This window comes from Cervus elaphus, chromosome 26, assembly GCF_910594005.1.
Source record: "Cervus elaphus chromosome 26, mCerEla1.1, whole genome shotgun sequence".
Taxonomy (NCBI): Eukaryota; Metazoa; Chordata; class Mammalia; order Artiodactyla; family Cervidae; genus Cervus; species Cervus elaphus.
The window spans coordinates 33,409,544-33,537,019 of record NC_057840.1 but is presented as its reverse complement, the minus strand read 5'-3'; the positions used below and the strand labels follow the sequence as shown (position 1 = coordinate 33,537,019).

The 127,476-nt window shown below is 47.8% G+C and overlaps 1 protein-coding gene, 2 long non-coding RNA genes and 6 pseudogenes across 6 annotated transcripts; 1 reads left to right on the top strand and 8 right to left on the bottom strand.

Moving 5' to 3' along the window:
* Positions 1–15,104: 15,104 nt before the first annotated feature.
* Positions 15,105–15,626, bottom strand: LOC122684252 (annotated as a pseudogene).
* Positions 15,627–27,604: 11,978 nt separating this feature from the next.
* LOC122684251 lies at positions 27,605–126,987 on the bottom strand (annotated as a pseudogene).
* Positions 31,672–34,645, bottom strand: LOC122684493. Its single transcript, XR_006338058.1, has 5 exons — positions 34,511–34,645; positions 34,261–34,430; positions 34,005–34,083; positions 33,018–33,172; positions 31,672–31,762 (listed from the first exon to the last, which is right to left on the bottom strand). It is a non-coding gene; the product is annotated as an uncharacterized LOC122684493 (long non-coding RNA).
* Positions 34,561–43,825, top strand: LOC122684474 (annotated as a pseudogene).
* LOC122684465 (UL16-binding protein 3-like) lies at positions 51,610–71,590 on the bottom strand. 4 transcript variants are annotated; one of them, XM_043888584.1, is made up of 5 exons: positions 71,413–71,590; positions 60,544–60,795; positions 60,028–60,303; positions 59,282–59,414; positions 57,522–58,117 (listed from the first exon to the last, which is right to left on the bottom strand). In XM_043888584.1, exons 1-4 carry the CDS (start codon positions 71,498–71,500, stop codon positions 59,299–59,301), a joined length of 732 nt encoding a protein of 243 aa, XP_043744519.1. In that variant the 5' UTR covers positions 71,501–71,590; the 3' UTR covers positions 57,522–58,117; positions 59,282–59,298. The 4 variants fall into 4 exon arrangements, with proteins under 4 accessions (XP_043744522.1, XP_043744519.1, XP_043744521.1 ...); XM_043888586.1 differs by having other exon boundaries at positions 57,522–58,053; XM_043888587.1 differs by lacking the exons at positions 57,522–58,117; positions 59,282–59,414 and adding an exon at positions 51,610–52,013.
* LOC122684084 lies at positions 63,519–65,067 on the bottom strand (annotated as a pseudogene).
* Positions 106,212–114,378, bottom strand: LOC122684480 (annotated as a pseudogene).
* LOC122684483 lies at positions 110,788–113,099 on the bottom strand (annotated as a pseudogene).
* On the bottom strand, positions 115,571–116,196 carry LOC122684496. The gene is made up of 2 exons (XR_006338061.1): positions 116,142–116,196; positions 115,571–116,053 (listed from the first exon to the last, which is right to left on the bottom strand). It is a non-coding gene; the product is annotated as an uncharacterized LOC122684496 (long non-coding RNA).
* Positions 126,988–127,476: the final 489 nt, after the last annotated feature.

Here is a 127,476-nt window from a genome sequence, read left to right as displayed (position 1 = left end):
GGAGAAGACTCTTGAGAGTCCCTTGGACTGCAAGGAGATCCAACCAGTCTATCCTAAAGGAGATCAGTCCTGGGTGTTCATTGGAAGAACTGATGTAGAAGCTGAAACTCCAATCCTTTGGCCACCTGATGTGAAGAGCTGACTCATTTGGAAAGACCCTGATGCTGGGAAAGATTGAGGGCAGGAGGAGAAGGGGACAACAGAGGATGAGATGGTTGGTTGGCATCACCGACTCGATGGACATGGGTTTGGGTAGACTCCGGGAGTTGGTGACGGACAGGAAAGCCTGGCGTGCTGTGGTTCATGGGGTCGCAAAGAATCAGACACAACTGAGTGACTGAGCTGATCTGAACTGAAGGTAGCCATGGACAGAAGGTGGTGCCCCAGAGGGGTCTAGCGCCTCTCCCACCGGCCTCCACTTCTGGGTGGACATTCTGGTCCAAGCATGCTGGGCTTATTTATTTTTTTAATTAAAAAAATCTGTTTGTCAGTTAGCAATTTATTGCCTTTTGACTCCAGGTGCATTTCAGTACACCCTCGGAGATAAACACAGGTATTCTTTTAAATCATTATTCTTTTTTTCTAGTAGCAGGGAGAAGACATGACTTTATTTTATGTTTTACCTTTTTTTTTCTTGAGGTATAATTGCTTTATAGTATTGTGTTAGTTTCTAATACACAGCAAAGTGAATCAGCTATATGTCTGTACATGGAAGCAACCTAAGTGTCCATTGACAGATGAATGGAAGACGTGGTGCATATATATAAGGGAATATTGTTTAGCCATTTAAAGGAACAAAACTGGATCATTTTTGAGATGTGAATGGACCTAGAGTCTGTCAGACAGAGTAAAGTAAGTCAAAAAGAGAAAAATTAATATCACATGTGAAAAATAAGTATCATATATTATGTTAAGAATAAATATCACATTATAATATCATTATTAACCAGCCAGACCTGCTCTGTTGTCTTCTCAATGCAACGCGGGCTCCTGGAGAGGAGGGGAAGGGGTGTCTCCACAAATCCTTGTGACCTCAGGGCCACTCTAGAGAAGGGATGTGCTCCACTGGAGAACCATCTGGCACCATCATCAGCCCTTCACCTCCCGTGTCCATGACTGTTTTCACCTTAGCTCCCCAAGATGCACTTGGTAACAGAAGACAGGCAGTGCTGTGAAAAAACACAAACAGTGGTCACATTCATTCAATGTTCTACAAACTTAACTAGAAACCTGAGCACAGTCACTTAAGGGGAGCTACAAAGTTCACTCTACGGTGCGCACAGAGGCCTTTGGCTGAGGTGTTATAAGATTGAGAGGGATTGTTTTATGTGACCTAGTAAAGTATGGGCTACTTTATGACCTATACCCCTGTGAAAAAGTCCAACCCACGGAAGGCTACACCTGAAAGTTCTAGCTGCCTGTAAGCTGCTGCTGTTCTGTTTACTTCTGAGTCTGTTTCTAGTGATTCATTTTTCTCATGATTATGAATCACATTTTCTTGTTCCTAGCACATCCAGAAATTTGTTTTTTTTTAGTAGAAACTTGAGGATCGTGAATTTTACATTTTTAAATGTCTAGATTTTTAGACATGTCTAGGAGGGTATGAATAAATGACTGGATAGGAAAATAGGTCTCTGCTGTAGTTTCTTTTCACAGCTGACAGTTAGGAACCTATTGCTTTCAAATAAAGAACAGAGTAGGAGGTGAAATTGGAAACTAAACATAGAGGAAAAAAGAAAAAAAATTAATCTAGTATTTTTTTGCCATTTGACGAAAAGGAGAAATTTTAAAGTTGTGTGTGTGTATGTGTATTTGAGTGATGTTGAAGCTTAAAAAAAAAAATCTCTTAGCCCCAAAGGCTGTGTCTGGGCTGGAGCACTTTGGGCTGCAGTTTCTTCCATTGTGAGATATTTACCCCACATGACCGCAGCCACTTTCAGATGCCCTGAGAGTCACCTAAATTCCAGTTTTGTTTAAACCTCAGAGCTTGAAAAAGCTTGCTATGAGGAGAACATTCCACATGTAATAAGAATGGCTCCAGAGGTATCATCAAACCTTCTAAAACTATTATTATAATGATTAGTATTAAAAACCAACATGTATGATATAATATATCAACATGTATGATATAATAACTAACAATTGTATATGCTTTCTTGGTTTGCAAACACTTTCAAACACACGATATCACACAGCCTTCACAAAACTGTTAGTTGGACAGGTGACATCACTCGTCTTGGAGACAGTGAAGAGTCAGCACAGAGTGCGACCCACCTAGCTCACTTGCTCCACCGTGGTGGGGGAGGGCGGTGGGATGAGGAGGGGGAGGGGGGTGGGACCGCACTGCTCAGTGGCATCAAGTCCAAGCCCTTACAGCACCCACATCGTTTCCCCCTTTGCTAACTTCTCAATATTTTTGAGAAAAGTGGAAATGACTTTTCTTTCTTTCTTTTTCTTTTTTTTTATTATTTTACCACTAAGAATGGTTATTTCTAGGGTCAAGATAGGAGCAGTGAAGGGGAATGTTCACTTTCTTACTTTATAAGGCTTTGTATTGATTGAATTTTTTGCTATGACTTGTGATAAAGGAAATCAATCCTGAATAGTCATTGGAAGGACTGATGCTGAAGCTGAAACTCCAATCCTTTGGCCACCTGATGTGAAGAACTGACTCGTTTGAAAAGACCCTGATGCTGGGCAAGATTGAAGGCAGGAGAAAAAAGGGACGACAGAGGATGAGATGGTTGGATGGCATCTCTGACTCAGTGGACATGAGTTTGAGTAAACTCTGGGAATTGGTGGTGGACAGGGAGGCCTGGCACGCTGCAGTCCTTGGGGTTGGAAAGAGTCGGACGTGACTGAGCGACTGAACTATGATAACGGAAGTAATTTATTTATCATTCATAAACATATTTATAAATTATCATTTCTAAAATAAATCAACTCATTTCCATTATTTTGGAAATAAGCTTTGATTTGAAAGCCTAAACAAATCCTTATGAATGGACAGAAGAAATTTTATGTGAGGATATAGATGTCAGGACTGTGATCTGAATAGATGGAGATGTTTCTCTGTTTTATAAGATCATTAAGGGTATAAGTCCAGCAAATTGAGAGTTGCACATTATGCATCAATTTATTGAAGGTTGGAACGAGGTTGTCATTCTAGTGACTGTCTTAAATGCTTTACAGGCAATAAACAAGTTAAACTAGTGCGTGTAAGATCTTTACAAGGGCACCTGGCACATGGAAGATGCTCAATAAATAATAATAATTATTATTTCTTGTTCTACCTTTTAAGTATACAGGAAAAAACCAGGTCCCAGAGAAATGAGGGAGCTTCCCCAAGATTAGAAGATGTGCAACCCGCTGAAGCGTGAATCCCCTACAACCTGCCAGCCCAGCAGTTATGTCGTTAAGGTTCGTCCCGATCCTCACCCCCTTCACAGCGTCTGCTCTGTCCACATGCCTGGAGGGGCAGCCCCAGCTCCCAGGTGACCCAGCTCGTCCATTGCTGATGGAACCATAATGAATTCCTGGCCCGAGCCCAGCAACCAACACTGTCTCCCAAGGGCAGAGAACCCAGGAACAATGGAGTCAGTGAGGGAAGTGAAGCTGGGAGGCCAGTGGTGGTGGTGGTGGGGGGCACATGGTCCTGTGTGGGGTGATGGAGCAGAGAAGCTGCTCAGCTGAGGGGGTGCAGGGGGCACCTGTAGAGCATGGGGTACATGCAGTCCCGAGAGAGTGAAGGCAGGGGCTGCCTGACAACTTTCTCATCCCAGCAGCTTCCCTGGGCACCTCCCTGGCCTCCTCCTTGGATTCTCTGCACAGACTTGTATATATCATTGCTTAGCGATGGGGTTTGTCATGGTAAAATCTTTGTGGATTGGGCTTCCTTGGTTGTCCAATGGTTAATAATCCACCTACCATTGCAGGGGACATGGGTTCAATTCCTGGTCCGGGAAGATCCCACATGCCGCAGAGCAGCTAAGCCCGTTCGAGGCACCTACTGAAGCCTGAGCAGAGTAGAAATGGTGTTCGGCAGCAAGAGAAGCCGCCAAAACGAGAAGCCCAAATCAGAGAGTAGCCCCCACTCACTGCACGCAGAGAAAGCTCACACACATCAGTGAAGACCAGCGCAGCCAGGAAAAAACAAATCTCTGTGAGTTGCAAACAACAGAAGCCTACTTCACAGTGGTCTGAGGAAAAGCACCAGGGAGCTTTGGCATGTGAGAGATGCCACTTATGGGCAGGGCAGGAAGCGTCGCCAGCCAGAAAGGGGGCCGGGATCCCAGGGCGGAAACCCTCAGCCAGGCAGCTGGTCCCAGAGGCTGCTTTCCTCCCGGGCCGGTGGTCTTGCATCTCCACCCCTCTGAACACAGAAGTCCTGTTTCTCTCAATGGCTGATGTTTTCTGCCCTCCATATACAAAGCCTGTGGTTACCATACGTTAATTTCCCGCAATGCACAGAAACTGCGCCCATGGACTGTGGTTCAGGAGAAGCTGTTAGGAGTCCAGCTGGGCCCTGGGTGCCCAGGTGCGGAGGGCATGAGGTGCAGAGGGCATGAGCCACAAGCGTGGCTAGGAGCACTGCCTCTCCCCGCTGAGGGCAGAGTCAGAGAAAAGGAGCAGTGAGGGGCCGGGGAAGCCCCAGAGGTTGTCTTCTACTTGACTAAGGCAATGCCTAGCATTTGCTTAAACACTTCTATTCATTTTTATTGCAAATTTAAGAGACACTTTAAAAAGGACTGTGCTCGAACTGCCAGTCAATACTGAGTTCAGCACAAACATTGATCACTGACTTACCACAGCCTCACACACCATGTACCAGTACTGTCCCCATCTTGTCCTGGCTGGGAGCGCAAGACTTCACACGTCCGGGGAGTCCATCCTCGGGTCAGCCTTTCTCTTCACTAGATGCTCTTCCTTGTGTTCAGTTACAGTCGGCTGTGTAGTTTCCACACACTTTTTGTAGTTTATTTTCTTGAGGTCTGTTTGAGCAATCTATAATTTGTCTCAAGTGATGGTTCTTCATATATTTAAAAGCTGCCATTTTAGCCTGCAAACAACTCTGCCTGTGAGATTCAACAGTGTTAAAAGCACTGTGAGCCTGGGGCAAGCCCCAGAGGACTCATCTATAATGTGGAAGTGATTGTGTAACCTTACTTCCCAGGGTTGTCCAGACGTTTAAGTGAAAACACCCGCCACAATGGCCAGCCCCAGAGAGAGAGGGTCAGTACCTGTTGGCTACTCAGCCCTGCCGTCCGTCCACAGATCCATACATCCTAGCATGAGCCCTTTAGATCTTGATCCTGAAACCTAACACCTTCTATCCCACCTGGCTTTGAATCATCTGTAAAGTATCCTACGTCCTTGTCCAAGAAATTGATTTAAATGATGGACTGTAGGAAAGCCAAGGAGGAAGGCTTGAGGTACTCCATTGAGACCTACCCCAAGGTTAACATGGATTCACTAATTTGAACCCTTTGGCTATGATTATTAGGTTACTCATCCACCCAGGTGCCCTTGCTCAGCCAAATTTCTCCATCTTTTCTGCAAACATATCATGAGAGCTTGTCAAGTGACTTGGAATTGCAGTACGCTGTATTTGCATACTTTCCAGTTTACAACGCCAAGTTAAACAGATGGATACAAGTCCTTGGAAAATGCAGTAAGCGACTTACCATCCTGATGAGCACCGTTTTCCTGTGAGTACTCCAATAGGCCTAGAAAAGGTCTTTGTACAATCTTTCTTAATCCAGGGTTGTTTTTAGGTACAAGTTTTGCAAAATCTATCTTTTGTCCATTTCTGTTGTCTGAGGAGTTTTGATAGTGTCTGTCTAGTTTTCTATTGCTATTGTAATAAATTAGCACAAAGTGTAGTGACTCAAAATAAGAGACTATTACCTTAGAGTCTGTAGGTTAGGCTTGGACATTTTAGAGGTTTTTTCATACACTTTGCCAAAATATCCTCCAGAACCAGGCTTTACTCCTGCTAACCTTAGGTCCTCCATACCCAGCCAAACTGAGGACTCACATTTTATAATATTTGGTCAATTTTGAAAAGTTTTTGAAATTGTTGAAATTAAAAATATTCTCATCTTCCCAGTAATTCTAACTCCAGGAAGTTATTCTGCAAATACATTCATATAAGTTTGGAAAGATGTATGTACAGATGGTTATTACAGGATTTTTTCTTTCTTTTTATTTTGCAAAAGCAAGCTGGAAACACCCTGAATATACCCAAGTGAGAGATGCTTAAATAAATTTTGGTAGAAACATGCTTTGGAATACTCAGCACTGTGTGTCTCCCAAGTACATCATTAAGTGACACACAGATGAGGCAGCAGCGTATGTACAGTGAAACCTTATGTGTTGAAAACATACCTACTCTCCTTCCTTTTTTAAAGGAAAAATTGCATGCTATAACCTATATTAAGTTTGTTTTTCTATTCAGGGTGGGAAAATAGGTATATTTGAAAACCACAATGGAAAGAAAGACTGGTTTGCAGGTACCCCTATTTTTATCAAGGAAATAATTTTAATGAGCCCTGACTCTTGTATGTATGTATGTAAATAATGTTCATTGCAGCACTGTTTACAATAGCCAGGACATGGAAGCAACCTAGATGTCTATCGGCAGATGAATGGATAAGAAAGTAGTATTGCATATACACAATGGAATATTACTCAGCTATTAAAAAGAATGCATTTGAATCAGTTCTAATGAGGTGGATGAAACTGGAACCTATTATACAGAGCGAAGTAAGTCAGAAAGAAAAATACCAATACAATATATTAACGCATATATATGGAATTTAGAAAAATGGTAACGATGATCCTATATGTGAGACAGCAAAAGAGACACAGATGTAAAGAATAGACTTTGGACTCTGTGGGAGAAGGCGAGGGTGGGATGATTTGAGAATAGCTTTGAAACATGTATATTATCATATATGGAATAGATCACCAGTCCAGGTTCGATGCATGAGGTAGGGTACTCAGGGCTGGTGCACTGGGATGACCCTGAGGGATTGGATGGGGAGGGAGGTGGGAGGGAGGGTCAGGATGGGGAACACATGAACACCCATGGCTGATTCATGTGAATGTATGGCAAAAACCATCACAATATTGTAAGGTAACTAGCCTCCAATTAAAACAAAAATAAATAATAAAATAAAGAATCCCAAATTTAAAAAAAATGATTCCTTAAAAAATTTCATTTTATTTATTTATTTATGGCTACACTGGATTGTTATTGTGGCATGCCAGCTTTCTTTAGTTGTGAGAAGCAGTGGCTACCCTCTAGCTGTGTGCTGGCTTCTCAGTGTGGTGACTTATCTTATTGCAGAGCGTGGGATCTAGCAGCCAGGGCTTCAGTAGTTGTGGCATATGGGTTTAGTTGCCCCATTGCATGTGGGATCTTCCTGGACCAGGGATCAAACCTGTGTCCCCTGCATAGGCAAGAGGATTTTAACCACTGCGCCTTCAGAGAAGTTCTCAATCCTATCACTTAGTGATTCTTATGTCCCAATGATTATAACTGATGTTAATCTTTCTCTTATTTTCAGTGTCAAAAGTACTCAATGAGTAAACTTAGCAGAATCTTTCAGTTTTTTATAATGTATTTTCCAACTTGAAAGTGCTCAAAGAATAATAGGAAAACGGCTAGATTTTATCTGTATTTCATGCCTTGACTAAAAGTACCGTTTTGTTTTGTTTTCTCATTGATGCTATTAGACTGATAATTGCTTTGAATACGATTAAATTTAATAAGATTTGTTTTCTTCATTCGGTATTACATCTGTAATGCAGCATTTTAAAAAATTCCAATAAATTGAATGGAATGTTCAAACAAGATCTAAGGTAAGTATAAGAATTCAGTTTATTTTCAAAGGTAGTGAGAATGGTATGATTTTGTCCTAGCACTCTGAACTACACAAGGCCCAGAATGTACTTTATAGTTAAAGATTTGCCATACGTTATCATGAGGGGATGCTAAGGAATTCAGTTTAAGGTGATGAAATCACTATATGGTTCTCATTTTCTGTCCCAAAACAAATTCATAAATCCCCTCATAAGGATGCTCCTGTTTAATAAACGCATGCAACTAGTATTTAGCACAGAAATAATACAGGTTGAACTGTGTAAATTTACTTTCTAAGGCAAGGTGAGAAATTAGAATATATGTTGAAAGCTGGAAAGTATATTATTTTCAGGTCAAATAAGTTGAATATGGGAAAGATCTGTTCTCTAGTTTTGTGCTCTTACAGCTTACTGAAGGATGTAAATATATTTATCTATACGCCTATATATTTAACAAATAGCAAAATGTGTGTAACCTATGTGTATGCTATGTTTGCTGCTAAGCTTTCAAATGATAGCCTACTTACTTCCCTCAACAGTCAAAACTACTTGAGTGTGAATATGTCATCAACTTATTCTTTTTTCGAGTAAATAATGTATTAATTTATTAAATCTGAGTGTAGCTAAAAAGTATATATATATATATATATATATATATACACACACATATATATATTTTTTTCCTTCGGAGTTTCTGGCTGACCTAGTTGTTAGGTTCCTAGGCTTTCACTGCCATGGCTCGGCTTCAAACCGTGGTTAGGTAACTGAGGTCCCACAAACCACAAGGTGCAACCAAAGAAAGAAAAAAAAAAATGTCCATGTCTCCTTTATGTGGAGCTCAGAGTTTGCATTTAAAATATAATCTATTACATATACACAGTACTATAAATAAAAAAGATAAACAACAAGGACTTACTGTATAGCACAGGGAACTCTACCCGGTATTTTGTAATAATCTATATGGTATGTATACGTATGTATAATATACAACTGAATCACTTTGCTGTATACCTGAAACTAACAAAAGATCATAAAATCAACTACACTTCAATAACATTGTTAAATTAAAAATAAAATAAAATATAAGCTACTATTAGCACAAAGAAACAGTGCATTGTGTTACCATGTGCATATTTAGTATTTTAAAATATGATGTTTATAATAAAGTATTTTGAGTCCATCAAGAAGAAAAAGGGCCGAGGTGAATAAAGAAAAAAAATTGCTTAAGAAAAGGAAATCAGCATTTCTGCAAAGGGAGAGATTTGGGGTTCTCTAGTCAGAAGGGAGTAGAGGGCTTCTCTCTGGGGGATCCTAGAGAGTTTAAAAGTAACTGAAGCTTCTTCAGTCAATGAGGAGAGCTGATATTTGTTGAGCATCTCTTGGGCACCGAGTGAAAGCAAACGTCATGTCCGACTCTTTGCAACCCCGTGGACTATACAGTCCACAGAATTCTCCAGGCCAGAACACTGGAGTGGGTAGTCTTTCCCTTCTCCTGGATCTTCACAACCCAGGGATCGAACCCAGGTGTCCTGCATTGCAGGTGGATTCTTCACCAGCTGAGCCACAAGGGACACCCGAGAATACTGGAATGGGTAGCCTATCTCTTCTGCATTGGATCTTCCCGACCCAGGAACTGAACCAGGATCTCCTACATTGCAGGCAGATTCTCTACCAGCTGAGCTATCAGGGAAGCCCGCTCTTGGGCACCCAGGGCTTGGCAAATGTGACCTCGCTTTTTCCTCACTCCTTGGTGAGAGTGGTCCTGCTTCTCTCCCTGAGCGACTGAGGAAGAAACTGAGGTGAAGCGAGGCTGCCCACTCACCCAGCTCAGCAGTCAGAAAGGAGTCATGAGGGGACGGGTGGGCAGCTCCGACTGTGGCTTGAGTTTTGTTTCACCTCCGCGCGTTGCACCTCTGACACATGACACTCCATACACTAGGAAGTGGAGTCAGCGCTGCAGATGAGTGTGGAGGAGCGTCCGCAGAGAGTGAAGTTGGGGGTAGTTCAGGGAGAAATCTCTCTGGACACCGCGGAAGCTCTGGGTGAGCCCAGCGGAGCAGCCACGACAGCCCAGGCTGCAGCCTGGCCGCCCGCCCAGCTCGCCTGGCTGATGGCGCCCTCTGCCATGGGCTTGGGGTGTGCACGTCCTCTTGGTCCAGGGTGAGGGTGAGGGAGAGAGCAGCGGCTGCCAGACAAAACCCTCAGCTCCTGGGGCACACGTGGCTCATACCAGGCTGAGTGTTGCTTCCTGTCGGTGTTTTGAAACTGAGGCAATCCCCACAGTGACTCACACCACCTTACTTGACCTCTCCTGTTGGCTTCTTCAAAGCTGAGGTGACCTGGATCTGGTCAAGATTAGCCCAGTCCCCAGGCTCTCCTGACCCGTGACCACACCCCCACCTCTCCTTATTAGGAGCTCAGCTGAGCTGAGAGACACCCAAGTTAACACCCTTATGTGAGAACACAGGCCGGAGTCTGAACCCAGAGGAAGTGCGGCTCTCATTCACTTTCCCCAGTGCGATGGCCTGCGTGGAGCCCGCCTCCCTGTTCAGGGAGCCCAGGGCAAAAGGCTCCAGCAGCTTTAAGGACCCTGAGGTGGGGGTAGGGGAGGAACTCAGTGTAGAGAGACCTGGGCCTGAGTCCGGGTGGGGACAGGGGTCTCCAAGCTTTCTCCATTCTCTTCTCTTATGGAGGCCTTAGCAGAGGTACCACAAGGGAACCCTGGCCCAGGGCCTCAGAAAACGAGACTAGGAAGGAAGAAAGTGCGAGGAGTGTGAACATCTCTCAGGCCTGGGCCCTGAGAGAGGCTGCAGTGCCCAGCTGTCAGCAGTCTGGGGTGAGGAGGGCAGCTCTCCACGTGAGGCCGGCCAGAAAGGTCAAACAGGTTTTCAGCCCAGAGTTGGACTCTTCACCTCTCTGTGGAGAGGGTTGACTCTTTTGTTTTCCCATCGCCTCTCTGTTCATTGGCTTGTACCTTCTTTCTCTTCCATTCCATCAGGAGTTAACTCCAGTTCCTGCCAAAAGTTTTGGGGAGTTCTGGTAAAGTGTCAGTACACAATCTTCTACCCTTTCTCAGGCTCTGAAGAGCAGGGCAAACTATTGGGCAACTCACACCAGGAAGAGGGTTCTTCCAGCTTTAGGCAATGTCCCAGGTCCATATTTTCAGATCCTTGTTGTTGGCTCTCAGAGCTGCCCCCATCCTTCCCTACCCTACCAGCCCAGCTCAGCGGCAAACACCCACGTCATCATCACCTGGGCATGGCCTCTCTCTGCAGCTGTTCCTGCTGTAAACCAGTTGGTACTCAGAGCAGAAATCAGGTGCAGGAGGGGTCAGGGTTGAGGCCTGCTGCCGGGAGTGTAGGACCAGTGATGAGCCAGAATTGTGCACCCTTAACTGTTTTGTGTGTGTTAAAATACACATAGCAGAATCTACCATCTTAGCTAATTTTTCAAGTTAATGAATTAATTTATTTTTGGCTATGCTGGGTCTTGGTTGTTGCACACCAGCTTTCTCTAGATGTGGTGAACATTTGTTGCAGTGCATGGGCTACGGGCTTCTCATTGAAGTGGCTTCTTTTGTTGTGGAGAACAGGCTCTAGGCGCACAGGCTTCAGTAGTTGCCAGGTGAGGGCTCTAAAGCATGCCAGCTTCAGTAGTTGTGGCATGCACGCTCAATAGTTGTTGGCGCATGGGCTTAGTTGCTCTGCAGCACATGGACTTTTCCTGGACCGGGGACTGAACCCATATCCCCTGCATTTGCAGCTGGCTTCTTATCCACTGTACCAACAGGGAAATCCCATCTTAGCTATTAAATATTTTTAAGTGTACAGTCCAGTGATATTAAATGCATTCACACTGTTGTGTAATCATCACTACCATCTTCCTCCATAGATCTTATCACTGCAAAACTGTAACTCTGTACCCATCAAACATTAACTCCCCATTTCACCTTCTCCTTGACCCAAGAAAACCACCATTTTACTTTCTGTCCTGTGATTTTGTCTACTCTAAGAATCTTGTATATGTGGAATAACACAATATTTGTCTTTTTGTGACGGTCTTATTTCACTTAGCAGAATGTCCTCAGTTCAGTTCAGTCACTCAGTCGTGTCCAACTCTTTGCGACCCCATGAACCACAGCACGCCAGGCCTCCCTGTCCATCACCAACTCCTGGAGTCCACCCAAACCCATGTCCATCAACTCAGTGATGCCATCCAACCATCTCATCCTCTGTCATTCCCTTCTCCTCCTGCCCTCAATCTTTCCCAGCATCAGGGTCTTTCCAAATGAGTCAGCTCTTCACATCAGGTGGCCAAAGGATTGGAGTTTCAGCTTCAACATCAGTCCTTCCAATGAACACCCAGGACTGATCTCCTTTAGGATGGACTGGTTGGATCTCCTTGCAGTCCAAGGGACTCTCAAGAGTCTTCTCCAACACCACAGTTCAAAAGCATCAATTCTTCTGTGCTCAGCTTTCTTTATGGTCCAACTCTTAAATCCATACATGACTACTAGAAAAACCATAGCTTTGACTAGATGGACCTTTGTTGGCAAAGTAATGTCTCTGCTTTTTAATATGCTGTCTAGGTTGGTCATAGCTTTTCTTTCAAGGAGCAAGCATCTTTTAATTTCATGGGTGCAGTCACCATCTGCAGTGATTTTTGGAATCCAGAAAAATAAAGTCTCTCACTGTTTCCATTGTTTCCCCATCTATTTGCCATGAAGTGATGGGGACCAGATGCCATGATCTTATTTTTCTGAATGCTGAGTTTTAAGACAGCCTTTTCACTCTCCTCTTTCACTTTCATCAAGAGGCTCTTTAGTTCTTCTTCACTTTCTGCCATAAGGGTGGTGTCATCGGCATATCTGAGGTTACTGTTATTTCTCCTGGCAATCTTGATTCCAGCTGGTGCTTCACTGAGCCCAGCATTTTGCATGATGTACCCTGCATATAAGTTAAATAAGCAGGGTGACCATATACAGTCTTGACATACTCCTTTCCCAATTTGGAACCAGTCTGTTGTTCCATGTCTGGTTCTGTTTCTTCTTGACCTACATACAGATTTCTCAGGAGGCAGGTCAAGTGGTCTGGTGTTCCCATCTCTTTAAAAATTTCCCACAGTTTGTTGTGATCCACACAGTCAAAGGCTTTGGCATAGTCAATGAAGCAAAGTAGATGTTTTTCTGGAATTCTCTTCCTTTTTCTATGATCCAGCAGATGTTGGCAATTTAATCTCTGGTTTCTCTGCCTTTTCTAAATCCAGTTTGAACATTTGGGAATTCATGGTTCATGTACCATTGAAGCCTGGCTTGGAGAATTTTGAGCATTATTTTGCTAGCGTGTGAAATGGGTGCGATTATGTGATAGTTTGAACATTCTTTAGCATTGCCTTTCTTTGGGCTTGGAATGAAAACTGATCTTTTCCAGTCCTGTGGCCATGGCTGAGTTTTCCAAATTTGCTGGCATATTGAGTTCAATACTTTGACAACAACTCCAATAATTTGGCCACCTGATGTGAAGAACTGACTCATTTGAAAAGACCCGGATGCTGGGAAAGACTGAAGGCAGGAGGAGAAGGGGATGACCGAGGATGAGATGGTTGAATAGCATCACTGACTCAATGGACCTGAGTTTGAGTAAACTCTGGGAGTTGGTGATGGACAGGGAGGCCTGGCGTGCTGCGGTCCATGGGGTTGCAAAGAGCCAGACACGACTGCTCAACTGAACTGAACTGAACTAACTTTGACAACATCATCTTTTAGATTTGAAATAGCTCATCTGGAATTCCGTCACCTCCACTGGCTTTGTCTGTAGTGATGCTTCCTAAGGCCTGCTTGACTTCACATTCCTGGATGTCTGGCTCTAGGTAAGTGATCACACCATCGTGGTAATCTGGGTTGTGAAGGTCTTTTTTGTATAGTTCTTCTGTGTATTCTTGCCACTTCTTAATATCTCATGCTTCTGTTAGGTCCATACTGTTTCTGTACTTTATTGTGCCCATCTTTACATGAAATATTTCCTTGGTATCTCTAATTTTCTTGAAGAGATCTCTAGTCTTTCCCATTCTATTGTTTTCCTCTATTTCTTTGCTTATGAAGCAAAGAAATTTTCTTTGCTTATTTTCTTACTTATGAAGGCTTTCTTATCTCTCCTTGCTAATTTTTGGAACTCTGCATTCAGATGGATATATCTTTTCTTTTCTTCTTTACCTTTCATTTCTTTTCTCAGCTATTTGTAAGGCTTCCTCAGACAACCATTTTGCCTTTTTGGATTTCTTCTTGGGGATGGTTTTGATCCCTGCCTCCTATACAGTGTCATGAACCTCTGTCCATAGCTCTTCAGGCACTCTATCTATCAGATCTAATCCCTTGAATCTATTTGTCACTTCCACTGTAGGATCGTAAGGGATTTGGTTGAGGTCATACCTGAATGATCTAGTGGTTTTTCCTACTTTCTTCAGTTTCAGCCTGAATTTTGCAGTAAGAAGTTCATGATCCGAACCACAGTCAGCTCCTGGTGGTGTTTTTGCTGACTGTATAGAGCTTCTCCATCTTCAGCTGCAAAGAATATAATCAATCTGATTTTGGTATTGACCATCTGGTGATGCCCATGTGTAAAGTTGTCTCTTGTGTATGTTAATTACTAAGTCCCATCCAGCTCTTTTGTGACTGCAGGGACTGTAGTCTGCCAGGCTCCTCTGTCCATGGGATTTTCCAGGCAAGAATACTGGAGTGGGTTGCCATTTCTTTCTTCAGGGGCTCTTCCCAACCCAGGGCTTGAACTGGTGTCTCCTGCACAGGCAGATGGGTCCTTTACCACTGAGTCACCTGGAAAACTCCAAGGTAGAAAGGTACAAAATTCTAAAAGAAGAAACATTCCAGAGAATGCAGTCACTGCTCATATTAAAGATAGAATAATATAGCTATCTATAAAAATCCTGACTCTACATTTATAGTGTAATTTGGGAATAAATCCATGATTTGCTGCTGGGAACTCAAATACTTAGCAGTTTGCTATGTTGGTTTCTCCAGCAGTCGCCAAAGTGCCTTCCAAATCGCTGACAGGACAGTTTTGCTGGACCTGGATCTGGGGTGGCAGGAATTCCTCGACACGTTTGTTGAACTGACTGTTCCAAGTCTGGCTCTTCTAGGCTTGGGGATACCAGCTCTGACTCTTTCTGGGGTGGTTGCTTCAAGACCAACTGTTCCAGCTCTGGCTGCTCCCAGGTGGGGTATCCTAGGTCCGTTCACTCCATATAGGCAGGTTTCCAGAAGAGGTCACCAAGCAGTCCTGTGCCAGGAATAGAAACCCAGGAATTCTGTGGTTGTTGAGCCCTGAGTCACAGAGTCACTGTTCCTCAGTCAGTTGTTTTTCTGCTTCTGGAACCAGGGCCTCACCCATTTGGAGCTAAGTTTCAGGATATTGGAAAGTTCTTGCATCTGCTGGAGACTGATTCCTGCCTCTGAAGTCTGTCGTTGAGCACAGACATCTGGGTCTGATGAACATGGTTCTGATCTTCTGTTTCTTACCTGGGTCCTTCTCTTCCTTCTTTGCTGCACTCTTCTCTGCAGGTATGGACAATAGTTTTACTCTGGGGCTTGTGGAAGAATCAGGACTGTCCAGTCTCCTTGTTGAGGGTCCCAGCAGATGATCCTTGCAAGGACACCTGGTTTCCTTCAGGCCCAGAAATTTCAGAAATTGGTGAAGAGTCCCTGGAATTGGATGCTTTGGGACCAAGCAGGCTGGGTCCACACTCATGTTGTGGAGTTGAAGCAGAGAGGAAAAAAAACCTGTGAGCTAGATGGTAGGAAGAGTCCAGGCTTAAGAACCTAGGTAGAAGAGCTTAGAGAAAGGTGAAGATCTCCAGGTGTAAAAGAGTTAAGAAGATGGAATGAATGGAATCAACTGTCAGATAACAGGAGCAAACCAGCCCAATCTAGAGAAAGGAAAAAAAAAAAAGTCTTGACTCTTAAATGAGGTCATACTCTCCAGCAGGCAGGGATCCCTCCCTTGCTTGCCCTCCTGTCTTTGCCCAGAGTACCTGCTGCCCTCCCAATGACTGTGACCAAGTTGAAGTCAGGTGAGAGAGGCTTGCTGAGATGACCCAGTGGAGTCTATGACGCCACCATAAAGTGGTTGGTGGAGCTGTGTGATATTGTTGAAAAAGAAATAGAAGATAAAAATCCTTGTCTTTACCTCTATTCTGAGCAGATGTTGTTCCCAGATGCTGTTGTCTTCAGTTTAATAAAAATATTTTGTTGTTGTTTAGCCACTAAGTGGTGTCTGACTCTTTGTGACCCCAAGGATACAGTCTGTCAGGTTCCTCTGTCCATGAGATTTCCCAGCAAGAATACTACAGCGGGTTGACATTTCCTTCTCCAGGGGATCTTCCTGACCCAGGGATCGAACCAGTGTCTCATACACATGTCTCTTGCATTGTAGGCAGATTCTTTACTGCCGAACAACTGATAAAAGTACTGCTGTTGTTTAGTCGCTCAGTCGTGTCTGACTCTTTGTGACCCCATGGACTGCAGCCGGGCCTCCCTACCCCTCACCATCTCCTGAAGTTTGCCCAAGTTCACGTCCATTGCATTGATGGTGCCATCCCCGCTCCACACACAAAAACCACTTCCTTTGGTGTCCCCACTCCCACCTGTTGCACCCCCAGGAGTCCCTCCCCTTGAGCTTTGTAGGCAGGAGGGGATTGAAGGGAATGCAATTGCTCAGAGGCTCCAGGCTGATTGGAAACTTAAGGAGGGAATGCAGTTCAGCCCCTGGGCCTGGGGCAGGCGTGAGCAGGTGAAGGCTGGTGACCCCAGGTGACACCTGTCCCCAGGCAGCTACTCTTGTGTGGCATTTCCAAGCTAAAAGAAAAAAAGATTGAAAGGGAGTGACACGGGGGTGTCAGTTTCTTTACTGTCCCTGCCCATTTTGGCTCCCTTACAACTTCAGTTAAGGCCCAGACCAGGAATAAGCCTATTAATTTATTCCAAAGTCCAGGCCAAGGAAAGGCCAGCCAGAGGAAGTCGGTCATTATGGCAACCACTCCAACAACAGCCATCACCCACCTTAGCCCCATACTCCCCATCCATGTTTCTTCTCACAGCCCCCACAGTCACAGACACAAGCCCCCTCATATTCCACCCTGACTCTCCAGCTCCACACACTCATACACCCCTCATACACTCCATGCTTCTCACTTATATCCTTCCACCCTTGTGCACACCAGCCCTTGAGAAATTGTCCATGCAGGTCTCCGCACACCCTCTCCCCACTTTGCACACCCCACCCCCCACCACACACTTTCTTTCACACACAAGTGCCTGCTTGCCTGCCCTCCACACTCTCCACTCTCTGCCAAGACACACTGGGCTCCCCTCCCACAGGGACCCTGGCTTCCTCACACTGTCTGTACACACTGCTTCACACAAAGTTCCACACAGAAGGCTCCCGTCTACGTCCACTGCCATCCAGAAACTTTCCCCTCACAGCCATTTCCCTTCACTGTCTTCCTCCTCTCTGGTCCCCAGGGGGATCCGCTACTGGGACCTCTGCATATGCATACTGTCCACTCCCCTTCTGTCCCAAGCTCACCTGTCCACAGTCACACACACACACACACACATACACACACACACACACACACACTCATACTCTGATGAGTCCTCGCCCAAGACAGGGGGCTCTGCAGCAGTCTCAGAGCCCACACAAAGCTCGGGGTAGTTCTGGGAAGAGGCTGGCTGCCAGGACTCTGCCCCCAGGCTGATCCAGGAATTTTAGGTCTCTACCAGTCAATCCTAAACTAAATCAACCCTGAATATTCATTGGAAGGACTGACACTGAAGCTGAAGCTCCAATATTTTGTCCACTTGATGCAAAGAACTGACTCATTGGAAAAGACCCTGATGCTGGGAAAGACTGAGGGTGGGGCAACAGAGGATGAGATGGCTGGATGGCATCACTGACTCAATGGGCATGAGTTTGAGCAAACTCCAGAAGATAGCAGAGGACAGGGAAGCCTGGTGTGCTGCAGTCCATGGGGTCACAAAGAGTCGGACATGACTTAGGGTCTCAACAACAACATGGATCCTACCTGAAACAGTGCCTTCTCTTTTTTAATGCTCCAGCCCCATACCTAAAGGAACTCACCAAATACACTTCCACTAGCGTGGAGTCCTGAGATTGCATGAACAGTCATATTCATGTATTAATCAACCTAAAATTAATTTTTGTATATTGTATCAAATAGAAATTCCTTTCTATTTACATCATTAACCAGTTACCCCTTTCCTATGTACTGATCAGTATACCCTTCACTGGTATTTCTTGCCACACCTACTAGATGTCAAGTGTCTAGACATCCCTGGGTCTATTTCTTTGCTCTTTTCTAAAACTGGTCTCCTGTCTGCATTATGACTCACCAACTACCTTTGGTGTTGGAAATACAGCTCAAGCCGATGCGGACTGGGTTGGAAGTGAAGTCCTTTCATAAAAAATTACCATACCCACCAGCTTAAAACAATCAAAATTTATTCTTTGGCAGCTGTGGAAAATAGAAGTCTGAAATAATTTGTGTCCTTGATATACAGGAGTTTTAATAAAAACTTGTGATTCTCATCAGAAAAGAAAATGTACAGCATCTTCATAATTGAATTAACTGATTTTATTCCGGAAGGAGAAAACTTCCAATATGTCTAGATATAGTGAAAACTGCGATATTAATTTATTGTTGAAATATGACACCCCTACAGTTGAGTGCACAAATCTCAATAAATGGTCAGTCAGTCAGTTCAGTCACTCAGTCATGTCCAACTCTGTGACCCCATGGACCGCAGCACTCCAGGCCTCCCTGTCCATCACCAACTCCCATAGTTTACTCAAACTCATGTCCATTGAGTTAGTGATGCCATCCAACCATCTCATCCTCTGTCATCCCCTTCTCCTCCTGCCCTTAATCTTTCCCAGCATCAGGGTCTTTTCCAATGAGTCAGCTCTTTGCATCAGGTGGCCAAAGTATTGGAGTTTCAGCCTCAGTATCAGTCCTTCCAGTGAACATCCAGGACTGATATCCTTTAGGGTGGACTGGTTGGACCTCCTTGCAGTCCAAGGGACTCTCAAGAGTCTTCTCCAACACCACAGTTCAAAAGCATCAATTCTGCAGTGCTCAGCTTTCTTCACAGTCCAACTCTCACATCCATACATGACCACTGGAAAAACCATAGCCTTGACTAGACGGACCTTCGTTGGCAAAGTAATGTCTTTGCTTTTTAATATGCTGTCTAGGTTGGTCATAACTTTTCTTCCAAGGAGTAAGCGTCTTTTTATTTTATGGCTGCAGTCATCATCTGCAGTGATTTTGGAGCCCCCCAAAATAAAGTCTGCTACTGTTTCCACTGTTTCTCCATCTATTTGCCATGAAATGATGGGACCACATGCTGTGATCTTAGTTTTCCGAATGTTGAGCTTTAAGCCACCATTTTCACCCTCCTCTTTCACTTTTATCAAGAGGCTCTTCAGTTCTTCTTCACTTTCTTCCATAAGGGTGGTGTCATCTGCATATCTGAGGTTATTGATATTTCTCCCAGCAATCTTGGGTGAGCCATGGCTGCTTGGCACTGGAGCAGCTGTGAATAGGTACTCCACATCCAAGGTCAGGAGCATTGGCTGTGCTTTGCTGGACCGGCCGTGTGGAGGTACCCCATGTCCAAGGTCAGAGAAACCCCAGTAAGATAGTGAAAGGTTGTTGCTGAACGATAAGACGCGCGATTCTTGGCCTCCGGAGGAGACGAATTCAATCCGGGGCCAGAGACGAGGCTGGATCACTCAGAGCTTTTGTGTAATAAAATTTTATTAAAGTATAGAGAAAGCTTCTGACATAGGCATCAGAAGGGGGCAAAAGAGTACCCCCCTCCTAGTCTTTAGCTGTATGTTATATAGTCACTCACAGTCTGTTAATGAAATGAAAGGAATGTCATAAAATTTAGAATGGCATCAGATAATTCATCCCAGTCCATAAAACGATTGACTTGAATCTTGTAGAAGGGCAGAATACCAACAAATAGTTCCGTTTACATAGATTAGGGGAACAATACCTGAGTAAGTAAATTAGGCCGTTTGGCGGAACCAACTTGAAGATAGAGTCTGGGGTTCATTAACATAGCTTAAGGCAACATTTCCATATGAAAAAGAAATGTATTGGTTAACTCAAAGTTTGAGAGTAGTTAGCTTTAGGTGAGACCAGGTGTCATGGCAACACAGAATGTTAAGAGAAACCTCCTTTTAAATTTGTATAGAGAAGGAAAAACAGATCGCTGGTTTGTTTCTTCCTGCCGCTTAAGAGAGATAAAAATGTCTGGCACTTACAGCCTCTTTCCTCCATTTGGAGACCCCTGGCCTTCCTGCCTGTTACCCTCTCATTCCCCGCTTTTCTTTTAGGAGAATTATGTTGCCTAGGGAAAAGGGGCGTCGTTTTCATTCCATAACTGCTTCCGAGCTGACAAGGGGCGTTGTCCCTAAATTGGTGAGGCAACATATTCTCCTAATCCTCATAGTGAGGATGTCTGATCCAGGGGCCCCAAATAGTAGTCGGAAGAAGCTGCAGTGATAGCAGGAGTTTGAGCAACCATTTGTAACTTAAAAGCTTTCATGCGACTAGAAACAAATTCAGTTACACAGTTACAGATGCAGGGAGCAAACAGCAAAAACAAAACAATCAGAATTAAAAGTCACATTATGTCCATAGTTAAGGTACAAAGTATTGCACCAGTCCATTCTAGGGTTGTTAGATGTCATCAGACGAAGAAGAGGCATCACATGTGATTGTTGTCGAAGGTATTCGCAGACTTGGAGAAAGTCTTTTCCTTGAAGTGGAGATGTCCACCACAGGAAGCCTTTCACTGATGAAGAGGGGAGTGCTCCGCAGACCCAGCAGTTAGACCGATTGTGGAATGCAGCATAGGAGTGAGCCCAGGACAGGAAGGCATTGTCTTGAGGATCAAAGGGCAGACTCAGGATTTCTGGAGTCAGCAGAAGTAGGCTCACATAGATTATCAGGCCCATGTGAAACATACAAAGTCAGAGCATAGAAAGTAAAACATAAAATGACATCACTTAGTTCTGGTCAGGGTGCCACCTCTTGACTCGAGTGTGATGTACCCACGAATCAATTCCTGGGACTTTGACAGCTGTGGGAGAAGAAAGAATAACCTGGTAAGGGCCTTCCCAGAGGGGCTCGAGGGATGAGCCCCCAGATCCCAATGTTTTTATGAGGACCTCGGTTCCTGGCTCAAATAGAGGCTTGCTGGATTCAGAGGCTGGGTCAGGAGTCGTCTCCCGGAGTTCTGTTAATGCCTGTTGGAAAGCTGAGAGTTGAGTTACATAATTAGTTAACTCTAAGGCCTCAGGATCTATAACAGTGTCTGTACGTAAGAAAGGCCTTCCATAAATACATTCAAAGGGGGACAGTCCCTCCTTTTTTGGGGCAGTTCGAGCCCTCATTAAAGCTATGGGTAGGACTTTAATCCAATTGTCCTGCGTTTCTTGAGTTAATTTGCGCAGATGTTTTTTGATAAGGTCATTAGCTTTTTCAACCTTTCCTGAGGATTGGGGTCTCCAGGAACAGTGTAAGTGATACTCTACTCCTAGAGCTTTAGACACCCCCTGAGTTACAGCAGCTTTAAAGGTGGGGCCATTGTCACTCTGAAGGCTCCGTGGCAGCCCAAACCTGGGGATAATTTCATGGATTAAAATCTTTATAACCTCCTTAGCTTGTTCACTACGACAGGGGAACGCCTCAATCCATCCAGTAAAAGTATCCACCCAAACTTGTAAGCAAGAATATCCATTAGCTTTTGGCATATGAGTAAAATCAATTTCCCAGTCTTCTCCAGGATACTTTCCCTTTCGTTGTAATCCAGATTTTGCTAGCTTTTCAGTCTTTGGGTTATTTTTCTGACAAACCTCACACCGTTTGATAATGTTCTTTAAAGTTTTTATTATATTTTTACCTTCAAACAAACGAGAAGCCATCTGGTAAGTACTTTCTACACCCAAATGAAAACTCTGATGTAAACCCTTAAGAATTTTCCACTGAGCATTTTCAGGAATTATTAATCGCCCATCCTTGGGCTGTAACCATCCTTTATCAGTAATCTTTGCTCCTCTTTTCTCATCTTTCTAATTCTTCCTCAGTATATTGTGGTTTTTCCTGTCCCACAGGACCTGTCCAGATCAAAGGCGTCTGTAGAGAGGGGGTTTCGTAAAGTGCCGCTTTTTTGGCTTGAGAGTCAGCCAGCAGGTTACCGGCAGCTACTTTACTCCCATCCCTGCTGTGCCCTTTGCAATGCATAACAGCTACTTCTTTAGGACAATAGATAGCAGTTAAAAGTCTCTCAATCTCTCTGAAATGCTTAATAGGTTCTCCAGTTGCTGTTTTAAACTGTCTTTCTTTCCATATTGCAGCATGAGCATGTAAAGTCAAATAAGCATACTTAGAATCAGTGTAGATATTCACTCGCTGCCCTTTGCTTAACTCTAGAGCTCGGGTCAGAGCCACAAGCTCCACTAACTGGGCACTGGTTCCCTGGGGGAGAGATTTTGCTTCTAAAACCTGTTCAGCAGTCACCACGGCGTAACCTGCTTTGCGCTTTCCATCCTGAACAAAAGAACTGCCGTCTGTAAATATTTCCATGTCAGGATTGTCTAATGGGGTATCCATTAGATCCTCCCGAGCTGCATAGTTTAAGGTTAGGAATTGGGAACAATCATGATCAGGTGCTTCATCTTCCTTCTCAGGAAGGAAAGTGGCAGGATTTAAATTTCCACAAACTTTAAGCTTAGTTACAGGTCCTTCTAACAACAGTGACTGATATTTAAGAAGCCTACTGTCTGTCATCCAAATATTAACCTTAGAATTTAAGATTCCACTCACATCATGAGAAGTCAGTACAGTAAGGTTTCGTCCATTAATTATTTTTAAAGCTTCAGGTGCTAATAAAGCCGCTGCCCCAATTACTCTTAGGCAGTGGGGCCACCCACGTGCAATTACATCTAATTCTTTGCTTAGATAAGCAATAGGTTGCTGGTGAGGCCCCCGGGGTTTTGTCAAAACTCCCAAGGCCATACCTTTTCTTTCAGTGACAAACAGGTTAAATTCTGACCCTGTGGGCAAACTCAAAGCTGGAGCTTGCAGGAGAGCAGTCTGAAGAACCTTAAAAGCCTTTAGAGTATCTGGAGACCAAACCAGTTTGTCGGTTTGGGCCTGCTGAGTTTCAGCTATAAGTTTATATAAAGGCCGGGCAAGTTCCCCATAGCTCGGAATCCAAATACGACAGTAGCCTGTGAGTCCCAAAAATCCTCTCAATTGTCTTAAAGTCATAGGTAGGGGATGGTTTAGTATAGGTTTAATTCTCTCAGGGCCTATGGCCCTAGTCCCTTCTGAGATGATTAGGCCCAGATATCTAACAGATTGTTGACAAAGCTGAGCCTTTTCTCTTGATGCCTTGTAACCGCAGCCTGCCAGAAAGTTTAAGAAATCTTCTGAGGCTCGTGAACAAGCTTCCTCTGTCTCAGCACAGAGCAAAATATCATCTACATATTGTAACACTACCGCTTCAGAGCTATTAAAGTTTTGTAGATCTCGTGACAAACTTTGTCCAAATAAGTGAGGACTGTCACGAAATCCCTGGGGCAAAACTGTCCAAGTTAACTGGGAAGCTGGCTGTGTGGGGTCTTCAAAGGCAAATAGAAATTGACTTTCCTCCGCCAAAGGCACTGAATAGAAGGCATCTTTTAAATCAATTACTGAAAAATATTTGGCTCATTCAGGAATTTCAGACAATAGAGTATAAGGATTAGGCACCACAGGGTGTAAAGGAACCACAGCCTCATTTATTATTTGTAAATCTTGAACTAATCTCCATTTATCATTTGATTTTTTTACACCCAAAATAGGAGTGTTGCATGGACTGTTACAGGGAACTAATAGTCCCTGCTCCTTTAAATTCTCAATGATGGGTTTTAACCCTTCCTTAACCTCAGGTTTCAGTGGATACTGCTTCTTATGTGGGAATAAGTGTGGGTCTTTGAGCTTGACAACCACAGGAATAGCATTTTGTGCTCGACCCACAGATTTTCCATCAGCCTATACTCTAGGATTCACATTTTGTTCAACTAAAGGGAGAGAAAGGGAAGGCTCCATATTCATGAAAACAGAGGCATGGACCTTGCTCAGTATATCCCTCCCCAAGAGGGGTGAGGGTGATTCTGGCACGATAAGAAACTCGTGTGAAAATAGCACAGAATCCCAGTTGCATGATAGAGAATAACTGAAGTAATACCTTTTGGCTCATCCAGACAGTCCCATTACGGAAGCGGATGGGGAAGAAAGTGGGCCAGGGGCTTCAGTAAGCACGGAGTAAGTTGCCCCAGTATCTAAAAGGAAATTGACGGATTGGCCTCCCACCGTTATCAATACCCGGGGTTCCTCAGGTGTAATTAGGACGGGAGCTTGTGTGGGGACCCCCGGGCACCTTCAGTCCTGATTGTCTTGAGAGTCAGACCCCTGAGACCTACGCCTCTAGGGGCAGTCTCTCCTCCAGTGTGGTCCCTTGCAGACCGGACGTGGAGCCGGGGGCGGCTTAGATGCCTGAGGGCAATCCCGCTTGAGGTGCCCCTCCTTTCCATAGCAATAGCAAGCCCATCCCTTTTCACCTGGGTCCCTCTGGGCATTTTTCTCAGGCTGCTTAAGAACAGTTTTCATAGCCATTGCGAGGGCTTCCGCCTTTTCCTTCGTCTTTCTCTGCCTTTCTTTCTTTTCCTCATATTCCCTACCATAATAGACTGTCTGAGCCAGTTGTAACAGATTTTCTAAAGACTGATTTGGTCCATATGCCCGTTTTGATAACTTACGGCGAATATCTGGAGCCGACTGAGTGAGAAACTTATCTTTTAAGATCACTTTCCCCTCTTCACTTTCGGGATCAATCTCAGTGAATCTGCGAAGGGCTTCTCTCAGTCTATCTAGGAATTTACCAGGAGCTTCTTTTTCCTCCTGTTCTATGTCTGCCAGTTTACCATAGTTTAAAGGCTTAGAACGCGCCTGTCTGAGTCCTTCAAGAATACATCTGACAAAATGACTCTGATCCCATCTTCCTTTAGCAGTGTTATAGTCCCAGTCTGGTTCTGTAGCTGGGACCGCCTGACTCCCAGTGGTACTGCGGCCATGCAGTATTACATAGGAAGGCCAGGTGTGTCTTCTTTAAGCCCTGGGGATCAAATCTATCCCAGTTTTTCAGGATACAGTTCAAAGGAGTGAGGCTGGAATTGTTAGCTCCCATCTGTAAGAGAGAAAAAAAGCGACCAGCGCCAATTTTTTTCTACCGGAGGCGTCCCTCCCTGCTCTAGATGGGGGTGTAGACAGACGTTACACCAAAAGCTTTTCCTTCCTGGTCGGACTTAGTCTGTCTCTTACCGACTCAGGTGTCACACTTGTCCCTCCCGGTTCTACCACCGAGACGGGGTGGGGATGCACCAGGGGTAGACCCGATGGCATCCCTGACTAACGTCCAGCCCTTCACCTCGCTTGCCTCTGATGCCACCCGGGGTGCAATCAGAGTAGCCTTCCAGAATGCTTCCCAAACTAAGACCTCTGGGGGAAACATTCGTCACCTGAGTGCCTGTGCACGACCATGAGTATATTCCTGACCGCAATAAGACCGATACAAACATGAAACTGAGATGTTCCTTCCAAGCGTCACCACACCGGTATAAGAGCCTCCTCTGGTCCACTGAGAGCCAGTGTTACCAAAGGAAAAAACCATTGCAGTTCCAATCTGAGTAACCTTTAACCTCAGAGATGCTCTGGGAGTTAGAACTCCATCTAGCTTCTGAACTTTCCATGCCTAGCGAGGCTAGGCGCTTCCTGACTACCAATCCAAGTTTGAGACCTAGGCTACAGTAGAGTAGCAAAATAGATTGTAAGTCCCTGGAAAGTCTATGATCCGATAGATTAGGTTAGTACTTCTAATTCCCAAGGAGTTATGAAATGGTCAAAGAGACCGAAAAGTTTGACCGAGAAAGGAGAGTTCGGTCCACACGCTTTGCCCGCTTCTGGTCAGTTCCCGAAGGAGACATTGGTTGCCTCTTGGCATTGGCAGGTCGGTATAAACCCCCGACAGGTTTCTGCCATAGCCTTATGAGGTCACTGCGGGACCGCAGAGCAGGGCTCCTCACTTGCTTCGCGCAGGGCATTTCATTCATTCACACAAGCACACCATAGAGTTAGTAAAGTACAGCGGAAAACGTGTTCGCTAGGAGAACAAAGAACTAGAGCTCCAAGCATCCTTACCTTGTCCTGAAGGATCCCGGACGAGCCCCCAAGATGAAAGGTTGTTGCTGAACGATAAGACGCGGGATTCTTGGCCTCCGGAGGAGACGAATTCAATCCGGGGCCAGAGACGAGGCTGGATCACTCAGAGCTTTTGTGTAATAAAGTTTTATTAAAGTATAGAGAAAGCTTCTGACATAGGCATCAGAAGGGGGCAAAAGAGTACCCCCCTCCTAGTCTTTAGCTGTATGTTATATAGTCACTCACAGTCTGTTAATGAAATGAAAGGAATGTCATAAAATTTAGAATGGCATCAGATAATTCATCCCAGTCCATAAAACGACTGACTTGAATCTTGTAGAAGGGCAGAATACCAACAAATAGTTCCGTTTACATAGATTAGGGGAACAATACCTGAGTAAGTAAATTAGGCCGTTTGGCGGAACCAACTTGAAGATAGAGTCTGGGGTTCATTAACATATCTTAAGACAACATTTCCATATGAAAAAGAAATGTATTGGTTAACTCAAAGTTTGAGAGTAGTTAGCCTTAGGTGAGACCAGGTGTCATGGCAACACAGAATGTTAAGAGAAACCTCCTTCTAAATTTGTATAGAGAAGGAAAAACAGATCGCTGGTTTGTTTCTTCCTGCCGCTTAAGAGAGATAAAAATGTCTGGCACTTACAGCCTCTTTCCTCCATTTGGAGACCCCTGGCCTTCCTGCCTGTTACCCTCTCAATAGTAGGCACTGGAGTGGCTGTGAGGAGATATCCCTGCCCATCACCAACTCCCAGACCATCTCATCCTCTGTCCTTATTAAGGAATGTAGAAAAAAAAGTTTGTTCTTTCCTCCTCCTTGAGAATTCCAGACCCCTATCTCCTCCTTGGGGGTCCCTGGAATTCTTTTAAACCTGCCTAGGAATTGACTCAGCTTGCAGACGGACATCTCATCCCCATGTCTTCATGTAACATACCATGTAACATACCAGGTAACATGTATGTTACATACCAGGTCTGTTCCATTTTCTTATAAGGATACCAATCAGATTGGATTAGGGGTAGACCCTAATGGCCTCATTTTAACCTTATTATTTCTATAAAGGCCTTGTCATTAAATATGGTCATATTCTGAGGTCCTGGGGGTTTAGGGTTTTAACACATGAATTCAGGGGAATACAATTCTGGCCATAAAAGCATGAAGTAACTGTGCATAAAAGTGAGAACACATGAACACATGAAGTATATCTCATTAAACCACATATATTTATTCCTAACTCATATTCCTCTTAATGGAATTCAAAAGTGCCAACAAACACTCCAATTCCACCTAAAATGGAAGGAACTGATAGAAAAGCATCAGGTAAAGTTGATACCCTTAACTGATTAGGAGCAAATATCTTATTTAGCAAACTGTTCAAAATGACTAAGTCAATACATGGGAAGGGCCCATCAACAGCCATGGAAAGTCAGGAGTTCTCTAGCTTCTTGGTAAACACAACTCCGAGTAGAGGAGAATATACTAGACTGGCAGCCAGACTGTCAGTAAGGATCAGATTCTTCATCCAAGGGCTCATCTAACATTTCCACCTTCTCATGGTCAATGGAAGAAACATCAGATGATGGAACGAAGAGCTGTTAGAACATTAGGTAAACTGTTGAACTGGATCATGGTATTGTCAGAAAAGAAACATTTTTTTTTTTTTCATCAAAGAACTGGGGAAACACTGGGTGTGATCTCAACAAGACAACACTCCACCCCAGCCTTTTGAAGTTTAGACCCCGCCTCTCCCCTCCCTGCCACAGAATTAGATACTTGGTTTCCCTCTGCTCACTGCACTATCTTAGTGCCTACACAGCCTCTTCTACCCCCAAAACAGAGTAATTTCAAACCTACCAGGAAGTGTGGGGGCCCAAGACTAAGAAAGAGCATCCTCCTAGGTACCAGTAGAGAGGGGTTTGGGTGAGACCCATGGCTCACTTCTCTGAAGTCCTGCCTGGAAGAAACCTGCCCAGGAACCAGAGGCCAGCCTGATTCTCACCTTCCGTGGTCCCTGATTTCTTCATACATTTCTTGACGATGATGACAATTAGACAGATGAAGATGATGAAGATGAAGATCAATGGGAGGATGCATTTATTTAACGGGATAGAGGCAGGCTGGTGGTTATTCGGGGCCTTTGTGAGTGGTTCTAAAACAAACAAAAAGGCACAAGCCTTGTCACATCTAAGAGTCCACCTTCCTCAGCATCTACTGTCCCCAGACAGCACCTGTCCACCTACATAGATGCTGGCTCGTTACGTGAAGCCACTGGGGCAGAAAGATGAATGCAGTTGGGCTCTGTCCTCATAACAGAGCTCCTATTTCTACTGAGGGAGAGAGCAAATGTTTATTTGACAATCTTGCAGGTGGACATGTTTACTGTGGGGAGTCCTTTCTAGGGAGGACATAGCTGGGGAGGTGCTTAATTTGGTCTGGGAAGGTGTGAGGGCTTCTCTAAGTGACATTTGAGCTGGTTAAACGATCAGGACAACAGGAAGGAGAGAAGGTCTGGAAACACAATATGTATATAAATCTGGGGACCATTTAGCAGGGCTGCGGAACTGGGTCATTCGTTAATGAGGAAGGGGGCTCCTGTGCTAAGGGAGGTGGGCTTGCAAAGGAGGATGTTGGGAAATCCTATGCAATGCCCATCACTGACTCTCCAGACAAGAAGTCCACCAAGAGATCAGTCACTCCATCCAGCTATCAGATTTTCAATTGCACAAACGTATGTGTTCATATCCACACATGAAGGCACTAGACCTTTGAAGAGAGCTACCACCTCCCCCACCTCCCCCACACCCCACTCAGTTACCTGTGGGCCCTGGGAGCAGCATGTTCTCCCAGTGTTCCAGGAATTCCCTAAGCCAATAACTGCAGTCTCCCACTGAGATCTTCCTGAAATAATCTGACAGTTCCTGGTTGTTCTCCCATTCCTCCTTGACGCCTGTGGCTCCAGGATCGATGCCTGTCCAGGTTATGCTCATGGTGTCAAGGAGGAGGCTGTCCATCCATTGATGCTGAAGAGCAAGGATGCACCAGAGCATTGCTCGGCTTCACGCTGACAACACAGCCTGACCTGCAGGGAGGGAGGACATACGCCCCCCACACAGTGAATCTTTCTGGACTGTCCACAGTCCATCCTCCCCAGTCACTCAAGTGTGTCTGCACATCTAGGGGTCCGTGATCTTCTGACCATGACCTCCCCCTCTTACCCATCAGGTCCACCGGGTCTCTAAGGCTGGGTCATGTCCATTCTTTTCACAGGAAGGACCTCCCTGCATGCACTCCGCCCCTACCCCTCTCTTGCTGTCTCCAGCTCCCCACCCCTCCCATACTTACCCCTCATCTCCTTTTTGTCCAGTTTGATGACAGGCAGGACCATCCTGAGCTCTCTTCCTGCTTCTCCCACCGTTTGGCTCAATTCAGTCCACGCTTTGGTGTCCTTTACCTCCTCCCCCAGGAAACCCAAAGGTCTGACCTGTTGCTGTCACTGTCACACTGGAGGAAAGGCTTTGTGTCCACGGAGCCCTGGACTTGACACCAGGGCTGGCCAGGTCTGGACTGAGATTTGACAGTGAGGTTAAGGCACAGAGAGTGGGCATCTGTGGGAGAAAACCACAGGTGTGTCTGGGAGATTCCCCTCTAGGGCCTGGTTGCAGAGGGAGGGGTCTCTATCCCAGACCCCCTCCTCTGCTGCATCCTCAATCCTGCCTCATCTTCAACTGTCTGAGTTTTAATCTCTTGGATGCCACTGTGGATCCTTTGGGTTCAATACTGTTAGCAGGAAGATTTAGTTGACATATTTTTACCATCATGTACCAACTTCTGAGGCAGCAAAAATAGACAATGTCTGCCTTCTAGTGACTTAAAAATACATCTGCACAAACAGGACTTTCAACAGGAGTGGAAAAAAAGACCACAGAACACAGGCTACATTCAGGAGGGGCCCCTAATCATCAGGAAGGTTTTTACTGCAGAAGGAGGTGGGGTTGGCAGGAGAGGGCAAGCTGCTCCAGGAGCACAGGCCCAGGCACCCTGTCCTGGGCTGGAGTCCCTGCACACTGGGTGTGACCTCCTGGGCAGCCGGTCCAGCTAAACCACACCTGACCATCCTCAGAGCTGGAAGACAGGCCCCCACCAGGGTGGAGCCCCTTCCTTTCCCCTCCTCCCCTGCTCCACTCCCCCTGCCAGAGCCCCAGATCCCAGGACACTCACTGCCCAGAGTCTTCCTGGGTTCTATCAGCTGCAGAATCACCAAAAGATGGCCTGCGGTGTGAGCTAGAGACATTCCTTCCAGCAGTTTTAGAAGAGTAAGGGGCAAATCTTAGCCTGGAGTGTGTCTGCACCTCTGCCTCCACCCACCGCCCAAAGTCTTCAGTCAGAGACTGAGGAAGCCCTGTTGAAAAACAATGCAAAGAACAATTATACCAAGGAAGTATCTTGCAAGTATTCAAATGTAATTCCTCATTAAAAACAGCAACAACAACCACACACAAAAAAAAAACAACCCAGCAGTGACATCAAAAAGCAAAATTCACTTTAAATACCCCACCCTCAAAGAGTCCTTAACTTTTGTGAACAAAATGCTCAGCGTTATGTTGGCTTCTCCCCTCCTTCCAACAACAGCTATCCCCACCCCACCCCCGCCTCCCAGCTGCCTCTTTTGCTTCTTTTTCTACCTTCCTCTCAGTCATCCTGCATTTTTTTTCCTATTTCCTTCTCCATCCTAACCTGGCGGACTTTGTCTTCAGTGATCAAGATTCACTCTCACCCAATGCACCCGAGTGTTAATCCGACTGGCCGAGGCGACCATACGTGGTCTACAATGGAAGGCGTGTGTAGAAGAGATGAGTTGCTGTCAAGATTCCACTAACAGTAACAAAAATAGCTTCTTGGCACACTGCCAACTCGATGGCTAGGCTGCAGGTTACTTTAAGAGTGTTTTTTATTCTCTACTTCCATAATAAATGTAGCAGAATCATCAGTTCTATTTAATCCCAGTAGGTGGAAAAAGGGTAAAATGTCCTGAGTTCCCTCCTTGATTAGAAAAAGAAAGCTGAAGAATTTATGTTTTTTGCAATAGCAAGGTACTGACTTAAGTATTAGTATTAGGAAATAAAATGACTAAAAGAGACACTCACATAATTTTCTTCCATTGAAAATACTCTGAAGTTGTTTCTCTGAACATAGAAAGAACCCCAGAGTCCTGTAATAGAAGATGGTATTTTTCTTGCATTATCACCATTAGCAACAATGACATTGCCATACAAAGGAGAGTCTGATTTTTCACAAACTAGAAGAAGACAGAAAGTGTCCTATGTGTGGAGGTTTCTTGTTAAGTAGTTGAACATTTCATTGCAGGGATTCCATCACTTAGCACCAAGAGAAAAAGGTAAAATAGGTTGGAATAAAAAAGAGACTGAGGAGTCTGCTCACCAGACGTAACAGGACACATGAGACAACGAAGCTACTGTGTCACCATCACAGGAAGGCAGGCTCAGAACTCCTGGCTCTGACTTCTTGGCTCTAAAGTGAACAGAAGGAGGACAATGGTGGCCAAGCAAAGACTGAGTCAAAGCCAGCAGAGCCCCTGTCAGGGGCTTCCTGGGAACACAGTCTCCTGCAGAAAAGAAAGAGATGTTGGTCCAGGAGACCGAGGAAATCCTGTCCCTTTCCTGGGGCTGCCCCTCCCCAGCCCCCCTTCCAGCCCCGCCCTCACTGAGGGGCTCCTATGTTCTCCACCCCCACCCCACCCCAGGCCCAGCAGCTTCTTGTCCCCTCCTCCTTCCTTCCTGCATCACAGAGTCACCCCAGGCCCTGACACCCCCTGCTCAGGCTCAGGACTGGAGCCAGTGAGGAATCAATCTGCTCCCTTCACTCAGGTCCGGATCCTCCCTGAGAGGGGCCTAAAGGACCAGGGAGCAGGTCCCCAGAGGAGGGGCCTTGCTTCCTGACAGTCTTGGGGGGCTGCAGGCAAACCTCCTCCCTTCGCTCCCCTCCAGCCTCTGAGCCAGCAGCACACACAGCTCTCAGCACCAGGGTCCCTGCCCCCCATCTCTTCCTGGTCCCGCCCAGCTGGGCGCCTCCAGCCCAGCTCAGGCCCACCATCCCCAGGCATCTCTGCTCAAGGCAGGGCCGCTCAGTGATGGAGGCTCTGGGTCCCCAGGAGGCTGATGACGGGCAGGCCACAGGCTGAGTCAGAACTGCTGCTGCCCCAGGAGCACAGGCCTGGCCTCGCCCCTTCCCACAGTCTCTGCTGTGGGGCTCCTGCCTTGCCTGCTTGGCCCAAGCCACTTCCGGTGAGAACAGGCCTTTGGAGTTGGGTCTGCAAAGGCCTTCCCAGCCCTCCCTCCTGGGATGAGAGCCCGGCCCCTCTCATCTTGGCCCCTGGGTGGGTCCCCTCCCCGCTGACACGTCATGTGGAGCCCCCATGCTGCTCTCAGCCCCGGGAGTCCTGCCCTTGCCCTGAGCGCCTGCTGTTCTCACACCACCCACCCTGGGCCCTGCCAGCCAGCGGTCTGTGCTCAGTCAGGGGACGTGGCTCAACCCTTTCAGCATCAATAGGCCCTCAGCCTAGGGAGGGCCCCTCCCTTTTCACAATGTCACCTGACACTGGGGACCTCTCAGACCTCAGGGCTGAGCTTGTCTGAGTTCTGCTCTCAGGTGACATGGGGTCTTATCCACTGGCTCATTTCCAGGATGAAGAGGTTTAGTTAGGGGCAGGGGTCAGCTGAGATTCACCTTCCCCCTCCTCACACCAGGCCCTGTGCCCCTGCCTTACCTCTGAATTCTGCCCTCAGTACCTGGTCCTGGAAAGGACTCAGCCCAGGAAGACAGTTACGATGAAACTGGTGAGGACCACGGGGAGGATGCAGGCTTTGGATTTGATGGCTGTGGCCCTGGGCTGGAATCTAGGGGCGTCCATGGTCCATGATGCTGCAAGAAGAGTAAGAATGAAGCCTTGTTCAGACCCCAAACTCGGCAGATGCCTCCTCGCCCCCCGATTCAGGTACCCCTACTGTGCAGACAGTTTACACGCATCACATAGAGGCCTCTGTGATAGATCCTCAGGCGAGATGGGGGGAAGGCAGGAGCCCAGTCCTCACGGGGCTCTGACAGCTAATGGGGGGGAAAGACTTCAAAAACAAAACAAATAAAAAAGGGAGCTTGCATTTCTCCCCTCCAAAAATGTAAGTCTTTCCCCTGGTTCTCAGGAACCATCTGATCCATCTGTGGTCTCCCAGAGTGGGGTGGGGGGAATAGCATTTTTAACACCGAAGCAGTAAAACAAGGAGATCTCTGGTTCTGTCTTTACATGGAAATGAATTTGTAACTGAGCTGGATTTAATTGGGTTAAGGGAAAGTGAGCACTATATAAATAAACTCTTAGAATTATCAATAAAGCTCACCAGAACACACTTCTGACACCAGGAAGGACCCTGAGTCTGACTAATTGGCCAGATATGACCCAGAAACTAACTCCATCACCAAAGAACCTGAAACTATAAGCCATGTGTCAGAGCAGTTCTCCTGGGTTCCCCGACCCTGATGCTCTCCGCCCTGTAGCCCCTTCCCCAAAAAGCCTCTTCCTTGTCAGCATGTGTGTCTCCAGAACAATTCATTTCCCAGTGTTAGACAAAAGCCCACTCTCAGACCCTGCAAGGAGTCCCTCTTTCTGTAACAGATGGCGACTCTGGTGGGAATTCCACACTGCGACTGATGCCCTGACCATTCAGGTACTTAGGGACAAGTTTGTCGGCTGACTGACCTGACCCAGTGGCCGGAACAAGGATTTTCTTTTGTCCCTTGTCTCCTCCCAACTCAGATGACTGGCCTGGGTGCCCGATCTGATAAGGAACAGAGTGAGGAGGTAGAGCCTTCAGTTCAGTCGCTCAGTCGTGTCCGACTCTGCGACCCCATGGACTGCAAGCCCATCACCAACTCCTGGAGTTTACTCAAACTCATGTCCATCGAGTTGGTGATGCCTACCAACCATCTCATCCTCTGTCGTCCCCTTCTCCTACCGCCTTCAATCTTTCTCAGCATCAGGGTCTTTTCCAGTGAGTCAGTTCTTCGCATCAGGTGACCAAAGTATTGGAGTTTCATCTTCGGCAACATGAACTCGGCGGTCTCCTATCACCAGCGCAAGTCGGGCACCGCGTAGGCAAGTGGGCAGGCGAGTACACAGGGAAACCTGGCGAGAAAGCGAGCCAGCTGGCAACAGAGCCCCGCCCAGGCCCCGGCGCGCGCCTTCCTAGTGGTTACTTGAGAAACCTGGGGCGGGGCCTGTCGGCGGATGGGCGGGCCAGGCACTCGGCGCAGGAGCGGAGGTCCAGACCACAGGGGCGGGCTAGCCGGAGAGGATCGCCGGTTCTGACTTGGCAGCCTCGCACTCCTGCAACATTGGGATCCAGGAGGCAAAGGGAGAGATGGGTGGCTCCAAGAGCAGTCTTGCCTTCCTCGTTTTGCTTCTGATTGGCTTGTTGAGCGGGACGTCCAGCGGTGAGTTCGGGGATGACCCTGCGCGGGGGGTGGCGGGGGAACGCGAGGAGGTTGGATGGGTTATGACCCGGAAAGGGGAGGGGGGTGGTGTCCGTGGGGGTGCGCGAAACTTCTTGCAGGGTGTCGCCGCCGCCCCCTCCTCTTTCCCGTCCCTCGGCCCCTTTGCTCCTCGGAGGCTCTTCCCGGCTTCTTGCCGGCTCTCCGGGCCAGAGCAGGCTGCCTTGGGTGAAGTAGTAATGCCGGGAGTTTGGGAGGTGATGCTGGGAGAAGAGGGGGCCGTGCCGCGGCAGAAATAGGGTTGAAACCCCCAAGGGTCCAGACCGCCCCTGGGAAGTGGGAGCGCTGGAGCCGGGCGGTAAGGGACCAGTCGGCCTTCCCGCGGAGAAGGGACCCGCCCCGCCCCGAAAAGCACACTCTCCCGCCCCGACCTGTGCAAAAGACCCTTCTGGTCCCTATATCTCCCGGCCCTTGAAGGACCAGCACTCTTTCCCGGCCGTAAGTTATAAACGCAGAGTGGACCCGGGTGCCCAGGAGGCTTCGGCGGCGCGCTCCCAGCTTAAACGTGCTTGGGTTGGTCTTGTCAGAGCCGCAGCTGCTGGCTCCACCCGCTGCCCACGGGCTCCGCGGCGCGGCTCCTTCGTTTTCCCTGGGCTCCACCCCCCGCACTCGGGCTCCACCCCCGGCCACCGGCCGCCGCGGCACGGCTCCACCCCCGGCCCCCGGGCTCCACCCACTGCCCCCGGGGCGCCGCGTCCCGGCTCCAGCCCCGGCCTCTGGCCTCCGGGGCAGGTGTCCACCCCCGGCCTCCGGGTTCCACCCCCGGCCTCTGGGCTCCACGCGCGACCCCGGGGGCCGGTGCGAGCCTCTTCTTGAGCGGGAACCAGTTGCCCCGGCTCATTGGTCTAGACAGAACTCTATTAGAGAAGTGACCTTCTTGAGCACTACGTCTGTCCTTTAACCCAACGAAACAGATGTCCTGCCTTTCACTTGGCCTGCAGAGTCCAAGTCGAATATAAGCAGGTTTCCAAGTAGACAGTTTCGTGGACCTGCCCCAAGTCAGCATTTCTGCTTGGTGGGGGTGGGGGTGCGAGGGACACGGGGTGGGGTGTTTCCACGCACTATATAGGCTGTAGCTTTCCTTTTCTGCAAAGTAGATGATGAGGTTATGGTACTGAATGCAGCTCAACTTGACAGTAAATTCTTCAAAAACTTCCCTTCTTCAAAAATTTGAAAGGAAGGAAAATGTGCTACCAAAATCTTGAAGTAAAAACTTTGGTCTTGGACAGAGCCACTAGCAGAGCTATCTGTGATCCTGTTCATGCAGCTCAGCTACTTCTGCCCGCGTGTTTTCTATCAGCGCAGGGGTTTGCCGTGCAGTTATATTTCTTGTAGTGATAATATTAGCTGTTTTGCACCTTCATAGTGTGACAAGAATTGAACTGGAAGACAGCATCAGTGCACGGTAGTTCCCAAGGGCTGTCTCAGCCTCTTCCCAGATGACTCAGATGACTCAGGATCTGAGAGGCGCCACACCCAACAGTGGTACTTCCGGCCGTTACCCTGCCTTGTGGGTGGGTGGAGGAGTGTTTGAGAAGCGCCACTCTTTCGGAGGCCAGCGCTAAGGTGGGTGGCCATTCCCTTCTCCAGGTGATCTTTCCGACCCAAGAATCGAACTCAGGTCTCCTGAATTGCAGGCAGATTCTTTACTGTCTTAGCCACTAGGGGAGTCTGCAGCACAAATTCGTAGAGGCCAGTAATCCGCAAGCAATTTCTCAACAGGACCTGGTCCACAGGGTCAGATTGCCTGTGGAATGAGTTACCTGGTCAGAAGAGAGTCCTCCACAAAGACCTGGCTGCTAGGAGCTCTGCCACTGATGACAACCTCAAGTTAAGAGTCCAGATAGCCCCTCTCCAGCATCTTGTTCCCCATGGACTCTCACTGTCTTGGGGACAAGGGAAGCGTGGGATCGATGGATGGCTCATGAACGTCTGGTTAAAAATGAGTTCTCCGGACTTCCCTGGTGATCCAGTCGCTAAGACTCCCCACTCCCAATGAAGGGACCCAGTTCGATCATTGGTTGGCGAACTGGATCCCACATGCCACAACTAAGAACTCAGCATGTTGCAACTAAGAGCCTTCATGCTGTAAAAAGATCCCAAGTGCCACAACTAAGAGCCAATACAGCAAAAAAAAGGAAAAAAAAGACATTAAAAAATATTTTTTTTTAGTTCTCCAGTGCTAGTGATGTGTGGGCCTTCAGAGTGATAGTGTAGGAGCTCATGGAGCTGGGTCAAATACCCCACATGGATGTCGACTCTTTAGAAATATGAAAGAAGGTTATCAAATAGCCCAGCCTATCAACTGTCATGATGAACCATTTGCTGTGATGGCTTGTGCTGGGCCTTAGATTTGGAGGAGAAGCCCAGGTCCAGCAGCTGGCCCGGTGTCTCACAGAGGTCCATGCAGCCCTGGGGGCCTGTGTCTGACTCTCCTTTCTCAGTCCCCCAGCGTCAGTAGGAAGGTGCCTGCTGAGGCCCACTTGGAGCCAGCCAGTCACATACATCACCCAGCACCACAGAAGCACACTGTCTTCCAGAACACTGTGCCTTAGGAATGCCATAGCATCTAAACTTTCTAAGACAGACTTAGTGATGTGGAATATTTTCTAGATATCACTTTCATTAGGTTGAACTGAAAATGTATAAATTTTTTTGACTGAGAAATTTTTTTAACAATGTTATAAAATAAATAGTTTTTAGGATTGTTTCAACACAAATACTTGGACTAGCTTAGTACCACGTGTTTTTTAGTTTTTACTTCCTCAAAGTAATGTAGTTGACTCACCCTTGAATGTGCCCTGCTTACTTGCTCAGTTGTGTCTGACTCTTTGCGACCCCATGGACTATGCAGTCTGTGGAATTCTCCAGGGCTGAATACTGGAGTGGATAGCCTTACCCTTCTCCAGGGGATCTTCCCAACCCAGGGATCGAAGCCAGGTCTCCCACATTGCAGGTGGATTCTTTACCATCCAAGGCACCAGGGAAGCTCAAGAATACTGGAGTGGGTAGCCTCTCCCTTCTCCAGGTGATCGTTCTGACCCAGGGATTGAACTGGGGTCTCCTGCATTGCAGGTGGAGTCATTACCTGCTGAGCCACCAGGGAAGCCCTTAAGTTTCTTTCTTTTCTTTCTTCTTCCTCTTCTTCTTCTTCTTTTTTTTTTTTTAATATTCATCACTAGTCTTGGGAATTATTTGTCTATAAGATGAAATACTTTGTCTTAGGAAAAGAAAAATGAAAAAAATGGTGTTGACTTGTACAGGAAAAAGCAGTCTTGGAGGAAGAAAAGTTAAAAGCTAGAAGGAAAAAAAAGAGAGAAATACAATAGAAACAAAAACTACTCTTTCATGAAAAATTGCCTTTTTAAATTTTTTTTTAATAAAGAGGAGTTCTGCCTTCTTAATTTGCAGAAAGTAGGAGCGGAATTCACTGAAACATCTTAAATTTGGCAGATCCTAGCGTTTCTGAGAGCCAGAAGTGGGCTTGGGGCAGGTCAATAGTAAACAGTTGTAATTTTATTTATTTTTACTTTCTGGAAAAGGAGATAACACAATTCCAGAAGGCGCAATCATGTTTTAAGGTTAAGAATCCCTTTTACTGCACCTAGAACAGTGCTTTGCACAGAGTGTGTGCCTGAGTTGTGTTGTGTAAAAGAAAAAAAAGTAAACAGATTTTGTGCTTATCTTCAAGGTTGGCTTAAGTATAAAATGGATTTTTAAGAACACTTGAAAAAATTAAAGGGTTCAATTTATTAAAAAAAAAAAAATTCCGTATGCATCCCCAGGAAGGCGCTCATTGCCTAGCCACTGATCAGCGCCTCCCTGGAGTCAAAGCTCTCCCTAGACAGCTCACGCTGTTACTAATTGAAGCTGTTTATGACCCAGATCCTAACACTGGTGAAGTTAACAAGTGGTGGAAAATAAAAGTTGGTTTGTTCAGGAGCCCTGGGGAAATAGTGAGCTAATGTCCTCAGACGTCTCCAAGCTTCCCGGTTAGAAAAGGGGGCGGAGGGGCTGCTGCGGGCGCGTCAGCGTCCTGTGCAGTCAGGTTGTTGGCACAAGGTGGACGTCTGAGCCTCACCAGGCTTATGGTTTCAGCCAGTCTGGGGGTCATGTTCTTGCAGCCAGCAGTTTTTATGTGCTGGGGGTCTGCTTCCTGTAGAAACAACTTGAGACTTGTGTCAGATCTTTGTTATCTTTCAGGGAACTGGTAATTTCATGGCACTGCTATGTGGCTGGTCACGGTCTAAATTGTTACCAGTTTCCCAGCCTAAGGAGTATTCCTTTCTCCATCTTCACATGTACTAATCCCTAACTCTTAAACCACTGTTTTGAGACTCACAGGAGGCCTGGCTGACTAAAACTTCTCTACAGACAAGAGGCAGACAGAGGCCATGTGGGGGGACGGGCCCCCTAGAGCCCTTTTGGTTACAGGACCATTTATTACCCATTTTTCCATGGTCCCAAGAAGCCCAGGGCCTCCAACAGCTTCCTATCTATTGAAGAGAATCTAAACATGGTCTCTATCAACTGGCATCCTATCCCTTTGTCTGATAACTCACCCAGAAAAACCCCCCGACCTGGCCCCCAGGACCTAACGTAGGAGGGACAGGAACAGGGTTTCCCAGAGTGTGACATAGGGCTCGAGGGTGAGGCTGGGCATCCCCACTTCTACCCTTTGGTCCCACACTCATATTGTCTAGTAATTGGGACAGCGGCAGTCTATAATGGTTATTGATTAAGGCAAGAGTTGATAGATTTTTACAGAAGAAAGTAAATCTCGTTGTCTGTTTAGGCCATTTGGTATCTGTCTCTGAGTGCAAAAGGAGCTTCCACATTTGTGGAGCACCAGGAGCCAAATATAATGTGTAAATCAACTGAGAACCAGACTTGTCCACTGTCCTGGTTTCTGACCCCAGCAATGAGTGACCCACCCCCTAGAGAATCATCCAAGAGCTGCCTCAGTTGTCTGTTTATGAACCAGAAACTTACCCTGTCCTGCCCTGTAGCTTCTGGTGGTGGGAATGTGATAGGAGGTGGGTCTGGCTGTTGTGAGCTAATGTGCCTCTTCTGCTGTAGACTGGCTTCCTTGGTTCCAGGAGCGGTAGGGGACACTGCATGAAGCCACAGGTGTGAGCAGGGGATAGTGGCCCTGTATCAACTCTGGTGTCAGGCCTAGGTCACCTGCTGATGCATCTTATTTGTTCCCTGTGGCCCTGGTTATGCCAAGCCACATAATCACTTCTGTCCTATGACAGCTGGTCTATCAGAACTCATGGTTAGGGGTTGATGAACCCAGATCATGATGGGCAACTCTGACATTCCATGACCAGAGGCCTCATCTCTGACAGGCCCTAGGACCATTCCAGGAGCCAGTTGGTAAAGAATCCGCCTGCAATGCAGGAGATCCCAGTTCAATTCCTGGGTCGGGAAGATCCACTGGAGAAGGGATAGGCTACCCACTCCAGTATTCTTGGGCTTCCCTTGTGGCTCAGCTGGTAAAGAATCCACCTGCAGTGTGGGAGACCTGGGTTCGATCCCTGGGTTGGGAAGATCCCCTGGAGAAGGGGAAGGCTAACCAGTCCAGTATTCTGGCCTGAAGAATTCCATGGACTATACAGTCCATGGGGTCACAAGAGTCAGACACGACTGAGCGACTTTAACTAATTGCTTTGACCATTGTACCAACTTTGCTCCTCACATACAACACTCTACCTGGAATCTGATCTTCCCACATTTTCTATCCCTGTTCCTGCCAGAAGCCCACAGGAACACCACTCCTACCACCATCCCTGACCTTCCACAAAAGTCAGCCTTGAGCTGTGGAGATGCTTCTCATCCATGCTTTCCTCTCGGGCTCCATAGAGTCCATCAGGCTTTCCCATGGAGCTGGTGGACTGCACACACTCCTGCCCTTTCACACCGTGTCTGCCCTGCAGAGTCACTTCTCTGAGCCTTGGATCCCCTCCTCTACCACTTGCCTCGGAAGTTCTGGATTTTCTCTTTTATGCCCTGTGGTCCAAGCCTTTCTCCAGGCTTCCAAGACCCATCCTAGTGGGAGATCAGCAGCGTCTCCCCGGCCTTGCTAAGTCCTGTGACCCCTAATTGTGAACTCTCCCTTCTCCAGCTTTGGGTTCTGTGCTCACCCGCCACCTCCTTGCCCCTCTCCCTGTGATCCTTCTTCCTCAGGAGCATCCCCACAGGCTCCCCATCTCTCACAGGACACGGGGTTAGATTCTGACAGTCCTCTGTCATCTAGACTTTTCCTGCGTAGCAGCCTGGCACGTCTCTGCAAAGGTTATGATGCTGGGACCTGACCCGGTGGACGAGGGACCACACCAGGATGAGTGATCTTTGCCAGGCGGGGGCCTCCTCCTTCTCCACGAGGAGGGGGCACTGGTGTGTGGTGTGCGTGTCGTGGGGGGGTCATTGCTCTGTCAGCCCAGCCCTGCACTGTACTCGGCTCTCATAACTGGGGGAAGGGCCTGTGGGTCTTTTTTTCCCAACTTCACCCTCACTGTGTTTTTCCTTCACAGACGCTCATTCTCTTTCCTATAATTTCACCATCAATCCTCGGCCCAGACCTGGTCAGCCATGGTGTGAGGTTCAAGGCGAAGTGGATCAAAAGGTGTTTGTCTCCTGTGACTGTGATAGAGCTGAGATCAAGTACTTGAGTCCCTTGGGAGAGGAAGTGAAAAGTATGAACGCCTGGGAAACACAGACTGGCACACTGAGGGACATTGGAGACTTGCTCAAGGAGCACGTGTCTGACGTTACCCCGGAGAGATACACAGACAAGGGTGAGTGAAGAAGTCCAAATGCAGGAGGAGCAGACTGGGGGCTCAGCTGCATCCACTGTTTTTGGGTAAAAAAAAAAAATTGGATATTGTCCTTTGCTAGTAGTCCAGTGGAAAGAGCAGCTGTTGCAGGAGAGACCAGGGCCAGATTAGCTGGGCCCAGGGGAGGTGGACCCAGGTGGGGCAAAGAATCTGTCAAGCCCAGAGGCTGAGCTCTTTCTTTTCCTCAGTGGGGTCAGGCCCTCTGACCCTGCAGGCCAGGATGACGTGCTGGAGTAAACACAACGGACACATCAATGGATCCTGGCAGTTTGGCTTCAATGGAAAACTGTCCCTCCTCTTTGATTCAGAGAATGGACATTGGAAAGTGGTTCATCCTGGAGGGAGATGGATGAAAGTGAAGTGGGAGAAAGATAGAACTGTTACTGACTTCTTCAAGAAGGTCTCCATGGGAGACTGTCAGCTCTGATATCAGGCTTTCTTGGAGCGCTGGGAGAGAATGTTGAAGACCACGGGTAGGTGAGAAGATTAGGAGAAAGTGGTAGTTCTCTCATGGTGACATGGACCCACCCCTCTGTGTGTGTGTGTGTGTGTGTGTGTGAGAAAATGATCCGTCAGAGGTGAGTTGCTCCTGAAAGAACAATGACCCGGGGATGCTCCGTCATCCTCTTTCCTCTTTTACCTCCTGGCGTCTCTCCTCACAGCACAGGCCTTTGGGCGATTGAACATGGATTCTCACTGATCCTAAATATGAGAGCATCTCCATGATTCCAATCTCCTTCTTACTCTTCCCTCTTTCCAGAATCTTCTTTTAAATGTCACCAATCTTCTTTCTGGAAATCTGTCAACCTCATCTCTGCTGTCAGCTCCCGAGGACTCCATCCTCATGTCACCGTCTCTGACGTCACAGCAGGACTCAGTGACTCTGTTGGAAACCTCGCTCCCCCATTAGCTGTCAGAGTCCCATGGGGACGGGGCTCCTCTCCCCCATCTCGCCTGAGGACCTGTCACAAGGGCTTCCACGTGTGGGTGGAGGGGTAGGGGTACCTGGGTCAGGGGGGAGAGGAGGCATCTGCCGAGTTTCGGGTCTGGACAAGGGCTTGACCCTTACCCTCCTTGCAGCATCACCGACCACGGGCCCCCCTACAGTCCAGTCCTCGGCCCCAGCCATCAATCACGTCACCTGGATCCTCCTCGTGGTCCTCACCATAACTGTCTTCCTGGGCTGAGTCCTTTCCAGGAACAGGTACTAAGGGCAGAATTCAGAGGGAAGGCAGGGGCACAGGGCCTGGTGTGAGGAGGGGGATGGTGAATCCCAGCCGACCCCTGCCCCTCACTGAACCTCCTCATCCTGGAAATGAGCAGGTGGATAAGACCCCATATCACCTGAGAGCAATAATTGCGGGCCCAGCTCCAAAGGCCTGTTCTCACAGGAAGTGGCTTGGGCCAAGCAGGCAAGGCAGGAGCCCCACAGGAGAGACTGTGGGAAGGGGCGAGGCCAGGCCTGTGCTCCTGGGGCAGCAGCAGTTCTGACTCAGCCTGTGGCCTGCTCGTCACCAGCCTCCTGGGACCCAGAGCCTCCATCACTGAGCGGCCCTGCCTTGAGCAGAGGTCCTGGGGATGGTGGGCCTGAGCTGGGGTGGAGGCGCCCAGCTGGGCGGGACCAGGAAGAGATGGGGGGCAGGGACCCTGGTCCTGAGAGCTGTGTGTGCTGCTGGCTCAGAGGCTGGAGGGGAGCGAAGGGAGGAGGTTTGCCTGCAGCCCCCCAGGGCTGTCAGGAGGCAAGGCCCCTCCTCCGGGGACCTGCTCCCTGGTCCTTTAGGCCCCCCTCGGGGAGGATCCGGACCTGAGTGAAGGGAGCAGATTGATTCCTCACTGGCTCCAGTCCTGAGCCTGAGCAGGGGGTGTCAGGGCCTGGGGTGACTCTGTGATGCAGGAAGGAAGGAGGAGGGGACAAGAAGCTGCTGGGCCTGGGGTGGGGTGGGGGTGGAGGACATAGGAGCTCCTCAGTGAGGGCGGGGCTGGAGAGGGCTGGGGAGGGGCAGCCCCAGGAAAGTGACAGGATTCCTCCGCCTCCAGGACCAAGGCCTCTTTCTTTTCTGCAGGAGATGGTGCTCCTAGGAAGCCCAACAGGTGCTCTGTCTGCCTTTCTTCTGCTCTTCACTTTAGATCCAGGAGATCAGACACCATGGATCCTGAGTCTGTTTTCCGGTTACGATAACACAGTAGACGCATCATCTCATGAGCTTTATCACATTTGATGAAATCCTACTCAGCATCTCTGAAAAAAAACAACACAGAATCAATTTATTTCACTTTCTTCTGGTGCTAAGCGATGGAATTTCTGCACTGAAATGTCCAGGTACTTGAAGAAATCTCCACAAACAGGACATTTTTCATCGTATTCTAGTTTGTGGATAATTAGACTCTGCCTTGTGACCTCGTTCTTGCAAATGGTATTGCAAGAAAAATACCATCTGGTATTATAGGACTCAGGGATTCTTTCTGTGTCTGGAGAAATCACCTCAGCCTACTTTCAATAGAACAAAGTTTTATTTATGACTGTTTCCCTTAATAATTTATTATGCTGAAAGTGCAAGTGTTAGTCGCTCAGTCCTGTCCGACTCTCTGCGACCCCGTGGACTGTAGCCCGCCAGGCTCCTCTGTCCATGGGATTCTCCAGGCAAGAACACTGAAGTGGGTTGCTGTTTCCTTCTCCAGGGACCTCTCCAACTCAGGGATTGAACCCGCGTCTCCTGTGTCTCCTGTATTGACAGGCGGATTCTTTACCATCTGAGCCACTGGGGAAGCCCATTTATTATGCTGCTGCTATTTAAATCAAAATCTCAGTACTCCAGAAAACTTGAAGTATATAAGTTTCTCTCTCACGAGAGAAGTCATGATGTGTCACCATTTCTCCACCTTATGGGATTAAATGTACCTGGTGCTTCTGAGAAAACGTGGTCTGAGTGGATGCGTGTGCCCTGTGTTCATGGCAGCGCTATTCCCAGCAGCCAGGCCTGGAAGCCACCTCATGTCCACTGACAGATGAATGGAGAGAGAAAATGTGGACATATATCCAGTGCAATGTTACTCAGTGTCAAAAAGAATGAAATAATGCCATATGTAGCAACATGGATGGACCTAGAGATTGTCATATTGAGCAACATACGTCAGACAGAGAAGCAAAAACACCTTTTGCCATCACTTATATGTGGAATCCAAAAAGTCGTGATACAAGTGCTCTTACTTACAAAACAGAAAGGGACTCACAGATTTAGAGAATGAATTTATGGTTGCCAGGGGGAAAGGATGGGGGGATAGTTAGGGAGTCTGGGATCAACATGTAGACACTGATTTATTTAAAATGGATAACCAGCAAGGACCTCCTGTGTAGCGCATAGAACTCTGCTCAATGTTATGTGGCAGCCTGCGTGGGCATGGGAGGGGAGTCGGGGAAGAATAGATGCATGTACGGAAGTGAAAGTGAAAGAAGCTTAGTTGCACAGTCATGTCTGACTCTTTGGGATCCTGTGGACTGTAAGCTGCCAGCTCCTCTGTTCATGGATTCTCCAGGCAAGGCAGTACTGGAGTGGGTTGTCACTTTCTTCTCCAGGGGACCTTCCCTACCCAGGGATCGAACCCAGGTCTCTTGCATTGCAGGCAAATTCTTTACCAACTGACCCACCAGGGAGGATAGAGACATGTATGTGTATGTTAAATCCCTAGCCTAGCTTCTTTGTGCTGCTCATTCAGGACGCCTACATTCCTCTCTGGGTGTATATTTCCACTTTGCTTCCATTTTAAATAAACAAACTATTTCTCTATATGACTCCAGTAATAACATTGGTACCTATTTTTACAGTTTTTGCCTGCTTGAAACATTCTTGCTTTCGAAGACGGTAAGAGCCAAGGGAACTGCATCTCGCCCCTGGTGTTCAGTGTCTAGAATTCCTCATTTTACACCAAGCTACCCAGATTCAATTCCTGGGTAGGAAACTAAGCTCCCTCTTTAGCACAGCTCACTGCTGTCTCTCTGAGATCAATATTAAGGAAATATACACCTTATATTATTACACCTTATATTAAAGTGTAAATATGCACCTTAAATATACGGGTAGAGGGGCTTCACAAGTTTGTCATGGGGGATTTTGCCTCCACCAAGTGTTTTTTAAAAAAAGAAAGTCCTCTCAAAGTTAACCTGGTTCCTTCCCTCTCTAGGCCCTTTAATGGCTATTGTTGTTCTTTTCTTTCTAGTCCTTGTTTATTTAACCTTTTGATTGACTTTGTGTCTGTAGGAGCTACCAGTTTGAGATAACACTCATGGTGGCTCAAGGAATATAGCCCGTTCCAGTGGAGGGTGGCCCAGGTCCATGTAGGTCCTTGTGAGGGACTTCTGCACCTTGAGGGGAGGCTCAGTTCAGAAGTATTTTCCAGCAATATCATCAGTTTTAAGAATAAGGTCACAATGCAGGGAAAAGTCTAATTTTCTAAAAATACTTCTGCTATTTCAGGACTCAGGTATATTTTCTATCTCCAGAGAAACAACTTCACTGTATTTTCAGTGGAACAAAATTTTATGTTGACTGGTTCCCTTCATAATTTATTACCCTATGGGTGCTGAGTCATGTTCGACTCTTTCTGATCCCGTGGACTGCAGCCCACCAGGCTCCTCTGTCCATGGAATTTTCCAGGCAAGAAAGAATACTGGAAAGGTTCTTATTTCCTTCTCCAGGGGATCTTCCTGACCCAGGGGTCAAACACATGTCTTTTGTATCTCCTGCCTTGGCAGGCCGATTCTTTACCACTAGTGCCACCTGGGAAGACTTTACAGTTCAGTTCAGTTCAGTCGCTCAGTCGTGTCTGACTCTTTGTGACCCCATGAATCGCAGCACGCCAGGCCTCCCGGTCCATCACCAACTCCCGGAGTTTACTCAAACTCATGCCCATCGAGTAGATGATGCCATCCAGCCATCTCATCCTCTGTTGTCCCCTTCTCCTCCTGCCCCCAATCCCTCCCAGCATCAGGGTCTTTTCCAATAAGTCAACTCTTCACATGAGGTGGCCCAAGTATTGGAGTTTCAGCTTCAGCATCAGTCCTTCCAATGAACACCCAGGACTGATCTCCTTTAGGATGGATTGGTTGGAGCTCCTTGCGGTCCAAGGGACTCTCAAGAGTCTTCTCCAACACCATAGTTCAAAAACATCAATTTTTAAGCATTCAGCTTTCTTCACAGTCCAACTCTCACATCCATACATGACCACTGGAAAAACCATAGCCTTGACCAGACGGACCTTTGTTGGCAAAGTAATGTCTCTGCTTTTTAATATGCTATCTAGGTTGGTCATAACTTTCTTTCCAAGGAGTAAGCATCTTTAATTTCATGGCTGCAGTCACCATCCGCAGTGATTTTGGAGCCCAAAAAAATAAAGTCTGACACTGTTTCCACTGTCTCCCCATCTATTTCCCATGAGGTGATGGGACCAGACGCCATAATCTTAGTTTTCTGAATGTTAAGCTTTAAACCAACTTTTTCACCCTCCTCTTTCGCTTTCATCAGGAGGCTTTTTAGTTCCTCTTTACTCTCTACCATACGGGTGGTGTCATCTGCATATCTGAGGTTATTGATATTTCTCCCAGCAATCTTGATTCCAGCTTGTGCTTCCTCCAGCCCAGCGTTTCTCATGATGTACTCTGCATATAAGTTAAATAAGCAGGGTGACAATATATAGCCTTGACGTACTCCTCTTCCTATTGGGAACCAGTCTGTTGTTCCATGTCCAGTTCTAACTGTTGCTTCCTGACCTGCATACAGGTTTCTCAAGAGGCAGGTCAGGTGGTCTGGTAGTCCCATCTCTTTCACAATTTTCCACAGTTTATTGTGATCCACACAGTTGAGGGTTTTGGTGTAGTCTGTAAAGCAGAAATAGATGTTTTTCTGGAACTCTCTTGCTTTTTTGATGATCCAGCAGATGTTGGCAATTTGATCTCTGGTTCCTCTGCCTTTTCTAAAACCAGCTTGAACATCTGGAAGTTCTCGGTTCACATATTGCTGAAGCCTGGCTTGGAGAATTTTGAGCATTACTTTACTAGCGTGTGAGATGAGTGCAATTGTTTGAGCATTCTTTGGGATTGCCTTTCTTAGGGATTGGGAAGCCTTTACAGTGATCCTTAAATCAACATATCTATATTGCAAAAAAGTTAAGTACATCATGCCTGTTTTTCTAATCCAGGAGAAAAGTCATGGTATTTCACCATTCCTCCATGTGATGGGATTAAATAAAACCAATGATAATGCTTTATTTCTTGTGGAAACAGAGAATTTAAGGATCACTCCTAAAGTAACATGCAGTCCATCTGTGAAGTGATCCTTAAATTCTCTGAATTTTTAAATGTATATTTCACCATATCCCAACAGTAGGTCATATGTTTACCCTACTACGCAGCCATTCCCAATGTTAGCTCTAGGCTGGAAAATGTGGACTAAGAGCCATGTAGATACAGGCTGACCTCAGAGATATTGGAGGCTGGGTTCCAGACCAGAGCAATAAAGTGAATTTCACAATAAGGGGAATCACACAAATTTTTCATTTCCACTGCATATAATGTTATGTTGACATGGAAGTCTGTTAAGTGTTCAGTATCTTTATGTCTAAATAAATAATGTACAGACCTTAATATACAACACTTTTTTTCTAAAATAAAATATGCTGAGCATTATCTGAGCCTCCAGGGAGTCACCAACTTTTTGCTGGTGGAGGGTCTTGTCTCAATGTCTATGGCTGCTGACTGATCAGGGTGGTGGTCCTGAAGGTTGGGGTGGGTAGCGCAATTTCTGAAAATAAGACAACAATGAACTTTGTCACATCGTTTGACTCTTCCTTTCACAGAAGATTTCTCTTAGCATGCAATGCTCTTTGACAGCGTTTTACCCACACTAGAACTTCTTTCAAAATTGGACTTAATCCTGTCAAACCTACCTGCTGCCTTTTCAACTAAATTTATTCTAAATTTATAATACTCTAAGTCCTTTGTTGTCATTTCAACAATTTTCACAAAATCTTCACCAGGAGTAGATTCTATATCAAGAAACCACTTTCTTTGCTCATTCATTAGAGTCAACTCTCATTTATTCCAATTTTATCATTAGATTGTACAATCATCCCATTTTACATTAGTCTCCACTTCTAATTCTAGCTCTCTTGCTATTTCCACCACATCTGTAATTACTTCTTCCAGCGAACTGTTGAACCCCTCAAAGTCATCTCAGAAGGTTAAAATCAACTTCTTCAAATTCCTATTAATGTTGTTATTTCAACCTCTCATGAATCACAAATGTTTTGGGTGGAACTTATAATCGTGAATTCACTCTAGAAAGTTTTCAATTGATGTTGCCCAGATCCATCAAAGGAATCACTATTTGTGGCAGCTATAGCCTTACAGAAACTATTTCCTAAATACCACGACTTGAACATCATGACTACCCCTTGATCTGTGGGCTGCAGAATGGATGCTGTGTTAGCAGGTGTGAAAACAACATGAATCTCATTGTACTTCTCAATCAGGGCCCTTGGGTGGTTTCTCAATGAGAAGTGTTATCTTGAAAGAAATCCTTTTTTGGGAGCAGTAGGTCTCAACAGTGGATTTAATATTTTTGGTAATCAGTGTTGTAAACAGATATGCTGTCCTCTCGACTTTGTTGTTCCATTTGCAGAGCACAGGCGGAGTAGATTTAGCATAATTCTGAAAGATTTTCAGAATGTAAGTGAGGCTTGGCTTCAACTTCAAGTCACCAGCTGCATTAGCTGCTAACAAGAGAGTCAGCCTGTCCTTTGAATCTTTGAAGCCAGGCTGACTTCTCCTTGCTAGCCATGCAAGTCCTCGGCGGCATCTTCTTCCAATAGAGCACTCTTCTCTACACTGGAAAGCTCTAATTCAGGATAGCTGTCTTCAGAGATTATTTTATTAGATCTTCTGGATGACTTGCTGCAGCTTCTGCATCAACCCTCAATGTTTGACTCTGTGCTCTATGTTAGGAAGATGGCTTCTTTCCTTAAACCTCATGAACCAATCTCTACCAGCTTTCAACTTTTTTTCTGCGGCATCCTCACCTCTTTCAGCCTTCATAGAATTGAAGAGAGCTAGGACCTTGCTCTGGATTAGGCTTTGGCCTAAGGCACCATTGTGATCTTTCGTCCAGCCCACTGAAAGTTTCTCCATATCAGCAGTAAGGCAGTTTTGCTATCTTCTCATTTGTGTGTTCACTGGAGGAGCACTTTTGATTTCCTTTAAGAACTTTTCCTTTGCGTTCACAACTTGACTAACTATTTGGGGCAAAAGGCTTAGTTTCTGGCCCATCTTGGCTTTGACATGCCTTCTTCAAAAGCTTAACCATTTCTGTCTTTGGATTTAAAGTGAGAGAGGCATGATTCTTCCTGTCAATGGGACATATAGAGGTAAGGTTATTAATTGGCCTAATTTCGATATTGTTGTGTCTCAGGGACTCAGGCGTCTCAGGAGAGAGATGGACGGGTCAACGGAGCAGTCAGGACACACACACATATTGGATGGCAATGTGCCCATGGTTCCTGGCACCCCAAAACAATTACAATACTAACATGAAAGATCATTGATCACACAAAGGCAAAATCAAGATGGCCAAGTAGGATGCCCTGAGCTCCTCTCTCCCATGAACACACCAAAACTACAACCACGTACAAAACAGCTCTCTTTCTGAGAAAATGACCTGAAATTGGCAGAACATCCCCTCTACAACCAGCATAGAGAAAGAACCACACTGAGAAGGGCAGGAGCAGAAAAGAAGGGATCTAGTCGGGACCCTTTGGGCAGCTACTCTCAAACAGAGGGGTCATCACACTGGAGCATTCTGCCTAAGGAGCAGGAGGTTTTGGCCCTACATCAGGCACCCCAGCCCTGGTGCAGCGCTGGGAGAAGCAGCCCCACGACCCCCGCCGCCACTCCTGTTTTGGAAATCAAGAGGGTTTATGATCTGGAGCACTGGAGGACTGTGGGAAACGGAGACTCCACTCTTAGAGACCATGGGCACAGAATTGCTTGCTCCCTGTCCCAGCACAGAGTCAGCAGATTGCAAAATGTCTGGTGCCCTGGCCAGCATTTGGAGACCATGCCTAGCACTGGATGGGGCTCACAGCCAGCAGGGCTCCACACAGAAGACTCTCTGCAAACAGCCACCCCCTCACCAACACACACACACACACACACACACACACACCTCACACACACACACACACACACACACAGAGGAGCCAAGCTTGGATCTCGCCATCCCTCAGCTCTGCCCCGCCTCCCTGTGACCCCAGCCCAGGCTGAGACAATCGTCGCAGGTCCCCGGGGTCCTGATGAGCCGTGTGACTGCATGGCCACACGCAGGCTTATCTGATAGAAGCCCTGACTCACATCCCACCACCAGGCTCCACCTTGGGGTCACCCAGCTGCCGCCCACGGAGAGCAGCAAACTCTGTGAGTCAACAGGTGCAAAGGAGGCAAGAAGGTTCTCAACGGACTCACTAGAGTCTCTGTGTGGGACGGACCTGTGCGGGGAGGCCAGTTGGAGGACAAGAGGCCCACAAGGGTGGGCAGGACTCAGGGCTGGGTGGGACAAGAGCTTGGTGGGGCCAGGTGCCATATGAAGGGCTGGGGGCGGGAGCCTGGGTTGAGTCCTCCAGAGGAGGCAACCTGGAAGCCCCAGGTAGACCCAGACCACAGGGAGGAAGGACTGGGAGAACAGGAGGAAGTCAGAGGCTGCCATCAGAGATGTGTCAGGTCGGCCTGGTGTGAGGAGCATGGGCCCCAGGGACCTGGGCAACCAGACTCACCTCATGCATGCCCCTGATCCCCAGCCTCATCCCAGATCCCCAGGCATGAGGTCAGAGGTGGAAGGCTGGGGAGGTTGGAATTAGCACCTGAAGCAGTTTCATGGATGTAGACTATAGATACCTCCAGAAACAGGAATCTGGACAAAATTCGGACTGTGCTAGTTTCTTCATCTTGCCATGCCTCAATTTACACATTTGTAAATGGGAAACGCTACCTAAGGGAATGAACAGAGGCTAAATATTCATTTAGGACCTGAGAAGATCATGCAGATAACCCGAATTTGTATATGCTGAGGACTCACCAACCCCTCTCTCAGGAGTTGTTGTTTAGTCACTAAGTCGTATCTCTGTGATCCTGTGGACTGTAGCCCGCTAGCCTCCACTGTCCATGGGATTTCCTCATGCAAGAATGTTGGAGAGTGTTGCCATTTCCTCCTCCAGGGGATCCTCCCCATCTGGGGATGGAACAGACATCTCCCACATTGACAGGCAGATTCTTTACCGCTGCGCCACCTGGGAAGCCCCTTATCAGGTGTTAGTGCCCCTAAAGATACACAAGGAACCTGGGGATCCAGAGAAGGGGATGGACAGAAGAAAGGTGAGGCACAGATGATTGAAATTTTGAAGAACAACAGTCCCACAGAGGATGTGGGGAGCCTGGGGGGAGTCCCCAGGAGAGACTCCAGTGGGAGGACTCTGGGGGCTCATCCCCTCCTCCACTGGCCAGCCAGGCTCCTCCCCAAGGTGGGTCACCCCGGGCTCCAGGTGGCAAGGGCTGCTGGCACCAACGTCAGTCTTGCTTCCTGGTCCTGCTTCTGCTGCCCAACTGTGTCCACGAAGCGCAGGGTGGAGAGCTCCTGGTGAACCTGCGGGGAGAAGGCGGGGTGATGCATTATAACCAGAGAGCGGACCTAAGCTGGCCTTGGTTAAAGAGCCTATGGGCGCAGTGTTGCCTCCACCTCCTCCTCCTCAATCCTTAGGTGAGCTTCTTTCCTTCTTGGCAGCTGCTGGCCTAGTTGGCCAATTTCAGGCCAGCAAAAGGGCAAATTGGTTGAAAAAGCAATGCTCAGACAATGGGAGGTAGGGCGGCGAGAGGCCAAGCAAGGGCATGAAGGGAACACTGCTATCCCCAAGCTCCCAGCCCCTCACCCACGCCCCGAGGAGTGGGAGCCCCCATGGCAGGGCTGGGCCAGACCACCTTCCTGTGGGGGGAACTCAGACACCCCCTGAAAAGCACACAGCACTGACCTCGTCTGTTCACACAGACCCTTCTCGTCCACACGACCCCCTGCCCTTGAACTCCCAGGCCGCTGTACCAGCCATAAACCACCAGCGCCACCCCGGGCTCTCACTTCCCCAGACACATCCCCTTAGGGGTCACAGCTCCTCCCCTGCAGCTCACTAAGTTCATTCCACATTTCTGCATCCTGAGAAGCCCAGGGCCGCCAATACCTTCCCACCTGTGAAGGGACCCGAATCACACTCTCCACCACCTGGCATCTTATCCCCTTGCCTGAGGACTCACCCAAGCAAAAGCCTCCCAGCCTGGTCCCCGGGAGGGACGGGAGCCCAGTCCCCCAAAGTGTGACATGGGGCCTGAGGGTGAGGAGGGGCACCCCCACTTCTTCCCTTCGGTCCCACATTCATATCGTCCACAGACTGTGGAGATGGAAATCTATAATGGTTATTGATTAAGACAGGAGCTGCGAAATCTGCAGAAAACAATAAATGTGTTCGTCTCTTCAGGCCTTTTGGCGAATGTCTCTGTGCACCTCCATGTTTGTGGTGTGACAACAGGCAAAGACAATGTGAAAAACCAAAGGAATCCCTCTGACCACTGCCCTGGTTTGCGAACCCCAACACTGGGTGACTCATCACCTGGGGAATTAATTATCCAGTGGCTGCCTCGGCTGCCTGTTCATGAATCTCAACCCTGCCCAGTCCTGCCTTGTAGCGTCTGGTGGTGGGGATGTGACAGGAGGGTGGGTCCTGCAGTCACAGGCTAGCGCCCATCCTCTGCTGTAGACTGGCTTCCTCAGCCCCAGGGGCCACAGGGACACTGTGTGAGGCCGCAGAGGTGGCAGAGGATAGGGGAGGTACGACAGTTCTGGGGTCAGGGCTCAGTCCCCTGCTGGTCATCTTATTTGTCCCCTGTGGCCCTGCTAATGCCAACCACACAGTCACTTCTATCCTAGGACAACTGGCCTCTCAGTAACGATTACCGAGTGGATGAGGCCAGTTCATCAAGACTGGAGGTCCCTTCCCTACCAGAGTCAGGACCCTATCAGTAGCCATGTTTAAATGATCGGTTTCCCCACTACACGTGGCGTGGCCATGCCTCTGACCCTGTGGGACTGGGTTGTGATGCTCTGATTAGGATGTCACAAGCTGTCCCTGGCGAGGGCATGGCAAGCCACTCTGGTATTCTTGCCCAGAGAATCCCATGGACAGGGGGACCTGGTGGGCTACAGTCCACAGGGTCGCAAAGAGTCAGACACGACTGAAGTGACTTAGCAGGCAGGCAGGTTACCCCCGGCACGATTTCCCCGCTGATGGACTTCAGTGTCATGGGTGCTACAGGGTCCTAGTGTCCTAGTAGCAGATCCCACCACACTCATTCCTTCATGTCCTTTCCATGAACTCCTTCCACAGCTGAGTTGAGCAGGCCTCTGCAGAGGCCTCTGGTCTTCAAATTCTGAAATATTTAGAGTTCGGCCATTGATAGAAATGCTTTAGACCAGGCAGATATAAAATAGAGATGTGAAGGAATCACAGTCCTGCATGCTTTCAGGTTATGATTGTTAAAGAATCTCTGTCATTTTACCCAGAAAAAGGTGGTCTTGCAACATTCTATTTGTAGCAAAGGAAAGACAATATGAGAATGTACTCGTACTTCTCAACTATGGCAGCCTTCACCCCATTCCTAACCACAGAGAGTTTTCCATCACTGGTTCAAATCCACGGAATGGGAAATAACCACTGTGTGGGTCTTCACACACCATGATACCCCTGTAAGCAGGATGCAGGACGGTTATGTATTCAATACTCTGTATCTCATGCATCACATTAATAGCAGTGGGGCTGTGATGATGCTTCAGATCCCTGGGCACGATGTCAGTCACACACTGGGTCCACAGGAATGTTGGGGTGGCTTCTGCGTCCCAGTGTGCACTTACCTGAGTCAATGGCCATGTGGCTTCCAAGGATGGGGAAGGCCAGAGACTGCTGCACTGCGCTTGCCATGGTGATAAGTGGGCCTTCCTGCTGGAAACTGGCATCTCTCTCTAGTCATGGATTCTTGGTTCTGATAACTGGCTCAGTTCTAGAAACTGGGCAGTGTATCCAGACAAGCTATTGGGATGGCTCTTTTCAGCGTCCTAATCATCCAGCTTGTGTTTTCTTTTCGTTTCTGGGTTTTTTGTTTTTTGGTCGGCTGCCTGGCTTTTGGGATCTTAGTTCCCTGAGCAGTGATCAAACCCGGGCACCTGGCAGTGAGCCCGGAGTCCTGACCAGTGGGCCAGCAGGGAATCCCTTTGTGTCATTCCTTTCCATCATGCAGGTGTATCTAGGTTGGCCGCCCATCCAGGCTGTCTGCCTCTAGGGTCGCCCTGTGCTGTGAACCAGCATCATAGTCTCTGCAGTCAGGACCCGGCGGGCCTTCCCATCTCTCTGCTCATATCAGCCACTGCACCTGCTTTGTTCCTGACACAGTGAGCCCCCACCTGGAATCTGCATGTGTTCAATCCCTGTTTCTGATGAAGCCCACTGGAGACACCATCTCCAAGCAGCATTCCTGACCTTTATTTAGCCAAAGTCCTCCTGTGTTACCAGCCAGGGTTCCTGGACTCGATCAATAGAAGCTGATAAAAGGCCAGACACGGATTCAGGGGAAAAGAAGCTTCATTGGGACTCATGAGGGAGCAAAAACAAGTAACATGTTTCCTTGCTGGCTCCAGAGCGTGGGGGATCCGGACCTACATATGAGATGAGTGTGGGGGTGGGTCCTGGGTTCTGACCAGGGGGATGACCTGGGTGATTTGTTCCCCTTGGTGGTGCTGTGTGCAGGGATCATGACCAGTACCTGCTTTTGCTCCTGGCTGCTCTGAAATCGCTTTGGGTTTTTGGTCTTTTTGTATCTTGTTGTTGATTATTTGCCCCAACTGCACAGGCACACAATTGTTTTCAGCCCCTTATAATTTCTTTGTATTTTGATGCTTGATGTGACTTTTGTCCAGGTACACTCACTGCAGCAAACTGTCCCAGCCTGTCTCATGACCCACTGAGGGGTTCTACACCCTTATTCTGAAGGGTTAAGGGGCCGAAGCTTTCTTCTATCCAAACTTCTCCCTGCTGGACAGGGACCACTGAACTGAGCCTCCCCTCAAGGTGCAGAAGTCCCTCACAGGGACCTACATGGATCTGGGCCACCCTCCACTGGAATGGGCTATATTTCTTGAGCCACCATGAGTGTTATTTCAAACTGGTAGATCCTACAGACACAAAGTCAATCACAAGGTTAAATAAACAAGGACTAGAAAGGATAGAACAACAATAGACATTAAAGGCCCTAGAAAGGGAAGGAAACAGGTTAACTTTGAGAGGACTTTCTTTTTTTCTAAACTCTTGGTGGAGGCAAAATCTCCCATGACAAACTTGTGAAGCCCCTCTACCTGTATATTTGAGGTGGATAGTTACAACTTAATGTAAGGTGCATATTTCCTTAATATTGATCTCAGAGAGACAGCAGTGAGCGGTGCTAAAGAGGGATCTTAGTTTCCTGCCCAGGAATTGAACCTGGGTAGCTTGGTGTAAAATGAGGAATTCTAGATACTAAACACCAGGGGCGAGATGCTAAGTTCCCTTGGCTCTTACTGTCTTTCAAAGTAAGAATGTTTCAAGGAGGCAAAAACTGTAAAAATAGGTACCAATGTTATTACTGGAGACATACAGAGAAACAGTTTACTTAATATGGAAGCAAAGCGGAAATATACACCCAGAGAGGAGTTCAGGCATCCTGATGAGCAGCACAAAGAAGCTAGGCGAGGGATTTCACACACACATACATTTCTCTATCCTCCCTGGTGGGTCAGTTGGTAAAGAATTTGCTTGCAATGCAAGAGACCGGGGTTCGAACCCCAGGTTGGGAAGATCCCCTGGAGAAGAAAATGGCAACCCACTCCAGTACTCCCCTGCCTGGAGAATCCATGAACAGAGGAACTGGCACCTTACAGTCCATGGGATCCCAAAGAGTCAGACATGATTGTTTAACTAATTTTCTTTCACTTTCACTTCCGTACATGCATCTATTCTTCCCCGACTCCCCTCCCCTCCCCACCCAGGCTACCACATAACACTGAGCAGAGTTCTATGTGCTATACAGTAGGTCCTTGTTGGTTATCCATTTTAAATAAATCAGTGTCTACATCTTGATCCCAGACTCCCTAACTATCCCTTCCACCCATCCTTTCCCCCAGCAACCATAAATTCACTCTCTAAGTCTCTGAGTCTCTTTCGTAAGTAAGAGAACTTGTATCACGACTTTTTGGATTCCGCATGTAAGTGATGGCAAAAGGTGTTTCTGCTTCTCTGTCTGACGTATGTCGGTCAATATGACAATCTCTAGGTCCATCCATGTTGCTACATATGGCGTTATTTCATTCTTTTTGACGCTGAGTAACATTGCACTGGATATATGTCACCATCTTCTCTCTCCATTCATCTGTCAGTGGACACGAGGTGGCTTCCAGGCCTGGCTGCTGGGAACAGCGCTGCCATGAACACAGGGTGCACGCATCCACTCAGACCATGTTTTCTCAGAAGCACCAGTTACATTTAATCCCATAAGGTGGAGAAATGGTGAAACATCATGACTTCTCTCGTGAGAGAGAAACTTATATACTTCAAGTTTTCTGGAGTACTGAGATTTTGATTTAAAAAGCAGTAGCATAATAAATGGGCTTCCCCAGTGGCTCAGATGGTAAAGAATCCGCCTGTCAATGAGGGAGACACAGGAGACGCGGGTTCAATCCCTGAGTTGGAGAGGTTCCTGGAGAAGGAAACAGCATCCCACTTCAGTGTTCTTGCCTGGAGCATCCCATGGACAGAGGAGCCTGGCGGGCTACAGTCCACGGGGTCGCAGAGAGTCAGACAGGACTGAGCGACTAACACTTTCACTTTCAGCATAATAAATTATTAAGGGAGACAGTCATAAATAAAACTTCGCTCAATTGAAAATAGGCTGAAGTGGTTTCTCCAGACACAGAAAGAATCCCTGAGTTGTATAACAGCAAATGGCATTTTTCTTGCAATATCACTTGCAAGAATGAGGTCACGAGGCACAGAATAGTCTAACTATCCACAAACTAGAATAAGATGAAAAATGTCCTGTTTCTGGAGATTTCTTCAAGTACTTGAATATTTAAGTATAGGTATTCCATCATGTATCACCAAAAAAAAGTGGTGAAATAAATTGTTTCTGTTTTTGTATTTTAAGATGCTGAGTAGGATTTCATCAAATGTGATAAAGGCCATGAGATGATGCATCTACTGTGTCACAGCAACCGGATAACATACTCAGGATTCATGGGGTCTGATCTCCTGGATCTAAAGAGAAGAACAAGAGAAAGGCAGACAGAGCACCTGTTGGGCTTCCTGGGAGCACCATCTCCTGCAGAAAAGAAAGAGGTTGATCCAGGAGCGTGAGGAACTCCTGTCCCTTTCCTGGGGCTGCCCCTCCCCAGCCCTCCCCAGCCCCGCCCTCACTGAGGGGCTCCTATGTCCCCCACCCCCACCACGGGCCCAGCAGCTTCTTGTCCCCTTCTCCTTCCTTCCTGCATCACAGAGTCACCCCAGGCCCTGACACCCCCTGCTCAGGCTCAGGACTGGAGCCAGTGAGGAATCAATCTGCTCCCTTCACTCAGGTCCAGATCCTCCCGGAGGGGGGCCTAAAGGACCAGGGAGCAGGTCCCCGGAGGAGGGACCTTGCCTCCTGACAGCCCTGGGGGGCTGCAGGCAAACCTCCTTCCTTCCCTCCCCTCCAGCCTCTGAGCAGCACACACAGCTCTCAGGACCAGGTCCCTGCCCCCCATCTCTTCCTGGTCCCGCCCAGCTGGGCGCCTCCACCCCAGCTCAGGCCCACCATCCCCAGGACCTCTGCTCAAGGCAGGGCCGCTCAGTGATGGAGGCTCTGGGTCCCCAGGAGGCTGGTGACGAGCAGGCCACAGGCTGAGTCAGAACTGCTGCTGCCCCAGGAGCACAGGCCTGGCCTCGCCCCTTCCCACAGTCTCTGCTGTGGGGCTCCTGCCTTGCCTGCTTGGCCCAAGCCACTTCCGGTGAGAACAGGCCTTTGGAGTTGGGTCTGCAAAGGCCTTCCTGCCCTTCCTCCTGGGATGAGCCCGGCCCCTCTCATCTTGGCCCCTGGGTGGGTCCCCTCCCTGCTGACACGTCATGAGGAGCCCCCATGCTGCTCTCAGCCCCGGGAGTCCTGCCCTCGCCCTGAGCGCCTGCTGTTCTCACACCACCCACCCTGGGCCCTGCCAGCCAGCGGTCTGTGCTCAGTCAGGGGACGTGGCTCAACCCTTTCAGCATCAATAGGCCCTCAGCCTAGTGAGGGCCCCTCCCTTTTCACAATGTCTGCTGACACTGGGGACCTCTCAGAACTCAGGGCTGAGCTTGTCTGAGTTCTGCTCTCAGGTGACATGGGGTCTTATCCACCTGCTCATTTCCAGGATGAAGAGGTTCAGTGAGGGGCAGGGGTCGGCTGGGATTCACCTTCCCCCCCTCACACCAGGCCCTGTGCCCCTGCCTTCCCTCTGGATTCTGCCCTCAGAACCTGTTCTTTGAAAGGACTCAGCCCAGGAAGACAGTTATGATGAAACTGGTGAGGACCACAGGGAGGATCCAGGCTTCAGTCTTGATGGCTGTGGCCCTGGGCTGGACTCTAGGGGGGACCGTGGTCGGTGATGCTGCAAGGAGAGTGAGAATGATGCCCTTGTCCAGACCCCAAACTCGGCAGATGCCTCCTCAGCCCCCCTAACTCAGGTACCCCTCCTCTACAGACAGCTTGCACCCATCACATGGAGACCCCTGTCACAGGTCCTCAGATAAGATGGAGGAAGGGAGGAGCCCAGTCCTCAGGGGGCTCTGACAGCTGATGGGGGAGCGAGGTTTCCAACACAGCCACTCAGTCGTGCTGTGACACAGAGATGGTGACGTGAAGATGGAGTCCTCAGGAGCTGAGAGCAGAGGTGGTACTGACAGATTTCCAGAAGGAGGATTGGTGACATTTAAAACAAAACCTGCAAAGAGGGTACAGTGAGAAATAAATCCCAGAAATCAAAAAGATGTCTACAGGTTTGGGATCAGCAAAAATCCATGTTCAGTCGCAGAAAGGCCTGTGCTGTGAGGAGAGACGACAGGAGGTGGAAGAAGAAGGAGGATGACAGAGCATCCCCGGGTCATTGGTCTGCCAGGACAACTCACCTCTGACAGATCACTTTCTCAAACACACACACACACACGGGAGTCGGTCCATGTCACCACGAGGGGACTGTCACTTTCTCCTCCCTTCTCACTTACCTGAGGTCTTCAACATTTTCTCCCAGCGCACCATGAAACCCTGAAGCCAGGCCCGGCAGTCTCCCATGGAGACCTTCTTCAGGAAGTTGGTCACAGCTCTGTCATTCTCCCACTTCTCTTTCATCCATCTGCCTCCAGGGTGATCCAATCTCCAGTGTCCATTCTCTGAATCAAAGTGGAGGCTCATTTGTCCATTCAAGCCAAACTGCCAGGATCCACTGATGTGTCTGTCATCCTCACAGCGACATGTCATCCTGGCCTGCAGGGTGAGAGGGTCTGCTCCCACCGTTGGAAAGAAAGAGCTCAGCCTCTGGGCTTGACAGATTCTTTTCCCCACCTGGGTCCACCTCCCCTGGGTTCACGTCCCCTGGTTGCAGGTCAGCTGGGCCCAGCTAATCTGGCCCTGGTCTCTCATGCAACAGCTGCTCTTTCCACTGGATGACTAGGGAAGAACCAATATCCAACTGTGTTTTTAAGCCCCATCTGCTCCTCCTGTACTTGGACTTTCTAACTTACCCGTGACCATGTGTTTCTCCAGTGTAAAGTCACGCAGTTGGTCCCTGATGTCTCTGAGAGTTTCGATCTGTGTGTCCCAGGACTTCATGGTTTTCACTTCTTCTCCCAATGGACTTGTGAATATGATCTTAGCATGACCACAGTCATAGGAGAGAAAAACCTGTCCGTCCACCTGGCCATGAACCTCACACCACGGCTGTCCAGGTCTGGGCCGAGGAGTGATGGTGAAGTTATAGGACAGAGAGTGAGCGTCTGTGAAGGCAAACCGCAGAGAGGGTGACTTTGGGAGAAGAAGACCCATAGGCCTCCTCCCCCAGGTCTGTGACAGCAGAGGAAGGCTGCGGGCTGGGCTGACAGAGCAGGACCCCCGCCTGCCCCCCACCCCTCACCAGGCACGACTGAGGAAGGTGACGAAGCCTCAGGCAGGCAAGAAACCACACAGCCCTGGAGACGCCCCGTTTCCACTCTGCTCACGAGCTCCGCACGTAGCACTAACCAACACATACGTTTCCCAGGGATGGGCCAGGCTGGTTCAGAAGGAAAGGCCCAAACCCAGAGGATGTCAGGTTCTCTCTGAGTGTCTGTGGGAGATGCAGAGGGTAAGGGGGCTGTTCCTGAGGAAGTGGGTCACAGACAGTGGGGGTGGGGGTGGGGAGGATGAGCACAGAACCGAAAGCTAGAGAAGGGAGAGTTTATAATTACGGGTCAAAGGACTTAGCAAGGCTCGGGAGACTTGGTGATCTCCCACTAGGATGGGACTTGGAAGCCTGGAGAAAGGCCTGGCCCACGTGGCATGAAAGAGAAAGTCCAGAACTTCCAAGACAGGTGGTAGAGGAGGGGATCCAAGGCTCAGAGAAGTGAATCTGCCAGGGCGGACACGGTGTGAAAGGGCAGGGAAGTGTGTGCAGTCCACCAGCTCCATGGGAAAGCCTGATGGACTCTATGGAGCCTGAGAGGAAAGCGTGGATGAGAAGCATCTCCAATAGCTCCAAGATGAACTTTTGCTGAGGGTCAGGGACGGTAGGAGGACATGGTGTTCCTGTGGGCTTATATCAGGAAGAGGGATGGAAGTTGTGGAAAAATCAGATTCCAGGTGGGGGTGCTCTAGGTCAGCAGAATAGTAGGTTCAGGGCTCAAAGTGATTAGAGAGTCTCAATGCCAGCCAGGGCCTGACTGCAGAGAATATGATGCTGGCTCATAGCACAGGGCGATCCTAAAGGCAAACAGATGGGCAGGAACCTAGATACAAACTGTACCATTGAAAGAATTAAAGAGAGACAGCACACAAGGCTGGATGATCAGGAAGCCAAAAGCATCCATTCCTACCAAACTTCTGATCCAGGCACATTTTCTGGATCTGAGTCACTTCTCAGAAGGTACCACCAGAGAAAGAAACCATGTTCTAAAGAGGAGGGCCCTTTCATCACCACATCTAGTGCAAAAGTCCTTCCATTCTTTCCCAAAGAGCCACCTGGTTGTTTACTGGGGTAAGTGAACCTGCAGAAGCAGAAACTACTCTCACATTCACATTGCACCTAGTGGTTCTAATATCATGCACAGGAACTATAGCATTATCATGGTCCCCCAGTTGCTGAGCGAAGCTCAGAGTACCAGGCCATCAATGGAAAGCAGTCCCAGGTTCTGCTTACAGTGGTTATCATCGGGTCCACAGCCCACGGAGCGGTCATTTCACATGCTCTGGACCTGTGACATTCATGGAGTCCTTAGTAGCTAATAAATTAACGTGGGGTGAAGGCTACCATATTGGTGAATTCCAGATTCAGACTTCAGACCCTACCTCCACATCCCCCAATAGTACGTGTACACAATATCCTAGAGGAAATACAGAGACAAGTGCCAATCTACAACCTCTCAAGGGCTGCAGGGGTGTGGTACCTATCCTATCTCCATTTAATACCACTTGGCCTTAGGTTTCCTGTAATGGTACAGAAGACATATTTTAGGCTTCGCAGACTCGAGGTCTCTGCTGAATCTGCTGTCCCAGCACAAAAGCAGTCACAATTGGTGAACGGTGAGCATGGCTGGAGCTGCTTCCTGGGCAGATGACCCTGCAGAACCAGGACATCAGAGGTGTCTGTGGTCAGAAAGGTGCTACGTGCCATTTTCTACTTGAAGGCTCACAACACAGACCCTGAGTGTTGCAGTGGAGAAAGTCACACCATTTAAACGTGGCTCCTGGTGTGGTCCTGGGGCCTGGCAGAGATGAGGCCTCTGGTCATGGAATGGAGTTCCCCATCATGATGTTGGCTCATCAACCCCTAATCATTAGTTCAGCGAGGCCAGCCATCATAGGATAGAAATGGTTATGTGTTTTGGCATAAGCAGGGCCACAGGGAACAACAAGACCCAGCAGCAGCTGGCCTGGATGTGACACTAGAGCTGTTATGTGGCCACTATCCTCTGCTCATGCCTGTGGCTTCCCCTAGGGCACTTTGGAACAAAGAGCTACTCTGCAGCAAATGAGGGGGGTGGACAGTAGCCCATAACTGCTGGATGATTTTTATTTTCCTAAGAAAAAGTACTGCATGTTGAAGACGAATCACCTCCAAAACTAGTGAAAGAAACCAAAACTTTAAAGGTGAATCAACTGCATTACCTTGTAGAATTCAGGCAATAAAAAGCAGTTGGTAATATGATTGTTAGTCCAAATACGTGTGTTTAAACAATTTTAAAAACTATTTATTTTGTAAGAATATATCTGTACCTCTAAGGGAACTATATGTAAAAGATTTACACAAACATTTTCAGTTCAAGCTAATAAAAGTGAGATTGAGAAAGTATTCCACATCAGTAAGTCTGTCTTAGAAAGTTCAGATGTTAAAGTATTCCTAAAGCTTGGTGTTCTGAAAGACAAATCTGCTGCTCTGATCCTGGGTGATAGACGTGACTGGATGGTTCAAAGTGGGCCTCGAAAGGCACCTTCCTCCTGACGCTGGGGGACTGTGAGAGGAGAGTCAGACACAGGCCCCCAGGGCCGCACGGACCTCTGTGAGACCCCGGGTCCTTTCCTGGAACTGCACCTCTCCTCTGGATCGAAGGCCCAGCACAAGCCATCACAGAAATGGTTCATCAGGACAGTTGATAAGCGGGGCTATTTGGTAACCCTCTTTCAGGTACTCGGCCACATCAAACGGGTAGATGTCCACTTAGGGCAATGGCCAGAGTCATAAACACTTGGGCTCTTTTAGTAGCAGCATGCTGACTTCTTAGTTGTGGCATGCAGGATCCAGTTCCCCCACCAGGGATGGAACCCAGGTCCCTGCATTGGGAGTGTGGAGTCTTAGCCACTGGATCACCAGGGAAGGCTGGAGAATTCATTGTTAACCAGACTTTCAAAAGTCATCCATCAATCCCGTGTTTTTGCTGTTCCCCAGACAGTGAGAGTCCATGGGGAACAAGACTCTGGAGAGGGACTGGCTTTGCTCTTAACTTGAAGTTGTTCAATGACAGAGCTCCTAGCTGCCAGGTCTTTGTGGAGGACTTCCTTCTGACCAGGTAGCTCATTCCACAGGCAATCTGAGCAGCCATGTGAACTAGCTTTTGTTGAGAAGTTGCCTGCGGACTGTTGTCCTCTACATATTTGCACTGTCATAAAAACAATTTAAGATCCCCCAAGTTCATGTAAGGCAATCCACCATGGGCTTTTCCCCTTCTGTTCACAAGTGGGTAATAGGAAGATTTCTGTGATGAAGATCTCGTTGCTTACAACTTTCAGGGAGCATCGTTGTCACCGGAATTTCAGAAACTTGATCTCTACCTCTTTTTAAAAATGCTTGTTGCTCTTTAACTGGATCTTTTTCATCTACATAACCCCCATGGAAAGTACACCAAAAGATACCTTCTTAGAGTACATTTTTTGAGTTCCTCTCCCTGGATAGATACTTTGATATCATTCACCTTAGCTTTGACCTCCAAAAGAGTGACGCTTCTCAAGTCCTACTCCTCTACCCACAAGGGAGGATAACTGGAGATGGGAGCTGTATTTTTGGGATGTTGCCTCTCACATACTGAGACATCTGGGAACGATTGGGACTAAGACAGCCCATGGGATCGACTGCTGGTGCTGATGCTATCTTCCAGTTCAATCCTTTTCACACTGTGAAGATTGAAAACAGCTAATACTAGTACTACAAGAAATATACCTGGATAGCAAATCCCTAGGCTGATATAAAACACACGTGTAGACACGGCTTGAGCTGCATGTACAGGATCATAAATGGGCTCCTCTGCTGGTCATTTTGTCCAAGACTGAAGTTTTCCTTCTTCAATTTCGGGATGGCAACTTTTCCTTCATTTCAACTCTAAGACTGTGAAGCTTTTTGACGTTACTATCAAGTTGAGCTGCATTTAGTGTCATTACTTCAGAAACTACTTTGCCAGGACAGGACAGCTTGAGCCCAAACACTGATACAGTGTGTGGGAGTTCTGGTGGCAGGGGGGGACCGGGCCGCAGGCAGCCTAGTGGACCCGAACTGTACCAGCGGCAGCCTTCAGGATCCCCATCCCAGGGAGATGGCCCTGTACATCCATCCTGCTGTAAGCACCTGCCTCACTGCCCAGGAGAAGCTAGGCCACCTAATGCCACCCACCCAGCCCGAGCCCTTGAAAGCTGAATAGCTCCTACCCCGGCCACCCTGCCGGGATTAACTGATCCGTGATAAAGACCGCTGGTCCTTCAAGGGCCCAGAGCAGTAGGGAAGGGACCCGTGGTCCTTCAAGGGCAGAGAGCAGTAGGGAATGAACCTAGTTCAGTTCATCAGTAGTAGGAAGGGACCAGAAGGGGCTCTGTGTGCAGATCATCAATTCAGTTCAGTCGCTCAGTCGCGTCCGACTCTTTTCGACCCCATGAAGCGCAGCACGCCAGGCCTCCCTGTCCATTGCCAACTCCCGGAGTCCACGCAAACCCATGTCCATTGTGTCAGTGATGCCATTAACCACCTCATCCTCTGTCATCCCCTTCTCCTCCTGCCCTCAATCTTTCCCAGCATCAGGGTCTTCTCAAATGATTCAGCTCTTCATATCAGGTGGCCAAAATATTGGAGTTTCAGCTTCAACATCAGTCCTTCAAATGAAAACCCAGGACTGGTCTCCTTTAGGATGGACTGTTTAGGTCTCCTTGCAGCCCAAGGGACTCTCAAGAGTCTTCTCCAACACCACAGTTCAAAAGTATCAATTCTTCCGTGCTCAGCTTTCTTTATAGTCCAACTCTCACATCTATACCCGACCACTGGAAAAACCATAGCTTTGACAAGACGGACCTTTTTTGACAAAGTAATGTCTCTGCTTTTTAATATGCTGTCTTGGTTGGTCATAACTCTCCTTCCAAGGAGTAAGCGTCTTTTAATTTCATGGCTGGAATCACCATCTGCAGTGATTTTGGAGCCCAGAAAAATAAAGTCAGCCACTGTTTCCACTGTTTCCCCATGTTTCCCCACTGTTTCTGCATGAAGTGATGGGACCGGATGCCAAGATCTTAGTTTTCTGAATGTTGAGCTTTAAGCCAACTTTTTCACTCTCCTCTTTCACTTTCATCAAGAGGCTCTTTAGCTCTTCTTCACTTTCTGCCATAAGGTGGTGTCATCGGCATATCTGAGGTTATTGATATTTCTCCCGGCAATCTTGATTTCAGCTTGTGCTTCCTCCAGCCCAGCGTTTCTCATGATGTACTCTGCATATAAGTTTAATAAGCAGGGTGACAATTTACAGCCTTAATGGACTCCTTTTCCTATTTGGAACCAGTCTGTTGTTCCATGTCCAGTTCTAACTGTTGCTTCCTGACCTGCATACAGGTTTCTCAAGAGGCAGCTCAGGTGGTCTGGTATTCCCATCTCTTTCAGAATTTTCCACAGTTTATTGGGATCCACAGAGTCAAAGGCTTTGGCATAGTCAATAAAGCAGAAATAGATGTTCTTCTGGAACTCTCTTGCTTTTTCGATGATGCAGTGGATGTTGGCAATTCGATCTCTGGTTCCTCTGCCTTTTCTAAAAGCAGCTTGAACATCTGAAGTTCAGGGTTCACGTAGTGCTGAAGCCTGGCGCAGGAGCGCTGTGGCTGCGATGGCGCAGAAGGGCAGATCGTGGGCTTGTGGTCCCTTCCCCGGGCTCTAGGACTCTCACTTCCCAGGGGCCGGGCTGAGCCCTGTGAGGCCTCAACAGCATTTCCTGTAGCGTCCCGGCCCCCTCTTTTCCTAGCGTCACCTCCCAAACTCTCCGCATTACTACTTCACCAAGGCACCCCTGTTCTGGCCCGGAGCTCCTGCAAGTAGCCCGGGGGAGCCACCGAGGAGTAAAGGACCCGACCCAGGGGAAGGGAAAGAGGAGAGGGGTGCGGCGCCACCCCGCAAGAAGTTTCAAGAACCCTTGCGCACACCACCAAGCCTGTTCAGGTCTTAACTCACCCAACTTCCCCCACGCCCCTGCCTGGCAGGTTCATCCCCGAACTCTCTGCTGGGTGTCCCGCTGAACCAGACAATGAGAAGCAAGTCCAGGAAGCCAAGACGGGTCTCGGGGCCACCTATATCTCCCTTTTCCACCTAGATCTCGATTTTGCAGGAGTGGAGGATGCCAGGTCAGAGGAGCGGATCCTTTCTGGGGAGGCACAGACTGCACTTCTGGGGCCTCGGCGTTGCTCTGCCCGGATGCCCCCACCCCCACCCCAAGGTAGGGCAGTTGCAGTCATTAACCTGAGGCTTTCCCAGGCTTCTCTGGTGGCTCAGAGGTTAAAAGCGTCTGCCTGCAATGCGGGAGACCCAGGTTCAATCCCTGGGTCAGGACGATCCCCTGGAGAAGGAAATGGCAACCCACTCCAGTATTCTTGCCTGGAGAATCCCATGGACAGAGGAGCCTGGTAGGCTACAGTCCACCGGGTCACAAAGAGTCGGACACGACTGAGTGACTTCACTTCACTTAATTTCCCCAGACTGCTAGCTCGCAACCGTGGTGTTGCCACTTCCTCCTCTTCCCACTTCTTGGAAGTTTCGTGGGCTGATAGCCAGAATCTTCCTAGTTAGATCACTTTGTTAATTAATAGAAATTGATCAGAGGTCAGGGAAGAATTTCTGGCAAGAAGCTCATGGAGGGGAGTGTTCAGGGCTTCCTCCTTCCCCATCCTGAGCTTGCCTTGGATGATCACTGACCTTGTCACTGTACTGAGTTTCCTCAGGGTTCTCCACACCATCTTATGGAAACCTGAAAGAACTTTTCAGCCAGCCCAGTTACCGCTTCCGGTGCCAGTTCAGGTGGCAAACTTAACTGATAAACGTCGTCTGTGTCCTGACCCTTCCACTGCCCTGCCCTTCCCTCATCTCTCTCCTTCTCCTCAGCTTCCTGAGTCCCAGAGACACAACAGTATTGAAATTAGGCCAGTTCATCACTCTGCAAGTTTGCTTCGGTCCCATTTGTTTATTTTTCCTTCAAAATTTCCATGCCAATGCATTTTGAAGAAGGATTCTGTGTAATTCTACAGGTTGTTTGCCCCGCCTTTATTTATTTATTTATTTTTGTATAATTGTACAACTTTTGAAAATTACATAAGTTATAATGATCCAGTATTATTTGTCATTCAAAACAAACAAACAAACAAAAAAACCAACTTTCTCTTCCTCCCAGCAACCATCCAGGGAAATTAAAGTTCCTGAAAGAAGGCCAATTCAAGATGGCTTCTACTCTGGTAGAAACAGAAAACAAAAAGATGAGAAAAAGCAATAAAGAAGTGGGTCCTCATCAAACTTATATACTTTTGCACAGCAAAGGAAACCATAAACAAAACAAAGAAGGCAAACTACAGACTGGGAGAAAAGATTTGCAAATGATGCAGCTGACAAGGGCTTAATTTCCAAAATATATGAAAAGTTCTTACAACTCAATAATAAAAACAGGGAACCCAATCAAAGAATGGGCAGAGATCTAAATAGACATTTCTCCAAAGAATTCACACACATGGCCAATAGGCATGTGAAAAGGTGCTCAATATCAATATTTATTATTTTTTTATTTTTTTCAATATTTATTATTTTTAATTAATTAATTAAAAACTTTTTTTTTAAATCTAGGGTGATCCTAGAGGCAAACAGATGAGCAGTGAGCCCTATTAAAAACTGCATGGTTGAAGGGAAAAATTATTAAAAAAAAAAAAAAAACAGAGACAAACACAAGGCTGGATGTTCAGGAAGCTGAATGCAGACATCCCAACAAAATGTCCAGATCCTATGTGCAGCTTCCAGCACTGAGTCAGGTCTTACATTCAGAATCCATTACTAGAGACAGAGATGCCAAGCATCAGCAAGGAGGGCCCTCTTATCACCACAGCGAGTACACAAGTCCTTCTGGCCTTTGGAAGCCACATGGTCAGTGACTGGGGAAAGTGTACACTTGGCAAAGAAGCCACCCCCACATTCATAAGGACCTAGCGTGGGACTGACATCGTGTCCAGCAATCTGAAACATCACCACGGCCGAATGTTATCACTGTGGTGCCTCAGATCTGTGGTCAGGAATACATGTCTGTCCCACGTGCTGCCCACAGGAGTGTCACCCATTCACTGATCCTCAGAGTGCTCATTTCACATCCGTTGCATTTGCAATATGAATGGAAAATCCTCACAGTTAATAAATTACCGTGCGGTGAGGGCTACTGTAGAAGGATTTCCAAGTTCACATTTCTGACACTGACTTTCATCACCCAATAGTACGTGTAAACAATATCATATCCAGGAGAAAATGACAGAGAGGAGTACCAATCTACAACCTCTCCAGGGCTGCAGGAGTGTCATCCCTATCCTATCTCCATTTAATTCCTAGTGTGGCCATTGATTTCTATAATTGTACATATGACATAATTCAGGCTCTGCAGACCATAGTTTTCTGTTACAACTGCTGTCCTAGCACAAAAGCAGTCACAGACAATTGGTGAACGATGACCTGCTTCTCGGGCAGATGACCCAGCAGAACCTGTGACGTCAGAGGTGTCTGTGTTCGGAAAGGTGCTATGTGCCGTCTATGGTATTTTACTTGGAGGGTCACAACACAGACCCTTTATGTCCTGAAGCAAGGCCAAGCAATGTGCAGTGGGGAATACTACACCATATAAATGTGACTCCTGCTATGGTCCTGGGTCTGGTAGAGATGAGGCCTCTGGTCCTGGAATGTCAAAGTTGTCCATCATGATCTGGGCTCATCAACCCCTAAACATTAGTTCAGATGGACCAGCCATCAGAGGATAGAATTGATCATGTGGTTTGGCATAAGCAGGGCCACAGGGAACAAATAAGATGTACCTGCAGGTAGCTTAGGCCTGACATCAGAATAGTTGTAGGACCACTGTTCTCCAGGGCCTGCCCCCGTGGCTCGGCAGTAAGGAATCTGCCTGTAATGTAGGAGCTGGAGTAGATGTGGGATCTATCCCTGGGTGAGAGAAGATCCCATGGAGGAGGGCATGGCAACCCACTCCAGTGTTCTTACCTGGAGAATCTCTTGGACAGAGGACCTTGGTGGGCTATAGTCCATAGTGTTGCAAAGAGCTGGACATGACTGAAGCGATTTAGCATGCACACACTATTCTCTGCTTATGCCTGAGATTTCATGCAGTGTCCCCTATATCTCCATGGACCAAGGAAGCCACTCTAGAGCAGAGGGGGTCAGGGGACATTAGCCCATATCTGCTGGACCCACACTCCTTTCACATTCATGCCAACCAGAACCTACAAGACAGGACAGAGTAAGTTTCTGGTTCATAAACAGGAAGCTAAGGCACCCCTTGGATGAATCCCTAGGGCATGAATCATCTATCACTGTGGTGTGACCCAGGGCAGCCACTCGGTTCTTTTGGTTTTTTCAGGTCATCTTTGCCTGCTCTTCTAGCACAAATGTGAAGATGTATTAACCACACAGACACCAAATGGCTTGTGGAGACTGACAGATTTACTCTCTGTCTTTTGAAGAAAAGGTTCTCCAACTCCTGTCCTTTTTTTTTCTTTCCAACTCCTGTCTTAGCTAATGGCTATTATAGACCACTGTGTCCATGGTCTTAGGGAAGATGACTGTGGGACCGAAGGGTAGAAGTGGGGGTGCCCTGTGTCACACACTTTGGGAAACTCTTTTCCTAGCTCTCCTGCTTTATGTCCTGGGGGCCAGGCTGGGAGGCTTCTGCTGGAGTGAATTCTCAGGCAAGAGGATAGGGTGGCAGTTGACAGAGGGCAGGTTTAGGGTCCCTTCACAGATGGGAAGTTGTTGGAGGCCCTGAGGTTCTTGGGATGGGGAGGGATATGGAAAAAATAGTGTTGTAACCAAGCAGGACTCTAAGGAGGCTTCCTAGGACAGACTCCACCCATCTCCCCGCCCCTCCCTCCCGCACTGCCCGCCCACTCCCCACCCAGGTTGAGGACTCCACCTAGACCCTTGCCCATCTCCCGCTCCCACCCTCCGCCCAACGCAACTGCTCAGACTGCACCCCGCCTTCCCCTGCACCCCGTGGGTTCGGTCCCTCGGGAGTGGCCGCCACCTGTCCTGCACGGACTCCAACGGATCCGAATCCCCGAGGGGCGGCCCGGGGATTGCAGCAGCACTTCTTGCGGCCGCCCTGGCTCCCACTTCTCCCTGCTTCCCCTCCCTTCCTGCTGGGATTTCTTTTTCACCCAGATCGTGTCTTTTACATACAGGGATTGGGAGGGCCGGGGACGGCAACCAGCCCGAGAGTGGGGGCGGAGGAGCAGGAGCGCAGCGGGAAAGGAGCGCGCGGAGTCTGAAAGCAGGAGGCGGCCGGCGCGGGTTCCCGAACCCGGCGGACACCCGCATCCCTCTCGGGGTCTTAAGGCCCCGTGTCCGCTCCCCGCAGGTTAATCCCCGAACTCACCGCCTCGCGCTGGGCAGAACCAGAAAGACCCGAGTAGAAGCAGGGCCGCCAAACTAAGACGCGCTACGGAGTCAGTGGTCGTGGCCATCAACACGTGGAAAGTGGTTTGATCTGACTTCGCTGGGGGAGCGGAGCTATTTATATGAGAGGCCGCCCCGCCCTTCCGTCCATTCCCGCCTCTTCCACCCCGGGTCACTCCCGCCCCCTTCCTCCTCTGGTGACGCCCAGACAGTCCCGGGAACCCGGGGCCTCCCTCTCTGGCAGCGGAAGCCTCGCGTGGCCCCACCCAGCCGCCCCCTCCTGACTGACTCCTGTCTCCTCCTGTCCCTCAAAGTTTCTTTTCTCCTCCGAATCCTTCTGGCCCCTCAACCTTCCTCCCATTCCCGCCTGCAGTCTTCCTGCGATGGTGTCCCTCAGTCGTGTCCGACTCTTGCGACCACGTGGACTGTAGCCCGCCGGGCTCTTCTGACCGTGGAGATTCTCCAGGCAAGAGTCCTTCAGTGGGTCGTCATGGCCTTCTTCTTTGGATTTTCCTGACCCTGGAATCGAAGCCCGATCTTTTACGTTGCAGGCAGAGGTTTTACTGACTAAGGTAGGAGGGAAGCCCTGCTTTTCTTAAAAGACTCAAGATTTCCACGCCACCCACCACCCCACAACTACCCACACCAAAGAACTCTGCGGATCTCCTGAAAGGGCCTGGAGACAGCCCTTAACTGCAGTGTCATCAGCAATATGTTTTCGAGTAGTTTCTGCCCCAGAGTAGTCCTAGACCTTTTGTGGGCCAAAGTAACTGCTCAAAGAAAGGGTTGGAGGACTGAGGCCAGAACAGGAATTTCCAGGTTCCCCGTGGAGACCGGGATCCAGCGCTGCCACCGGGCGCCACCTGGCGGTCTCTTCCGGTTGCTTGTTCTACACTGGTAGCCTGTGTGATCCATTTTCTTCCCCCTCATAATTTACTTTTATGCAGCATCCAGCCAGCATCAAACATCTCACGTTCACATCTCAGGGCTATCCCCTGGTGAAGAGTGAAATGATCCAACACTCTTTGGGACTGACAAGACCTCCTAATTCTTGGGAAGTGGTCTATCAATGACATAGTGGTCTATCAATGACATTGAGAGGTCAACGTCTGTGACAGAGGGATCCATCTCTCTGTTATCACGGGGCTTCTGGCCTTTGCTAGCTTCAGGGATGACTGAGTCCTGACCTCAGAGGGTCGCGCTGACACCTCAGCACGGGCAGTGCTCCATTTCATGTCTTGTCACTGAGTGAGGCTGGGTTCCCAATTTATAGATTTGCAAATGGATGCGAGCAGAATATGACGGAAGTAGCAAGAGCAATCAGGTGGAGTTTCATGTTCTTGGAAGTATGCTCGTTTTTGACACCCATTAAAATCACCTCCCGGTTGGTTCCACTCCCATCTGGAGTCTACTTTCTCTCTGGGGGTGGCCAGGCCTGTCCAGAGAGGCCTGTCTTCCCCCACCTGGCTGTCCTGACCAGGACTCTAACGCTGTCCTTCTGTCTTTCTCCTGCTCTCCCAGTCACTTGTCTTTTCACCAGACTCCTCCACTGGGGCTACGTGCTCCCCGTGTTGCCTCTTCCCAGAGATTATACCCAAGCCCCTGCTCCCCACGCCTATGCATGAGAGTCTTCCCCTGACACATCGATCACCTGAACCCACCAAGCTGGTGCCCCACCCAAGCCTGTGTCCTGTCCTCCTCCAAGCCCCCATGTGTCTCTTGTCCCCAAATTGATACGCACCAGGCTCTTGGCCTCCTTCATCAATAGACATCAATCAGAGGAAAGACAATAGCAATAAATCAAATTTCTTAATCAAAAGAAATTGAGGCAAGGCTTTATTGGGGCTCCTGCTGCAGCAGAGGGGAGTGAGAACAAATGACAGGTTCCTTGCTTGCTCACTCCCCGAGGTAGTGGGGTGAGCTTGTTCCTTCTATGGGGTGAGGGGAGGGGTGTGCCCAGGGGTCAGTCAGTGGGGTGGCTTAGGTGACTGGCTGATCCCTTAAGTGTTGTGTGTGAGGCTGCGCCATGACAGGCAGCCTAGATTAGGAGTAGGCCTGGTTTTCCAGGGTAACTTGATTATCAGGCCACCTGGAGCCAGCCAATCGACATGCGCCTAGCAAGAAAAAGGGAACCTATCAGGGGAAAGCTGAAAAGCCCGTGAACGCCCAAGTTTGAAAAAAGCCCGCGAAGGTTTGAGCCAATAAGATTACTTTGCAAACATGTAACCAATCCGCTTAAGCCAGCTACCAAGTTCTTATGCACACCCTATATATTTGGGTAACAGCTTGGGCTCAGCGCTCTCTGACCCCGCATCACTGCGTTGGACGCGGCAGGAGCCCTGACTCGAGTCAGCAATAAACTTCCCTTTTTTTGTGAGTTGCATTGTCTTGGAAGCCTTCTCTTCCTGCTCGGGGATTTGGACATCGGGCATAACATTTGGGGGCTCGTCCGGGATCCCTTGACCGGGGAAAGAGAACACTTCCAGGACAGAGGGGAAGGATAAATAATAGCACCGGTGCTCAGGCAGGACAGGAAAGTCCAGTGTAAATCTGAGGCCCTGCTGAGAAGCAGGAAGGTATCTGGCGCAGGAGAAAGCTTTCTATAAAGGGGGAACAGATTGGACGTTCCAGCCGGCGCAAGACCGAGGCCAGCGAGCGCGCTGGAAGGCAGCCGGCTCTGCGGGAAGGAGAGTTCCTCTCCTGATCCTGAGTCTGGTGAGCAGTGGACGCCATGCGGTAAGGTAAACCTTGTACCAGGGGGCAAGAAAATTCAGGGGGCCCAAAAACCCAGCGCTGTGTTGTCGGCCGACGTTTGTCTGTCCGTGTGTTTGTCTTCAGCTCTCCGTGTTTGTGTGTGTGCCGGCATTGTCTCTTGTCTCCCTTTTCTGGAAGCCCAGGGAAAAGTCCTGTAATGCCTGGGTGTCTGTAGGTGGCAGGAGACGTCTGTAAGTCCACCTCTTTTGCCCCCCTCTCCCGCCTCCTCCTCCTTCTTCTTTCAACCTGGCTTCCTTTCCTCCTTTTGAAATCTTTGAAGATATCTGAAGTTTTGTGTCTCTATAGAAGGTTTTCTGAGAGACTGTATTCTTGTATTCAAGGGAGTGTCTGATGAGGACTGCCAGGTTTATATGTGTTTTAACTCTGTTCTGTGTTGTGATTTGTGACGGCTATTTTGCTTTGTCTGGCCACCATTTAGACCTGCCACCATTTTGTTAGAACTTGATTTTCTTTCCCTGTGCCTTGAGACCAGGGCTTTCAGGAATACCCATCTAGACCATCTTTAACCCCTGAGACTGCGGGGAAAAAAAAAAAAAAAGAAAGAAAAAGAAAAAAAAGAAGCCTTTAAAAATGTTGTTTATTTAAATTTTATATTGTAATATCTAATTCATGACCAAACTTAGAAAATGAAGCCAGATCTTGCATTGTGTCTGTCTAAATATGTTTTGGTATGTCTTTGTCCCTGGAAAATATTTTTTAGGTTAATTTGTAAATGAGCTCTATTTAATTGGCTTAAAAAAAGGGGGTAAGCACTTACAAATCAAATAATTCTAAATTAAACAATAAATTCCAGGTTTAGGTGAACTGGGAAATATTCAGTATTAAATACCTGATATTAATGTTTGTTTGTTGACCTATCTAATATAGACATGTCTTAGAGTAATTAACATCAAGTGAAATATTTTCATTGTACCTAGGTTTAATATAAGTTAAATATTATACCTGTTACGGGTTTGTCAACAAGGAAATTACCTCGAGTGAAAAAAAAACTTCTAAAAAATGTAGATGAGGTATGAGTTTGTATATAAACTCTATTAAAGATAATTGTTCTTTAAAAATATCTGTTTAAAATAGTCTCTCCAGATTGGTGTAACTTGAATTTCTAACGGTTGTGCTAAACTAAGTATTAAAAGTTTATTAAATAATTAGGTCATTTCCAAATGAAATAAGATTTTGAAACATTTACTACTAAACACTGATTTCCTTTTACAAAAAAACTAAAGAGATTTGGGACTATAAATAAATAATGTTTGATGCCATCCTAAAATGTTTTAAGAAAGCAAGGGTTTTAGAAATTATCACTGGTTATTTATGCTCACCAATCTATAAAATGCTAATATAAAAGTTAGCTCTTGGTTGCTAAAGGAAAGCAAGAAGTGTGCTTTCAGTAAAAAAAGTGTAAAAAAAATACTAAAAAGAGTTATGCATGATCAGGATTTTCTAAAATTAGATTACAATTAGTTAGATAAATAGATTTTGTTAAGAATGACACGGTCATAAGAAAACTGGCTAGGGCCAATTAGGTCCAAGATGGCAGAACTGACTTTCACTAGACCTTGAGCCTTGGTATTTGCACCCATTGTGACATATCAACAAGCTAAATGATACACCCATCAACATTGACTAAATCTGACCAAATGTTCTAAAGCTTTTAATTGATCTTTTCAATAAAACTTCCTAAATCGAATTCTTTTGAAGTTCCTTTGACATCTAGCTAACTTTGGGGTGTTTCAGAGGGCCCCTGAAACATCCCAAAGAGAGATATTAAACTGTTTATTTGGTTGGTTAAATTACATGAAAAAGATTATCAAATGAGTAGTAAATCGCTCATGTTATAATGTATAAAAAATTACTAATACAGATATCCTAGAAATTATATGGAGTTCTTAACATTTTGATATGTCTTGGTATTCTAATGAAAAACCTGATGACTTCACAAAAGTTAACAAAGGATTGAATGAACCAGTGAATGTGCTTATAACTTTTATGGTTTCTATCTGAGAAATTACAGGTTTAAATCGTGTGTTTTCCAGGAGTAGGAAAAACTACACTACACCAAGATGAAAAGACAACAACATCAGAGGTAGACAGCTTGCCCAAGATGCTGGATCTGCTTCGTATGATCATTTATAATGTTTTCTTGACTTCTTAGACCTTTGCATATAAAACAAATGCTTTTCTATCATTGGCCTGATTCTATGCCAGTTTTAAAAATCAATCCAATTGTTGGGTTTGTGGCCAATTACCTGTATCTAGTTCTGGGTTACCTTGGTAAATTTCTCTACTATAAGACTCTAACTGGTTGGCCCTGAGGAAATTTACTTAAAAAAAAATTATAGTCATATTCAGGTCACTGTGATACTACCAGACGGGATCCCCTCACTGGGCCAATTAAAAATGCCTACTCTGACTCTGGCCATAAATTTGAGCCTTTTTCTATTCCTCAAGCTCAATCAGAGCAAAAAGAGAAGTTTTAGCAAAAGAAAAAGAAATCTCCCACAATTATGAGATAGATTTATATAGATAACACCAGGCTATGGTAATTTAAGTTTAAAGTCTCCTCTGTGTTAAAAACAATTAAATCATACTAAAGGTAATCAGTCTAGTAACACTAGAAAACTGGGCTATGTGCCTTATAGATGGTGGTGTTAATGTATAATTTCCCTGAAAGATAAAGATTTGTACAGAGTAGACTAAGTCAGACGACCTGGGATGGGCTACATCTAATGGAAGCTCTTAAGTCTTACTTGTGACTTTACTAGTACTGCTGGCTATGTTCTTTGTATTTCACCTGTTTTACAAAATTGCTATTTCTTACAGTGCCAAATGTGTGACTGAGGCCTCTGATAAAATAATATATAGTTCCCTATGAGATCGATGATGATGGCAGTGTAACTCTAGATATGAGAAAAAGCAACAAGAGGGAATGTTTTCCTGGACCAAGAGGCTAGTAAGACAGGTGGTCCAGAGAATTTTGGACACTGTTTTATGGCCTAGTCCAGTAACAGCACATTGAGTGGCCTGTCAACAAATTCTTTGCCAAACCTGAGAATGGACATTCTCAGCACTGTGGGATAAAATGGTCATGAAACGCCCCCCTCAAAATCATGGTCAAGTTTATGAGCAAAAAGGGGCTCTGCCAACTGAAGATTGACACTTGCCATCTACATCTACAGAGATTAAATCATGGCCACTGCAACTGCTGACTTTCAACGGCCCTGAAAGGAGTTCAGGGTGAAGATCAAGAATGAGGCGTTCCGTGCTCTGGGAAAAACTGGCAGAACAGGCCTTCAGATAGTTAGATCTTTTCAGGAGATTTTATGAGTCCCAATTCTTGCATCTTCTCATACCTAGAAAAACACTGACATCATTAATGGTGCCATCTGCTTGGCTATTAAAGAAAAATTTTACAATTAAAAGTCAAAATAGAGTACTCAGCTATGGTTCAGACATCCTGGGAAATAACCAGGTGTTACTATGGGTGTAATTTCAGATTAGACATTGTATTGCTAAACACTTGAGTTTTCTGAGTCATGTCAGGCTTAGATGCCACCATTCTCAAAACAATGTCTGCTGGAAGCTAGTAACTTCTACCTTACTTTTTATAAAACTAGGCAACTGGCCACCTGGCTACAAGTCTCCCTGAAGTGCCAGGTCCTGACTGGGTTTCAGGCCTATTCTTCTAAAAGAAAGAGATTTATTTTGTCTATTAAAACTCCAGTTATCCTTCCTTTAGCTACTACTAACTGGGTATGTTACAACAAAATGGCAGACCAAGAGATTGAGATTTTAATCATACAAGGCTCAAATCTAGGACTTGGAACTCAGGAATACTTCCAATTCAGTGTCTCTTCTCCAAGCTGAGGCAGGCCTATGCCCCATTTTGACAAGAAATTATCACAGTCATAGTTGCCCTCTTCCCTAAATTAAAACTGAGCAAGACTCTGTGGGGTGGTGACTCTGGAGTACAGATCTGCTGTACTGTAGGATATAGGCTTTATTCAGCCTCCTTGAACTTCCCTGATTCCAAAGGGTAGATTCAAACAATTGCTAATCAGGAAAGGGAAAAAAATACAGAAACAGAGGAAAACAATCAAATGGTGGTACAGCCTTGAGACGGTCCTGGTTCCTACTCAAAGAAATATGCATAACAATGTCTTTTGAGTTCTTCTACAGAACTGGAGCCCCCACCCAGGTGAAAGATGGTAACTTCAGACTAAACACAAGATTCCTAGAACACAGCTCTGTTGCTTGACCACCAGCCAATCACCCCAAATGTTGCCTCCTGTTTCTGGGGACCAGTGATGACCATCCTGTTAGGTCTCCTGTTTGGCCCCTGTCTATTTTATCTCTGAGAGGCGCCAAAAGTTTCAAACTAAGTTGCTGTTATTACAAGAGTAAAAGCTGGTTTCAGATATAAAACACCCCAACTTAGGTCAGGTAGAGACAGACTTCTGCTCTGCTAGGCAGGCCTACGCCCAGGCACAGCAGGAAGAAGTTACAGAAGAAAGAGACCTCTGCCCCAATTCCCAAAAAGCATCTTGAGTATGAAGTCTCTCAAGGGGGAGTTGTTAGGGAAAACACACTGCCTGTCCATCCACCTAATGTTACTCAGATCTCAATATTTGACTGCCCCCACAGATGATATAGAAGACCCATGATTGGGCCTTCCACAGAAACAACAAGACGGGGGGAATGTGAGGCTGCGCCATGACAGGCAGCCTAGATTAGGAGTAGGCCTGGTTTTCCAGGGTAACATGATTATCAGGCCACCTGGAGCCAGCCAATCGACATGCGCCTAGCAAGAAAAAGGGAACCTATCAGGGGAAAGCTGAAAAGCCCGTGAACGCCCAAGTTTGAAAAAAGCCCGCGAAGGTTTGAGCCAATAAGATTACTTTGCAAACATGTAACCAATCCGCTTAAGCCAGCTACCAAGTTCTTATGCACACCCTATATATTTGGGTAACAGCTTGGGCTCAGTGCTCTCTGACCCCGCATCACTGCGTTGGACGCGGCAGGAGCCCTGACTCGAGTCAGCAATAAACTTCCCTTTTTTTGTGAGTTGCATTGTCTTGGAAGCCTTCTCTCTTCCCGCTCGGGGATTTGGACATCGGACATAATATTGTGCACTGGGGGCACGTGAGGTATGTTGCTTTTGCTCTGGGCTCTTCAAAAGTGGCTGTTGGGTTTTTCAACTCTTTGTATCTTTTTTCCAGAATTTGATTCAACTACTCCAACTAAAAAGCAATCTATTTATTTAAACCTTTTTATTTTGTATTGGGTATAGAAAACAGTGTTGGGATAGTTTCAGGTGAATAGCTAAGGGACTCACCCGTACACATACATGTATCCATTCTCCCTACACTCCCATCCTGACAGGGCACTCACATAACATTGAGCAGAGTTGTGGGTTCCTTCCTTGGGCTGGGAAGATCCCCTGGAGAAGGAAAGAGCAACCCTCTCCAGTATTCTTGGCTGGAAAATTCCATGGACAGAGGAGCTGGTAGGCTACAGTCCATGAGGACAGAAAGAGTTGGACACACACAGAAAGGTACACACACAGACACACCATGTCTTAGGCCCTTGACGGCTCTCCATTTTAAATAGAGCAGGGTGTACATGAACTTTCCATACTCCCTAACAATCTCTTTCCCCCATCCTACCCCCAGCAACTAGAAGTTTGTTCTCTAACTAAGTCTGTGAGTCTCTTTCTGAGAACGCAAAACATCCTTATTGCTGATATGAAGAAAGTATTATGAGTTTGGATAGAAGATCCAACCAGCCACAACATTTTCTGGACCCAAAGCCTAATCAAGATCAAAGCTCCAACTCTCTTCATTTCTATGAAGACTGAAAGAGGTGAAAAAGCTGCAGAAGAAAAATTTGAAGCCATCAGGGGGTGGTTTATGAAGTTTAAGGGAAGAAGCCATCTCCATAACATAAAGTGCCAAGTGTAGTTACTAGACCTGCTGTAGAAGCTGCTGCAAGTTTTCCAAAAGATTTAGCAAAGATAATTTATGAAGATGGCTCCACTGAATCAGAGATTTTCAGTGTAGACAAAATATCCATCTATTGGAAGAAGATGCCCGCCAGGACTTTGATACCTGGGGAGGAGTAGTCAATGCCTGGCTTCAAAGATTCCAAGAACAGGCTGATTCTCTTGATAAGGACTAATGCAGCAGATTACTGGAAGTCAATGGTCACTTGCCACTTGGAAAATTCTATACAGAGTGAAGTAAGTCAGAAAGAAAAACAGCAATACAGTATACTAACGCATATATATGGAATTTGGAAAGATGGTAACGATAACCCTGTATGTGAGACAGCAAGAGAGACACAGATGCATTGAACAGTCTTTTGGACTCTGTGGGAGAGGGCGAGGGTGGGATGATATGGGAGAATGGCATTGAAACATGCAAATTATCTTATGTGAGGTGAATCGCCAGTCCAGGTTCAATGCATGATACAGGATGCTCGGGGCTGGTGCACTGGGATGACCCAGAGGGATGAGATGGGGAGGGAGTTGGGAGGGGGCTTCAGGATGGGGAACACAAGTACACCCATGGTGGATTCAAGTCAATGTATGGCAAAACCAATACAATGTTGTAAAATAAAATAAATAAATAATTTAAATATAAAAAATATGAAAAGAAAATCATATGGGACTAAAAAAAAAAAAAAGGAAAATTCTAAAGCCCTTTAGAATTAGGCTGAAGCTCTTCTGCCTGTGCTCTGTAAATGAAACAATGAAGCCTGGATGACAGCATACCTGTTTACAACATTGGTGGCCAAGTGTTTTAAGTCCAATGCTGAGACTAACTGCTCAGAAAGAAAGAGTCCTTTCAAAATATTACTGCTGATTGACAAAGCATTCAAGAATGTGATGGAGAAGTACAATGAGATTCATGTTATTTTCATGGCTGCCAACACAATATCCATTCCGAAGCTCATGGATCATGGAGTAACTATGATATTCAACTCACAGTATTTAGGAAGTACATTATAGGCTATAGCTGTATAGATAGTTATTCCTCTGTTGGATCTGGCAAAGGTAACTGAAAAATTTCTGCACTGAATTCATTTTTTAAAAAAACGATGTAATCTTTTTAAAAAACATTTGCTAATTAATTTTTTTGGTTGCATTGGGCTTAATTGAGGCATGCGGGGTCTCTGCTGGGTCGTGCAGGATCCTTCATCACAGCACACAGACTCTCTAGTCGTGTTGCCTGGGCTCAGTAGTTGCGACACCTGGGCTTAGTTGTTGGGCAACATGTGGGATCTTAGGACTCAGAACAAGTAGTTGTCTGAACAGGTATCAAGTCGTCATTCCTTGCATTGGAGGGTAGATTCTTCATCACTGGGCCACCAGAGAAGTCCCTTTACATTGGATTCATGATGATAGAATCTACTGAAAACAGTGAGTCATGGGAATAGGTTGAAATATCAACATTATTATTATTATTTTTTGAAATATCAACATTAATGCAAGTATGGGAGAAGTAGATTTCTACCTTCACAGATGACTTTGAGGAATTCAAGAATTCACTGGAGAAAGTAAGTGCAGATGTAGTGGAAATAACAAGGAAGTTAGAGTTAGAAGTAGAGCCTGAAGATGTGGCTGAATTGCTACAATTGCATCATAAAGCTGAAATGAATGAGGGTTCATTCTCATGCGTGAGCAAAGAAAGTGGTTTCCTGAAAGAGAAACTGCTCTTGGTGAAGAAGCTATGAAGTTTATTGAAATGACAACAAAGAATTTAGAATACAACATAAAGTTAGTTGGAAAAAGCAGCAGCAGGCTGCAGAGGATTAACTCCAGTTTTCAAAGAACTTCTGCTCTGGTTAAATACACTGTTAAAGGGCACTGCATGCTCCAGAGAAATCTGTGAAAGGAAAAGTCAAACGATGTGGCAAACTTCATTGTTGTCCTTCAGCAACCACCATCCTGATCAGTCAGCAGACCTAGACACTGAGATAAGACCCTCCACCAGCAAAAAGATTTAGAATTGTGAAGGCACAGGTGATGCTCAAACTACTTTATTTTAGAAACAAATTGTTGTTAATGAAATTCTGTATATTATTTATTTAGTCGTAAAGCTATTGCATGTGTAACAGATGTCAGACAGTGTCAATTAAACTATATACAAAGTGGGAAATGAAAAATTTGTGTGATTCACTTTATCATGATATTCAACTTACTGCCCTGGTCTGGAACACAGCCTGGACTGTCTCTGAGGTTTTGCTCTATCTACATGGCTTTTGGTCTACATTTTCCATCTGGAACTAACATTGAGTTGGTTGTGTAGTAAGATGGTCAACGATCTACCGTTGAGACACAGTGAAGTATTCATCTCAAGACAGGATTCAGTTTTACTCCTACAAACAATGTAAGAAAACTCCTGTTATTGCATTTTCTGTACCACTTGATCCTGATTTATTTTAAAATCTGTCAGTTATTTGAATATATGAGGATATCCCAGCAATTTTTTGGTCAGGTTGATTATTCAGGATATGTTCAATCTTTTCACAGGTTTACAGTTCTATGAACACCTACATGACCTTCTAGAACTAACACCCCAAAAGATGTCCTTTTCATCATAGGGGATTGGAATGAAAAGGTAGGAAGTCAAGAGATTCCAGGAGTAACAGGCAAGTTTGGCCTTGGAGTACAAAATGAAGGCAGGAAAAAGCTATTTTGAGTTTTGTCAAGAGTACACACTAGTCAGAGCAAAAACACTCTTCCACCAAAACAAGAGAAGACTCTACACATGGACATTACCAGATGGTCAATATTGAAATTAGACAGATTATATTCCTTGTAGCCAAAGGTGGAGAACCTCTATACAGTCAGCAAATGCAAGACTGGGAGCTGACTGTTGCTTAGGTCATGAGGTCCTTATTGTAAAATTCAGACTTAAATTGAAGAAAGTAGGAAAAACCACTAGGCCATTCGGCTATGACCTAAATCAAATGTCTTATATTATACAATGGAAGTGACAAATAGATTTAAGGGATTATATGTTGTACACAGAGTTCCTGAAGAACTATGGAAGGAGGTTCATGACATTTTACAGCAGGTGCTGACCAAAACCATCCCCAAGAAAAAGAAATGCAAGAAGACAAAATGATTTCTGAGGTCGTCTTACAAATAGCTGAGAAAAGAAGAGACGTGAAAGGCAAAGGAGAGAAGGAAAGATCTACCCATCTGAATGCAGAATTTCCAAGAATAGCAAGGAGAGGTAAGAAAGGCTTCCTAGATGATCAATGCAAATACAGGAAAAAAACAGAAAGGGAAAGACTAGAGATCTCTTCAAGAAAATTTCAGATACCAAGCTAACATTTCATGCAAAGATGGGCACAATGAAGGACAAATCGAAAAGACCTAACAGAAGCAGAAGAGATGAAAAAGCAGTGACAAAAACAGACAGAAGACATGTCCAAAAAAGCTCTGAGTGACCTCAATAACCACGATGGTGTGGTCACTGATTTAGAGCCAGGTATCTTGGAGTGTGAAGTCAAGTGGGCCTTAGGAAGAATTACTAAGAACACAGCTAGTGGAGGTGATGGAATTCCAGCTGAGCAATTTAGAATCCTAAACGATGATGCTGTTAGAATGCTGCACTCAATATGCCAGCATATCTGGAAAACTCCGCAACGGTCACAGGACTGGAAACTGTCGTTTTTCATTCCAATACCAAAGAAGGCTCAAACTCTCATACCATCGTACACATACGCATACTGTCCACTCCCCTTCTGTCCCAGGCTCCCCTGTCCACAGTCACACACACACACACACACACACACACACACACACACACACACACACACACACACAAAGGTTCCCAACATTCTCACACACTAGTTGTGACTGCTCTCCACACATCCAACACACTCTTTCCGGCATTCCCTCACTCTCTTCACATTCACCTTCCTATTACAAATTAGTAATGTGTGGGGTGTTTCCCACACACCTAGGTGGGAAATGGCAACCCACTCCAGTATTTTTTCCTGGAGAATCCCATGGACGGAGAAGCTGGGAGGGCCACAGTGCACAGGGTCGCAAAGAGTCAGAGATGACTGAGCAGCTAACACGGTCACTTCGCTCTCCTGCCCTCCTCATCTCACCCATACCCACTCTCTGTCTCTCTCTCTCACAAACACACAGTCACACTGACCAGTTCTCCCCAAGATACTGGGCCTTCCAGCTGCCCCAAAGTCACACACAGCTCGGGGTGGTTCTGGGAAGGGGCTGGCTGCCAGGACTCCGCCCCAGGGCTGAGCCAGGAACTTCAGGTCTCTGTCTGGGTCCTATCTGGAAAGGTGCCTTCTCCTTTTTAATGCTCCAGCCCCATATCTAAAACTACTCACCAAACGTGCTCCTACTGGCATACAGCCCCGAGTCCACACAAACAGTCACCTTCATGCATTAATCAACCTAAAATGAACGTTTGTGTATTGTACTAAATAGAAATCCTCCTTTAGCTACAGGATTAGCCAGCTCTCCCGATGTCATGTATTGATCAGTGTTCCCTTCTCTGGTATTTATTACCTCGTCTAATAGGTGTCACATTTCTAGACATCCCTGGATCTGTTTCTTGGCTCTTTTCTAAAACTGCCTCCTGCCTTCCTTCTTGCTCACCAGTTCCCTTTGTGCTGGGAATGCCGCCTAGGCCCTGGCAAGCTTGGTTGGGACAGTGAAGTCTTCATAAAAAATTAGCACAAATTCTATGGCTTGAAACAACCAAAATTTATTCTTTCAAGACTGTGAGGGTTAGTAGTCAGAAATCAGGGTGTCAGTAGGGCCCTCTCTGAAGGCTCTAAGGGAGGGTCCATCTTGTCTCTTCCTGACTACTGGTGGTTGCATGGAGAAGGAAATCGCGACACACCCCAGTATGCTTGCCTGGAGAATGCCATGGACAGAGGAGCCTGGTGGGCTGCAGTCCATGGGGCCGCAAAGAGGCGGACACGACCGAGGTACCGTGCACAGCTCTGTGGTTCCCGGAAACCCTTGGCGTTGCGGAGCTCGTGTCTATTTCTGCCCTTCCATGACACTCTTCCCGTGGGTCTTGTCTCCCTGTATCCGTCTCTTCTTTGCATGTCCACATTTCTCTCTCCTGGTAAAGGCACCAGTCACTGGATTAGAGCCCACCCTAATCCACCCTGGCCTCACCTTGGTTGGATTACATCTGCACACACCCTATTTCCAGGTGAGGTCTCCTTCACCTAATGGTAAGGACTTCAACACATTTGAGCCCCTAAAATAAAGGACTTTCAATAAACATTCATGTGATTCTCATTGGGCAAAAAAGGTACAATGTATAATTGAATTCTCTGCATCACTGAATATATTCCTGACAGGAGAAAACTTCAAGTTTGTCCAGACATAAGTGAAAACTGAAAGGTTAAAATTTTTTCCGATCTTGTCTTCTTCTCGTCCTGGTATGAATGTATGAGCTCAAATATCCTCTTGGTTTGAGCATTGTTTTTAGGTGTTTCTGAGGTTTTAGGTGTTTCTGAGGTTTAGGTGTTTCTGAGGTTTTAGGTGTTTCTGAGGTTTTAGGTGTTTCTGAGGTTTAGGTGTTTCTGAGGTTTTAGGTGTTTCTGAGGTTTAGGTGTTTCTGAAGTTTTAGGTGTTTCTGAGGTTTAGGTGTTTCTGAGGTTTTAGGTGTTTCTGAGGTTTTAGGTGTTTCTGAGGTTTAGGTGTTTCTGAGGTTTTAGGTGTTTCTGAGGTTTTAGGTGTTTCTGAGGCTTAGGGGTTCTCTGTTAGCCAGTTCAGTGCAGTCTCACTTTCTAAACGGGAAATATTAATCCAAGAGTTAATTCTCTTCAGTTTTGTTGTGCGTGAGCTACTTTAGAGCACCTGATAAGGGTCCATCTAGGTGGTGGATAGTCCTTTAACTAATATCTTTTCCAGTATGCATAATTTCCTGGTTGCAAGTCATGGAACATCTAATCTTCATCCATAAATCACTGAGATAAGATTTAGAATCAAGCTTAGAATGTCTTTTTAATAATTCAGCTAGGGGCTTCCCTGGTGGCTCCTTGGTGATGAATCTGCCTGCCAGTGCAGGAGACATAGGTTCAATCCCTGTCCGGGAAGATCCCACATGCTGCAAAACAACTAAGCTCATGGGCCACGAATACTGAGGCTGTGCTCTGGAGCCTGGGAGCCTCAACTCATACTTTTGTGTCATGACATCTAGGCAGTTAGCACTTGACTGTGGTTTCTGCATATGTATTAGTCTGCTACGTCTCTAAAGAAAAGCTACTTTTCTATACTCAGAACACCAAATATGACACCACAATGTGGATTTTAGAAAGTCTGCTCCAGGAGTCGGGATCCAACCAAACATATACTTCCGATTGTATCACAACACAGACTGCAACCAGACACCACCGACTGAGTGGTTTCAACAAGGCTTCCTGGAGGTGAGGATTTTATCACATGAATTAAGAAGAACACATTCAGCCCATAAAAGCATGCGGTAACTTAACTATACATGAAAGTGAGTGTGAACACATAAATTATGTCTCATTAAATCACATAAGTATATCCCTAATGCATTATGTTCTTAATAGAATTTTAAAAATGCCAAACCCCGCCCCCTGCCCCAATTCCACCCTACGTGAAGGGAAGTCTGATGGAAAGAATAGAACTGGAAGTCTTAACTGATTGTGAGCAAATATTTGACTTTCGCAAATCCTCAGAATGACCAAGCAATACATCTTAAGGGCCCATCAACAGTCATGGACAGTGAAGGAATTCTTAAGCATGAGCTTCTCTAGCGTCTTGTTAAATCCACTCTGAGCAGAAGGTCGTGTATTAGATCAACAGCCAGACTGTCACCAAGGGTCAGCTTTTGCCACCCATGGTTGGTTTAACATAGTACCTTCCCATAGTCCAGGGAGAAACATCCGGATGATGGAATAGCTGTTAGAACACTGGGGAAAATGTTGAGCTAGATAATGCTATCATCAGATAAGAAAAGGTTTTTTTCATCAAAGGGCTGGGAAAGCCTGAGTAAGATCTCAGGACAACACCCCACCTCACCATGTCTACATCTTGTACCCGGGGCCCTCAAAGGAGAAGACACTTGTCTTCATCCCCACTCCCACTGCACTGTCCTGCTGCCCACACCAGCCTCTTCTACCTCAACAACAGAGTGCTCCCAACCCTACAGGGAAGTGTGGGGGCCCAAGACCAAGGCAGAACATCATCTAGGTAAAGATGGGTAAAGTGGACAGGGCCTTGGTGAGACCCGAGGCTCACCTCTCCCAAGTCCTAACCAGAACAAACCTGCCTAGGAGCCAGAGGCCAGCCAGCTTCTCACCTGCTGTGGTCCCTGATTTCTTCATAAGATTCATGATGATGAAGCAATTAGAACTGGGTGATGATCAATAGGATGGATGCAGACTGGCTGATATCTGGGGCCATTATTAGTGGTTCTAAAATGAAAAAGCAAAAGCCTTGTCAAATCTAAGGATACACCTTCCTCAGCACCTGCTGTCCTTAGACAGCACACGTTCCCCATTTAGTTACTGACTCATGAGAAGCCACTGTTCAGGTCCGGGTGTGAAAAGATGAATGGGCTTGTGCTCTGTTCGTGAAGCTAATATTTCTCCTGAGTTGTGTTAGTCACTCAGTCATGTCCGACTCTTTGCAAGCTCAAGGACTGTAGCCCACCAGGCTCTTCTGTCCATGGGATTCTCCAGGCAAGAATACTGGAGTGGGTTGCCATTTCCTACTCCAGGGGATCTTCCCAACTTAGGGATCAAATCCGGGTCTCCTGCCTTGTAGGCAGATTCTTTACCGTCTGAGTCACTGAGACAGCAAATATCTATCTGATTATCTTTCAGGTGGACATGTTTACTGTGAGGAGTCCTTTTTGAGGAGGACACAATTGGGGGTACTTAATTTTGTCTGGGAAGGGATAAGGGCTTCATTAAGTGACATTGGAGCTGGTTAAAGGATCAGTACAACAGAGGGGAGAGAAGGCCTGGAAACATAATGCGTATATAGACTTGGGGACCATCGAGAGTGCCGGGGGTCTGGGTCATTGGTTAATGAGGAAGGGGGCTCCTGTGCTGAGGGAGGTGGGCTGGGAAAGGAGGATGCTGGCAAGTTCTATGTTATGCCCATCACTGACTCTCCAGACAGGAAGTCCACCAAGAGACCAGTCACTCCATCCATCCATCATATTTTCAGTTGCACAAACATATGTGCTCATATCCACACATGAAGGCATTAGAGCTTTGAAGAAAGCTACCACCTCTCCCACACCCCACTCAGTTACCTGTGGGCTCTGGGAGCAGCATGTTCTCCCAGTGTTCCAGGAATTCCCTAAGCCAATAACTGCAGTCCCCGTTGAGATCTTCCTGAAGTACTCTGCCAGTTCCTGGTTGTTCTCCCACTCCTCCTTGAGGGCTGTGGCTCCAGGATCGAGGACTGTCCAGGTTATGCTCATGGTGTCAAGGAGGAGGGCAGTCTGTCCATTGAGGCTGAAGAGCAAGGACCCACCAGAGCATTGCTCGGCTTCACTCTGACACCACAGCCTGACCTGCAGGGAGGGAGGACATACGCCCCCCACACACAGTGAATCTTTCTGGACTCTCCACAGTCCATCCTCCCCAGTCACTCATGTGTGTCTGCACATCTAGGGGCCCGTGATCTTCTGACCATGACCTCCCTTCTTACCCATCAGGTCCACCAGGTCTCTAAGGCTGGACCGTGTTCAGTCTTTTCACGGGAAGGACCTCCCTGCATGCACTCCGCCCCTACCCCTCTCTTGCTGTCTCCAGCTCCCCACCCCTCCCATACTTACCCCTCATCTCCTTTTTGTCCAGTTTGATGACAGGCAGGACCATCCTGAGCTCTCTTCCTGCTTCTGCCACCGTTTGGCTCAATTCAGTCCACGCTTTTGTGTTGTTTACCTCCTCCCCCAGGAAACCCAAAGGTCTGACCTTATTGCTGTCACTATCATACTGGAGGAAAGGCTTTGTGTCCACAGAGCCCTGAATTTGACACCAGGGCTGGCCAGGTCTGGACTGACATTTGACAGTGAGGTTAAGGCACAGAGAGTGGGCATCTGTGAGAGAAAACCACAGTTGTGTCTGGCAGATTCCCCTCCAGGGCCTGGTTGCTGAGGGAGGGGTCTCTATCCCAGACCCCCTCCTCTGCTGCATCCTCAGTCCTGCCTCATCTTCAACTGTCTGAGCTTTAATCTCTTGGATGCCACTGTGGATCCTTTGGATCTAATACTGTTAGCAGGAAGATTTATGTGACATATTTTTACCATCATGTACCAACTTCTGAGGCAGCAAAAACAGAAGACAATGTCTGCCTTCTAGTGGCTAAAAATCCATCTGAACAAACAGGACTTTCAACATGAGTGGGGAAAAAAAGACCACAGAACACAGGCTACATTCAGGAGGGGCCCCGAATCATCAGGAAGGTTTTTACTGCAGAAGGAGGTGGGGTTGGCAGGAGAGGGCAAGCTACTACCGGAGCACAGGCCCAGGCACCCTGTCTTGGGCTGGAGTCCCTGCACACTGGGTGTCACCTCCTGGGCAGCCCGTCTAGCTAAACCACACCTGACCATCCTCAGAGCTGGAAGACAGGCCCCCACCAGGGTGGAGCCCCTTCCTTTCCCCTCTTCCCCTGCTCCACTCCCCCTGCCAGAGCCCCAGATCCCAGGACATTCACTGCCCAGAGTCTTCCTGGGTTCTATCAGCTGCAGTATCAGCAAAAGACGGCCTGCGGTGTGAGCTAGAGACATTCCTCCCAGCAGTTTTAGAAGAGTAAGGGGCCAATCGTAGCCTGGAGTGTGTCTGCACCTCTGTCTCCACCCACCGCCCAAAGTCTTCAGTCAGAGACTGAGGAAGCCCTGTTGAAAAACAATGCAAAGGACAATTATACCGAGGAAGTATCTTGCAAGTATTCAAATGTAATTCCTCATTAAAAACAGCAACAACCACCACAGAAAAACAGCGGTGACATTAAAAAGCAAAATTCACTTTAAATACCCCACCCTCAAAGATCCCCTAACTTTTGTGAACAAAATGCTCAGGGTCATGTTGGCTTCTCCCCTCCTTCCGACAAAGCCTCCCCCGACCCCACCTCTGCCTCCCAGCTGCATCTTTTGCTTCTTTTTCCATCTTCTGCTCAGTCATCCTGCATTTTTCTCCCTACTTCCTTCTCCATCCTAATCTGGCGGACTTTGTCTTCAGTGATCAAGATCCACTCTCACCCAATGCACCCTAGTGTTAATCCGACTGGCCGCAGGCGACCACACGTGGTCTACAATGGAAGGTGTGTGTACAAGAGTTGTGTTGGAGCCAAGGCTCCAGAGAGGCCTGATAGTAACTAAAATAGCTTTTGAAGGAGTCTTTTGGCGCTAGAAAAGAAAACAACAGTCTCAAAGGCCCTTGCTGAATCATCTAACTTTGGAGAAAACAAAACAGAACTTTAGTTCCCCCCTCATGCTCCAGGCTGGTTGCATCTATCTGGGACTTATCACCCCCTGCCCAGAAATCTTCCACCCCCTACACCTGCCCAGAAAACTTATCACCCCCTGCCCAACTACAAATGCAATCTCAACTAAAGAATACTCAAAATATCCCGCCTGATTAACGTTTCCCTCATCGCTTCCACAAACCTCCCTATAAACATGGAGCCTCCCTGATCCCTCTTGGCGCTCAGCCTGGTCTTTGGCCGACTGTTGCCCCCCCTTGCCTGAATAAAGGTAACCTACTTCTGTTGAGGTTGTCTTTCCTTTTCTGCCTTGGCCCGAACTATATCTTACAGCTTCTTGGCACGCTGCCAACTTGACAGCTAGGCTACAGGTTACTTTAAGAGTGTTCTTTTTATTCACTGCTTCCACAATAAATGTAGCAGAATCATCAAATCTATTTAATCCCAATAGGTGGAAAAAAGGTGAAATGTCCCGAGTTCCCTCCTTGAAGGAAAAGAAAGCTGAAGAATTTATGTTTTTTGCAATAGCAAGATACTGACACAAGTATTAGTATTAGGAAATAAAATGACTGAAAGAGACACTCACATAATATTTCCTCTGTTGAAAATATTCTGAAGTTGTTTCTCTGAACACAGAAAGAATCCCTGAGTCCTGTAATAGAAGAAGATATTTTTCTCGCATTATCATCATTTTCAACAACGAGATTGCCACACGGAGGAGAGTCTGATTCTTCACAAACTAGATGAAGACAGAAAGTGTCCTATGTGTGGAGGTCTCTTGTTCAAGTAGCTGAACATTTCATTGCAGGGATTCCATCACTTAGCACCAAGAGAAAGAGGCAGAATAGATTGGTGGAAAAAAGGAGACTGAGGAGTCTGTTCACCAGACTTACCAGGACACATGAGACAATGCAGCTACTGCGTCATCATCACAGGAAGGCAGGCTCAGAACTCCTGGCTCTGACTTCTCGGCTATAAAGTAAACAGAAGGAAAACAAAGGCGGCCAAAAAGGCTGAGTCGTAGCCAGCAGAGCCCCTGTAAGGGGCATTCTGGAAACACTGTCTCCTGCAGAAAAGAAAGAGGCCTTGACCCAGGAGACTGAGGAAATCCTGTCACATTCCTGCGGCTGCCCCTCCCCAGTCCCCCCTCCAGCCCTGTCCTCACTAAGGGGCTCCTCTGTCCTTCACTCCCACCCCCATCCCAGGCCCAGCAGCTTCTTGTCACCTCCTCCTTCTGTTAGGGGAAGCACATTGATTGAAACCGCCCACCCTGGCCAGGCACCATAGTAACCATTTGCATGAGTTGTTTTTTGACAGGAGATCCTGATAAGGAATACGGAACTAATAAGCCACCACCAACCAGAAGAGCTCGGGAAAGGTCAAAAGGAGACACCGTGTGTCCGTCCACTTCCCAGAATCCCTCTCGCTAGCATCCATCTTGGCTGAGCGATGCATGCACCAGCAGGAAAGACTGTGAATTAGAATGATTGGCCAAAGACCACCTGGAAACTAATCCCATCACCATAAAACCCGAGACTGTGAGCCATGTGGCAGAGCAGTTCTCCTGGGTTCCCTTACCCTCCTGCTCTCCACCCAAGTGCCCTTCCCCAAAAAATCTCTTGCTTTGTCAGCACATGTGTCTCCTCGGACAATCCTTTACTGAGTGTTAGACAAGAGCCCAGTTTCGGGCCCTGGAAGGGGTCCCCCTTTCTACAACACTTCCTTCCTGCATCACAGATTAATCCCAGGCCCTGGCACCTCCTGGGCTGCACTGTAGAGGGGAGTGTGGTCGGTGATGCTGCAAGGAGAGTAAGAGTCATGCCCTTGTCCAGACCCCAAACTCAGCAGATGCCTCCTCGCCCCCCTGACCCAGGTACCCCTACTGTGCAGACAGTTTACACCCATCACATGGAGGCCCCAGTGATAGATCCCCAGGCGAGATGGGGGAATGGAGGAGCCCCGTCCTCAGGGGCTCTGACAGCTGATGGGGGAGCGAGGTTTCCAACATAGTCAGTCAGTCCTGCTGGGACATAGAGACAGTGACATGAGGATGGAGTCCTCAGGAGCTGACAGCAGAGGTGGTGTTGACAGATTTCCAGAAGGAGGATTGGTGATATTGAGAAGAAGATTCAGGAAAGAGTGTACAGTGAGAAATAAATCCCAGAAATCAAAAAGATGTCTACAGGTTTGGCATCAGGAAAAATCCATGTTCAATCATCCAAAGGCCTGTAATGTGAGGAAGAGACGTCAGGAGGTGGAAGAGGAAGGAGGATGACAGAGCATCCCCGGGTCATTGTTCTCCCAGGACAACTCACTTTATTTCTTTTTTTACATTCTTTTCTTTTATTAGCACCAAAAACATTGTGTATTGGGGTGTAGCCATCAACAACATTATGATAGTTTCAGGTGAACCGCGAAGGGATTCAGCCATAGATATACATGTACCCCTTCTCCCCTAAGCCCCTCTCCCATCCAGGCTGGCACATAACATTAAGCAGAGTTCGATGTGCTATACAGTGGGAGCTTGTTGGTTATCCATTTACATATAGCAGTGTGTACATGACCTTCCCAAAGCCCCTAACAATCCCCTCCCCCGGGGAACCATAAGCGTGTTTTCTAAGTCTGTGAGCGACTTTCTGTTTTGTAAGTTTTTTTGGTAGTATTTCTTTTTAGTTTCCACATATAAGGCATGTCAAGATATTTCTCCTTCTCTTTCTGACTTAGATCACTCAGTAAGACACTCTCTAGGTCCATCCATGTTTCAGCAACAGCTCACTTTAGATGGGTCACTTTGCCAAAACACACACACACACAGACACACGTACACACAGAGATACACAGACACACACAGAGACTGGGTCCATATCACCTTGCGTGGACTGACACTTCCTTATACTCATCTCACTTACCTGAGGTCTTCAACGTTTTCTCCCAGGGCACCATAAAATCCTGAAGCCAGTCCCGACAGTCTCCCATGGAGACCCTCTTCAAGAAGTTGGTCACATCTGTGTCATTCTCCCACTTCTCTTTCATCTGTCTCCCCCCAGAATGAACTTCTGTCCAGTGTCCATTCTCTGAATCAAAGCGGAGGCACATTTGTCCATTGAAGCCAAACTGCCAGGATCCACTGATGTGTCCATCCTCTTTACACAAGCACATCATCCTGCCCTGCAGGGTCAGAGGGCCTGACTCCAATGAGGAAAAGAAAGAACTCAGGCTCTGGACTTGACAAATTCTTTGCCTCACCATGGTCCACCTCCCCTGGTCCCAGGTACTTTGGCCCTGTTTTCTCCTCCAAGGCCCGTTCCTTCCACTGGACTACTAGGGAAGGACCAAGATCCAATTGAATTTTTTACCCATAAACAATGCATGCAGTTCCTACAGTATCTGGACTTCCTAACTCATCCCTGGACTCGATGGACATGAGTTTGACTTGATGGACATGAGTTTGAGCAACCTCTGGGAGTTGGTGAAGGACAGGGAACCCTGCCATGCTGCAGTTCCAGGGGTTGCAAAGAGTGGGACACAACTGAGCAACTGAACTGTACTGAATTGAACTCACCTCTGGCCATGTGTTTTTCCAGTATAACATCAGGCAATTGCCCCTTGAGAAATTCCCCAATGTCTCTCAGTGTTTCTGTCTGTGTTTCCCAAGTATTTGTAGTTTTCACCTCCTCTCCCAATGGACTTGTGGATTGGATCTTGGCACCACCACAGTCATAGGAGAGAAAAACATTCCCATCTACCTGGCCTTGAACCATACACCACGGCTTTCCAGGATCGGGCTGAGGATCAACGGTGAACTTGTAGCAAAGAGAGTGAGCGTCTGTGAAGGAAAACGCAGGTGAGGGCAGGGTTGGGAGAAGAAGACCCGTTTCCTTCTCCCCCCATTTATATGAGAGCAGAGTAAAGCTGCAGGGCTGGGTTGGCAGAGCAGGAAGGCTCCCCTGCCCCCCAACACCACCTACAGGCTTAGCAAGCAGAGAAACCACATAACATTATCTCTACTCTGCTCCTAAGACCAACACATAACGCAAAACTGCAGAAAGGAGAATTCACAATTAGGGGTTACGGGACTTAGCAACGACAGGGAGATGCTGCTGATCTACAGCTTTGATGGGTCTTGGAAGCCTGGAGAAAGCCTGGCCCACATGGCATGAAAGAGAAAATCCAGAACTACCGAGGCAGGTGGTAGAGGAGGGGATTAAAGGCTCAGAGAAGTGAATCTGCCAGGGTGGACATGGTATGAAAGGGCAGGAAGGTGTGCGGTCCACCAGGTTCTATGGAGCCCGAGAGGAAAGAATGGAGGAGAAGCATCTCCAACAGCTCAAGGATGACTTTCGGTGAAGGTCAGGGATGGTGGTAGGAGATGGTACTCCTGTAGGCTTCCAGCAGGAGTAAGGATGGAGAAGGTGGAAAGAGCTGATGCCAGGGGGAGTGCTCTATTTCAGACACAAAGCAGATGCAGTGGTCAGAGTGACTAGAGAGTCCCAGTGTAGCCGGGCCTGACTGCAGAGAGTGCGATGCTGGCTGATAGCACAAGGCGATCCTAGAGGGAAATGGAACAGCAGTGAGTGCTGTTAAAAACTACATGCTGAAAGGAAAAATTAAAAAAAAAAAAAAGAAAGAAAGAAAAACAGAGACAAACACAAGGGTGGATGTTCAGGAAGCTGAATGTAGACATCCCAACAAAATGTCCAGATCACTTGCACACTATCCAGCACTGAGTCGGGTCTTACATTCAGAATCCATTACTAGAGACAGAGATGCCAGGCACCAGGAAGGAGGGCCCTCTTATCACCACAGCAAGTGCACAAGTCCTTCTGGCCTTTGGAAGCCACATGGTCAGTGACTGGGCTAAGTGTACACTTGGCAGAAAAGCCACCCCCACATTCATAAGGACCTAGAGTGGGACTGACATCGTGTCCAGCAATCTGAAACATCACCATGGCCGTCTGTTAGTACTGTGGGGCCTGAGGTCTGTGGTTAGGAATGCACGTCTGTCCCACGTGCTGCCCACAGGAGTGTCACCCATCCACTGATCCTCAGAGTGCTCATTTCACTTCCGTTGTATTTGCAATATGAATGAAAAGTCTTCACAGTTAGTAAATTACCGTGAGGGCTAACATAGAAGCGATTTCCAAGCTCACACTTCTGACACTGACCTTCATCCCCCAATAGTACATATAAACAATATCATATCCTGGAGAAAATGACTGAGTAACAACCTACAACCTCTCCAGGGCTGCAGGAGTGTCATCTCTATCCTATGTCTATTTAATTCCCAATGTGGCCCATAGATTTCTATAATTGTACAGATGACATATTTCAGGCTCTGCAGATCATAGTTTTCTGTTACAACTGCTGTCCTAGCACAAAGCAGTCACAGACAATTGGTGAATGATGACCTGCTTCTTGGGCAGATGACCCAGCAGAACTGTGACGTCAGAGGTATCTATGGTTGGAAAGTTGCTATGTGCCATCTATGGCATTTTACTTGGAGGGTCACAACACAGACCCTTTATGTCCTGAAGCAAGGCCAAGTGATTTGCAGTGGGGAATACTACACCATATAAATGTGGCTCCTGCTATGGTCCTGGGGGCTGGTAGAGATGAGGCCACTGGTCATGAAATGTCAACGTTGTCCATCATGATCTGGGTTCATCAACCCCTAATCATTAGTTCAGCTAGACCAGCCATCAGAGGATTGAAGTGATATTGTGGTTTGGCATAAGAAGGGCCAGATGCAACACATAAGAGAGAGCAGCAGGTGGCCTAGGCCTGACATCAGAATTGTTTAGGACCACTGTTCTCCAGGGTTTGCCCCCATGGCTCAGCAGTAAGGAATCCGCCTGCAATGTCAGAGCTGGAGTAGATGTGGGATCTATCCCTGGGTGAGAGAAGATCCCATGGAGGAGGGCATAGCAACCCACTCCAGTGTTCTTGCCTGGAGAATCTCTTGGACAGAGGACCCTGGTGGGCAATAGTCCATAGGATCATAAAGAGTTGGACATGACTGAAGCCACTTAGCATGCACACACTAGTTTCTGCTCATGCCTGAGGCTTCATGCAGTGTCCCCTATATCTCTATGGACCAAGGAAGCCACTCTAGAGCAGAGGGGGTCAGGGGACACTAGCCCATATCTGCTGGACACACAGTCCTTTCACATTCACACCACTCAGAACCTACAAGGTAGGACAGTGCAAGTGTGGTTCCCCAACAGGCAGCTAAGGTACCCCTTTCACTAGTCCCTAGGGGACGAGTCTTCTGTAACTGTTTTGTGGCCCAGGGCAGTCACATTGTTCTTTTGGTTTTTACAGGTTGTCTTTGCCTGCTCTCGTACCAGAAATGTGGAGATGTATAATGGACACAGACACCAAATGGCCTGTTGAGACCAACAGATTTACTGTCTTTTGAAGAAAATATTCTCTAACTCCTGTCTTAAATAATAGCTGTTATAGGCCAATGTCTCCATAGTCTCAGGGAAGATGAATGTGGGATCAAAGGGTAGAAGTGGGGGTGCCCTGTGTCACACACTTTGGGAAATTCTTCTCCCATCTCTCCTGCTTTATGTCCTGGGGGCCAGGCTGGGAGGCTTCTGCTGGGGTGAATTCTCAGGCAAGAGGATAGGGTGCTAGTTGACAGAGGGCAGGTTTAGGATCCCTTCACAGATGGGAAGGTGTTGGAGGCCCTGAAGTTCTTGGGACGGGGAGGGATATGAAAAAATAGTGTTGTAACCAAGCAGGACTCTAAGGAGGCTTCCTAGGCCAGACTCCACCCATCTCCCCGCCCCTCCCTCCTGCACTGACCCCCCCTCCCCCGCCCAGGTGTCGGACTCCATAGACCCTTGTCCATCTCTGCCCCCACCTCCCCTGCGGCCAACGCAACTGGTCAGACTCCTCCCAGCCTTCTGAACCCCGTGGGTTCTGTCCCTTGGAAGCGACAGCCACCTTTCCTGCACCCGCTTCAGTGGCTCCGAATTCTCGACGTGGGGGCCGAGGGGCGGCAGCAGCATTTCGTGACGCTACCTGGCTCTCGCGTCTTCCAGCCTCCCCTCCCTTCCTGCTGGGATTCCTTTTTCACCCAGATCTTGTCTCTTCCCTGCCGGGGGACGGCACCAGCCGCGAGTGGGGGCCGGGAGCAGGAGCCCAGCGGGAAAAGAGCGCGCGGAACTTTAAAAGCAGGAGGCGGTCCGGCCGCGGCGTTCCCCGAACCGCCTCGGACACCCCCATTCCTCTCGGGTCTTAAGGCCCCGTGTCCGCTCCCCGCAGGTTAATCCCCGAGCTCACCGCCTCCCGCCGGGCAGAACCTGAGAGACACGAGTAGAACCGGAGCCGGAAGACCAAGACGCGCTCCGTGACCAGCAGTCCAGGCCATCCCCACCTGGAAACTGGCTGGATCCCACTTCGCGGGGAGCTATTTATAGGCGGGCTCGCCCCGCCCTCCCGTCCACTCTCCGCCCCGCCCTCCTCCCCGTGTCACTGACGCCGGGCAGTAGCCGCCCCCTCTGAAGCACTCCTTTCTCCTCCTGTCCCTTAGTGTCTCTTTTCTCCTCGGAGTCCTTCCGGCCCCTGAAACCTTCCTCCCCATTCCCGCTTGCAGTCGTTCTAGTGGTGGTGGGTTACTCGCTCAATCGTGTCCGACTCTTGCGACCCCGAGGTCTGTAGCGCGCCGGGCTCGTCTGATAATGGGGTTTTCCAGGCAAGAGTACTTCAGTGGGTCGCCATGCCCTCCTCCTTGGGATATTTCTCACCCAGGGATAGAAGCCGTATCTCCTACATTGCAGGCAGAGTCTCTACTGACTGAGCTTCGAGGGAAGCCCTGCTTTTCTTAAAAGACTCAAGATTCCCTCCCACCCCCCAAGAAAACATCACCCCCACCGGAGAACTCTGCGGATCTCTTGAAAGGGCCTGAAGACAGACAGTCCTTAACTGCAGTGTCATCAGCAATATGTTTTCTAGTAATTTCTGCCCCAGAGTAGTCCTAGACCTTTTGTGAGCCAAAGTAACTGCTCATTAGAAAGAGTTTGAGGACTGAGTCCAGAACCCGATTTCCCAGGTTCCCGTGGAGACAGGGAGCCTGTGCTGCCCCCGGGCGCCCCCTGGCGGTCTCTTCCGGCTGCTTGCTCTACTCGGGTGCGTTTGTGCAGGCTAAGTCGCTTCAGCCATGTCTGAGCCCTAGTGCCCCATGGGCTTTAGCCCGCCAGGCTCCTCTGTCCACGGGGATTCTCTAGGCAAGAATACAGGAGTGGACTGCAAGCCTCTCCTCCAGGGGATCTGCACTGGTAACCTGTGTGATCCATTTCCTTTCCCCTCATAATTTACTTTTATGCAGTGTCCGAGCAGCATTGAGCATCTCAAGTTCACCTCTCAGGGCTATCCGCTTATAAAGAGTGAGATCATCCATCACTCGTTGGGACTGACAAGACCTCCTAATTCTTGGGAAGTGGGTCTACCAATGACATTGAGAGGTCAACGTCTCTGACAGAGGGCTCCATCTCTCTTTTATCATGGGGCTCCTAGTCTTTGATAGCTTTGGGGGTGACTGAGCCCTGACCTTGGCGGGTCGCGCTGACACCTCAGCACGGGCAGTGCTCCATTTCATGTCTTGTCACTGAGTGAGGCTGGGTTCCCTATTGATAGATGTGGAAATGGATGCCAGCAGAGTTTTAGGGAAGTAACAAGAGCAATCAGGCGGAGTTTCATGTTCTTGGAAGTATGCGCGTTGTCGACATTCATTAAAATCACCTCCCGGTTGTTTTCACTCCCATCTGGGGTCTACTCTGTGTCCAGGTTCCAGGAGCACGCACGGGAGTGGGTGGCCAGGCCTGTCCAGAGAGGTCCGCCTTCCCCCACCTGGCTGTCCTGACCAGGACTCTAACGCTGTCCTTCTGTCTTTCTCCTGCTCTCTCAGTTACTTGCCTCTTCACCAGCCTCCTCCACTGGGGCTATGTGGTCCCCGTGTTGCCTCTTCCTAGAGATTAAACCCAGGCCCCTGTCCCCCAGGCCTATGCATGAGAGTCTTCCCCTGACACATCCGTCACCTGAACCCACCAAGCTGGTGCCCCACGCAAGCCTGTGTCCTGTCCTCCTCCCAGGCCCCATGTGTCTCTTGTCCCCAGATTGTTACACACGAGGCTCTTGGCCTCCTTCATCAATAGAAATCAATCAAAGGCCAGACAGTAGAAATAAATCAAATTTCTTAATCAAAAGAAATTGAGGCAAGGCTTTATTGGGGAGTGAGAACTCCCCAGCAGAGGGGAGTGAGAACAAACAACAGGTTCCTTGCTTGCTCACTCCCCGAGGTGGTGGGGCGAGCTGGTTCCTTCTATGGGGTGAGGGGAGGGCTGTGCCCCGGGGCCTGTCAGAGGGGTGACCTGCTGACCCCTTAGGTGGTGTTGTGCGCTGGGTCATGTGAGGCCTCCTGCTTTGGCTCTGGGCTCTTCAAAAGTGGCAGTTGGGCTTTTCATCTCTTTGTATCTTTTCCCCAGAATAGCTTCAACTACTCCAACTAAAAACAGTCTATGTTTAAAAACCCTTTTATTTTGTGTTGGGTCTAGCTGATTTACAAACAGTGTTGGGATAGTCTCAGGTGAACAGCTAAGGGACTCACCCGTACACATACATGTGTCCATTCTCCCTACACTCCCATCCTGACAGGGCACTGACATAATATTGAGCAGAGTTGTGGGTTCCTTCCTTGGGCTGGGAAGATCCTGGAGAAGGAAAGAGGAACCCACTCCAGTATTCTTGGCTGGAAAATTCCGTGGACAGAGAAGCTGGCAGGCTACAGTCCGTGAGGACAGAAAGAGGTGGACACACACAGAAAGATACACACACACAGACACACCATGTCTTAGGCCTTTGACAGTTCTCCATTTTAAATAGAGCAGGGAGTACATGAACTTTCCATACTCCCTAATGATCTCTTTCCCCCATCCTACCCCCAGCAACTAGAAGTTTGTTCTCTAAGTAAGTCTGTGAGTCTCTTTCTGAGAATGCAAAACATCCTTATTGCTGACATGAAGTAAGTTTTATGGGTTTGGATAGAAGATCCAACCAGTCACAACATTTTCTTAAGCCAAAGCCTAATTGAGATCAAAGCTCTAACTCTCTTCATTTCTATGAAGGCTGAGAGGTGAAAAAGCTGCAGAAGAAAAATTTGAAGGCAGCAGGGGGTGGTTTATGACGTTTAAGGAAAAAAAAATCTCCATAACATAAAGTGCAGAGTGTAGTAACTAGACCTGATGTAGAAGCTGCTGCAAGTTTTCCAAAAGATTTAGCTAAGATAATCTATGGAGGTGGCTCCACTGAATCCGAGACTTCCAGTGTACACTAAATATCCATTTATTGGAGGAAGATGCCCGCCAGGACTTTGATACCTGAAGAGGAGTAGTCAATGCCTGGCTTCAAAGATTCCAAGAACAGGCTGTTTCTCTTGATAAGGCCTAGTGCAGCAGATTACTGGAAGTTGATGGTTACTTACCACTTGGAAAATTCTAAGGCCCTTTAGAATTAGGCTGAATGTTCTGCCTGTGCTTCATAAATCAAACAATGAAGCCTGGATGACAGCATGTCTGTTTACAACATCGGTGGCCAAATATTCCAAGTCCACTGTTGAGATCTACTGCTCAGAAAGAAAGATTCCTTTCAAGTGTTACTGCTGATTGATAAAGCATCCAAGAATCCGATGGAGAAGTACAATGAGATTCATGTTCTTTTCATGGCTGCCAACATGACATCCATTCTGCAGCACATGGATCAAGGAGTAATTATGATGCTCAACTCACAGTATTTAGGAAATACATTATAGGCTATAGCTGCATAGCCAGTTATTCCTCTGTTGGATCTGGGCCACGGCAACTGAAAAATTTCTGCACTGAATTCATTTTTTAATAAAATGATATAGCCTTTAAAAAATCATTTAGTTGTTTAGTTTTTGGTTGCATTGGTCTTAATTGAGGCATGCAGTATCTTTGTCGGGTCTTGCAGGATCCTGATCGCAGCTCAGACTCTCTAGTCGTGTTGCCTGGGCTCAGGAGTTGCAACACGTGTGCTTACTTGTTCAGTGACATGTGGGATCTGAGGTCTCTGAACAGGTATCAAGCCATTATTCCTTACATTGCAAGGGGGTTCTTCTTCACTGGGCCACCAGGGATGTCCCTTTATAGTGGATTCATGATTATAGAGTCCCCTGAAAACACTGAATCAGGGGAATAGGTTGAAATATCAACACTAATGCGAGTTTGGGAGAAGGTGATTCCTGCCTTCACAGATGACTTTGAGGGGTTCAAGAATTCACTGGAGAAAGTAACCGCAGATGCAGTGGAAATAACTAGTAAGCTAGAGTTAGAAGTAGAGACTGAAGATGTGGCTGAATTGCTACAATTTCATCATGAAGCTGATATGAATGAGAGTTCATTTTCATTCTTATGCATGAGCAAAGAGAGTGGCTTCTTGAGACAGAACCTGCTCCAGAATGTCTACTGTGGTTAAAAACACTGGTAAAGGGCACTGCATGCTGCAGAGAAATCTGTGAAAGGAAGAGCCAAACGATGTGACAAATTTCACTGTTGTCTTCTTTTCAGAAATTACCCTGCCCACCCCAACCTTCAGCAACCACCACCCTGATCAGTCAGCAGCCACAGTCACTGAGACAAGACCCTCCACCAGCAAAACAATTTGGAGTCGTGAAGACACAGGTGATGCTCAAACTACTTTATTTTAGGAACACAGTGTTGTTAATTAAACTCTGTATATTATTTACTTGGTCATAAATCTTTTGCACACTTAGACTTCGGACAGTGTCAACAAAACTATATACATAGTGGGAAATGAAAAATTTGTGTGATTCACTGTTATGATATTCAATTTATGGCCCTGGTCTGGATCCCAACCTGGAATATCTCTGAGGTTTTGCTGTATCTACATGGCTTTTCATGGCTGCGTCTACATGGCTTCACATTTTCTATCTGGAACTAACGTTGGGTTCGTGGTGTAGTAGGATGGACAACAAGCTACTGTTGAGATACAGTGAAATATACATCTCAAGACATGATTCAATTTTATTCCTACAAGCAAAGTAAGAAAACTCCTGTAATTGCATTTCCTGTACCACTTGATCATGATTTATTTAAAAGGCTGTCAGTTATATGAATATGTGAGGGTATCTCAGCTTTTTTTTTTTTTTTGGTCAGGTTGATTTTTCAGGATATGTTCAAAGTTTTCACAAGTTTATAGTTGTATGAAGACCAACATTACCTTCTAGAACTCACACCAAAAAAGATGAGCTTTTCACCATAGGGGATTGGAATGAAAAGTAGGAAGTCAATAGATTCCTGGAGGAACAGGCAAGTTTGGCCTTGGAATATAAAAAAAAGGTGGGCAAAGGCTATTTTGAGTTTTGCCAAGAGAACACACTAGTCATAGCAAAAACACTCTTCCAACAAATCAAGAGAAGACTCTACACCTGGACATCACCAGATGGTCAGTACTGAAATCAGACAGATTATATTCCTTGTAGTCAAAGGTGGAGAACCTCTATACAGTCAGCAAAAGCAAGACTGGGAACTGACTGAGGCTCAGATCATGAGCTCCTTATTGTAAAATTCAGACTTAAAATAAAGAAAGTAGGAAAAACCACTAGGCCATTCAGCTATGACCTGAATCAAACCTCTTATATTATACAGTGGAAGTGACAAATAGCTTCAAGGGATTATATCTGGTACACAGAGCGCCTGAAGAACTATGGATGCAGGTTCATAACATTGTACAGAAGGTGCTGACCAGAACCATCCCCAAGAAAATGAAATGCAAAAAGACAAAATGATTGTCTGAAGAGGCCTTAGAAATAGCTGCGAAAAGAAGAGATGTGAAAGGCAAAGGAGAAAAGGAACGATCTATCCATCTGAATGCAGAATTCCCAAGAATAGCAAGGAGAGATAAGAAAGGCTTCCTAGATGATCAATGCAAATAGAGGAAAACAATAGAAAGGGAAAGACTAGAGATCTCTTCAAGAAAATTCAAGATATGAAGGGAACATTTCATGCAAAGATGGGCTCAATAAAGGACAGAAATGGTATGGACCTAAGAGAAGCAGAAGAGATGAAAAGGGGTGGCAAAAATAGACAGAAGAAATGCACAAAAAAGATCTTAGTGACCTGGAAAACCACGATGGTCTGGTCACTCATCTAGAGGCAGATATCTTGGAGTGTGAAGTCAAGTGGGCCTTAGGAAGAATGACTAAGAACATAGCTAGTGGAGGTGATGGAATTCCAGCTGAGCAATTTAAAATCCTAAATGATGATGCTTTTAAAATGCTGGACTCAATATGCCAGCATATTTGGAAATCTCCACAATGGTCACAGGACTGGAAAAGGTTGGTTTTCATTCCAATACCAAAGAATGTTCAAACTCTCATACCAGGACATTTCACATGCGAGCAAGGTCATGCTCAAAATCCTTCAAGCTAGGCCTCAGCAGTACGTGGACTGAGAACTTCCCAATGTACACGCTGGATTTACAAAAGACAGAGGAAGCAGAGATCAAATTGCCAACATCCACTGGGTCACAGAAGTAAGGGAATTCCAGAAAAACATCTACTTCTGCTTCATTGATTACACTAGAGCCTTTGACTGTGTGGATCACAGCAAACTGTGGAAAATTCTTAAAGAGATGGGACTACTCAACCACCTTACCTGTCTCCTGAGAAGCCTATGTGCAGGACAAGAAGCAATAGTAGAACTGGACATGGAACAATGGAGTGGTTCAAATTGGGAGAGGAGTATGTCAAGGCTGTATGTTGTCACTCTGCTTATTTAACTTCTATGCAGAGTACATCATGTGAAATGCTGGGCTGGATGACTCCCAAGCTGGAATCAAGATTGCAGGGAGAAATATCAACAACCTCAGAAGTGCAGATGATACCACCCAAATGCCAAAAAGCAAAGAAGATCTAAAGAGCCTCTTAGGGAAGGTGAAGGAGGAGAGTGAAAACACTAGCCTAAAACTGAACATTCTAAAAACTAAGATTTTGGCATCTGGGGCCATCCCTTCATGGCAATAATATGGGAAAAATTGGAAACACAGGCAGATTTTATTTTCTTGGGCTCCAAAATCACTGTGGAAGGTGACTGCAGCTCAAGATGTTTGCTCCTTGGTAGAAAAGCTAAAGAAAAGAAAGAAATTTACAGTGGCCTCTACATGTCTGAGTGAGAGTAAGAATCACACATCTTTCACTTTAAATCCAAGGGTAGAAATAGTTAAGCTTTTGAAAAAGACATGTCAAAAGCCAAGACAGGCCAGAAGCCAGGACTTTCCCACCAAACAGTTGGTCAAGTTGTGAAAGCAAAGGAAAAGTACCCAAAGGAAATCAAAAGTGGTCCTCCAGTGAACACATGCGTGATAAGAAAGCAAACCTGACCATCAAAGTCAAGTGGTAAAATTGGTTTGAGAAGAAAAAAGAAAGATGCTGAGTAGAATGTGCAACTCAAAGACATCACTTTGCCAATAAAGGTCCATCCTGTCAAAGCTATGGATTTTCCAGTAGTCATGCACATATGTGAGAGTCAGACCATAAAGAAGGTTGAGCCCTGAATAAATGATGATTTTGAAATATGGTGCTAGTTAAGACTCTTGAGAGTCCCTTGGACTGCAAGGAGATCAAACCAGTCCATCCTAAAGGAAATCAACCCTGAATATTCATTGGAAGACTGATGCTGAAGATGAAACTCCAATACTTTGCCTCCCTGATGTGAAGAGTCAAGTCATTGGAAAAGACCCTGATACTGGGAAAGACTGAGGGCAGGAGGAGAATAGGGCAACATAGGATGAGATGGTTGGATGGCATCAGCGACTCAATGGATGTGAGTTTGAGCAAACTCCGGAGATAGTGAGAGACAAGGAAGCCTGATGGGCTGCATTTCATGGGGTCACAGAGTTCGACATGATCTAGCGACCGAACAATTCACCATATGTGAACAGCTCAATCAGTGGCCAAAAAGGTACAATTTATCTTCTTTATTTGTAGTAATTCATTATCTATTCTGAATATGATCCTCTGTCAATGGGGAAATAAACCTACTTTTCAAAACAGACATAGTTTGTGCTGTGAAGTCTGGCTTCTCCTTGGAGAGGGGGAGGCATAGATGAACACAGCAGAGTCACTACTGAGCATGCAGATCTTGATGAAAAAAAAACAAAAAAGATTTCATTGCACAAGTTCCAGAATATGACTTTGGATCCAGGTATCATGATTGGGATCGACAGCTAGACTGCATGTTACTTTAAGAGCGTTCTTTTTATTCTCTCCTTCTACAATAAATGTAGCTGAATCATCAGTTGTATTTAATCCCGTAAGGTGGAAAAAGGGTGAAATGTCCCAAGTTCCCTCCTTGATTAGAAAAAGAAACTTGAAGTATTTATGTCTTTTGCAATAGTGAGATACTGACTTAAATATTCATATTAGGAAATAAAATCACTAAAAGAGACATTCAGACATAATATTTTGTTATATGCAAAACAGTGAAGTTGTTTCTCTGAACACAGAAAGAATCCCTGAGTCCTGTAATAGCAGATGGTATTTTTCTTGCATTATCACCATTTGCAACAATGAGAATGCCATACAGAGAAGAGTCTGATGTTTCACAAACTAGAAGAAAACAGAAAGTGTCCTATTTGTGGAGATTTCTTGTTCAAGTAGCTGAACACTTCATTGCAGGGATTCCATCACTTAGCACCAAGAGAAAGCGGTAAAAGAAGTTGGGGGAATAAAAAGAGACTGAGGAGTCTGTTCCCCAGATGTGACAAGAGACACGAGACAGTGCAGACACTTCTCATCACAACGGGAAGGCAGGCTCCGAACTCCTGGGTCTGACCTCCTGGCTCTAAAGTGAACAGCAGGAGAACAAAGGCGGCCAAGCAAAGACTGAGGCCTGAGGCCGAAGAGCACCTGTCGGGCTTCCTGGGAGCACCATCTCCTGCAGAAAAGAAAGAGGCCTTGGTCCAGGAGACTGAGGAAATCCTGTCACTTTCCTGGGGCTGCTCCTCCCCAGCCCCCCTCCAGCCCCGCCCTCACTGAGGGGCTCCTATGTCCCCCCCCCCCACCCCGGGCCCAGCAGCTTCTTGTCCCCTTCTCCTTCCTTCCTGCATCACAGAGTCACCCCAGGCCCTGACACCCCCTGCTCAGGCTCAGGACTGGAGCCAGTGAGCAATCAATCTGCCCCCTTTACTCAGGTCCGGGTCCCCCTCAAGGGGGGCCTAAAGGACCAGGGAGCAGGTCCCCAGAGGAGGGGCCTTGCCTCCTGACAGCCCTGGGGGGCTGCAGGCAAACCTCCTCCCTTCGCTCCCCTCCAGCCTCTGAGCCAGCAGCACACACAGCTCTCAGGACCAGGGTCCCTGCCCCCCATCTCTTCCTGGTCCCGCCCAGCTGGGCGCCTCCACCCCAGCTCAGGCCCACCATCCCCAGGACCTCTGCTCAAGGCAGGGCCGCTCAGTGATGGAGGCTCTGGGCCCCCAAGAGGCTGGTGACGAGCAGGCCACAGGCTGAGTCAGAACTGCTGCTGCCCCAGGAGCACAGGCCTGGCCTTGCCCCTTCCCACAGTCTCTGCTGTGGGGCTCCTGCCTTGCCTGCTTGGCCCAAGCCACTTCCTGTGAGAACAGGCCTTTGGAGTTGGGTCTGCAAAGGCCTTCCCAGCCCTTCCTTCTGGGATGAGAGCCCGGCCCCTCTCATCTTGGCCCCTGGGTGGGTCCCCTCCCCGCTGACACGTCATGTGGAGCCCCCATGCTGCTCTCAGCCCCGGGAGTCCTGCCCTCGCCCTGAGCGCCTGCTGTTCTCACACCACCCACCCTGGGCCCTGCCAGCCAGCGGTCTGTGCTCAGTCAGGGACTTGGCTCAACCCTTTCAGCATCAATAGGCCCTCAGCCTAGTGAGGCCCCTCCCTTTTCAAAATGTCACCTGATAGTGATGACCTCTCAGACCTCAGGGCTGAGCTTGTCCGAGTTCTGCTCTCAGGTGACATGGGGTCTTATCCCCCTGCTCATTTCCACGATGAGGAGGTTCAGTGAGGGGCAGGGGTCGGCTGGGATTCACCTTCCCCCTCCTCACACCAGGCCCTGTGTCCCTTCCTTCCCTCTGGATTCTGCCCTCAGTACCTGTTCCTGGAAAGGACTCAGCCCAGGAAGACAGTTATGATGAAACTGGTGAGGAGCACGGGGAGGATCCAGGCTTTGGACTTGATGGCTGTGGCCCTGGGCTGGACTGCAGAGGGGCCCATGGTCGGTGATGCTGCAAGGAGAGTAAGAGGAACCCCTTGTGCAGACCCCAAACTCAGCAGATGCCTCCTTGCCCCCCTGACTCAGGTACCCCTACTGTGCAGACAGTTTACACCCATCACATGGAAGCCTCTCTGATAGATCCTCAGGCGAGATGGGGGGAAGGGAGGAGCCCAGTCCTCATGGGCTAATGGGGTAGCTAGGTTTCCAACACAGCCACTCAGTCCTGCTGTGACATCAGAGACGGTGACATGAGGATGGAGTCCTCAGGAGCTGAGAGCAGAGGTGGTATTGACAGATTTCCAGAAGGAGGATTGGTGACATTTAAAAGAAGACTCTGGAAAGAGGGTACAGTGAGAAATAAATCCCAGAAATCAAAAAGATATCTACAGGTTTGGGATCAGCAAAAATCCATGTTCAGTAGTACAAAGGCCTGTGCTGTGAGGAAAGACATCAGGAGGGGGAAGAAGAAGGAGGATGACAGAGCATCCCCGGGTCATTGTTCTCCCAGGACAACTCACCTCTGACAGATCAGTATCTCAAACACACACACACAACACAGGGTCCATGTCACCACGAGGGGACTGTCACTTTCTCCTCCCTTCTCACTTACCCGAAGTCTTCAACATTTTCTCCCAGCGCACCATGAAACCCTGAAGCCAGGCCCCACAGTCTCCCATGGAGACCTTCTTCAGGAAGTCGGTCACATCTCTGTCATTCTCCCACTTCTCTTTCATCCATCTGCCTCCAGGGTGATCCAATCTCCAGTGTCCATTCTCCGAATCAAAGTGGAGGCTCATTTGTCCATTCAAGCCAAACTGCCAGGATCCACTGATGTGTCTGTCATCCTCACAGCGACACGTCATCCTGGCCTGCAGGGTGAGAGGGTCTGCTCCCACCGTGGGAAAGAAAGAGCTCAGCCTCTGGGCTTGACAGATTCTTTGCCCCACCTGGGTCCACCTCCCCTGGGTCCACGTCCCCTGGGCCCAGCTGATCTGGCCCTGGTCTCTCATGCAACACTTGCTCTTTCCACTGGACAACTAGGGAAGGACCGACATCCAACTGCATTTTAAGCCCCGATCTGCTCCTCCTGTACTTGGACTCTCTAACTTACCCATGACCCTGGGTTTCTCCAGTGTTAAGTCACGCAGATGGTCCCTGATGTCTCTGAGAGTTTCGATCTGTGTTTCCCAGGACTTCATGGTTTTCACTTCTTCTCCCAATGGACTAGTGAATATGATCTTAGCATGACCACAATCATAGGAGAGAAAAACCTCTCTGTCCACATCACCTTCAACATTACCACAGCTGTCCAGGTCTGGGCTGAGGATCGATGGTGAAGTTATAGGACAGAGAGTGAGCGTCTGTGAAGGCAAATGACAGAGAGGGTGAGGGTGTGAGAAGAAGACCCGTAGGTCTCCTCCCCCAGGGCTGTGGCAGCAGAGGAAGGCTGCAGGCTGGGCTGACAGAGCAGGACCCCCGCCTGCCCCCCACCCTCACCAGGCACGACTGAGGAAGGCGACGAAGCCTCAGGCAGGCAAGAAACCCCACAGCCCTGGTGACGCCCCGTTTCCACTCTGCTTACAAGCTTCCCACGTGGGACGAACCAATACATTCGTTTCCCAGGGATGGGCCAGGCTGGTTCAGAAGGAAAGGCCCAAACCCACAGGATGTCAGGTTCTCTCTGAGTGTCTGTGGGAGATGCAGAGGGTAAGGGGGCTGTTCCTGAGGAAGCAGATCACAGCCAGTGGGGGTGTGGGTGGGGAGGGTGAGCACAGAACCCAAAGCTGGAGAAGGGAGAGTTAATAATTACGGGTCACTGGGCTTAGCAAGGCCAGGGAGATGCTGCTGATCTCCCACTAGGATGGGACTTGGAAGCCTGGAGAAAGGCCTGGCCCACATGGCATGAAAGAGAAAGTCCAGAACTTCCAAGATAGGAGATAGAGGAGGGGATCCAAGGCTCAGAGAACTGAATCTGCCAGGGAGGACATGTTATGAAAGGGCAGGAGTGTGTGCAGTCCACCAGCTCCATGGGAAAGCCTGATGGGCTCTATGGAGCCTGAGAGGAAAGCGTGGATGAGAAGCATCTCCAATAGCTAAAGGATGACTTTTGCAGAAGATCAGGGATGGTGGTAGGACTTGGTGTTCCTGTGGGCTTCTATCAGGAACAGGGATGGAAGTTGTGGAAAAATCAGATTTCAGGTGAGGGTGCTCTAGGTCAGCAGAAAAGAGGTGCAGGGGTCAAAGTGATTAGAGAGTCTCAATGCCAGCCAGGGCCTGACTGCAGAGAATATGATGCTGGCTCATAGCACAGGGTGACCCGAAAGGCAAACAGATGGGCAGGAACCTAGCTACAAACTGTACCATTGAAAGAATTAAAGAGAGACAGCACACAGGCTGGATGATCAGGAAGCCAAAGGCAGCCATCCCTACCAAACATCTGATCCAGGCCCATTTTCCAGATCTGAGCCACTTCTCAGATGGTATCAACAGAGAAAGAAGCCACGTTCTAAAGAGGAAGGCATTTTCATCATCACATCTAGTGCAAAAGTCCTTCCATTCTTTCCCAAAGAGCCACATGGTTATTTGCTGGGGTAAGTGAACCTGCAGAAGCAGAAACTACTCTCACATTCACACTGCACCTAGTGTGTTTTATAATACCATGCACAGGAACCGTATCATCATCGTCCCCCAATTGTTGAAGCAATGCTCGGACTACTAAGTCATCAGTGGACAGCAGTCCAGGTTCTGCTTACAGTGGTTGTCACTGGGTCCACAGACCACAGAGCAGTCATTTCACATGCCGTGGATTGTGACATGCACGGAGACCTGAGTAGCTAGTAAATTAACGTGGGGTGAAGGCTACTGTATTAGTGAACTCCAGATTCAGACCTCAGACCCTACCTTCCCATCCCCAATAGTACGTGTACACAATATCCTAGAGGAAATACAGAGACAAGTAACCAAGCTACAACCTCTGGAGGGCTTCAGGGGTGTGGTCCCTATCCTAGCTCCAGTTAATTACCACTGTGGCCATAGGTTTCCTGTAATGGTACATAAGAAATATTTTAGGCTTCACAGACCCTAGGTCTCTGCTGCAATCTGCTGTCCCAGCACAAAAGCAGTCACAATTGGTGAACAATGAGCATGGCTGGAGCTGCTTCCTGGGCAGATGACCCGGCAGAACCCGTGACATCAGAGGCATCTGTGGTCAGAAAGGTGCTACAAGCCATTTTCTACTTGAAGGCTCACAACAGAGACCCCGAGTGTCCTGAAGTGAGGCCATGTCACTTGCCGTGGGGAAAGTCACACCATTGAAACGTGGCTCCTGGTGTGGTCCTGGGGCCTGGCAGAGATGAGGTCTCTGGTCATGGAATGTCAGAGTTGCCCATCATGATGTGGGCTCATTAACCCCAAATCATTAGTTCAGCTAGACCAGCCAGCACAGGATAGAAGTGATTATGTGTTTGGCATAAGCAGGGCCACAGGGAACAAACAAGACCCACCAGCAGCAGGCCTAGATGTGACACTAGAGTTGTTATGTGGTCACTATCCTCTGCTCACGCCTGTGGCTTCCCCTACGGCACTTTGGACCAAGGTAGCTACTCTGCAGCAAAGGAGTGGGGGGCATTAGCCCATAACTGCTGGACGGTTTTTACTTTCCTAAGAAAAAGTACTGCATGTTGAAGACAAATCATTCCCAAAACTAGTGAAAGAAAGCAAAACTTTAAAGGTGAATCACGTGCATTGTCTTTAGAAGGTAAGAAAATAAAAAACAGTTGGTAGTAATATTGTTATTTCAAATATGTGTGTTTAAACAATTTTAAAACTATTTTGTAAGAATATACCTATACCTCAAGGCAACTATGTGTAAAAAATTTACACAAACATTTTCAGTTCAAGCTAATAAAAGTGATATTGAGAAAGCATTCCACATCAGTAAGTCTGTCTTAGAAAGTTCAGATGCTAAAGCATTCCTAAAGCTCAGTGTTCTGAAAGACAAATCTGCTTCTCTGATGCTGGGTGATGCATGTGACTAGCTGGCTCCAAGTGGGCCTCGACAGGCACCTTCCTCCTGATGCTGGGGGACTGTGAGAGGAGAGTCAGACACAGGCCCCCAGGGCTGCACGGACCTCTGTGAGACACCAGGCCCTTTGCTGGAACTGCACCTCTCCTCTGGATCGAAGGCCCAGCACAAGGCATCACATAAATGGTTCATCAGGACAGTTGATAAGCTGGGCTATTTGGTAACCCTCTTTCAGGTACTCGGCCACATCAAACGGGTAGATGTCCACTTAGGGTGTTTGGCCAGAGTCATAAACCCCTGGGCTCTTTAGTAGCAGCATGCTGACTTCTCAGTTGTGGCATGCAGGATCCAGATCCCCAACCAGGGATCGAACCCAGGCCCCTGCATTGGGAGTGTGGAATCTTAGCCACTGGATCACCAGGGAAGGCTGGAGAACTCATTATTAACCAGACTTTCAAATGTCATCCATCAATCCTGTGATTTTGCTGTTCCCCAGACAGTGAGAGTCCATGGGGAACAAGACTCTGGAGAGGGACTGGCTTTGTTTTTAACTTGAAGTTGTTCAATGACAGAGCTCCTAGGAGCCAGGTCTTTGTGGAGGACTTCTTTCTGACCAGGTAGCTATTCCACAGGCAATCTGAGCAGCCATGTGAACTAGCTTTTGTTGAGAAGTTGCCTGTGCACTATTGGCCACTACATATCTACACTGTCATAAAAATAATTTAAGATCCCCCAAGTTCATGTAAGGCAATCCACCATGGGCTTTTCCCCTTCTTCTGTTCACACATGGGTAATAGGAAGATTTCTGTGATGAAGACCTCGTAGCTTACAACTTTCAGGGAGCATCGTTGTCACCTGAATTTCAGAAGCTTGATCTCTAACTGTTTTTACAAATGCTTGTTGCTCGTTATCTGGATCTTTTTCATCTACATAACCCCCATGGAAAGTACACCAAAAGGTACCTTTTTAGAGTACATCTTTTAAGTTCCTCTCCCTGGATAGATATTTTGATATCATTCACCTTAGCTTTGGCCTCCAAAAGAGTGACACTTCTCAAGTCCTACTCCTCTACCCACAAGGGAGGATAACTGGAGATGGGAGTTGTATTGTTGGGTGTGTTGCCTCTCACACACTGAGACATCTGGGAAGGACTGGGACTGAGACAGACCTTGGGAACTACTGCTGGCACTGATACTATCTTCCAGTTCAATCCTTTTCATACTATGAAGATGCAAAACAGCTAATACTAGTACTACAAGAAATATAACTGGACAGCAAATCCCTAGGCTGATATAAAACACACGTGTAGACACGGCTGGAGCTGCATGTACAGGGTCATAAATGGGTTCCTCTGCTGGTGGTTTTGTCCAAGGCTGAAGTTTTACTTCCTCAATTTCTGGATCGCAGCTCTAAGACTGTGAAGCTTTCTGAAGTTACTGTCAAGTTGAGCTGCATTTAGTATCATAATTTCAGAATCTACTTTGCCAGGACAGGACAGCTGGAGCCCAAACACTGATACAGTGCGTGGGAGTTCCGGGGGCAGGGGGCGCCGGGGCAGGCAGGCAGCCTAGAGGACCCCAGCGGTCCCCGCGGCGGCCTTTCGGATGGGCGTCCCGGGGAGACCAGCCCGCACATCCTTCCGCTAGGAGCTCCGGACTCCACCGCCCAGGAGAAGCTCGGTCGCCCGCCGCCGCCCACCCCCGCCCAGGCCCCGGACGGCCGCGGAGCTCTCCTCGCCCGGCCGCCCTGCAGGTGTTAACTTAACGGTGATAAAGAGCACTGGTCCTTCAAGGGCCGACAGCAGTAGGGACCAGAAGGGGCTCTGTGCGCAGATCGCGGGCTGGTGCTTTTCGGGGCTTCTCTGGGTCCCTTCCCCGCGGGGAGGCAGACGGGTCCCAGCCCGCCGGGCTCCAGGACTCCCACTTCCCAAGGGGCGGGCTGGGCCCTGAGGGGCCTCAACAGCATTCCCTGTAGCGTCCTGGCCCCGTCTTCTCCTAGCGTCACCTCCCAAACTCCCCGCATTACTGCTTCACCCAAGGCACCGCTGTTCTGCCCCGGAGAGCCGGCAAGTAGCCCGTGGGAGCCACCGAGGCGCAAAGGGGCCAGGGGAAGGGAAAGAGGAGGCGGCCGCGGCGCCACCCCGCTAGGAGTTTCGCGAACCCCCGCGCCGTCACCACCCCTGTTCAGGTCGTAACTCACCCAACTTCCACGCGCCCCGCCCCCCGCAGCTTCATCCCCGAGCTCACCGCCGGGCGTCCCGCTGAACCAGACAATCAGAAGCAGGACCAGGAAGCCAAGGCAGGTCTCGGGGCCACCCATCTCTCCCTTTGCCACCTGGATCTCAATTTTGCACGAGAGGAGGATGCCAGGTCAGGTGAGCGGATCCTTTCCTCGGGGGCACGTTCTGCACTTCAGTGGCAACCGGCAGATCCTCTGCGCTGAGGCCAACCCCGGGGCGGGGCCGGGCGGGCGCTGGCGTCACCAGGTTGAAACCGCTTACATCCTGGACGCTGCCCCACTCGCCGCCCCAAGGGCTGTTGCCGCCGCCTCTTCCCACTCCTTGGAGCTGTACTTGAGCTGTGCTTGGGCTGATAGCCAGAATCTTCCTAGTTAGATCATTGTGTCATTTTGGTCTCCCTAATTAATAGAATTTGATCAGAGGTCAGGGAAGAGTTTCTGGCAAGAAGGTCATGGAGGGGAGAGCTCAGGGCTTCCTCCTTCCCCATCTTGAGCTTGCCTTGGATGATCACTGGCCTTTCCACTGTACTGAGTTTCCTCAGGGTTTTCCACACCATCTTATGAAAACCTGAAGGAGCCTTTCAGCCAACCCAGTTACTGTTTCCGGTGCTAGTTCCCTTGGCAAACTTACTTGATAAACGTCCTCTGTGTCCTGACCATTCCACTGACTTGCCTTCTCTCATCTCTCCCTCTCCTCAGGCTTCCTGAGTCCCAGAGACACAACAGTATTGAAATTAGGTCAGTTCGTCACTCTGCAAGTTTGCTTGTTTATTTTTCCTTCAAAATGTCAATGCCAATGCATTTTGAAGAAGGATTCTGTATAATTCTACAAAATGTCAATGCCAATGCATTTTGAAGAAGGATTCTGTATAATTCTACAGGGTATTTGCCCCCCCCCCCACCTTTTTTTTTGTATAATTGTACAAGCTTTGAAAATTACATAGGTTATAATGATCCAGTATTATTTGTCATTCAAAAAGAAAAAAAAACTTTCTCTTCCTCCCAGCAACCATCCAGGAGGAATTAAAGTTCCTGAAAGAAGGCCAATTCAAGATGGCTTCTACTCTGGTAGAAACAGAAAACTAAAAGATGAGCAAAAGCAATAAATAAATGGGTCCTCATCAAGCTTACATACTTTTGCACAGCTAGGAAACCATAAACAAAACAAAAAAGGCAAACTACAGACTGGGAGAAAAGATTTGCAAATGATGTCATCCTTGCAGGTAATAAGGGCTTAATTTCCAAATATATGAAAAGCTCTTATAACTCAGTAATAAAGACAGGGAACCCAATCAAAGAAAGGACAGAAGATCTAAATAGACATTTCTCCAAAGAAGGCTGACACATGGCCAGTGACACGTGAGAAGATGATCAATATTTATTATTTTTAATTAATTAAAAACTTCTATTGTGTACTGGAGTATATGGTTGATGAAAAAAGTGTGTTAGTTTCAGGTGTGCAGCAAAGTGACTCAGTTACACACATACATGTAGCTATTTTCTTTACAAATTCTTTTCCCATTTATGCTATTACAGAATATTGAGCAGACTTTCCTATGCCACAGGATAAGTCCTTGTTGGTTATCTATTTTAAGTATAGTAGTGAGTACATGTCAACCCTAACCTCCCAGTTTATCTCTCTCCATCACCTATCACCTCTGGATATATGCCCAGGAGTGGGACTGCTGTATCATATGGTAGCTCTGAACCTGCCTGCAATGCAGGAGACCTGGGTTTAATCCCTGGGTCAGGAAGATCCCCTGGAGAAGGAAATGGCAACCCACTTCAGTATTCTTGCCTGGAGAATTCCATGGACGGAGTCTGGCGAGCAACAGTCCCCTGGGTGGCAAAAAGTTGGACAGGACTTAGTAACTGAATCACCACCACATGGTAGCCCTGTTTTTAGTTTTGAAAGGAATCTCCATACCTTTCTCCATTGTGTCTGTATCAATTTACATTCCCACCAACAGTGTGGGAGGGTTGTCTTTTCTCCACAGTCTCTCCAGCATTTATTGATTGCTCAGTTCAGTTCAGTTCAGTCGTTCAGTAACGTCTGAATTTTGTGACTCCATGGACTGGAAGCTAGGCTTCCCTGTCCATCGCCAAGTCCCGGAGCATCCTAAACTCATAGACTTTTCAGTATGGCCATTCTGACCAGTGTGAGGTTCCTTGAAGGGGGAAGGAGAACAAATGTCAGAGAATGAGGAGTAAAGCTAACGTGTCTCAGCCCCAGGATCCAGGGAACCTGCTGGGCAACAAGGACAGACATTGGGGACAGAGCGGGGTTGGTGCGCACAGGCCTCGCTGCAGAGGCTTCTCCTGTCTCAAAGCCCCGGCTCTGTTCACCTGGGCTCCCACAGCTCAGGGTCCAGTCGTCCCGGGGCACATGGGATCTTCCCTGACCAGGGTCAAACCTGTGTCCCCTGCACTGGCAGGCGAACTCCTATCACTGGCCCACTGGAAAGCCTCCGCCACATCTTCTTTACCCATTCATTTGTCGATTGTCATTTAAGTTGCTTCTATGGCATCTCAATAGCTCAGACTATAAAGAATCTGCCTGCTATGAGGGAGACCTGGGTTCAGTTCCTGTGTTGGGAAGCTCCCCTGGAGGAGGGCATGGCAACCCACTCCAGTATTCCTGCCTGGAGAATCCCATGGACAGAGGAGCCTGGTGGGACACAGTCTATGGGGTCACAGAGTTGGACACGACTGAGCTACGAAGCACACACACATTCTCCTTCCCCTGAGAGTGTCCAGGCCCGGGTTCCCACCTCTGACCCTGGGCCCACAATTCTCCAGCTGAACAGCCTCAGGTTCTGAGTGCTTGCCCCATGTCTCCCCCAGGGTCTGGGTCTGTTCTGAGAAGGCCTTCAAGGCATTAATTCTCCTCCAAGAGAAGCAAGGGTTTGGGCCTGTTACTGTCATAATGAAGGAAAGCCTATTTCTCCAATGCCCCCGTGGAGCCTCCACCTCACATCAGGGCTGGAGTGACAATGAAGCTGTAGCCAAGTTAAGTGTCTGTGAGGAAACTCAGGTGCTAGCTGGCATGGGGAGTGCTGACTCACTCTTCATGTGCCCTGCAAAGTTCGTCTGTTGCAACCTTGGCCCTGAATGTGATGGTATCGAAGATGGGTGTGTGGGAAGTGATTGATATGTTCCGTTCAGTTCAGTTCAGTCTCTCAGTCATGTCTGACTCTTTGTGACCTCGTGGACTGCAGCACGCCAGGCTTCCCTATCCATCACCAACTCCTGGAGCTTGGTCAAGCTCATGTCCATTGAGTTGGTGATGCTTTTTAATGATCTCATCCTCTGTCGTCCCCTTCTCCTCCTGCCTTCAATCTTTCCCAGCATCAGAGTCTTTTCCAATGAGTCAGTTCTTCACATCAGGTGGCCAAAGTATTGAAACTTCAGCCTCAGCATCATTCCTTCCAAAGTATAATCAGGACTAATTTCTTTTAGGATTGACTGGTTTGACCTCCTTGCAGTCCAAGGGACTCTCAAGACTCTTCTCCAACACCACAGTTCAAAAGCATCAATTCTTTTTTTTTTTTTTTTAAAAGCATCAATTCTTTGGCCCTCAGTTTCCCACCTGAGCTTCTGGACAGACCTGGGAACACCGGCGATGAGCGGTAAGAAATGACAGAAGGTGCGGAGAAGGGCAAGGTGGGAGGAAGGAATTGGGGGACAGTGAGGGGTCTGGGCCTGGAGAGGTGGGAGGGGCATGGTGGAGAGTGTTGGGTCCCCTCCCCAACCGGTTGTGCCCCCCACAGGCGTCCCTCCCCCTGAGTTTAGTAGGCAGGAGGGGATTGAAGGGAATCCTAGTTCTCAGAGGCTCCAAAGCGAAAGTCACTCAGTCGTGTCCAACTATACAGTCCATGGAATTCTCCAGGCCAGAATACTGGACTGGGTAGCCTTTCCCTTCTCCAGGGAATCATCCCAATCGAGGAATCAAATCCAGGTCTCCCACATTGCAGGTGGATTCTTTACCAGCTGAGCCACCAGGAAGCCCAAGAATACTGGAGTGGGTAGCCTTTCCCTCAATGGCACCCCACTCCAGTACTCTTGCCTGGAAAATCCTATGGATGGAGGAGCCTGGTAGGCTGCGGTCCATGGGGTCGCTAAGAGTCGGACACAACTGAGCAACTTCATTTTCACTTTTCCCTTTCACACATTGGAGAAGGAAATGGCAACCCACTCCAGTGTTCTTGCCTGGAGAATCCCAGGGATGGGGGAGCCTGCCGACTATGGTGGGCTGCCGTCTATGGTGGGCTGCCGTCTATGGTGGGCTGCTGTCTAAGGGATCACACGGAGTCGGAAATGGCTGAAGTGACTTAGCAGTAGCAGCAGCAGCCTTTCCCTTCTCCAGGGGATCTTCCTGACCCAGGAGTCGAACCAGGGCCTCCTGCATTAAAGGTGGATTCTTTACCAACTGAGCTATCAGGGAAGCCCCAGGCTGACGAGACGCTGAGGGAGGGAACGCAGTTCAGCCCCTGGGCCTGGGGGAGGCATCAGCTGGTGAAGGCAGGTGACCCCGTTGACACCTGTCACAAGGCAGATATCTTTGTGTGATGTTTCCAAGCTAGAAAAAGACAAAGTAAATTGTCAGGGGCTAACAGCTTCTTCCCTATCCCTGCCAATGTTTGGTTCCCTTGGGACCTTGGGGTGATGCTGTGCAGGCCAGAGGGTCCAGGCCCAGAGAAGGGAGAAGCTGGAGAGCCGGTCACCACTGAGGCCTCTTCAGCACCAGTCCTGACACACTGCTCACCCCACGCTCTCCATGCACACCTGTCTTCCCACACTTCAGCCCCCAGTTACACACACAAGCCCCCTCCATCACCCACAGCCCCCCTGACTCTCCAGCCTCCCACACAGCCCCCCTCACATGCACGTGCTCCCCACATAGGCTTCACGCTTCTCACTCATATCCTTCCACCCTTGCGCACGTCACCCGTCCTGAAACTGTCCATGCAGGTCTCCTCACACCCGCTTCCCTCTGTGCACACCCCACCCCCACCCCCACACACTTTCTTTCACACACAAGTGCCTGCTTGCCTGCCCCACTGGCTCTCCACTCTCTGCCAAGTCACACCGCGTTCCCCTCCCACAGGGACCCTGGCTTCCTCACACTGTCTGTACACACTGCTTCACACAAATTCCACACAGAAGGCTCCCATCTACTTCCGCTGCCATCCAGAAACTTTCCCCTCATGGCCATTTCCCTTCACTCTCTTCCTCCTCTCTGGGTCCCCCAGGGGATCCCCTCCCGGGCCCTCTGCTTATGCATACTGTCCACTCCCCTTCTGTCCCAGGCTCACCTGTCCACAGTCACACACACACACACACACACACACACACACCAAGGTTCCCAACATTCTCACACACTAGTTGTGGCTGCTCCCCACACATCAAACACACTCTTCCCAGCATTCCCTCACTCTCTTCACATTCGCCTTCCTATCACAAATTAGCGTCACTGCCCCACACAACCTAAGTGGGAAATGGCAGCCCACTCCAGTATTCCTTTGTGGAGAATCCCATGGACGGAGGAGCCGGGAGGGCCACAGTGCACAGGGTCGCAAAGAGTCAGACATGACTGAGCAGCTAACACAGTCACTCCTCTCTTCTGCCCTCCTCCTCTCACGCACACACTCTCTCTCTGTCTGTCTCTCTCTCACACACACACAGTCACGCTGACCAGTTCTCCCCAAGATACTGGGCCTTCCAGCTGCCCCAAAGCCACACACAGCTCGGGTGGTTCTGGAAAGGGGCTGGATGCCAGGACTCCGCCCCAGGGCTGAGCCAGGAATTTTAGGTCTCTGTCTGGGTCCTACCTGGAAAGGTGCCTTCTCCTTTTTAATGCTCCAGCCCCATATCTAAAACTACTCACCAAACATGCTCCTACTGGCATACAGACCCGAGCCCCCACGAACAGTCACCTTCATGCATTAATCAACCTAAAATGAACATTTGTGTATTGTGCTAAATAGAAATCCTTTATAGTTACAGGATTAGCCACTTCTTCCATTGTCATATATTGCATCAGTGTCATGTATTGCATCGCTGGTATTTCCTACCTCGTCCACTAGGTGTCATGTTGTAGATGTCCCTGGGTCTGTTTCTTGGCTCTTTTCTAAAACTGCTCTCCTGCCTTCCTTCTTGCTCACCAGTTCCCTTTGCGCTGGGAATGCAGCCTAAGCCCCCGCAGGCTTGGCTGGGACAGTGAAGTCGTCATAAAGAATTACCACAAACACTATGGCTTGAAACAACCAAAATTTATTCTTTCAAGGTTGTAAGGGTTAGAAGTCTGAAATCAAGGTGTCAGTAGGGCCCTCTCTGAAGGCTCTAAGGGAAGCTCCATCTTGTCTCTTCCTGACTACTGGTGGTTGCATGGAGAAGGAAATGCTGACACACCCCAGTATTCTTGCCTGGAGAATGCCATGGACAGAGGAGCCTGGTGGGCTGCAGTCCATGGGGCCGCAAAGAGGCGGACACGACCGAGGTACCGTGCACAGCTCTGTGGTTCCCGGAAACCCTTGGCGTTGCGGAGCTCGTGTCTATTTCTGTCCTTCCATGACACTCTTCCCGTGGGTCTTGTCTCCCTGTATCCGTCTCTTCTTTGCATGTCCACATTTCTCTCTCCTGGTAAAGGCACCAGTCACTGGATTAGAGCCCACCCTAATCCACCCTGGCCTCACCTTGGTTGGATTACATCTGCACACACCCTATTTCCAGGTGAGGTCTCCTTCACCTAATAGTAAGGACTTCAACACATTTGAGCCCCTAAAATAAAGGACTTTCAATAAACATTCATGTGATTCTCATTGGGCAAAAAAGGTACAATGTATAATTGAATTCTCTGCATCACTGAATATATTCCTGACAGGAGAAAACTTCAAGTTTGTCCAGACATTAATGAAAACTGAAAGGTTAAAATTTTTTCCGATCTAAAAAAAAAAAAATTTTTTTTCCGATCTTTTCTTCTCATCCTGGTATGAATGTATGAGCTCAAACATCCCCTTGTTTTAAGCATTGTTTTAGGTGTTTCTGAGGTCAGGAGTCGTCTCTGTTAGCAAGTTCACTGTAGTCACTCTAAGTGGGAAATATTAATCCAAGAGTTAATTCTCTTCAGTTTTGCTGTGCATGAACTAGTTTAGAGCACCTGATAAGGGTCCATCTAGGTGGTGGATAGTCCTTTAAATAATATCTTTTCCAGCATGCATAATTTCCTGGTTGTGAGTCATGGAACATCTAATCTTCATCCATAAATTACTGAGATTTAGAATCGAGCTCAGAATGTCTTTTTAATAACTCAGTAAGGGGCTTCCCTGGTGGCTCCTTGGTGATGAATCTGCCTGCCAATGCAGGAGACATGAGTTCAGTCCCTGTCCGGGAAGATCCCACATGCTGCAAAACAACTAAGCTCATGGGCCACGAGTCCTGAGGCTGTGCTCTGGAGCCTGGGGAAGCATCTACTGAGCCTGTGTGCCCAACTCCTGAAGCCCGCAGCCTGGAGCCTGTGCTCTGCCACCAGAAAAGCCATCACAGGGAGCTGCTCTTGCACCGTAACTAGAGAGCAGCAACTAGAGAAAGCCAACACACAGCAATGAGGACCCAGCACAGCCAGAAATAAATACATCTTAAAAAAATAATTCAGTTAAACTTCACAATAATGGAACACAACAAAAAGGAGTACCTCAGTGTACATATTCTTTTGTGTCCAGCACTTGCCTCTCAAATCCTTTTTATGAGGCTTCTATGGTTTTACTGTGGTAATTTATTCTTTGTTTATTGGGTTATAGTGTTCCACTTATGGCTATATCACAGTTTATCCTTTCTTTTGTCCTGGATACATTTTTACGCATTAACATGTCAGTATGTTAATACATATATTAATCTACATGATAATTTAACTGGTACACTCATACTTTTGTGTACATCTAAGCAGTTAGCACTTGACTATGGTTTCTGCGTATGTATTAGTCTGCTAGGTCTCTAAAGAAAAGCTATTGTTCTATACTCAGAACAGGAAATATGACACCAAAATGTGGGTTTTAGAAAGTCTGCTCCAGGAACCAGGACTCCGACCAAATGTATACTTCCTACTGTATCACAACACAGACTGTAACCACACACCACCGACTGAGTGGTTTCAACAAGACTTCCTGGAAGTGAGGATTTTATCACATGAATTAAGAAGAACACAATCAGCCCATAAAACCATGTGGTAACTTAACTATACATGAAAGTGAGTGTGAACACATAAATTATATCTCATTAAATCACATAATGTTATCCCTAATGCATTACCCTCTTAAGAGAATTTTTAAAATGCCAACCCCCGCCCCCCACCCTGATTCCACCCCACATGAAGGGAAGTCTGATGGAAAGAATAGAACTCGAAGTCTTAACTGATTTTGAGCAAATATTTGACTTTTCGCAAATCCTCAAAATGACCAAGTCAATACATCTTAAGGGCCCATCAACAGTCATGGAAAGTGAAGGAATTCTTAAGCATGAGCTTCTTTAGCTTCTTGTTAAACCCCACTCTGAGCAGAAGGTCGTGTATTAGATCAACAGCCAGATTGTCATCAAGGGTCAGTTTTTGCCACCCAGAGTTGGTTTAACATTGTACCTTCTCATAGTCCAGGGAGAAACATCCAGATGATGGAATAGCTGTTAGAACACTGGGGAAAATGTTAAACTAGATAATGCTATCATCAGAGAACAAAAGGTTTTTTTCATCAAAGGGCTGGGAAAGCCTGAGTAAGATCTCAGGACAACACCCCACCTCACCATGTCTACATCTTGTACCTGGTGCCCTCAAAGGAGAAGACACTTGTCTTCATCCCCATTCCCACTGCACTGTCCTGCTGCCCACACCAGCCTCTTCTACTCCAACAACAGAGTGCTCCCAACCCTACAGGGAAGTGTGGGGGCCCAAGACCAAGAGAGAACATCATCTAGGTAAAGATGGGTCCAGTGGACAGGGGCTTGGTGAGACCCAAGGCTCACCTCTCCCAAGTCCTGACCAGAACAAACCTGCCTAGGAGCCAGAGGCCAGCCAGTTTCTCACCTGCTGTGGTCCCTGATTTCTTCATAAGATTCATGACGATGAACCAACTAGAACTAACTGGGTGATGATCAATAGGATAATGCAAGTGACCAAACGGATGGATGCAGACTGGCTGATATCTGGGGCCATTATTAGTGGTTCTAAAGTGAAAAAGCAAAAGCCTTGTCAAATATAAGAATACACCTTCCTCAGCACCTGCTGTCCTTAGACAGCACACGTTCCCCATATAGTTACTGACTCATGTGAAGCCACTCTGCAGGTCCGGGTGTGGAAAGATGAATGGGCTTGTGCTCTGTCTTCGTGGAGCTAATATCTCTCCTGAGTTGTGTTAGTCGTTCAGTCAATTCCGAACCCTTTGCAAGCTCATGGACTGTAGCCCACCAGGCTCCTCTGTCTATGGGATTCTCCAGACAAGAACACTGGAGTGGGTTGCCATTTCATACTCCAGGGGATCTTCCCAACCCAAGGATAGAACGTGTGTCTCCTGCCTTACAGGCAGATTCTTTACTGTCTGAGTCACTGAGACAGCAAATGTCCATCTTTCAGGTGGACATGTTTATTATGAGGAGTCCTTTTTGTGGAGTACACATTGGGGGTATTTAATTCTGTCTGGGAAGGGATAAGGGCTTCATTAAGTGACATTAGAGTTGGTTAAAGGATCAGTACATCAGTGGGGAGAGAAGGCCTGGAAACATAATGCATATATAGTTCGGGGACCATTGAGCAGTGCCGGGGGTCTGGGTCATTGGTTAATGAGGAAGGGGGCTCCTGTGCTGAGGGAGGTGGGCTGGGAAAGGAGGATGCTGGCAAGTTCTGTGCTATGCCCATCACTGACTCTCCAGACAGGAAGTCCACCAAGAGATCAGTCACTCTCTCCATCCATCATATTTTCAGTTGCACAAACATACGTGCTCATATCCACACATGAAGGCACTAGACCTTTGAAGAGAGCTACCACCTCCCCCACACCCCACTCAGTTACCTATGGGCTCTGGGAGCAGCATGTTCTCCCAGTGTTCCAGGAATTCCCTAAGCCAATAACTGCAGTCTCCCGTTGAGATCTTCCTGAAATACTCTGCCAGTTCCTGGTTATTCTCCCACTCCTCCTTGAGGCCTGTGGCTCCAGGATCGAAGACTGTCCAGGTTATGCTCATGGTGTCAAGGAGGAGAGCTATCCATCCATCGCGGCTGAAGAGCAAGGATGCACCAGAGCATTGCTCAGCTTCACACTGACAGCATAGCCTGACCTGCAGGGAGGAAGGACCACACACAGTGAATCTTTCTGGACTGTCCACACGCCATCCTCCCAGTCAGTTAAGTGTGTCTGCACATCTAGGGGCCATGATCTTCCGACCATGACCTCCCCCTCTTACCCATCAGGTCCACCGGGTCTCTAAGGCTGGATCACATTCAGTCTTTTCACAGGAAGGACCTCCCTGCACGCACTCCGCCCCTACCCCTCTCTTGCTGTCTCCAGCTCCCCACCCCCTCCCATACTTACCCCTCATCTCCTTTTTGTCCAGTTTGATGACAGGCAGGACCATCCTGAGCTCTCTTCCTGCTTCTCCTACCATTTGGCTCAATTCAGTCCACGCTTTGGTGTCGTTTACCTCCTCCCCCAGGAAACCCAAAGGTCTGACCTTGTTCCTGTCACTGTCAAACTGGAGGAAAGGCTTTGTGTCCACGGAGCCCTGGACTTGACACCAGGGCTGGCCCGGTCTGGACTGAGATTTTACAGTGAGGTCGAGGCACAGAGAGTGGGCATCTGTGAGAGAAAACCACAGGTGCGTCTGGGAGATTCCCCTCCAGGGCCTGGTTGCAGAGGGAGGGGTCTCTATCCTAGACCCCCTCCTCTGCTGCATCCTCAGTCCTGTCTCACCTTTAACTGTCTGAGCTTTAGTTAAACACTTTGATGCCACCGTGGATCTTTTCTGTCCATGTACTAGTAGTAGGAAGATTTCTCTGATATATGGTGGCTCAGGCAGTAAAGAATCTGCCCGCAATGCAGGAGACCCAGGTTCAAACCCCTGGAGAAGGAAATGGCAATCCACTCCAGTATTCTTGCCTGGAGAATGGACAGAGGAGCCTGGCAGACTACGGTCCGGTGTAGGGTGTCAAAGAGTCAGACACAGCTAAGTGACTAAACAGGCACACGCCAGCTTGTGAGGTAACAAAAGAGAAGACTGTCTGCTTTCTAGAGACTTAAAATCTATCTGAACAGACAAGACTTTCAACAGAATGGGAACAAAGAAGCCACAGGACACATGCCACATTCTCGATGGGTCCCTAGGCATCAGGAAAGTTTTACTGGAGTAGGAGGTGGGACTGGCCAGGAGAGGGAAAGCAGCTCCAGGAGCACAGGCCCAGCACGCTGCCTTGGGCGGGGTCCCGGAAGGCAGGGTGTCACCTCCTGGGCAGCCAGTCCAGCTAAACCACACCCTCACCATCCTAAGAGCAGGTGGACAGGCGCCCACCAGGGTGGAGCCCCTTCCCTCCCCATTTTCTCTCGTCCTCCACTCCCCCAGCAGAGCCCCAGATCCAGGACACTCACTGCCCAGAGTCTTCCCGGCTTCTGTCAGCAGCAGTATCAGCAAAAGATGACCTGTGGTGTGAGCCAGTGACTTTCCTCCCTGCAGTTTTAGGAGCATGACCAGAAAACGTAGCCTGGGGTGTGTCTATACCTCTGCCTCCTGACCCCGCCCAAAGCCTTCAGTCCTAGACTGAGGAAGCCCTGCTGAAAAACAAGAAAACAACACTCAGGCCCAGGAAGTATTTCTTAAGTTTCAAATGTAATTACTCATTAAAAAAAAAACATAGTCATGACATTACAAAGCCAAATTCACTTTGAACAACTATCCTCCCTCCAAAAAAGCCCTTTTCTGGTGTGAGCAAGAAAAGCCCACGTTTTGTTGGCTCTTCTGCTCACTCCAGGAGCCACTTGCTCCTCAGATCTTTATGTGAACTCACTTCCTCCTCACCCCCGCCCCACCGCCGCTGCCATCACCTGCTCAGTTATCCCTTCTTTTCTCCTACATCCACTTTCCATCCTAACCTTTCTCTGTAATGATTACGATTCACTCCATGTTAGTCACTCAGTCGTGTCCGACTCTGCGACCCCCTGGACTGTAGAGCCCGCCAGGGTCCTCTGTCCATGGGATTCTCCAGGCAAGAATACTGGAGCAGCTTGTCATTCCCTTCTGTTAATCAAACCAGCAGCGGCCGACCCCCCCAGGTCTGCCATATCGGAGGAGGGTGTGCAAGAGTCCAATCGTCCTGTTGGAGGCGAGCTCCAGAACAGCCGTGAATTTATTACCGTTTGCTCATGGGCAAGTTGCAAAGTCCTCCTAGGGCTCCGGAGGAGGAAGCTCACCGCCAAACGTGGACGGATTTTCCCGAGTCAACTAGCAGCGGCCCCTCCCGCCTTTCCCAGCCCCCTCCCCTGCGCTACGCGTCTCCCGCAGGATGTCAGCCGCGCAGGTGGCTCAACCCCGCGGGCTCCCGGGTGTTGGCTTCGGGGTGGCGGGAGAAGACAGAACATTTGGGGGAGCCGCCCTGGGTTCGTACTCACCGCTCACTCCTCCTCCGCACCCGGCTCCTGCGATCGGCGGGGCGCGCTTCTCGCCTGCAGGGTCCAGCCAAGGTCGCTCTCGCGCAGGTTGAAACTGTACAGTTCGCAACCACAAGAGAAGTTCCGAAACTCTCCTGGGGTTTTCTGTTTCACTCGCTCTTTCGAATCTCGGCCAGACGCCCAGCGGCCCCGGCGGCGTTCGGAGCAGCGTCGCTGGAGCGGGGATCCCCGGGCGGGCGCAGAAGAGGGGCCCCGGCGGAGGTGCCGCGCTTGCGGGACGGCGCCCCCGGGAGGCCCGCCCGGCCGGTGAGTGAGTCTCTGTAAGGAAGTGCCGGGGGTGCCGGCCGAGGAGCCACGGGCGACTTCTCGGTCCTGAGGGGGCCGAGGTTCCCGGCGCTCGGGCCCCGCCACTCTCTTCTCTCTACCATCCTCTCCTGCGGGTCCGAAAGCGAGTCTTCCCTGGCCACCTGACCAGCTGCCACAAGTCAGTCCTTCTTGGATGGCATTCCTTATAAGGGCAGCTAAATAAAGAGATGAGGTAAATAAAACACATGGCAGCAGGCCATTTATTCTCCGACTGTTCCGTTACTCCCACCGCCCTTCCAGGAGGTCTGTGATCAA

Bases quoted from the DNA above. Each gene is read 5' to 3' on its own strand.
- LOC122684465 (XM_043888584.1), bottom strand. From the start codon at position 71,500: ATGGCCACGACCACTGACTCCGTAGCGCGTCTTAGTTTGGCGGCCCTG. The intron at 60,796-71,412 runs GTGAGTTCGGGG...TTGCCTTCACAG, and splicing joins GTTCTGCCCAGCGCGAGGCG to ACGCTCACTCTCTGTCCTAT. The intron at 60,304-60,543 runs GTAAGTTAGAAA...CGGTGGGAGCAG, and splicing joins GGAGAAACACATGGTCACGG to ACCCTCTCACCCTGCAGGCC.